This window comes from Gigantopelta aegis, chromosome 3 (assembly GCF_016097555.1).
Source record: "Gigantopelta aegis isolate Gae_Host chromosome 3, Gae_host_genome, whole genome shotgun sequence".
In the NCBI taxonomy this organism is placed as follows: Eukaryota; Metazoa; Mollusca; class Gastropoda; order Neomphalida; family Peltospiridae; genus Gigantopelta; species Gigantopelta aegis.
Genome location: NC_054701.1, coordinates 14,859,298 through 14,981,193, shown reverse-complemented (window position 1 = coordinate 14,981,193; position 121,896 = coordinate 14,859,298). Strand labels below are relative to the sequence as shown.

Sequence of the window (121,896 nt, the reverse complement as noted above, 5' to 3'; positions counted from 1 at the left end):
TGTCATCTTAACACCACAAAATCGCCGATCTGACTGCGAACGTGCCAGATGCATCGACAATGGCCTCAACTGCGATGGTCGACGAGGGGTGGTCAGCGCAGTGACGAGTCCCGTTTCTTGCTCCGACGTCATGCTGGAAGACCATATGTTAGACGTCCTGTGGTCGACGTTAAATGAGCAAACGCGTGTCAGGAAGGTATCGACAGAAATGTCGGCGGGGGTAGTGTCATGGTGTGGGCAGCCATCGTCACACAATGATCGGCAGAACAGACCTGATGGGGTGCAGGGAGTGTCAACCTGAATGCACAGGGGATACATTGATCAGATCACCCGACACAGCACTCCAGTTATGGCCAACGCCAAAGCAGTGGATGCCAACATGACAACGCCAGGCCTCACCAGCACGTCTATCAACGGGATTTCCTACAGAACAACACATTACCTCCTTCCTTGGCCACAAATGATCACCGGAGAGAACCCAAAAACGCATCTATGGCACGAGTTGAACCGACTATTCCGAACATTATTCGCAGACTTACAGGGTCGATGAGAAGCAGCGTTGCAGGCCGATGGGCTTGTGTTGCTGCAGATGGTGGTACTGCTGGTTGCTGACAATTTCAGGTGGTGCCAGGCAGTGTGTCAACACATACGTAGATGAATTAACCCGGTATTGACTTATTGTGCATCTTTTTTGGTGGTGTGTCCTATCAATTACTCACAATGCCACTAGAGTGAATTGTGAACAGGTCCTGCGAAATCCAAACAATTTCGGGTCACATTTCAATGCTGTTCAATTCTCCAAATGTTACGACAATGTGGTTTTGCGTTTCTTCTTTTGAAGAGTATATATATATAGTGCACTTTTTAAGCTGTACCCTCTAACAAGAAAACTCCTGCCTCCACCCCTGTAACATTTTGTATTTTCATCAACACTTCCAGTAATACAAGACAAGACATCCTGGGTATATCAACAGTTTATTAACAAGACAGTTGTAATTTATAACGGTTGAAGTACAAAGTTCACAGCAAACTTCCAAATGGCTTATATTCTAAAATAACATGTGGCTAATTAGAATGTAGTATCATAATCAAACCAGTTGTAACAATACTTTTGATTGGGCTCCCTGTCACATTTAACTGATGAAAACTTGAATTATTGAAAATCAAATCACAATATTCAGCTTAATACCAAGGGAAAAGTGTATCACAGGGTGAATAATAATAATAATAATAATAATAAATAATAATGGTAACAAAACCCCCAGATGGTTTCTTATTTGCAAGTGGAAGCAGTGGATATTTGTTATGTGTTGTACTAAAATATTAAATAGCTTGTATCAAATATGAATATCAATAAACATATAAATAAATAACTAAAATATTTTCATTACAGTATAAATTTGGTCCATATGCAAGAGAAAGTAACTGTGTAAACTTGATATGCTATATATATAATGCATAAATAGTGAAATGCTATAAATAATATATACCTTTGGGATGCTTTATAATACATAGCTGTGTAATACTATATATAATACATAAACGTGGAATGCTTTAATATTGTGTAATGCTGTATAGTACTACAGTAACTATTATTAGTATATAACCTTGAAATGCTAATATAATGCATATATAGTGTAACTGTTTTAACAGTTTTGTGTGAAATATTTCATTTGTGGGAATCAATTTTTAAGATTATAAGAAAATGTTGAAACAAAAGAACATTAATCCATTTAAATGACTGAGATATAAAATATACTCACTAACAATGTTAATTACAACTAAAATTAAAGCTTATGAATACTAATGTTGATTATGTACAAATATATAATTTATGATTATTAGTTACATCAATGGAATTAGAGTACAGCTTGTGATTTTAATAACATGACATACAGGTTATGGTTACTAACAAAATTATGAAACAAATATATAGATTAATTATAATAAGAATATAAACACTGGTGTACCCAGGATTTCATATTGGGGGACAACCCACTATTGGGGGGGGGGGGGGGACAACTCAAATTATTTATGTATAATTTTATAAAATTAATACAGTAAAGAACAGAAAAAATGTTTGATTGGGTGAGAGGGGCATTGACCCCATGCCCCCTTAGCTACGCCACTGATTATTAATGTCACAAAACACACATTACAGTTTTACGATTCTTAATATACAATACTTACCCACAAAAGTTAAGCAAGTTAATTATTTTTCATAAATCATCCTTCCAGTTTGTATGTCAACTTATTTTAACAATATCAGTATCATACACACATGCTTATGAAAAACCCACAACAAAATGTCAGTTCCAAAAATTGAACAAAAACAAACATCTATCTCATTGCAATTAAAAAATACATGTTGATTGTAAATTACTTAATTTTTTATTATTAAGCAAAAAAAAGTCAGTCTCTGGTCAGACCAAAGTTTCAGAATTTATGCCGCGATGCAGCTTTATTTATTTTTTTTAATTAAAAAAAAATAATTTTAAGCATGGATTACACAGAAAAGGTGGGTATGTTTGATACTGAAATAAGGAGCATATTTAAATTGAAATCAGAATGCACATCCTAGTTCATGTGCAATGGCATTTTGGCTTCAAATGCAGTTTTACATCATAGCAAAAAAGAATGGCAAAAAATGACATCATACCACAGGGAAAAAAAGTTGATGTGCGAGGGTCAAAATTGACGCATGTGCTGACCAGAGACCAGAAATTTATTTGGTTTGGTCTTATTACTCTTTTTTGGGGGGGGGGGGGGGGAGGGAAAGAGTACTGATGTAACCACACATTGTAATGTTGTAATGTACCGTAATGATAGAGAATGTTTGATCACACATTGTAGTGTTGTAATGTAACTTATTAAACAAGATAAACATTTAAAATACATTTAAAAAACACACATTGGCGTAAAGCATAACATTTTTGAACATACAATATCTATAATTTTATATGAAGACATACCTCAAACTAATATACAATGGTAATATATCACAGATAAAAGGGATCTTGATGCACAAAGCAGATGGTAGGTATAAAAAGATGTATATGTAAAACTGTATTGTGAAAAACAGTTCAATATTCAACAGTATAATATGTGAAATATCACACAATGCTACTACATGTATATGTAGTTATAAATAAGGTGAAATAAAATTTTAATATTAATAATACTTTAAGCCTGTAAATTCAAGCTAATTGGACGGAAACTTAAAATACTTTCAAGTAAAAATACACTTCTGGTTAATTGCATATCCAGTGATAAAAATAATCAATGTAGAATATGATTAATATTTTTAAAATGTTTGGTTTCACAGCACAAAACAAAATCAGCTTGCAGGTATGACAGTTAACCTCAAATGTCCACATAACTTACTTGTTTGAAAATTACACAAATACCATTATAAACATCATATATAATAAAAGGTGAAGCATTTGCAATTGATCTTGTATGAACAATTGAAATCATCAGTTACTTAACATGCATGCTTTCTGACATCGTTAACACAATGGTTTGGAGATCAATTTTGAAACGTATATATAAAAAAACCAAGTGTTGATCATATAATCCAGAAAGGTTTAAAATTAAATATATTATTGCTAGTTCGATATCACTATGTCACTGTACCTCATAATAGGAATGAAACCATAATGTCATTATTGTCATATGACAATAGGAAAAATGTTTATGTTATTATTTAACATCACAAGAGGGAAAAAAACCATAATGTCATTATTGTATTATAATAGGAAAAAACCATGATGTCATGATTGTAACATTATAGTATGACAAAATCATGATGATATTATTGAAATATTATAATAGAACAAAATTATGATGTCATTATAATAACATCATAATAGGACAAAAGTATGACCTATTGTTTTTGAAGGATGTCACCCTATGACAATAGCATGATGTTACATCATTGTATTATATTTCTTTGAGTGATGTCACAATAAAATTGTAGTATGTGGTAAGTCTGCTTTATTGTGACATCATACATGGATTGGCATCTTCTGTCAGATGTCTTTCTGAGTCAAATGCTTTGGAAGAAACACCTCAATATGTGCAATGTGTTTAACAGAATATACTAATCCAATATAGAATGTATAAATCAGTTCCCTGTTTAAGCTCCTTTAATTACAAATTTCTACAAGGCAAAAATTGTGGCACACAGCTTACAGTTCATGAGTGAGAAGTGCATAAATATGCAGAAATAATCAACAGACAAATTACAAAAGTTTATCAATGCATGTAAACGTTTTAAAATACAGCCAAAATAAACCATGTTCATGTGACCAAACACCGGCATATATCCCCAATGATTACAAATACACAGCTATTTGGGAAAATATCCTTTTGTAAATTTGGCTCGTGAAAAAACCTACATCAAAGTATTAATCCTGTTTACAGTATGTAATAGTTTTGATTCTCTGTCAATGATTATATCTAACAGTTATGCCTCTCTGACAATTATTATATATAACAGTTTAGTCTCTTTGATAATAATTATATATAATATCTAAATTTCTGTTAATGATTTCATTAATTCATTTAAACTCTTTGGCAATCATTATACATAACAGCTAAGTCTTTTTCTGTCAAATTAGACATAATTCAGTCTCTTTGTCAGACAGTTCAGTCCTTCTCTCTTTCTCAAAGATTATACAGTAAAACCCCTCTTAAACTGGACACCCACAGAACCAACTAAAAATGGTTTTAAGGGGTATCCAGTTTAAAGAGGTTCTGTTGTATACTGATATTTAAAAAGAGACCATAAAAAATGTGCTGTGTTGAGGAAATTCTGGTTTACAGAGTGTGGTTTTGTGTTCAGACTTTCTCAAAACATTACACATAATATTTTTTTTTATCAATGATTATATACAACAGTTAATTCTCTCTCTCTTAAATACTATACCTAAAGGTTAAGTCTCCCTCTCTCTCTCTTTTAAAAATTAGACATAAAAGTTAAGTCTCCCTCTCTCTCTTTTAAAGATTATATATAAAAGTTAAGTCTCCCTCTCTCTCTTTTAAAGATTAGATATATCAGTCTGATTTTCAAAGATTTCACTGAACATTACTGTTCAGCCTCTCTCGGTCATTAAACGTAATAATTGAGTCTCTTTGAACTGGATGGTCTGCTGCGTGACCTGACGGGGGAGGAAGGTCTCAGACGGGCGAGGTACGGACTGTTGTGTAGCTGAAGCGAAGACGCTGAGGCCGAGAACGGGCGCATGTTAACCGTTATTTTCGTTCTCTTCTTCGAACGGTTCGGGCTTGATCGGCGTCGTAGAAAGACTCGCTCTGTCCCGCCAATGTTTTCCGTGTAACCATTGATGGCGGCGTATTTCATTTCGTGAGTCGGACTGTGTTTTGAGCCAGTCACCGGTGGGGGGATGTCTTCCGTCTCACCAATACGAATTGTGACATTTTTCGAAGAATTTCTATTTTCTGGTGAAAGAATACCTGAAAGATATTAAGCAGTAGTTAATATAAGGCAGGGCTGCTAGAGTATGGTAGCCCCACTCATGGCCAGTGATATTCAATATTGGGCTAGTAAATAACTACTATTGCCATGCCCGACGGCTAGTGAATATTTTGTAAATATGAATATCCTGCTCCATCCAACCCCTCAATGTTAGTATTTTTAAGCTCTATCTTCCTGTTTAGGTAACATATCTGATTATTACTACTATTTAGTAAAATTTTATTAACTTAAAGAGGAGTAGGGCTAGTGAATTTTTAATTGTGGCTAGTAAATTTAAAAAATCACTGATTTCCATGGCTAGTGGATTTTATAAAAATTCTACAAGCCATGTATAAGGACAAATTAAAGTTCCTGTATAGTCTATCATAATACAGTTGTCAAACCATTCTAAATCAGACACCATCACAACCAAGTAAAATGCCTGGTTTCAAGGGGTATTGGGTTCAGACAGGTTCTGTTCTGTACTGATATTTAAAAAAGAATCATGAAAAATGTCTCATTTTGAGGGAATTCCAGTAAACTGTGGGTCTGGTTGTGAGGGGTTCACTATACATATCTGACGGTTTACAGCTGAATCTAGTGGGGATCACAGAGGATTGGAAACATGAGTCAAAGTATAAAAAAGAGCTGGAGAATGTATACACAGTAATACTGTGCCTGATTCTTTTCCTTATTCCCCCCACCCCCTAGTCTGCTGTTTTATGATTATTACATTATAATAGTTAGAAATAATTACTGTTATTAGCATATAAAACAATGTTAGCATTATGCTTAGGGTAATTAATTATTTTAATCATTGGTAAAACATGAAGATATATCAAATTTAGTCCAAATTAATATAATGTTAAGGTGTTAAATTAAAATATTAATACCATAAAGATGATAAGTATTAAATGATGAATATTCATAACAATATTTCAATGAGTCTGCTTAGTGATGGATGGATGGATGGATGGATGGATGAATGGAAGGATGGATGAATGAATGGAAGGATGGATGGATGGATGGATGGAAGGTTGGATGGGTGGGTGGGTGGATGGATGGATGGATGGATGGATGGAAGGTTGGATGGGTGGGTGGAAGGATGGATGGATGGATGGATGGATGGATGGATGGAAGGATGGATGGACAAATGGAAGGTTGGATGGGTGGGTGGATGGATGGAAGGATGGATGGATGGATGGATGGAAGGTGGATGGGTGGGTGGGTGGATGGATGGATGGATGGATGGATGAATGGATGGAAGGTTGGATGGGTGGGTGGTTCGGTATAGGATAGATGGGTGGGTTGGTATTGGATGAATGGATGGATGAATGGATGGATGGATAGATGGATGGATGAACAGACAAAGAGATGAACTAATGGATAGATGGATGGATGGACAGATGGATCAACAGATTTTATTTTTAAAGATACCTGTTTGGATGGATTAATGGATAGATGGATGGATGGATGGACAGAGAGATGGACGGATGAACAAATAGCACAATGGATGATGTATACATTTTGTTTTAAAGAGACCAATAAGTTTCTAAAAAGTTGTTTAATAAATTAGACTAAGTATGAAGTTACTGAAGTGTTAAAAGAGAAACCTGTGGTGAAGATCTCCTCATCGAAGGCCATGTCATTCTGACAGCAGTCACAGTTGTAGACAGGACACGGGGACGCCACCACCTCGCTGATCGTGTGACGCATGAACGCCGTGAACGACGCGTAGTCAAAGGCGCTGTAACGGCCATGCCAGGCTATGTAACCTGTAACACCAAGACACCAGGTGGTGATATAAACACAAAATAACACAATATTTATCAGGTCAGGTCAGGTCAGGTCACAGGGTTTAACACATGCACATTCAGAGCAAGCTGTTGTAGCACACGCCTGTCATGGGTGCAAGTGTCAACTTTCGCCTGCTCCTCTGTCCAGGACAGGAAAAAGTACAATATTTATGTAAATCCATATAACAAATGGCCAAGTGCAGATAAAAGATTCCTTTTGCTGCATTTCAGAAGTAGTGTGTGTGGCAGCAGAAGATTAAAACAAATTATAGTTAGTTTTTTTTTATACCTTAAGATCAAGCTGATAATGTCACGGTTGGAAGACTTGGTTCACTGTTTTACAATGGTAACACATATCATGATTAAACCAAATTTTCTTTCAGTATAAAGAAACAATGGATCAAACAACAAGAACAAAATAAGAAAAGAGATAAAAATCCAGTGTTTGATAAATGTATGTAAAAAAACAATTAGAGTGATGTAAATGTAAAGGAAAAATCCACCTCTACTGAAGGAATCTGAACATGAGAGCCCAGCGCTCTACCAACTGAATTAATAGGGAAATTCCCATAAGCTACTGCCAGTAGCACTTTACACCAACACTACCACATACATATATGTCATTCAATTTTGGAATACTGAAGGTGCACTTAGAAATCTCTGCATCTGCATCGTTATTCATGTGAAAGAAGTCATTATGGTGGTGACAGCAGGACAAACTTACCATCAGGGTGAATGAAGAGAAAGGTTGGGACGCCAGCAATTCCTAGCAGCTCTGTCAAATCCACTTTACGCTCCTGTTCAGCTCGGTTTTCTAGCCTCAAACCTACAAACCAAAACATCTTGTGTGTAATTTTACAACATTGGTCTATTCGTATGGTTTGAAATAACCAAGGTTTATAGTAACCATATTCACATATGTTGTGACAATTTGGATTGAAGTGATTTTTCTCTTCCATGAAGGGAGGGGGGGGGGGGGGAGAGAGAGAGAAGGATAATACCAATGACAGGTCCACAGGGAGATAGGACATGGGGCCTGTGCCCCTCACTTGAGGATGAATATGTAAATATTTCTGTCTTACTCTTTAAAAAGATAATAAAAAATATTGCTTGTGCCCCTAACCACCCCAACGAGAGACTGTGTCCCTTCCACTAGAGATTATGCTGTCCACTGCAAATATCATTCCTACAGGCCCGAGCAATCGTTTTGTTTTTCAAACTACATTTTTAACGACATTAAATAAAATATAAATAAATAAATAAAATAAATAAATACAAAATTAAACAATAAAAATAAAAACCTTCTGATGTTCTGAGGATGTTGTTTGTTGCTTCATAGATGCTAGACGCGCACTCACTGGTGACATGCCAAACCACGCCGTCTTCCCTCCAGCCATTTGACGTGATAGTGTGGATCAGAGACTTCCTCTCCGCCGCACCGATAGCCGACAGTCCACAGGTAACGGCCACAGCATTCACCTGAAACACAACAAGAGAGTTAGACGTGAGGGTGTGGATCAGAAACTTCCTCTCCGTCACGCCGGCAGCCGACAGTCCATAAGTAACGGCCACAGCATTCACCTAAAACACAAGAAGTGATTAAGACTGAGGATGTTTGGCCATAGCTAGCCTATAATGACACGGGGGACGGGGTCCAGTATAAAAACCAGCATTCTGAGAGCACTGCTAAAGGAATACATGTCCCCTACCGGGCCCAAAAATTTTCACATTGCCTAAATTCAAGGGCCATAAGTCTGTGAAAAATGGGTAAATCACTATAAAAGTTAAACTTGGTCTATAGCAGTACATGATAAAGGCTAAAGCTATACACAAAATTCTATTTCAATATTTTAAGGTATTGCAAAAAAAGAAGTCTGGAAAAAAATCTTCAAAAATCTTAAGTCAAGGGCCATAACTCTGTCAACATGGGGTAAATCGCCATGAAAGTCAAACTTGATCTGCAACAGTACATGATAAAAATACACACAAAATGTCATCTCAATATCTCAAGGCATCATGAACAAAACATTCGGAAAACTGTATGAAGGACAGACGGACAGACAGAATGATGGAGATGAAACCTATAGTCCCCTCTGGTTAGACTGGTAGGGGACTAATAATTTGGACACAGGGTCTTCTTTAGCTAGAACAAAAGGGTACTTATAAATGACATTTTTGGAGGGTTGGGTTTTTAGGCCAGCTACCCCCTTCTCCCTCTGCTAGATATGGCCTTAGAATTGGTGTTAGAAGAATTTCTATATCATGACCAAGGTATTGTGTATCATGATACATATTACATATTATTTATAACAGCATCAACACTATTTTGAGGAGGATGTCTGACAAAATAAAGAAAATTCATGATATAACTTAAAGTTTATTATTTAAACCTTAATTAATTAATGCTTATTTAGTAATGCCAGTCACTAAAATAAAATGAAACAAGACAATTCTCAATCAAGAAGAATGATAGGCTTATAATGGCTGACTTAAGGACTAAATGTTTTTTTTTTTAACATGTACATACCTCTTTAGCATTATCTCTGGCAAATCTTGTGAAGTGTGTCATTAGATTTCCCGATGACAGACACCTGTAGTGACAAGAAAAAATATAATTACCACATCCTGTAGTTTTAGTGTGCAGAACTGCTTTCAAAAAGTTCTACACCGCTTTGTGTAATTTTGGTGTGGACCGTTACAAATGGTCATAACTATGAATTAATAAATATTTAATGACACCCCAGCACAAAATATATATTGGCTAATGCATAAATGAAGTGATGATCAACATCAATATCAAGTTTGTTTGAAGTTAAATTAAAATACAGTATAAAAAGATGTGCAAAAAAGGCCATAAGTACATATATTACTGCACCATGAAATGAAAAAATAAAATGTATAATGACGAATGTTTAATAATAATTTAATGCAAACTATTTCTTAAGTGTTTTTTATTATGTTAACTACAACATACCAACTGAAACTAAATCTGCAAACAATCCATTTTAGCAAAGCTGTTATTTAAGAAAACCATAATATTATGACAAACAGAATTGGCTGTCTAATACTGAATAACTACAGTCTTTTATATACATTATGACAATCCTGAATATTGTGGAGTTGAATATTTACCATGGCGTCCAGAACAAAAGAATTGTGGGATGCTGTCTTCTGTGGAAGTTCATCAAGGGTTTGTATTCTCCGTCAAAAATGTCCAGCAGACTACAGGACGGTGGGGGGACATGTTTCTGTAGCATGCCCTGATTGGCTAACTTCTTGCCAACCTGTCTCTCGTAGCCAATAGAATCTTGGAACTTACAGCAACCATACTGGGGCCATCTGTAAGAAGAAAAACCAGCATATTTTAGACAGTAAACAAATACTGAAATGAACCCCTTTATTTTTCGTAGGACCATTCAAAAAGGCACCCAAATTCCTTCATTGAAACTGCACAACCTTTCTTTTTGGCTTAATCCTATGGGACTTTCAAAGCACTAAAACTACACTCCCCCCCCCCCCCCCCCCCCCCCCCCACTACTAACCCCGGTCAGGCTGCTGGTGCTCTCTTGCACCTGCCAGTGTGGGCAGTCCTCTCTCCCACCCACCCCAACCCCTTTCCTGTTCTGGACAGAGGAGCCCATGATTGGCGTGTGCTACAATAGCTTGCTCTGAATGTACACCTAAAACCCTCTGCTCTGACCTGACATGACTTGACGTGACTGAAACACCAGTGAGTATTTGACTACAATTTATATTGATTTACACATGAATCTTACATTAATTAACAACTACTGTGAACCTATATTATCTGAACCTAGTTACTAAATGTTATCTAATTTTGATATGCAAGGTAACAGCAAAATACACATAACTATGTTAAATACTATGTTCTTTTTATTAAAGCATCATCATATAACAAGTTACTTAATGTAATTACAAATACTGAATTGTGTTTTTTAAACAGTGTTCAGTATTAACTACATTTATCCATTCAACGTCTATTATTTAATTGGATGATTTGACCATTAAACAGATCAGAGCCAAGTCACAACAAACTAAGTTAACACTTGAAGCAGTGTAACAATGTACTCACACTTTATCCCACAGAACAGAGCCGTGTCACAACAAACTAAGTTAACACTTGAAGCAGTGTAACAATGTACTCACACTTTATCCCACAGAACAGAGCCGAGTCACAACAAACTAAGTTAACACTTGAAGCAGTGTAACAATGTACTCACACTTTATCCCACAGAACAGAGCCGAGTCACAACAAACTAAGTTAACACTTGAAGCAGTGTAACAATGTACTCACACTTTATCCCACAGAACAGAGCCGAGTCACAACAAACTAAGTTAACACTTGAAGCAGTGTAACAATGTACTCACACTTTATCCCACAGAACAGAGCCGAGTCACAACAAACTAAGTTAACACTTGAAGCAGTGTAACAATGTACTCACACTTTATCCCACAGAACAGAGCCGTAACACAACAAACTAAGTTAACACTTGAAGCAGTGTAACAATGTACTCACACTTTATCCCACAGAACAGAGCCGAGCCACAACAAACTAAGTTAACACTTGAAGCAGTGTAACAATGTACTCACACTTTATCTTTGTTGTGGATGGCGTGGTAGCAGTAGAAGACAAACGGCTTGAACGGTGTCGACAACAGCTCCACGATGTTGGATTCTTCTGACGCTCCCTGAGGTTTGTCACTTAGAGACACCATAGCCAACTTGTAACTCGGCTGCTCCAGTCCAAGCTGGAATGACAAGTTAACCCTTTTAGTTCTATACAGTAATATTCATAGCTAAAAACTGCAGCGCTGTACATGAAAGGTTAAAACACAGACTTATACAATTTTAAAGACACAAAGGCTAACTTGTAACTCGGCTGTTTCAATCCAAGTTAAAGTAACAGTTAACCCTTTAAGTGCTACCTTAATATTCATAGCTGATCCCTGCAGGGCTGAATAAATAGTGTTATGCCTATCAAGGGTTAAAATAAAAACTAACACAATTTTAAAGACACCATGATTACTTCTGCATCAATCCAAGGTGAAATGACCTTTAACCTTTAAGTGCTATATTAACATTCCTAGCTATATAAAATGCCAGCAATGGTGAATAAATAAAGAACATTAAGCCCTTGGTGGATTAAAAAAAAGCTAATACGATTTTAAAGACACCATAGCTAGCTTATAACATTGCTGCACCAAGCCAAGCTTGAGTCACAAATCTAAACCAAAAGTAATGTCATCAAATTTCAAAAGCATATAATACTGGAAATTCACGTTTCTTAAAAATAATTATTTCAAGGGTTTTCACTTTCTAATTTCAATATGATATAAAGATAATAATCATTAAAAACATGCCTACCCACTGCCCAATGTGCTAAAACATTCACAGCTCACCTTGATGCGAACAGTTTTGATCCCAGAATGCATTGCATTTCCGTACTGCTTGCCGTCAATGAGGACCTTGTATCCCGTGACTAGCATGTCTGGGTTCCTCTGTGTGCACTGCCAGCTCACGTGAGCTATCAGCTGACCTACAATTAGTTCATTCATTGGTGGTGAGCTGGACCAATCGGTAACAATATTAGTTAATTCAGGTGCTATTAGCTCTTATGTGAATATAATTACAAACTTTCCACTTTTATACAATTTCCTCAGTTCTGATTGGATGACGTCAAAGAAAAACTGAATGTTATCCTTCGATAAACCTCAGAAAATGACGTCATTACGCCAGCTGGGATGTCATTACGTAAAACAGGTCAGGGAAAGAGCGCTAGAAGCTGATTTATGTGTATTTTAACTAAATATGGTGTATCCAGGTGCTTATGCATACATTTTAGAAGAGAGTGAGGGCCTAAACTGTGGCTAGCAAAATTTATGAGAGGTTAAGACATGCTTCCCCAGAAAAGTATTGAAAAAAAGAGAAACTTTGCTTGATCAAGGGAGGGTTTGACTACTGTAACACACCCTCTGCACAAGCTCCTGTCTTTGTAATTATATAAAATCTGTCTGTCGTTTTTAAATGAACTTATCGATGTACAAATATCACAAACTGCATAAAATTGCATAGCGTAGTGAAAGATTTTAAACTAAACAACTCAGAAAATGACGTCATTACGTCAAATGGGATGACGTCATTACGTAAAGCAGATCATGGGAAGAACATTAGAAACTGATTTATGAATTATGTGTAGTTTTAACTAAATAAGTTGTGCTGTTTGTAATTATAAGAATTGTTAGTAATTTTTTATTTTATTTATCAATGTATAACAGTCACAAATTTAGTATAAAATTGACTGTTATACATCGATAAATTCGCAAAAAAAAGACGAACAATTCTTATATAACATAAAATGAATATACTACTAGTACTGAAGGAAAGAACATGCTAAAGATATTCAATTGATTTGTTGGATTAAAAGTCAGTAATATTATTAACACCCTGACACCATGGCTGACAGGTTTGGTGGGAGTCAATATTACTATGTATATGATATCTTATTTCTTTCCATCAGAATATTAAATTAAAAAGGAGATTTAATGTAAGAATTATCTACGAATCAAAATCACAGTAAAAAAAGGTACAGAGATGGCTGCCAAAGGGCGTTAATCGTTACGCATATTCTAACAGGGAAGCAATCATAATATGATTCAGGCATGAGGATCCAGGGCCTTTTGCAAAGCGGGTGGGGAATCCAAAACTACTTAATATACATGAGAATAAATGAGGAAAATATTTTTTGCACTTATGGATAATCACTTTAAAATTAAAAAACCAAAACAAATTGTAGTGCTGGGGAGGAGTGGGGACTGAATACATACCTGTATAGTTTTCCAGAGCATTAAAACAATCTTCTAACATTTCTTCTACTCTTGTCAGGGTGTGAGCTCCAAGAATGACATCCTGTGTAAAACAAAACAATGAATCTTTACTGTAGTCAATAATATAGCATTTAGCAGAAAGAAATAGCACAATGTGTGTTTTTTCACTATTTATATACAATTTTGACAGTGACATTTTATTATCAAAAATATATAACTAAATGTTGTTTTATTTTGTTAATTAATAATTTCATTGGTCAAACCTTTTTGTTCTAAACAATTTTAAAAACAATTAAAAGTCCATTTTAATACTGAAATAGTGAAGGAAGGAAGAAAATGTTTCATTTAACGACGCACTCAACACATTTTATTTACGGTTATATGATGTCAGACATATGGTTAAGGACCACACAGATATAGAGAGAGGAAACCCGCTGTCGCCACTTCATGGGCTACTCTTTTCTATTAGCAGCAAGGGATCTTTTATATGCACCATCCCACAGACAGGATAGTATATACCATGGCCTTTGTTACACCAGTTGTTGAGCACTGGCTGGAACGAGAAATAGCACAATGGGCCCAGCAACGGGGATCGATCCTAAACTGACTGTGCTTCAAGCGAGCGCTTTACCACTGGGCTATGTCCTACCCCTTGAAATAATAAATAACAAGAGAGTAATGTAAAAGATATCTGGTTTATCAGGTAAAAATAATGAATAACAAGAGAGTAATGTAAAAGATATCTGGTTTATCAGGTAAAAATAATGAATAACAAGAGAGTAATGTAAAAGATATCTGGTTTATCAGGTAAAAATAAGAATAAAACATTGAAACAGATCAATTAACTTAGTAACACTACAGAATGTTGGGTTATTTTCTTTTGTTGGGTTACTTTTTATGAACATTTCCAGAAATAAATATATTCACTTCCAAACTTCAATTTTTTATTTTTAAATTAATAAAGCAACGTCAGCAACCAAAGGGAGCTAACTGACATACCTCACTTTTTTCAGCTCTAACAGGGTGAGCCAAAGCTCCTATTTTCTTCAGTTTGTGGCCCACAGCTCGGATTAACCTGAAAACAAAATCCAGCAATTAAATAACATAAATTAAGTACATTATAACCAAAACACAATATTGGTGTTTAAATTAATAATATTAATCAGAATTCCCCATAATTATTAGGCTTAATGTTTTGCAAATAAACTACTATAATAAACAAAATATCTCTATCATTCATTTATCCCATTCACTTCATATACCCATAAAATGTTTTAATTTGTTAAACTTTGGTTTCCTTAGATTTCATGTTGTGTGACTATCTCATTTAAGTTACAAAACATCTTTAGAATATTACAATAACATAAATCAAAGATGTTGTCACCTGTCCCTCTTGTTAACGAGATCACAGGTAAATTTCTCAATCTGTCTCCGCTCCTCCAACCCGACTATCGTTGCGGTGATATGAGGGGGGTCGGGGGAGAGGGCGGGCTGCATACGGATCATGTCTGACCTGACCACATCGCTCGTACCATATAGCTGGAAAACAAAACAAAAAAACAAGTCAATGGATGGATGGATGGATGGGTTGATGGATGGGTTGATGGGTTGATGGATGGTTGGGTGGATGGATGGATGGGTGGGGTGATGGTTGATGGATGGATGGGTGGGTGGGTGGATGGATGAGTGGGTGGGTGGGTGGGTGGATGAATGGATGGATGGATGGATGGATGGGTGGGTGGATGGATGGATGGATGCATGCATGCATGGATGGATGGATGGTTGGGTAGGTGGGTGGGTTTTGGGTGGATGGATGGATGGATGGATGGATGGATGGGTGGGTGAATGAATGAATGTATGAATGAATGGGTGGGTGGGTGGATGGATGGATGGATGGATGAGTGGATGGATGGGTGGATGAATGAATGAATGGATGGATGGATATATGGATAGATGAGATGAATGGATGGATGAATCAATAGATGAATGGAAGGATGGATGTATAAATGAATGGATGGATTAATGGATAAATGGATAGATGGATATATGGATAGATGAATGGATGGATGAATCATTAGATGAATGGAAGGATGGATGTATAGATGGATGGATGGATTAATGGATAGATGGATGGATGGATGGATGAATAAATGAATGAATGGATGGATGGATGAATAGATGAATGAATGGATGGAGAAATGATTGGATTAATTATTATTATAGGTATTAAAGACACAACCCCTATCTCGTGTTGGTTATTGCTCCACTTACATGCACTTCGAGGTAGACACAGTAGTTTCCCTTCTTGAGGTGTTTGAACTCGGCCTCGCGGGTGTCGGGGTGAATCGGACCAATGCTCTGTATCACCTTCTCAGTGTCCTCTTCAACACAACACAGCTGTCACAGAAACAAAAACAACACCTTCAGGATCTCGGAGGATTGAACATTTGCATAAACCAAACACAAATTTAGGTGAGACATTTCTCTTATGCGTAAACCATAGATCATATGCACAGAATAGTTTTCTTGAAAATACTAAATTAAAAAAAATCACTGAATTGTTTTTTGTTTGGTTTTTTATTCCTGTCGTACAAATCAGAACACCAACATATACCTTTAAAATTAATTATTAAAAGAATAACCAGCAAACCGCCATAGACTATGAAGTTTACATGGATATAAGCTTAAAATTATGAGAATTGGATGGAAGAACTGGCCCACACCAGAACCTGTGCCCAGGACAGGCGTGCACTGCAACAGCTTGCACTAATGTGCACATTAAATTATTTCATTTCCCTTGTCCTATGATGAGAAAATATTTCTAATTTCTAGGAATATAAAAAAAATAACTTTAAGCTGACAGCATTATATTTGTATATATCCAAAGACAAAAGACAACATAATTTATCATACACATTCCTTTTCTCTCTCTTTACATTAAGTACTGTTTAGAATCTACTCATATTTTGATAAATACACTACACACTGCACACACACATATAACAACCACTAGAGCTCACCCTGTTCATTGCTAAATTAGCCAATTGCTAATTTTTAAACAAAGTGGCTACAACATTTAGTATTTGGGCTACTCTTTTCGATTAGCAGCGAGGGATCTTTTATATGCATCATCCCATAGACAGGGTATTACATACCACTACCTTTGATATACCAGTCGTGGTGCACTTGATAGAACGAGAAATAGCCCAATGGGCCCACCGGCGGGAATCGATCACAGACTGACAGCGCATCGAGTGAACGCTTTACCAATGGGCTACACCCTGTCCCCTTTCCAGGGAAATACTCCACATATAAAAAAATGGTCTAAAACACAATTTGATCCAGGGTGGGCCCTGCAAGCACCCACTTCTCACCTTATAGTGCTTCACTTTGACTCCCTCCGTCGCGTACGGCTCCTCCCACCCGACTCTGAGCGACGAGCTGCTCACGGACGGTATCCGGTAGATCGCTGGCGCCTTTGCCCCGGGCCACGGGATGATCAGCGGTTCTGACGGCTTGCTGTTGAGTCGCTCACACGCGGTCAGCGCCTGGACCTGGAAGGCATACTCATGGCACCACTTGCCGTGGGTGTAGGTGTAGTTGAGCTGGTCCTTGGTGAGCACGGCCTCCACAATGCCATTCACGTAAACCTTGTAGCCGGTGACCAGCGCCTCACCATATGTGTTGGCTTTGTCCCACTGGACCGCGATGTACCGGAAGTTGCAGGCTCTGTAAGGAGAAAATATATGAAGGGTACACAGAGAATAACTAATTAATGACATCGGATATCTGCTTTATCCTGTGATGGTAAGAATGGGAAATTCCGCGAGGCTCTGCTGAAAGGAATTTCTCATTCGACCTGAAGCAGATATCCGATGTCAGTAACTAGTTATTATTTTTATCCTACAGACAATAAAAATTAAGGGAAAAAGCTATTATTTCTATTATTTCTGCCACATTGTACAATGGCCTAGAGGTCAAATGAGCAATTTTTAATGTAGCTATGCGTGTGACATCATATGAGTGACGTCATTTGCTTTAATCATCATAATCTGTCAATAGAAACAGTGGTTGCAGGATAAATGGGAATAACATGTGATGTCCAAACAGATAGTCAGTATTATAACGGTCGTGTATGTCAAGCTCTGTAATCAGAAAATATATACAATGATGATCTCTGAACAAACATTTATAGTATACAGTGAAACCTTTCAAAACCGGACCCTCTGTAACTGGAATTCTTTCAAAATCGGACCCTCTGTAAACTGGAATTCTTTCAAAACCGGACCCTCTGTAAACTGGAATTCTTTCAAAACCAGATGTTTTTCAGTCCCTTTTTAAATATCTGTACAGAAGAGAACCTCTCTAAACCGGATACCCCTTATAACCGAACATTTTACTTGGTACTGAGGGTGTCTGGTTTAGAGAGGTTTCACTGTATATTGTTTCAGTATGTCTGTCTGACCATCAAAGTCATTCATTTGTTAAAGACTGCTAAAATAAAAATTGTAGAAAACTTGGATTTTATTTTTCATGAACATTTAACCTGACATCATTTATACATGAAGTCCATATATGTTGATACAGTGGACAATATTTCGAAATCTTCGGTAACCAGAAGATGGGTCACGTGAGTTTTACTTATGTGTGGTTAAATAAATTAATCATAAATCACTTGGACTATAATTCTGTACTACACTGGTGGTCCAAAGGTATTAAAAATTAAACTGATTTTCAATTTGAATGCTGACGTACTATTTTTGATTTAGAACATAATGATTCATCATGTTACTGATTGGAAGCATGAATTTCAAGCTACATAACCACATGAAATATTGTGCTATGTTGATAAAAGATATATTATTCTAACTTTGCTGTCATTGTATTATATTTATGGCTAACAGAGCCATTTCATTGACTAAAACTAATTATTAAATGCATTTTGTTCATAATATTGGTATCTGTATAGCCAATGTATTTTTGCAGCATTCTAATGCTTGTAGTACAGGTCTCAAACTTTATTTTACTGCACACTAATTTGATATGTATGACAAAATAATTAAACTCCTGTTACATTCATTACAACATAACGTCATCCCATTGGTTCAGACATAAGTTTGTTCATTTTTCAATGAACGTAAAAATTATGTCGTCAGGGAATGTCATATCTGACGTCATTTTTTAATATGGGCAAGTTGTCTTATTGAGCGATATTGTTTATGGATAAAAAATAATTCAAAACAAAGTATGATGTTTTATTGTTATTATTAGCCTGTATGATTAAAATTTAATTATAAGTATTGCCTGTTATTTCTTTTAGGTTCATCTGGGCATGAACCAAACAAATCATCCACAAACTTATATGACAATGGCTTTGCTGATTCACACAGTTTGTGGATGATTTGTTTTGTTCATACTCCGATGAATGTAAAAGAAATAACAGATAATCCTTAAATATATATTATGAAGTAAAATGTAGTTCGATCTACTACAGATATTAGTGTGACCAATAATACCAGCAAAGTGAGAATAATCTTTATAAGTATTTACAGATAATAACTTGTCTCAACACACATATTTTAAGAATAAGATGAGACTACGGTGCCCTGTGTGAAGAGTTACAGTGTGTACCTGACTGACACGACAGGGGAGTCGGGTGGAGCCGAGGTCTGCATGGTCAGCTGCTTGGACTTGTCAACGATCTGACCATCGTCCTTACATGCCACGAGTCGCACGAAGTGAGTCGTTCCCGGAAGACATTTATTGATCACACAGTTCGAGTCTTTTTCCGATAAACGCACCTCTCTTTGCTGTCAAATATAAATAACATTATAAATAAGAAATACACTCCTAATTGAAGAACATTTTTTTTTTCTTTAGTTTTTAATATTAAAAAACCCAAAAAACTATAAATTACTGATATGATATAAATTTGATTTAACAGTACTGGTTTTTTTATAAAAAGACAATGTCAAAACTCTAATTGTTAACAATGTTATATAGGGGTTGTTAATTTGACTAATCCATAGCACTGTTATATACAGGTTGTCAGTTTGACCAATCTAAAGAAATGTTACATCTCAGAATTTAAATCGGAATCCAAATATGAATAGAATTGGTGAATTTGGTCAGAGCATTTGGCCTGATGCTTATAAAACATTTAGTGTCTAGAGACAAGACTCTAATAAAGTCTGAAACTAACGTCATGGCAACGCATACAGATATGTCATGGCATATGGTATACAAAATGCATGCTTGCGATATCATTAAAGGTTTAAGTTTACACTCTACCCAGATTCATGTTTTAGTTAACCAAACAAAATATAATAAAACTAAAGCTATTCAATGAATTATATTTAGATGATTTTGAATTAGCTTTTTTTTTCTCAATTTTTTGATAAAATATATTTGCAAACATTTAACTTGAATTAGCATTTGGTGAACATTAGCTTAAAGCCTACATCTGTGCATGAAATCACAGAACTGTGTTCTATAGACATCTACAAAAAAAGTTTACTTTCAAACAACTGGTTAATAAAAAGAAGAATTCTGTATAATTAAATATCTCAACTTCCATAAAACTTTTCAGTATACTATGATGAACACCCATACGTGCAACTATAAACCAAGTTTCATTGATCTAGGACTTGTATAGTTTATGAGAAACTCATGTAAAACACAAAACTTTAACTTTGAAACATTACCATAACGCAAAAGTTGATGCCTCTGCTGCCTCCGCCACTGGAAAAATAATACCTATATCTCACCGTTTCACTTCGTAAAGGCGATACAAAAATTATATTTGACAAGAATTGTGTATTTATTAACCAACTCACAGCCGGTTGTGCCACACTGCTCCACTGAATCTTGTAGTATGCTACACCTTCTGTGTCAAGGAAGCCGGACCAGTCTAGTGTGATGGAGTTCTCCGTAACCTTGGTGATTTTCAGAGGGATCTCGTGCTCATCCACCGAGGACCAGTCTTCTAACATACTGTCCCCCGGGCGGGGAGAGCCCGTTGAGGTGTTTATTAGTAAAGTGTTTGACTTTGGTGAATCTCCAAACTGTGCGTTAGAACTGAGGGCGACGAGGTGCACTTTGTATGTCCTGAAAGAAACAAATACAAAATGGTGTGAGATTACCTTGGCATGCTTGTATCGCAAGATCGAACCACCTCAGTGGATCCATTGAACTGATTGGTTCTTTTATTGTTCCAACCAGTGCACCACAACTGGACAAAGGCCGTGGTATGTGCTTTCCTGTCTGCGAGAAAGTGCATATAAAAGATCCCTTGCTGCATTATGAAAAATGTAGCAGGTTTCCTCTGATAACTAATATAAGTGTCAGAATTACCAAGTGTTTGACATCCAATAGCCGATGATTAATTAATCAATGTGCTCTAGTGGTGCCATTAAACAAAATGAACTTTACTTTACTTTTTGTAAGATTACTGATTAACATGTTTGTTAGGTAATAAAAAAAAAAAAAAAGTCAGTGGCATGTTTAGGAAACCAAGCTGCATTCATGAATTATTTGACTGGTACCATCATCTTCTATCACATCACATTCATCTAACATAAGGTACAAAAACCAGTCTAGTAAGCGACCGTGATCACTTGCCGTCCTGAATATGGTTCAAATGATATAACATTACTTAGGAAAACATTTTATATCAATATTTTTATTTAGCTGATTGAAATATTTTTATTAAGTTCAATGAAATAATTTTTTAAACTGAAATATATTTTATTACTTAGTTGAAATATTTGTTTAAGTTAAAGGGACAGACCCTAGTTTCAGCTCATGAAAATTAACACTAAGTTTAGTTAATCTACAAACCTGTAACACATTTGGATAAAGTTACAATTGAGTGAAATATGAGTCTGTGACATTGAAATGGTGAAATACCCTCTAAAAATAGACTAAAACTTGACTCCATATCTGTTATTTCTCAGATGCATGTGTGTTTTTAAAAATATGATAAATGCATTTTGTGATATTAGAAACACCACGATGACGAATCATATATCAAATGTATGGAAATGGATAATCTGAACAATACAATCTAAGTAAAGTATGATTTTAGTTATCAAAAACGGCTCTAATAGTGAAAAATATGCCTTAGTGTTTAAAACCTAGGGTATGTCCCTTTAACTATTTTACTACTGTGGCTGGGATTTTTTACCTGTTAGCTCTACATGGAATAACAGCCTTTCTGTGAGAACTGCTCAGTTCATTGCCGGCTTTCTTGTCATTCAGATACACCTGTAAACAAACACATTTATCACAGGTTTGTTTTAATCAAGCCAAATTATCAAACTCTCAGTAATTATAGCCTAAAATTAAATGTTTTAGCAAATGAAATTAACATTAAAATATTTGTGTAGCAGATATTTTAGGGCCTATATAAACAAACTAAATTACTAACTTTCAAGTATTAACATTAAGGGGCTAAATTTGCCAAAGGTTATCACAGCATGTTTATTTTAAGTACACAAAAATTCTTAAATGTGAATATAATAAGATTTGTGTGATTGTGGTTAAGCACATGAATTATGATAATTTATTAAATGTACATGGCTATTTCGAGAATTTATACATGACTATGGGAGAAAAAAAACCTTTTAAAATTTGGCCCTCAATGTTTAAGCTATAAAATGAAGACCAATCTGCAGATACCTGGTAACCGGCCTCGAAGGTGTTGTGGTTAAGCCATTGGACATAGTTCTGGTAGGTACCGGCTCACACCTAAAGCGAGTTTTAATGACTCAATGTAAGACCACTACACCCTCTTTTCTCTCACAAACCACTAACAACTAACCCACTCTCCTGGACAGACAGAACAGATAACTGAGGTGTGTCGAGGACAGCGTGCTTGAACCTTAATTGGACATAATCACGAAAATAAGTTGAAATGAAATGAAATGATACCTGGTAAGCTTTAATCTTGACTCCACCGAACAGCTTGGGTTCCCCCCACTCAATAATGAACTCCTCTGGTTCGACTGATTTGAGGAAGATCTCGGGGGCGTCCGGCGGGCCGGGAATCATGATCTGTACACTCTGGATTGGCTGAGCTATCACGTCGGTGTAGTAGACTGGTTCCACGGTGATGTTGTACACAGACCTGCAATACAAAATTATAACATTTAAATATTATAATATCTTTACTTAATATAAATTTTTCACAGCAAGAAAAGAAAAGAATCTTATTAATGGATTCATTAAAAAATATAATATATAATACACCACATTTTATGTAAACTAAGAAATTTAAGGAGAGATTAACTCAAACTGGATTATAATTGTATACAAAAAAGTTAATGGATTCTTTGAAAAAATACTTCCAAGTTTTGTGTAACAAGAGTACCAATGATATACAAGATATGCCCATCAAAAGTAAGTCATGGTGACCTAGTTATGGTATAGAACACATATCATCACCTTCCCAAGTTGTACTTGACTGCAAAGTTTGGTGTTCCTATTTGAAATGATAAGGAAGATATGTTCTGGACAAGAATTTCCTTTCATGTGCAGTAATGCATAAAAAGTAGGTTGTGGTAACCTAGTTATGATATGCGACACACCGCAATCCCAAGTTGTACTTGCATGCAAGGTGTGGTGATCCTATATGAACTGATAACAAAGATATGCTAAGGGACATTAAGTAAATGAAGTAACTAAAATTAAATTACAATTACAAGATCATTTTCACCCTTCATTCCTTAGCTGTTTAACTCTACTTACTTGATGCGTGTGATGGGAATGGTGCACGATGTCTGCTCGGGGTTGACGTATCGTGTCTGGATGACCCGGTCGTCCTGGCAGTACCAGACGATGCTGAACTGCTTGAGGAGGTTTGTGTGTCCACCCTGACATGTCCACGACACGATGACATCACCGAATGTCTTGTTGTCACGCTCGGCCTGGTACTCAAACTCGGCAGTGAGGGTCGACAGGAAACCTGGAAAACAAACAAACAAACACATAACATGTAAGGCAAGGGAAAACCTGAAAGACTTCATACAATTATTTATCAGAGGTGAGAATTGGTGAACTATAAAAAAGAAAAAATCTAGAGGGGTCCTGGAAATTCTTAAAATCCTAGGTTAAAAATCTGTGCCATCTGACATATTTTGGAGGAAAAGGACGATTAAAATGCGAGGAAACGCAATGTTCCATGAGAGGAAAACAGCTGATCCGAGGAGAATTCCCACCCCTGATTTATAACCTACAATATTCCGATATGTGAGAATATCATTTAGTATTTTTGGTTGTTTTTTTTGTTAGGAAGGAACTTCAGTCAAAAAGATTATGTTGCTTTTTTTTTTAAACTCCTTAAACTATTGGAAACCATAATAATTGTTTTTCAATTTGCAGGATGTAAAATATTTTTGATACCTTGCCTTTCACAAATGAGTGGTTTACAGTAAACTGTTTTTTCTCAGCTAATATGTTAATATTTGTGACCAAAACAGGTGTAAGATGTGACCAATTCTGCTCAGTACTACAACTCACCATCCTGGTGTCTAGGGAGGATGACCTCTACTGGGTCTGAAGGTGACTCGTCAAGGTCATCCTCATCCTGTAAGATAGCAGTGTAGTCGAGGTCCTGGGGGTCGGTGTTCTTAAAAAATCCTCTGTACTGTCAAGGAGATACAAACAACACCAATTAAGATAAAAACACACAATTATTATTTTATAACATTTAAAAAGAACACAGAATTTTCCTAAGTTCTAACATTAAACATGACATGTGTGTTAACAATTTCAATAATTCAAGGACTATATATAATAGAATTATTAAATAAGCATGCTTCCCAATTTGATTTATGTCATACACTCCTGTGACTTCAAATGCCTTGATATGACAGGTCTTTCACCATGTTTTGCAATACTTTGTTATAAAAACTGGTAGAGAAAGCATCCCACTTTTTTGTTGTTCATAGAGAGCCAATACATTTTATGTGATCTGGATTAAGAACTACATCTAGAAGATACACAAAAATAGCGTGTCACTGGAAGTAAAATAATGATATAATAAATTCTATATTGTCAAATAAAAATATTTTGAAATTATAGCTTTAACATTAATAGATCTTCAGACTAAGCCCACAGCTAAAAGCTGATGAAGAATGACAGGTGTGTGGCACAGATAGCCACAAGAGACAAGCACATGTCGCGGTTGGAGAGACCATGACTGGGATGTGGAGGTGGACACCGAAAGAAGTTGAAAGATAGGAGGAGTTGCCAGATCGGGAAGAAATGAGATGGAATTCAAAGGAGGCAAAGGATAAGGGGCAGTAGCAGAAAGAAAAGAAAAAAAAGATCTTCTAAACCATCAAATAACAAAAATATTTATAGAACTTATACATTTAAAGTTATAACATCACACACTGGTATCACATCACTAACTGGTATCACATCACTAACTAGCATGACTTACCCTCATTTTCCTTTGTTTCTTCACCTCCTCTGTACAGGTCATGGCCACCAGGGCCACCTCATACAGCTTGCCGGGCCGGCACTTGGTCAGCGTGCAGCTCTGAGCCGACGGACCAAGACAGCACTGCAGCTTTCCATTCACCTCCAGCTTGTAACCCTCAAGGTACCGGCGCAGATACTCTGGGTTCCCTTCCTCATCCTTTCCAACAAGGGACATCAGCTGCGGCTTCTCCCAGTAGAGATTGGCAGTGTTCTCGGTGTACGACATCACCAGCACTTGAGGAGGTTCTATAGGAGCCCTAGTCCGAGCCAACAGAGGAGCCGACATCACATGGGCCGTTCTCCGGTACTTCTCAATCCCCGAGTCCCACTTCTCGCGGTCAAGCGACGTCTTGATGCTGACTATCGCCTCGACGACCACGCGGTACTGGACCCCGGGGGACAGGTCCTCAATCACAAGGGAGTCCTCGGTAGCCAGCAGGTTCACGTGACTCGCCACGACCAGGTCCTCATCCTTGTGCTGGTTCCGCTTCAGGTCCGCCCACCGCACAATCTGACTCTGGAGCTTGTTGGACCCGTAAACCAGTGGTGGAGTCCACGATATGGTCAACGAGGTACGCGTTGCCTTGACGACCTTCAGGTTGGCCGGAGGTTCGGTGCCAGCCGTTTTTGCTAAGACACTAGAGTTTGGCAGCCAGGGCGAGTCATCGGGGGATATGATAGAGTCTCTGGGAATGGCGTGCAGGCGTTTGTGTCGGTGTTTGTCCGGAAGACGGTCGAAGTATTCCTCGGTGACGGCAATCACTCGGATCAGGTAGTCGGTCTTCTCATGCAGGTTCTCAATGCTGGCATCTTTAGAATCAGGCATCACGTCCACGTTGATATGGTGAGGGTCGTTAGTGTTGAGAGATATACACTCCAAGTGGATACCTGAACACAAACACAATATAGGTAACAATTGATGGATGGGTGGATGGATGGATGGATGGATGGATGGATGGATGGATGGATGGATGATGGATAGATGGATGGATGTATGAATGTATGATGGATGGATGGATGGATGGATGGATGGATGGGTAAATGGATGGATAAATGGATGGATAAATGGATGGGTAAATGGATGGATGGATGACCTGGTGTAGGTCATTAGTGTTGAGAGATACACACTCCAAGTGGATACCTGAACACAAACACGATACACATAAGAATTGATGAACGGACGGGGAACGGGAATGGAAATGGACCAGAATGAATGGAATGGATGGATAGATGAATTATATACTCCAAAAGGATATCTACATCATATCACTGTGAATATTTTGTGATTTCAATAATGAATGACAAACTGAATAGAATGAATGAATGAATGAATGAATGAATGAATGAATGAGTGAATGAATGAATGAATGAATGAATGAATGAATGGCAACAAAATAATAACAAATTGGACATTTCCTCCAAATTAATATGCTAAAATTTTCAATTGTTATTACTCTTCAACATTAAAATCAAGCAATTAATAAAATATTTCTAAAGTAAGGTGTATATTTAAGAAATCAACAACAATGGTTCAGAGTAAAATATGAGACCATCTTTTCCATTGCTTCCTCCTTCTTTAAAAAATTCTCAAAAAGACTGTAAACATTTTACATCTGTTGTTACAAGACAATTATTTGCATGCCACTTTCATTAAAACTGACTATTAAAATGAAAATTATGATACAAATCTGAAAATCTACACTATGACCTACTCTATTACCCCCCTCCCCCCCCCCCCCCACACACACACACTACCTCTATGACTAATTTGCATATTATTTACAACAATTTTAAAACATCATACATTTTACATTGCTTTAAAAAAATTCCAAGAAAACTATGACAGAAAACTGCACTAACCAATGACCTCCACCCCATGCTCTAGTGGTTGATCCCAGGCTACTTTGAGGCTGTTACATGTGGTGGCAACCACCCCCAGGTTCCGCGGGGGGTCTGGAGGACTGGCGGTCTTGATAGCTAGTTGCTCAGATTTGGCGGTCAGGATAAAAGCATTGAGTCCATCTGGGGTCTCTTTCATACCTGCAACAGAAGACAAATAACACTGTTACAACTGGTCTTGGTAGTAGATGGGGCATGTCACCTGAGAGGTACTGGATTCAAGTCCCATCCCATACAACACTGGTGCTTTCAGTCCAGTACGAACTGTAACAGGAAATACATATACAGAACTTCACATACGTTGTTTTAGCTTCCTATTTATTGCAGTCAAGTGGTATACTCTTGAGCAAAATAAATGAGTACAATAAATAGGAAGCGAAAACAACGTATGTGAAGTTCTGTATTTATTACATACCTTCTTTTATGTTTTACAAAAACGGTTTTTAATTTAACGCCATAACAACACTTTCTTAAATCTATGCTTAATACTCCTTTCATGGATTTACTTTACGTTAATAATCATACTCTGCAGCAGCCTTGTGTAATGTTTCAAAAATGATGTGACATAATTTGTAAATTATATATGACGTCAATAAATAAAAGGCACTAACTACAGTAAAAATAAAAAAGGAATTCCCATTTAAAAGTCCCAGTACATAATATTATGTGCGATACATTTATTACCCATATGGTTAAAAATATCTTGGATCATATATGTGATATATCCAATTAGAACGTCCAGTGGGACATAACACTTCGAGTTCATATCATGACGTCATACGATTGGTACACTATGACCTTATCAAAACATTAATCAATAAATTGAAATTGCTTATGGGTAATAAATAGGATAATAAACTCGCTACCATTTTGTATCATGTTTATGTTCCTTGTGAAATAAATTACATTGTCACTTGCTAAAGCTTGTGACAACTGAAAATGAATTGTCAAAAATGGGTAAATCATCATTAAAGTCAACCTTGATCTATAACAATCCATGATAAAGCCATACACAAAATGTTAGCTCGATATCTCAAAGCATTCTAAAAAAAAACATCCGGAAAACTATATGTGGGACAGATGGATGGATAGACAGACAAACAGAAGGATGGAGATGAAACCTATAGTTCCCTCCAGTTGGACTGGTAGGGAACTAATAATAAAAAAGGAAACATTTAAAGTTTATTTTAATGCATATTGGTATTTGCTAATTGCTAAAATGAATTTTCCTAATTATAACGTCCGTGTATTATTCTTAATTTTAAAAATCTCTAAATCTACCATGTGTATGTACTTGATCCCTCGTCAGTGTCTGTGTATTGTACATACTTGATGCCTCATCAGTGTCTGTGTATTGTACATACTTGATGCCTCGTCAGTGTCTGTGTATTGTACATACTTGATGCCTCGTCAGTGTCTGTGTATTGTACATACTTGATCCCTCGTCAGTGTCTGTGTATTGTACATACTTGATCCCTTGTCAGTGTCTGTGTATTGTACATACTTGATCCCTCGTCAATCTCTGTGTATTTACTATGTACATACTTGATCACTCATCAGTGTTTGTGTATTGTTTTTAATCTACTGGTGTACGTACTTGATCCCTCATCAATGTCTGTGTATTGTTAATCTACTGGTGTACGTACTTGATCTCTCATCCATGTCTGTGTATTGTTTTTAATCTACTGGTGTACATACTTGATCCCTCATCCATGTCTGTGTATTGTTTTTAATCTACTGGTGTACGTACTTGATCTCTCATCCATGTCTGTGTATTGTTAATCTACTGGTGCACGTACTTGATCCCTCATCCATGTCTGTGTATTGTTTTTAATCTACTGGTGTACATACTTGATCCCTCATCCATGTCTGTGTATTGTTTTTAATCCACTGGTGTACGTACTTGATCTCTCATCCATGTCTGTGTATTGTTTTTAATCCACTGGTGTACGTACTTGATCCCTCATCCATGTCTGTGTATTGTTTTTAATCTACTGGTGTACGTACTTGATCCCTCATCCATGTCTGTGTATTGTTTTTAATCTACTGGTGTACATACTTGATCCCTCATCCATGTCTGTGTATTGTTTTTAATCTACTGGTGTACGTACTTGATCCCTCATCAATGTCTGTGTATGGTTAATCTACTGGTGTACGTACTTGATCCCTCATCCATGTCTGAGTATTGTTTTTAATCTACTGGTGTATGTACTTGATCCCTCATCCATGTCTGTGTATTGTTAATCTACTGGTGTACGTACTTGATCCCTCATCCATGTCTGTGTATTGTTAATCTACTGGTGTACGTACTTGATCCCTCATCCATGTTTGTGTATTGTTAATCTACTGGTGTACGTACTTGATCCCTCATCCATGTCTGTGTATTTCTCCATCTTCCTCGCCTCCACGATCACGGTGTACGCCGTGCATGGCCTCAGGTTGGTGATCAGCAGGTGATCCTCCTCGGTGCTGTCGCTGTTGATGTCATCCTGCGCCGTGTCACCCGGCCACCACGTCACCTGGTAGCAGTCCGGTCGCACGAAGTGAGCCTTGCTGGAGTGTTCTGGAAAACATCGTCATACACAACATTATTAACACACAAAGTGAACCTTACTGGTGTGGTCTGAAAAATATTGTCATATATAAACTGAATAAATCAGTTGAAATATGTGTTCCACTTTTTCAAATGTAATGAAAACAGAAAATATCCTGACACAATTTTCTTTTCATCCATATCTTCTTTTTTTCATTCCCTATAGTAAATATTAAAAGAAAAAAGTATCTTGTTTAGAATATCAGTGTCTGTATATTCAATGCATTTCTGGTTGTCTTAATATTTGTAAGAAGCCTAAATTGGAATTTGTCTTCAAATAATTTCGTACGTACGAAAAAAATTATTTTAGGAAATAAAATGAAACTAACCTAGTACTAATATTAGAACGATCAGAAACATGTTTAATATACAGCCACTAATATTTTATGCAGAAATATATATTTGATATGTAATTACAATCATTAAAAAGTCTCTGTTAGTTAATAACATCATAAAAATTGCAGAAAACTCAGGAATGCCCCTTTAATAATTAATTAGCTAAAGACTAAAACCTTGTGAAAGTTCTCTCACCTTGTAGATACTTTCACCTTTTAGCACTGTATAAACGTCTCTTACTCCTACACACTTTTAACAGAAAATATCAACGTTTATGTGTCTGTCCTACTTCGTTGGCCTTTATATGTGACAGAATGAGTGCTCGTGGTTATGAGAGATTTGAAGTTAAACATGATAAACCCCACTTTAAGAATTGAGCCGAAGATGATTTGTTTTTTCCTGGTCTGGTTGAACTGACAACAGCAGTGACAAGAGAAGAGTAATAACAATAGTAATGACAGGAAAAACGTCACACCACCAGCTCTGAAGACTAATCTCTCTATTACAATCCCAGAGTTTTCCTTAATTCCCAATGAGGATCAGTCCTACACAAATATCACCTGTCAGCTACAAACAAAGAACTCGGCTGTAACGTCAATGAAACAAAAACACAGGGAAAGCTGGAGAGGTGGGGGGGGGGGGGGGGGGGGGGTATGTTTGAGGCTATTTTCATAATATCAGTAGGTGGTAGACCTACTACTGACCTGTGGTTGTTATTAGCAACTACTGCTGCCTTGCATTATTTCAATTATTCACCTCACTGCAATCAGCAGAAATAGGTTGTTTTGTTTAATGATACCAGCTGAGTACATTGATTAATTGGTCATTGGCTATTGAATGTCGAAGATTTGGTAATTCTGAAATAAATATTGTCTTTGAGAAAGCCAGCTTCGTTTCTCCATTTGCAACAAGGTGGGTTTTTTTTATATGCACTTTCTGGCAGACAGGGCAGGACATACCACAACCTTTGATATACCAGTCATGGGTCACTGGTTGAGAAAAAACCTATCAGAGAATAGGTCCACTGAGAGGTTTGATCTTATAACCAAAGAACCTCAGTAGAAATAGATGTCCACTTTCCATGCTTTCAATTACACACCTCACCCTTTCAGTATGAGGAGTGGTCATATTGTAGCAAACGTTTTTGTGAAATAATATAATTTATTATCCACATGGTTCAACATAACCAAGTTAATAATAATCATACGAAGCACACGTGTAATAACAAGTGTAATGACGTAATATTGGGAAGCGACGTCATAATGACGTTGCTTCTCCAGTCCTAGCTCAGACTGTGCATTTGAAATATGATGTCATTTCATCGTCTCCTTCTAGTTGTGGCTGCAACATTTTGAGTTGGGTCTTGTTATTCATAAAGAAAACAACAACAATAATATGGATAATAAAGAAATTATTACACTCGCATGTGAGTTGTACTGATTTTACGCTTGGGCAATACAAAAATCCCGACACACGTTTCATAAAATCAGAACGACACACAAGCTCGTATAATAATCTCTATCAATGAATTCCATTTCAATTCATATTTAGCAATTTGGCCAACCTAACTACTACTCCATATTATAACAATGAATAGAATTGTTGATATATTCAACCTAAAACCATTATTTCTCTTCCACCAAACCGTTTGCATATCTCAATAGATGAGTTTATAATACACACAGGAATGTGTAAATCTACTGTTTTATGTCTGGGACAAGCTATACAGACTCATGCTATTCCACACAGTCTTGTACAATGTGCGTTTTTTTCAATAATATAAACATATACCTGTATGGTCAAACCTAGTGTCAGTGTGGGAGTGCAGTGAACCGAATATGTCATTATGCAGTCTAAGTGAATAGATGAATAGATAAAGGGAAAGCAGATTTAACTTCATGGCAACACAACAAACCTGGGTCGAACAGAATGAAGGAAGGAAGGAAGGAAATGTTTTATTTAATGATGCACTCAACACATTTTATTTCCGGTTATATGGCGTCAGATATATGGTAAAGGACCACACAGATATTGAGAGAGGAAACCCACTGTCGCCGCTTCATGGACTACTCTTTTCGATTAGCAGCAAGGGATCTTTTATATGCTCTTTCCCACAGACAGGAAAGCACATACCATGGCATTTGACCAGTTGTGGTGCATTGCTTGGAATAAGAAAAAACCCTATCAGTTGAATGGATACACTGAGGTGGTTTAATCCTGTGATGCAAGCACCTCAGGCGAGCACTCAACCAACTGAGTTAAATCCCACCCCTACATTTTAAACTATGCATGGCTATTTGGTGTGCAGAGTTGTTATATTCATACATCATCTAGACAAAGGGTGGGATACAGCCCAGTGGAAAAGTGTCCAGAGTTGTTATATTCATACAAAATCTAGACAAAGGGCGGGATACAGCCCAGTGGAAAAGTGTCCAGAGTTGTTATATTCATACAAAATCTAGACAAAGGGCGGGATACAGCCCAGTGGAAAAGTGTCCAGAGTTGTTATATTCATACATGATCTAGACAAAGGGTGGGATACAGCCCAGTGGAAAAGTGTCCAGAGTTGTTATATTCATACATGATCTAGACAAAGGGTGGGATACAGCCCAGTGGAAAAGTGTCCAGAGTTGTTATATTCATACATGATCTAGACAAAGGGTGGGATACAGCCCAGTGGAAAAGTGTCCAGAGTTGTTATATTCATACATGATCTAGACAAAGGGTGGGATACAGCCCAGTGGAAAAGTGTCCAGAGTTGTTATATTCATACATGATCTAGACAAAGGGTGGGATACAGCCCAGTGGAAAAGTGTCCAGAGTTGTTATATTCATACATGATCTAGACAAAGGGTGGGATACAGCCCAGTGGAAAAGTGCTTGCCTGATGTGCAGTAGGTCTAGGATCTATCCCAGTCAGTGGGCACCACAACTGGTATGTCAAATGTCATGGTATGTGCTATCCTGTCTGTTGGATAGTGAATATATAAGATCCCTTGCTATTAATGGAAAAATACAGCTGGTTACCTCTCTAAGACTACGTTTAAATTACCAAATGTTTAACATCCCATATTAACAATGGTTAATAAATCAATGTAATGTTGTTAAACAAAACAAACATTAACTCTTTTTATCTAGACAAAAACAAACATTAACTCTTTTTATCTAAACAAAAACAAACATTAACTCTTTTTATCTAAACAAAAACAAACATTAACTCTTTTTATCTAAACAAAAACAAACATTAACTCTTTTTATCTAGACAAAAACAAACATTAACTCTTTTTATCTAAACAAAAACAAACATTAACTCTTTTTATCTAAACAAAAACAAACATTAACTCTTTTTATCTAAACAAAAACAAACATTAACTCTTTTTATTTAGACCAAAACAAACATTAACTCTTTTTATCTAGACAAAAACAAACAGCTGCCAAATAGGCTGTCCATACCATACCACCACAGAGCAGCAATCTTTTATATGCAACTAATAACTAACCCACTGTCCTGGACAGACAGCCCAGATAGCTGAGGTGTGTGCGCAGGACAGCGTGCTTGAACCTTAATTGGGTATAAGCACGAAAATAAGTGAAAGAAAGAAAGAAAGAAAAAAAAGAAAGAAAGAAAGAAGGAAGTCAATCCCACTGAGCTACATCGTACCTCCAGCTAATCAAAGGAGATGTGAAAATAACCCCACAAATATGATACTGACAATTATCATATTACTTACTCTTATTTTTTAATCAATGTGCTCTAGTGGTGTCGTTAAACAAAACAATTTCTTTTATAATTCGTATTTTACATAGCAGTGACTTACTACAATATGAATTACAAGTCTAGGATATTACAGAAATCAGTTTCAAGATCTTTCCGGAAAGTCTGCCAATGTGATTGGAAATTATTTTCAGGTACCGGTAGTCAATTGAACTGGAGATAAAACTAAGCCTCCTATACCACTGAATGAGTCCTGTCAATCAGTATGGATGTTCACGCTAACTTTTAAAAGAAATTATTAAACAATATTTTACTCACTACATATACTCACATGTGTAACTATAGAAGCTTTCACAACATAATAAATCTATGTGTATGAAAGCAACAGAAGAAACAAGCTGACCATCTAACAGTAACAGTGGCCCAGTTCCTAGTTCCACTGTCACCAATATTAAATAAAGTATCAAAGGGAAAGTCAATAAACGCAGCTCATATGCAGACGAAAGTGGCACCTCTATTGCCAATACAATGGTGCTTATCAAACGGAATACTAATAAATCATTTTTCTGCTGTATACAGCCTGCCAGTTTTCACTCTTATCATATCAACTAAACCGGTGCTGTATACAATGAGGAACTTGGGTGTGTGTGTGGGTGTTTCCTTTGGGGAAAATATATGACTAGGTGTCAGTGATTTTAGTGTAGAAGTATCCTTTCAGTTCAGAAAGTTAATGTAGTGACACCTTGCACTAGAACACACTGATTAATTCATAACAGTTTGTTGGATGTCAAACATTTAGTAATTCTGACATGTCGTCTTCTGGAAGGTAGGAAATGTTTTATTTAACGACGCACTCAACACATTTTATTTACGGTTATATGGCATCAGACATATGGTTAAGGACCACACAAATATTGAGGGAAGAAACCCGCTGTCTCCACTTCATGGGCTACTCTTTTCGATTAGCAGCAAGGGATCTTTTATATGCACCATCCCAGACAGGATAGCACATACCACGGCCTTTGATATACCATTCGTGATGCACTGGCTGGAACGAGAAATAGCCCAATGGGCCCAACGATGGGGATTGATCCTAAACCGAACGCGCATCAGGCGAACGCTTTACCACTGGGCTACGTCTTGCCCCTGTAGTCTTCAGATGAAACCTGCTACATTTGTCCAATTGCAGCAAGGGATCTTTTCCCATAGATAGGACAACACATACCACAACATTTGACACACCATGCTGGGGGAACTGGTTGTATGGGGGGAATCCAATCACGTCTGGCAAGTGTTCTACCTATTAACCTAAATCCCACCCCTTTTTTCAAAGGCATATGTACAGGTAAGTAAGTAAAAGTGTTAACGTGCACATTCAGAACAAACTGTTGTAGAGCACGCTTGTCCTGAGCACAGGTGCCGGCCTCGGCTGGCTCGGCTGGCTCCGCCGTCCAGGACAGGAAAGTGGTGGGGTGGGGTGGAGGGTGGACTGCCTGTACTGGCAGGTGTAAGGGAGCACCAGCAGTCCGACCGTAGCCGGTAACAGGCGGAGGGTGGTATGGTGCTATGGAATTTGGTATGTACCGTAGGATTAAACCAAAGAGAATGGGTGCGCATTTTTGATGAAGGAATTTAGGCACTTTATGTCTAGCTGGAGAGAACCCTCTTATTGCTGTACTATGACAGAGTCACATCTAACTTATATTACTGAGGGTGGGGGTGTAAAAAAAGAAGAAGAAAGAATCAGGAAAAAGTAACACAGGGTTTTCTTCAGGTGTATTTTTCTGGGGTGGCAATTGCCCTTCCCCACCCTACACCCCCACTATGTGTTGCCCTGCCTGATTCTGGGTTGTTTTTTTCATTGCCCCACCCCCAGTATTTCAGGCTAGAACCAAACCTTGTAAGCCAGTCATAAATTAACCTCAAGAGATCAACAGAAGGCAAATGTCATAATTCTTTATGGCACATGAACTCATACTGATAACAAAAACCTTGTTTGTAATACACAATGCAGTGGAACAGTTTTATAGATAACAGTGTGTACACAAGTCTAAGAATAGAACACAGTTCATGTACTGGAAGATCAGGGCTTGAAATGTTTAGCTATAAACTAGTCTCTGACCTGTGGGCTTCAAATATCCAGCTATGTACACAAGTCTAAGAATAGAACACAGTTCATGTACTGGAAGATCAGGGCTTGAAATGTTTAGCTATAAACTAATCTCTGACCTGTGGGCTTCAAATATCCAGCTATGTACACAAGTCTAAGAAAAGAGCCCAGTTCATGTAATGGTTGATCAGGGCTTGAAGTGTATTAGTCTTTGACAGGTAGGCTTAAAATGTTCAGCTATCTACTAATGCCACAGAGAAAAGACTTGGAATTTTTACCTATATTAGTCTTGGGATTTTTGCCTAGATTAGTCTGTGACAGGCTAAGCATGAAATATGCCGAAATCTATTAAAGTGCTTACCAAAATACATAGTTTTACAAAATCAATTAAAAAATTGTTTTCTCCTTTTTACCACAATAATCTTACCAGTGCATTTTCAATAGAATTCAATATAGTTTCGGACAGGTAGTTAATGTGTGTGTGTGTGTGTGTGTGTGTGTGTGTGTGTGTATTTATGATACATTTACTAGTTTCTCACAGGTAGGGCTTAAAGTAGATATTTAATTATGGTGTACAAAGTACGTAGATGTAGTGTTTGTTTTGTTTAACGACACCACTAGAACACATTAATTTATTAATCATCGGCTATTGGATGTCAAACATTTGGTAATTTTGACATATAGTCTTAGATAGGAAACCTGTTACATTTTTCAATTAGTAGCAAGTGATCTTTTATATGCACCATCCCACAGACAGGATAGCACATACTACGACCTTTGATATACCAGTCGTGATGCATTGGCTGGAATCAGAAATAGCCGAATGGGTATCGAGAATGAATGAATGAATGAATGAATAAATAAATAAATTAATTAATTAATTAATTAATGAACAAATGAATGAATGAATGTTTAATGACACCCCAGCACAAAAATACACATTCGCTATTGGGTTTCAACCAAAGGTAAATACATGAGCATGATTATTATGTAGTGTTGGGATACAATTTGTCAATTAAACAATGGAGAAAGGAAGCCAATATTTCTGTGTGATGGGGAAATGGTTTGTTAAATCTTACCAGTGTTCAAAGAAAGGAAGTATATGAATATATTATGTAAATCGTCACCAAACAGCGTCGTCCGAGGGCGATGAAATCAGTACCGTGTGTGGCCACCAGCTGCAGCAATCACTGTACGACATATCCTTGGCAATGACTGAATGAGTCTCTGAATCCGCAATTGTCGCACAACGTGCATTATATTTGTTTTAGGGTGCATTTGGACATGCTGTCCCATTCCAGGAACATTAACAAACTTGGTCATTCAGCAACATTGTACAAAAAAACGATATTTTGTAAAATCAAACACTTTTCTTCTTTCCCTATCACCTATGCGTTTATTTTTTGACAAAGTATATTATGTAGTGTTGGGATACAATTTGTCAATTAAACAACAATGGAGAAAGAAAGCCAATATTTCTGTGTGATGGGGAAGTGGTTTGTTAAATCTTACCAGTGTTCAAACAAAGGAAGTATATGAATATATTAGGTAGTGTTGGGATACAAAACAATGAAGAAAGAAAGCCAATATTTCTGTGTGATGGGGAAGTGGTTTGTTGAATCTTACCGGTGTTCCACACAATCAGAGCTGAGTGTCCGGACACCATTTCACACCAGACTTCCAGTGGCGCCTGCACCAGTCCTGTGTAGTGAACCACCAGTGGCTGGCCCGGCTTGCATCCCGTGTAGCGGTCACCCGTGAAAATATCTGAAACAACGCGGTCACACATCGTTAAACAAACAATACAAATCAATACACATCACTACACAAACAATATAAATCAAGACACATCACTAAACAAACAATACAATTTACCGTACAAACCAAGACAGATATATATATATATGATGAGTTCATTTCAAAAATGCAATCTACACCAATTTCTAAATTGTGCAGTTAAGGTATACTCATGTTAGTACAACCCAGCAATAGAACAATTAAATAGAGTTTTCATCAAAATGCCCATCTATGCCCATTATATGGAATCTTAAAACTATGCTTGCGTGATAGTCATGTTTCAACAAAAAAAGTTTTCTCAAATTGACTTAAATGGATATATTGCATTTTGGAAATTAACTGTACATATATATGGTATTAAATATTTCTCAATTTAGAACCTGAAGGCCTCAGGGAAGATCAGCATTTGCTAACCAACCGTGTTACCCTCAATAAATAAATCATTTATTATTATTATTATTATTATTATTAGATAGTTATATGGTACATAACATTAGTATTATACACACATTATATTTTAACAACTGTAATGTACAAAGCAAAACAGTTACATGGTACATAACATCAATATCAGTTACTGTAATGTAAATATTTTATATTTATTAATATTATAAGTATATTATTTACAAGAACATTTTCACATTATTGACAAATATACTGATTTACTTGAAAATAGATTTAGAATGATTTTCCGTTTAAAATGCAACTGACCATTTTATTTTAAAGATGGAACTACAACTGATACAAACAATATGAGCTGAACAATATTCAGACGTAGAAATTATCTTTTTAATGCAGACAATGTATTCCAGATGTAATGGATTTCAGATTTCAGATATTTATAAATGAAGACACATGTCTGTAATTCATTTACGACAAAAGGAAACCGATGAATTGCCATGTAACTCTATAATGAATAATGTTGAAACATATTATTGACTTTTAAACCCATACCAAGTTGCAACTCCATTTAAAATAAATGTCTATTAAAATTCTTAACAAATTACCAACAAATTGTATAGATCAAATTTCATTTTTGTATACAGGGGTGAAGACAAACTCTTGGAACAGCTAAAGTCGGTACCCAGTAGTTTTACGTGAATTAATATTGACACTACCGGCCTCGGTGGTGTCGTGGTTAAGACATCAGACATAAGGCTGGTAGGTACTGGGTTCGCAGCCCGGTACCGGCCTCGGTGGTGTCGTGGTTAAGACATCAGACATAAGGCTGGTAGGTACTGGGTTCGCAGCCCGGTACCGGCCTCGGTGGTGTAGTGGTTAAGACATCAGACATAAGGCTGGTAGGTACTGGGTTCGCAGCCCGGTACCGGCCTCGGTGGTGTCGTGGTTAAGACATCAGACATAAGGCTGGTAGGTACTGGGTTCGCAGCCCGGTACCGGCCTCGGTGGTGTCGTGGTTAAGACATCAGACATAAGGCTGGTAGGTACTGGGTTCGCAGCCCGGCACCGGCCTCGGTGGTGTCGTGGTTAAGACATCAGACATAAGGCTGGTAGGTACTGGGTTCGCAGCCCGGCACCGGCCTCGGTGGTGTCGTGGTTAAGACATCAGACATAAGGCTGGTAGGTACTGGGTTCGCAGCCCGGCACCGGCCTCGGTGGTGTCGTGGTTAAGACATCAGACATAAGGCTGGTAGGTACTGGGTTCGCAGCCCGGCACCGGCCTCGGTGGTGTCGTGGTTAAGACATCAGACATAAGGCTGGTAGGTACTGGGTTCGCAGCCCGGCACCGGCCTCGGTGGTGTCGTGGTTAAGACATTAGACATAAGGCTGGTAGGTACTGGGTTCGCAGCCCGGCACCGGCCTCGGTGGTGTCGTGGTTAAGACATCAGACATAAGGCTGGTAGGTACTGGGTTCGCAGCCCGGCACCGGCCACTGTGGTGTCGTGGTTAAGACATCAGACATAAGGCTGGTCGGTACTGGGTTCGCAGCCCGGTACCGGCCTCGGTGGTGTCGTGGGTAAGACATCAGACATAAGGCTGGTAGGTACTGGGTTCGCAGCCCGGTACCGGCCTCGGTGGTGTCGTGGTTAAGACATCAGACATAAGGCTGGTAGGTACTGGGTTCGCAGCCCGGTACCGGCCTCGGTGGTGTCGTGGTTAAGACATCAGACATAAGGCTGGTAGGTACTGGGTTCGCAGCCCGGTACCGGCCTCGGTGGTGTCGTGGTTAAGACATCAGACATAAGGCTGGTAGGTACTGGGTTCGCAGCCCAGTACCAGTTCCCACCCAGAATGAGTTTTAATGATTCAATGGGTAGGTGTAAGACTACTACACCCTATTCTTTTTCACTAACCACTGACCACTAAAAACAAACCCACTGTAGCTGAGGATTATGCCCAGGACAACATGCTTGAACCTTAATTGGATATAAGCACGAAAATAAGCTGAGAATATTGACACTAAAGACAGAACTGTAATTACTTCGCCTTGGCTGTTCCATCAATTGCTTTCACCCCTGTATCAAAAATGAGATTTAACGTACAGAACTTGATAACAATTTGTTAAGAAACGTTTATATTTGAACTGAAATTTTTTGCAATTTGTTTTTACTTGAGATGGTATGGGGTTAAAACTGAATATGTTTTCATATGAGTTTTAACATTATTCATTTGCCCATTCATCGGTTCCCTTTTGATTCCAACATACTTTAGTATGATATAATATACTATGGTTGACAATATCAGGAGTTTCTTTAATCTTTTAAGTAAACAGAACAATCAAGTGTCTTTTTTTAAAAAGGAATTAACATATAATGCTTTTATCTTTGCTCAAAGGTACAACACACTCCTTATAACCATGTTATCTGCATAAGCAAAACACAGAAAAAGTATCAAACTTTTAAGTGGCAAATTGCCTTTAAAATGTTTAAATTTATTTACATGTACTTGTAGCTATAAAGGAGAAGAATGTAACACAAAATTATTTGGTATACAGGTACACAACCTCTTATACAACACCAAAAGGCCACCCAACTTCCCAAAAGCCAAAACATGCATACATTAGGTAGTCTTGATCAATCCAGACTATTACTGAACTAAGAGTTAGGAAACTAGTCATGAAAAACCTGTGATTGCCTGCCTTGATCAGACTGGAATATCATAAAGGAGAGATGTAGGCTAGTGGTATAGCACTCACTTGATGGGTGATTGATCTTGAATTGATCTATGTCAATGGGCCTTTTAGACTACACATTATTCTAGCCAGTGCTCTCCAACTAGTGTAACAAAGGCTGTGGTATGTACTATCCTGTCTGTGGGATGGTGCATAAAAAATATCACTTGCTATTAATCAAAAAGAGTAACCCATGGAGTGATGACAGTGGATTTTCTCTCTTGTTATCTGTGTGGTCATTAACAATATAGACAATAGTTCATGTTTTTTGTCAAATATGATTTATATCTCATCAAGTGAAGTTTGCAATCATATCTCACGAGTCGCACTTGCACGACAAGTGTGATATGATTGCAAACTTCACGAGATGAGATATAAATCATATTTGACAAAAAACATGAAATTTTCTATTTATTATACAACTTTTGGCAATTTACCTTTATTTTTAAAATGCCAGCAGCAAAATAGTTCCAGCTTTCTTACAGTGAAGATAACACTTTCTACAGTAACGATAACACATATTAGAGTGAAATAGTGAAATTTTCACTCTAAAATGTGTTATCGTCACTGAGTGACTGCTAACACTTTTATTTCACTGATATTTTAAGATATTTCACTAAATGTTATACAATAAATATCCGACATCATATAACTGTAATTAAAATGTTTTGAGTGTGTTGTTAATCTATAGATATAGATTGGTATTGCAGGTTTTATTAACATAGTGCTCCCATTCTCCTGTTCAGACTAAGGTTTAGGTTGATCAGGACTATAATTATTCAACCAAACATAATTGTTACAAGCAGCATGGGTGTTATTTAATTTTGTAATCACACATGCAGTTACAATTCACTAAGCTTGTTAGTAATTCTACGTATATTGGAAAACACATACAACATATATAAACTATGCTATACATTCGCTACAATGCAAAGCTAGCGATGAGATTTACCCTTGGTCACTGTTGGCCAATCAGAAGTCAGAATGCCGTTAAGATCAAAGGTTATGAATTTGTTTGATATTCGGCTTGTGCTTGCTGCAGTGAAAGTGTTAATTGTAAATCAATAAAAACAAAACAGAGCAAAACAAAACAAAACAAACTACAAAATGTGATGTTATACAAAGCCATTGGTAATACAGTATTTGCATTTTATTTCAAAAAGTACAAACATACTATTTATAACTCGAAACTTAAATTCTTTGACTTTCCAAATTTCGTAATTAACTATGTTCGAACTGTTTTTGGTGAACCATCCAAACTTTTCATCACAATCTTCTGAACTACTAGTGAGATGTTATGACAAGTATTTTGGTCTTCCCATTGGGATGTCCAGTACCCATTTTCCCAGAACAAGGCAACAATCTTAATCTTCCCTTCTTTCAAAATAACCATATGTTTGAAAGCAAATATCTGTGGATTAAACTAGGCTGTGTTGTTCCACATTCCTTTCCTTTCTTGTACATTTAGGCCCAAATTTATGAAGGCTGTTTTTCTTAAAGTGTTGTAAATGTATGTACCGTATTTCCTCTAATAAGCACCGGGCCTCAAATAAGCGCCGAATCTTAACACTTTGCAACAAAATAAAGTCTGGGCCTCTAATAAGTGCCGGGCCTCCAATAAACACTGGGTAAGGCAGCCAAAAACTGATTACTCCCTGGCAAAATTTAAAAAAACAACAAAAAAAAACTTATTAAAAATGATGGGTCCCTTTTTATCACTTCTTGTCATAAAATGTATAACCGCTAGTAAGTGCCAGTCTCCAATAAGCACCGGGTCTGCGACCATTTTAAAATGAATAAGTGCCCAGGCACTTATTAGAGGAAATACGGCAGTTAAAACCTTTTTAGTAAGACAAAAACACGCTTTGTAAATTCAGCCTACATTTTTTAGCTTAGACATGAGCTGATAAAGGCACATTTAAAAAAAATCTTAATTGCTTTTATTACCATGATAAATCATTTGTCAACTTTAATGATTTGGGATTCCATTTCTCTAGTACTAAAATCAATATCAAAGCAAAAACCTAAAGTTATTAAACTAAATGAAATAAAAATGCATCTAGTGTGTACACTACCTGTAAACAAAAATGTTAAAATATTGAATTTGTAATTAAATGAAAAAAATACTGTAAAATGTTTTACTTGAGTCTAATTTCTGCACTATTTGTGCAAAGATATTATGCAAATATTTAAAGAAACAATGGAAGATTGAACCTACTCAGCTGTAAGGCACCAGTAAATTAACCACTGACTGAAAACTATATTTTACATTCAAGAATGCAGCATCCAACAAGAAATAGAAAAACAGGATTTACTTATTTGATATTATTTAATTTCTTCATATTTTGTTTTTGAATATTCCGATTCACATTTCTTTTATTAATGGAGGAATATTTATCTGTTTTCTTTGGAACAAATGTACCTTTGACCGAGTGTGTTCAGAGCACAAGAATACCAATGTAACCCAGTCAGGACTTCAACTGCTTAAATACACAGATCTATTGGTTTGATTAATTTGATTACCTATGTTTTTTTCATTCAGTCAAGAAACTTCAATTTCAAGAAGATGATGATTATTGAATTTTTTTTCAAAATAATAAAGTATTGTAAACTGGGAAAAACATTGTTTGCATCCAACCTCAAGTCATGAAATTTATAATCACACATTATTTGAATTGCAAATATGCATTGCAGATACCAATAGTTCACAAACTTTACACATCAGAAACAGGCGCTAAGGTAATTTACACCAAAAAACATGTCACAATTTTAATCCAGTTTACAGTATTTGAAAATACTACATAGTACAACTACAAACTGTGCTACTAAATATGTGCTTTTAAACTGTTTTAGAAATGAAAAAAAAAAAAGCAAACAAGAAAAAACTTCCTTAAAATCTTACCCGAAACTGGCTTCTCGTCCGGCTGACTGACCCCATCAATCCCAGAATCCTTCTCCAAGTCAAGTGACTGTCGTGTGTCTTTCCCGACTGGGTGTTCCGTCAGGGCTATCAGCTGCAGACTGAGTTTCTCCCCGAGAGAGACGTCACTGATTCGTAAACTATTCACATCCGGCGGGATGATAGACCCGTACACTTTACCATTCTTCAACATTTGATAACCCTGGAAGAAATATAACACCTTGTTATAGAGCTGGTATTTAATAGATCTGTAAGAATAAAAAGCCTTGTATATAATATTTGAGTAGGTAGAAGGAAATTAGGTGTTATAATCTATTGGTCAATTCAAAATGTTGGCCAATTTTAAGAAGCATGTGTGTAATTTTCCCAGTTTTGTCAACAGATACAAGAACCAAGGGAGATAACTCCCTTAATAAATCAAATTCTGAAAGTAATACATATCCTCTTCCAGACCCAACACATTTTTATATCTCCTAAGTTCAAAGGACATCGATGCAAAAATTGGTTAATCCAAACTTGATTCATAACACCGGCCTTGGTGGTGTTGTGGTTAAGCCATCGGACATAAGGCTAGTAGGAACAGGGTTCACATCACGGTACCGGCTTCACCCTGAGTGCATTTTAACGACTCAATGGTTAAGACTACTACACCCTCTTTTCTCTCTCACTAACCACTAACAACTAACACACTGTCCTGGATAGACAGCCCAGAAAGCTGAGGTGTGTGCCCAGGACAGTGTGCTTGAACCTTAATTGGACATAAGCATGAAAATAAGTTGAAATGAAATGAATTGATCTGTAACTCTACATGATAAACCTATACACAAAATTTCAGCTAAATATCTTGAGTCATTGTGAACGTTCGGAAAACCGTATCTATGGATATCAAACAGATGGATGGACAGCCAGACAGAAGGATGGAAGGAAATGTTTTATTTAATGATGCACTCGACACATTTTATTTACGGTTATATGGTGTCAGACCTATGGTTAAGGACCACACAGATATTGAAAGAGGAAACCTGCTGTCGCCACTTCATGAGCTACGCTTTCCGATTAGCAGCAAGGGATTTTTATATGCCCCATCCAGGATAACACATACTACAGCCTTTAATGTACCAGTCGTGGTGCACTGGTTGGAGTGAGAAATGACACAAGGATGGAGACAAAACCTATGTCTCATCAGATTGAACTGGCAGGGGACTAAAAAGCTAATTTGCATAACAATGAACTGACCGAGATACACGCATCTCCGAACTGCTGCGGCACCTGCCAGGTGACGTCAATTCCTCCTGGATGGAGACCCTCAAGTCTCAGCTTGGGTGACTTGGGAGCCGCAGGCGCCATCACGGACAGGACGTTCGACATGCCGCTGTCACTCAGACAGAACACGTGTTGTGCCTCGGAGTCAATGCGGCGCGTGCCCGATATCGCCTTCACTGAGATGTCGTAGCTGTTGCCTGGAGACAGGTCCGTGAGGAAGAACTGGTAGCCCTGTTGGTCACACATCTTGTTGGCTTTGACCTCGCCGTGCCAGCGACTGTCTACGTAAATACTGAAAGCAAACAGGACATCCATCAAATAGAATGAAAAAATGGGGTTCTGTCTAAGTTCCATAGTAATGACTTGGTGAAATTTGTAATTAGGACAAAGCAGTTTTAACTGAAACTAAAGCAAAGAAAATCTAGCTGTAGTTAAATTAATAAATACATGTTCATTTCTATGCTTATTAATGTGGGGTTTTTTAAAATAGATATTTTTGCCTCTAAAGGTTTTGTGAATGAAAAATTCTTAAAAACTGTTAAACATTATTTTGAATTATAGTCAATTTTGGATTTTGAATACAAACGTCATCATGAAAATACTTTTTACAATGCAAAAGATTTGAAGCCAATTTTATAATAATTAAAAGTGTAAAATTGGAATATTAGATGCATGGTTCAATTCAAACTAAGGGCACAACATTCTGCAACCCTCAGATTAATCTGATGGGGAGGGTGTATAAAAATGTTCGCTTTGTTCCTCTAAAAGCCCCATACGTCATCTGATATAGAATCACATAGTCTAAAAGTACCTGTACAGAGATATGGCCTCTTCATTGGAGCTGGACACAAAGTTGTGAGGTTTGTCCCAGGCCACCAGGACGCAGCCCTTCTTGTACGATGGCTGCTGGCTGATGCTGACCACTGGTGGACGTCGAGGACAACTCAAGTGGATCGTTTTAGACGGCTCACTCTCCTGGTTGGCACGTGAGGTCACAGCAACAACATAAACACTTATTGTCTTTCCTAGAACCAAACAAAAGAGAAAGGAATGTTTGTTTTAATGCATAATGATTATGACATGTCTCAATGAGAGTTTCTCTGTTTGAGTGTATTAAATGCCGAATGGCTACTTTTCAACATTGATATGAATTACTTGTAACCATTTTTTTTTTTTAATAGGTGATGAAATACAAATCCTGAAATTGTAATACTGGTAGTCAGATATTGAAAACTGAGATTGACCTTAGGGTTAGGGTTCTACAATGGTCTAAAAAAGTGGCCTCCATTCCTGGTATCATGCTGTTGATGGTATAACAATGTAAGTGTATCATGTTGTTGACATTAAAACACCGTACCTGGAATCATGTTGTTGACATTAAAACAACGTATCTGGAATCATCTTAATATTAAACACTGTACATGGAAATATGTTGATATTAAAACACTGTACCTGGTATTATGTTGTTGACTTTAAAACACTCTACCTGGAATCATGTTGTTGACATTAAAACACCGTACCTGGAATCATGTTGTTGACAATAAAACACCGTACCTGGAATCATGTTGCTGACAATAAATCACCGTACCTGGAATCATGTTGTTGACAACAAAATATCGTACCTGGAATCATGTTGTTGACAATAAAACACCATACCTGGAATCATGTTGTTGACAATAAAACACCATACCTGGAATCATGTTGATATTAAAACACCACACCTGGAATCATATTATTGATATTAAAACACTGTACCTGGAATCATATTACTGATATTGAAACACTGTACCTGGAATCATGTTGTTGACAATAAAACACCATACCTGGAATCATGTTGTTGACAATAAAACACCATACCTGGAATCATGTTGTTGACAATAAAATGCTGTACCTGGAATCATGTTGTTGATAAAACACCGTATCTTGAATCATGTTGATATTAAAACACCATACCTGGAATCATGTTGTTGACAATATAACACCATACCTGGAATCATGTTGTCGACAATAAAACACTGTACCTGCTATCATGTTGTTGACAATAAAACAACGTACCTGGAATCATCTTAATATTAAACACCGTACATGGAAATATGTTGATATTGAAACACCGACCTGGTATCATGTTGTTGACTATCATCTGCTGCACGTCACTGCTGCGGATAGCGCCGAGCGGTTTGTTGTCCACGTAGATCTGGAAGCCCTTCAGTTTCATGTCGGAGTGGACCGACGGTGGGACCCACTCAATGCATGCCTACAAACACACAACTCATGCTGCAGAGTCATCCATATAAGGGGTAAAATAGCTAAATAATTTTTAATGAACAATTTTCCTTTTCAGCCAAATATGAATATCAGTGATGGAGGAACATATTATTATGCCAGAAATCTTGTAACACAACTAGACACTGATTTTACTTGACATAAACAAATCAGTTTACTTAAGTGAAAATCAGAATCTTTTTTTTTAAAGTAAAGAAAGGTGAACTGTTGGCAGATACATGTAAAGGAATAGTCCTTCTTTCTCTCTTCTTTTTGAAATATAGCCCAAGGGACACAACTCAAAGGACAAGATTACAAAGATTATTACAGACTTTTGAAAATTTAAAGACGCCAACCGACCCTGAGCAGCATCAAATATTTTCTGCTATCACAATTTTTATCATTAAATTAAACATGACTTATCACTTGTTGCTTAATTATCAATTTAGGCAAATCTAACATGTTTCTGTCATGTTGGTGTCAGCAGTAGCTCACAAATGAATTGCGTATAAATAAAATAGGTACATACTTCAGAAACCAGGGTCACTAACATTAAGAGAGGGAGACTACCTGGACAACTACAACAACTCTCCAGAAGAAGCTGTATGGAACAAGAAGTGATCTACAGAGAACAGTATCATTCATAGTCACTGCTGGCCTCGACGTGTAGTCAACAAGCGAATGAAAAGAAGAAGAAGACTGACATTAAGAGATTCTAGAAACTGCATGCTGACCTGGTACAAGTCTACTGACACGACCTTGACTTTAGGTGGTCTGGGCGGCCCCAGTGTGGTGTAGTAGATCACGGACGATGATGTCTGCACCTCACACGGCTGCTGTCCATGCATCAGGTTGTAGTTGGCAATCACGTAGATCCTGAAAAAAGTCGGGACAAACTAGTGTTGGGAATGTCTACACCAACCGATCCACTTTCAATTATACAAACAAAAATTTGAATTATATGATATCAAGAAGGACTAGTATTTTACTATTAATGCAGGTCTATCCAGTATCTGGGGGTTTTATGGCGTACTTATGAAAACAAAGACAAATCTCAGCATATTTATAGCAATTCCATTACCTAAACTGTATGAATGCAGTTAACATCTTCCTGTCAACTGATTATACATTTTTATTGTATAACATTTAGTGAAATATCTTAAACTATCAGTGAAATAAAAGTGTTATCAGTCACCCAGTGACCATAACACATTTTAGAGTGAAAATTTCAGTATTTCACTCTAAAATGTGTTATCGTCTCTGTAGAAAGTGTTATCTTCACTGTAAGAAAGCCGGAACTACTTTGCTGCTGGCATTTTAAAAATAAAGGTAAATTGCCAAAAGTTATATAATAAATAGAAAATTTCATGTTTTTGTCAAATATGATTTATATCTCAACACACGTCTCCTTGCCCTGATTGTTTCAAGTTTTTGTTTTGTAAATAATGTGGTTTGGTTGGTTAGTGATGAGGGTGGTATGGGGTGGGAGTGTTACCTGTATGTAAGCCCTGCCACCAGGCCCTTGACAACACACTTTTCTTTGCCCTGGATGTTCCAGCAATGCTGTACGCCCCGCACTGGTTTCTCCTTCTCCACCAGGTTACACTCAAAACTGAAAAAAACACACAAAGCAAAAATAAATTAAAGATAAATCGAAACAACTATTTTCACAGGCTACACTTTTTGTTCAGCATTTAAAACACACATAATCAAAAGGTTGAAAAATAGTAGTATACTTGTTGTAAGTAGTTTTTTCAAGTCTGGTGTCAATGTATAAGTGAGTAGCTAATACATTTTATAATATTTCGTTAGAAAATGCAAAACTGTCAGTGTTCATTAGTAGCCAGACATTTTGGGCAGCTTACTTTTTATGCTCACAATTACGCACCTCACAGTACTCATATCAGCAGAAAGAGCTGCCTACTTTTCTCAAACTATTTTCAAAGATCACAAACAGCCTAACTAGATGGTAAATATACTAACACAAAAAAAAAACATATGAATATAATTTTTAGCAGTAACATTACATTTTGTTTTTCAAGAAGTGATTGACATATATTGAGAAGAAAAGAAAAGAAAGAAAGAAATGTTTTATATAAAGACACACTCAGCACATTTTATTTATGGTTATATGACGTCAGACATATGGTTAAGGACCACACTGATATTAAGAGGAAACCCACTGTCGCCAGTTCATGGGCTACTCTGTTCGATTAGCAGCAAGGGATCTTTTATATGCACCATCCCAGACAGGGTAGTACATACAATAGCCTTTGATATACCAGTTGTGGTGCACTGGGCAAGGACAGGGATCGATCCTAGACTGACTGCACATTGGGCGGGTGTTTTACCACTGGGCAAGGACAGGGATCGATCCTAGACTGACTGCACATTGGTGGGTGTTTTACCACTGGGCAAGGACAGGGATCGATCCTAGACTGACTGCACATTGGTGGGTGTTTTACCACTGGGCAAGGACAGGGATCGATCCTAGACTGACTGCACATTGGGCGGGTGTTTTACCACTGGGCAAGGACAGGGATCGATCCTAGACTGACTGCACATTGGGCGGGTGTTTTACCACTGGGCAAGGACAGGGATCGATCCTAGACTGACTGCACATTGGGAGGGTGTTTTACCACTGGGCTACCGCCCATGTTAAGAAGAATTACAAGCTGATATACCATTTATCATTTCACAGAATGAAGCATTTGTAATCAAGTAAAGCCATTCTAATTTCACATTAACCACAATCCTGACTTGTGTGTCTTTGGATGATCATTATATCTGAATGGTACCCATGTTAATGAAGAAGCTTGTTTTGTTTAACAACACCACTAGAGCATATTGATTAATCAATCATTGGCTATTGGATGTCAAACATATGGTAATTCTGACTCATAGTCATCAGCAAGGGATCTTTTATATGCACTTTCCCACAGACAAGAAAGCACATACAATGGCCTTTGACCAGTTGTGGTGCACTGGTTGGAACGAGAAAAAACCCAATCAGTTGAATGGATCCACTGAGGTGGTTCCCATATTAATGAGTTATATGTACAGTCCTAGACCAGAAGATGTCTAAGTACTGGCACAAGAGTTACATGTCTTCCATCTACCTGATGTCGCTGTTCGTTTCACTCGTGAACTTGGTGCCCACAACATTCACAACGTAGAGAATCAGCTGATATTCAGGGTCAGGTTGCTTTGGTAACTGCCACATGACCTTGACCCCATGCTTGCCATGAGACTCAACCATGATGGATGGTGCTGGGAGAATACCATCACCATCACCAAGAACAAACTGTAACAAAACAAGAGGTGCGGAGTCAATGAAAAGGAATACTAGAAGTAGAATGCTAACATATCACTACAAGAATTGCTTATTCGGTGTTGTTAATAGATGTATCAGCAGAAGTTCGTTACAATGCATGTTTAAAAAAAAAATTAACAACTCTTGAATACTTAACAAAAAAAATCAAATTTTAATTTAATAAATTGAAATGCATTCAGATACATTCATAGCTCAAACTATAAACCAATTTTCATTAATCTAGAACTTACAGTTTGTGACAAAGAGAGCTAAACACATGAACTGGACACACTGAAGCTAAATGCAAAAGTCTTAAAAATAAATTATCACCAAATTACAAAGTGTTTAAAAAAACAAACCAAAACCAAACCAACACAACAAAACCAAATGAGGCGAGTTTATCTCTCCCTCCCCGAATTCCCAACTTGTTTAATAATGGCTGGGATGTCCTATTTGTGCATGAGTCCCTTGCATTTTTACTCATTCAGAAAGATGATTTTTTAATGCATTTACAACTTGTGTTTTGATTCAATTACTTATTCAGTATCTTATATTTTTTCTTTAAAAAAAATAAATAAACACCAAGCGAGATTACCTCTCCCTCCTCGACTTGTTTGTTTGTGAATGAGTCCCTTGAACTTTTTCTTATACAGAAAAATGGTATTTGAACATATTTACAACTTTTGCTTTGATTTGGTTACAGTAAGCCTATCCATATCTATTCTTTAAAAAGAAGAAAAAAATTAACACCAAGCGAGATTACCTCTCCCTCCCCGACTTGTTTCATAGTGTCTTCCTTGGTTGCTGGGACGGCCAGTTTGTGGATGAGTTCATCTCTGTCCGTGGCCGTCTTCTGAACCACATCTAACTCCACTACCTGCTGGACCTCCACGATCACGTTCGACTGCTTTGTTCTCGGCGTCCTGCCGGTCGGCGGCTTACCCAGCGGCCTGGTCCTCACAACACCATCATCACCATCGTCCTGGTCACCATGCTGGTGTTGCTTCTTACGACCGCGCTTACTGCGTTTATCTGGTTTACCGAACCTGTCCGAGTAGTCCCGCGTCTGGTCTTTGGCCACATCAAGAATGACGACATTTCGGTCTCTGTTGTCATCGTCATCATCGTCACTGCCATACACCTCTTCACCGCTCTCTGCCTCTGACTCACTGCTGCTGGAATCGCCCTGCTGAATGCTGATGGGCAGGTACTCCACTTCTCCGTTCAGTCGATTACGTCGGCCAATCAGCTTGATGTTTCTACCGCGTGGAGTCTGGGTCGCTTTCTCGTAGTTGTCATCAGTCATCACACCCTGGTCTGGAATTCAACAAAGATATTTGTATCTGTAAAGGTTTCATTTGACACCCAATATAGTTGGAGTGTCGTTAAACATTCATTCGTTAATTCTATCAAGTTTCATGTAATGTCAGTCAATAACACTGTTGCTTTCTGGCAGATGTAAAATATATTTAATAATATTAGCTAATGTGTTATAAAATATAACAAGACATGTGTAAACGTATCAATATCTTAAATACAAGCTGATAATTATAACATATATACATAAACTAACATAACTTTGAAAGTATAAGCAAATATAATTATGTAGAAGAAAAACTAAAATATATGTACAAGCATTTGCAGTTACAAAACCAATACAGCTGTGTTGATGACTTTGGTCAGTAAAACATTGTGCTAGTATACAAAGTAAAAGTTGTTCTATTATAACAAGGAATAGTATTAACTTAAACAAAACAGACTCATTATCATAATACATTATAATTAGCTTACATGTATTAATCTTCCCATGGTATTCTGTTTGTTAGTTTGGGCTTTTTAGGGGTGGGGGTCCATTTCTAATGGTAGACTTGGTAGAGTTTTTGTTACTTTTGCATTTCTCAGTATATAATCATGAAGAACTCCATGTTACTAATTTTTTTACATAATCTGAATTAATTTGTACTTAAAAATTCCATTATATATAAGAATGTATTTTCTTCTTACATTTATTGGTTATCCTTGGTTTTAAAATAAGAGTAATGTAAACAACTTTTAACCACAAAGCCATCACCATCCAACAGTCAAAAGCACTACACTAGCACCTACTTTTGTTGCAAATGATTCAAGCATTTGATTCCCGACTTTAGAATTAGAGAATGTTTATTGTCAAGGATCAAACATGCCTTTATTGGAGACACAATGCAACTACAATGATTAAAAAACACACTTTGGCAAAGATTTGATAAACAGCACACTAAAAAACAATTTTCAATATGTGCCACAAAACCAAACTGAGCCAAAAACAATCCTTGTGATGATAAATTGTGCAAAATACTTGACATGTTTGTAGAAGTAACTTTTAGAAATCCAAATTAAGAAGAATAACCCATACAAAACTACTACATAGAGGATGTTACTTAAGCCCTCTACATTACAACTGATTTGGGTCTTGTCGTCTGTCCTGGACAGAGGAGCTGGCATAAGTCGACACATGCATCCATGACAGGCTGAACTACAACAGTTTGCTCTGAATGTGCATGTTAAACACCATGATCATGACCGATTTGGTCACACATGTGACCAGTTTATTACATTTGGTGACTAAAACATTTCATACTATCTATTTAAAAAATAAAAGTAGGCGTCATCTGTCTCCTAGATATTAAAATTAACATAGAGGGCTGTACTTAATGAATAATCATGTCAAATAATTTAATGGAGATATGAGGGTGTATTCCCACGTCACTCTATTTAGAGGGCTGTACTTAATGCATAATCATGTCAAATCATTTAATGGAGATATGAGGGTGTATTCCCACGTCACTCTATTTAGAGGGCTGTACTTAATGCATAATCATGTCAAATCATTTAATGGAGATATGAGGGTGTATTCCCACGTCACTCTATTTAGAGGGCTGTACTTAATGCATAATCATGTCAAATCATTTAATGGAGATATGAGGGTGTATTCCCACGTCACTCTATTTAGAGGGCTGTACTTAATGCATAATCATGTCAAATCATTTAATGGAGATATGAGGGTGTATTCCCACGTCACTACTATTTAGAGGGCTGTACTTAATGAATAATCATGTCAAATCATTTAGCAGGGACATGAGGGTGTATTCCCACGTCACTACTATTTAGAGGGCTGTACTTAATGCATAAACATGTCAAATCATTTAACAGGGACATGAGGGTGTATTCCCACATCACTACTATTTAGAGGGCTGTACTTAATGAATAATCATGTCAAATCATTTATGGAGATATGAGGGTGTATTCCCACGTCACTACTACTTAGAGGGGTGTACTTAATGAATAATCATGTCAAATCATTTAATGGAGATATGAGGATGTATTCCCACGTCACTACTATTTAGAGGGCTGTACTTAATGAATAATCATTTAATGGAGATATGAGGGTGTATTCCCACGTCACTACTATTTAGAGGGCTGTACTTAATGAATAATCATGTCAAATCATTTAATGGAGATATGAGGGTGTATTCCCACGTCACTACTATTTAGAGGACTGTACTTAATGCATAATCATGTCAAATCATTTAACAGGGACATGAGGGTGTATACCCACGTCACTACTATTTAGAGGGCTGTACTTAATGCATAAACATGTCAAATCATTTAACAGGGACATGAGGGTGTATTCCCACGTCACTACTATTTAGAGGGCTGTACTTAATGCATAATCATGTCAAATCATTTAATGGAGATATGAGGGTGTATTCCCACGTCACTACTATTTAGAGGGCTGTACTTAATGCATAATCATGTCAAATCATTTAATGGAGATATGAGGGTGTATTCCCACGTCACTACTATTTAGAGGGCTGTACTTAATGAATAGTCATGTCAAATCATTTAATGGAGATATGAGGTTATATTCCCACGTCACTAATATTTAGCACTGATTATATCTACATTATGCCACAACCTATACACTGTACCACCCATTCTAGTAATGAGCCAGATTCTTCATTCAATATTTTTGTTTGTGTTTTTGTCAAAATGCTATTACTGATAATGACAATAGTTAGCCAGCCAGGCTGCCACAGACATAAAAACAAAGAAAAAAAACATAAAACACAGAAAGCATCACATCATACGGAGCTGTTTACAGTTATCAAACGTTTTATGGACATATCTACAGGTATCATACACTTGGTAAAGCAATAATCTAGACAAATGTTTATAAAGGCATATTTTCGTCTTGTTATTAAAATTAAAATAAAATACTCCAAAGATTACAAGGCCATTTAAATATACTGTAAACCAATGCCCCACAACTGGTGTATCAAAGGCAGTGGTATGGGTTATCCTGTCTGTGGGATGGTGCATATAAAAGATCCCTTGCTATTAATGGGATAATGTAGCTGGTTTCCTATGAAGACTACGTGTCAGAATGACCAAATGTTTGACATCCAACAGCTGATAATTAATAAATCAATGTGCTCTAGTAGTGTTGTTAAACAAAAACAAACTTTAACTTTAAATATACTCTAAAGACAAATCTGATTAAACTAAAAGTCAATATTAAATTTTAATTCAGCATAAACAGAGATATGCTATGTATATAATATAATGTGCTTGTTATACAAGAAAATTATTAAAACAGTTTGATAATGGTTGTGCTTTACTACATGTATGTTATAAACAATTTTAAAGGATGTAATAAGAATAGAAAATATTTGTGTTTGCATGCAAAGAACAAGTGGAAATTAACTTCAGGTTAAGGTAACTGGAAACTGATTTTAAGAGTTATTTCGTGATTGGATGGTCACTAGTAAGGACAGAGAAAGATGTTATAAATACTAGTGATGATACTTCATAGTTACTGTTTTCAAATACACAGTTTGTAAGAAAGTATTAAAACTCTGTGTTCAGTTATATAATAACAATGATCACAGCAAGTAACAGGAATTATTCGAAGGACCATTCTTCAACTTACCACCTTCTCTATCTGCAGGAAACAAACAGAACAAAATAAAGTTTATTGTGCAATCACTAAATTAGTTTATCTTGCAATAAGATGATTTTGCAGTCATGAAACTGGAGTTTATTGTGCAATCACTAAATTAGTTTATTTTGCAATAAGATGATTTTGCAGACATGAAACTGGAGTTTATTGTGCAATCACTAAATTAGTTTATCTTGCAATAAGATGATTTTGCAGTCATGGAACTGGAGTTTATAGTGCAATCACTAAAGCATAAATCTTAAGATATCCTGCAATCACTAAATCTGAGTTTATCCTACAATCCCTAAATCTGAGTTTATCCTGAAATCCCTAAATGTGAGTTTATCCTGAAATTCCAAAATGTGAGTTTATCCTGAAATCACTAAATCTATGTTTAGTCTGCAATAACTGAAGGTGTTTGCAAGATATGTCTACATGTATGTCTCACGTGACTGTCAGATATTAATTAAGTGTTGTAAACTGCTCAACACAGAAATCCCTTTTTTTTCATGTTAGCTGCTGTTTCAGAATTCAGCTCGGGTGCTTAAAATTCATATGACATTATTAAGTATTTGTGTATATTTAAATTAACTTTAAATCTTAGAATAAATTAGTTAATTAGTTATTGGGCTTCTCATGTTCTAGTACAACCTGTGAGATTCTATCTTTAAAAAAGAAAGCTTATTGATGCTAATAAAACTAGCAACTAAACAACTAAATCAATATTAAATGTAAAAGTTAAAGGAACCATATAAATAGTTTCTGAAAAGTGATTCTAAACAACTTTCTTTGAACCACAACAACAACAAAATAAGGATTCAACAATAATAGACAAAACAAAGCAAAACTTAAATTTGTGTAACAAAATAAAAATGATTTTTTTTCCAAATACATTCATTGTAACATTCACAGAAATCCACATTGAAAGAAAACAGTGGTACGCCATCATGCGTAGAAATGTTAATAGCTCTACCTTCCTCGAACACTGATACATCTGGATTTGGCATATTCTGAAAAGTGTCAAGGTATCTATGAAGCATCCCCCCGCAAGTGGGGGGTGGTGTATCACAATCCTCCCATTCCTCGTCATCCTGGAATGATTCGCTGTTTTTAAGAATTGACTTGAGATTACTGTTAGACTTGAATCGTGGCGCAGATGTCCTGGGAGTACTCCTCTGATTTGATGCCGGATGCCATGATGAAGGCAGCTGAGAGAACGAATCATCATCGTACAAATAGTCCGGATCTTCAGATTGGTTGAAGGAAAATGTCACTCCTTTCGCCTTCCTGTCATCTAAATCATAGGACCTACTTCTCGATAAATGTCTTGGTGCTCGGTACAAGTGTTCAGCATCTTCACTACCAAAGTCATCAGAATCAGAATCAGAATCATCATCATTGTAAATTGGGATGTTTACTTTTCGAGGATCACCTGTTCTAGAGGTGTTTCTAGACTTCTGTGGCTGGACATTACTAAGAGAGTCTCTCCTCCTGGAGTGATGAGCCTGATAGTCTGTCTGCAGGTCCTGGTGCTGCTCACTCCTGTACTGTGGAGTTGGGCTGTAGCTGCGGTTTCTGCCATGAACACTTCTGTACCCTAGAGAAGAGCGATCAGGAGACCTGCTGTAGCTCCCCTGTTTGCTGTACTCTTCGTATTGATAGTCAACATTGTCCTGTCTATTCACACTTCTCTGTGGCCTGGACCTCGGTCGGCCATGATCTGCACTTCTTTCTGCATTTCTTGGAATGTAGTCTTGTCTGTAAGTATCATGATCATAGTCATCAGGGTGTGGTCTGTTGTGGCTCTCTCTCCACATCCTGGGATCATCAGAGTCAAAATCATCACCTCTGTCGTAACTTCCTCTGTCAAAACTACCTTGTCTCCTGTGGTCATACTGTGCACGTGGACTTCGGAAAGATCTGTCATTTCGGTTATACTGTTCCTCATCCTCGTCATCATACCCTGACTGATCAAATGATCCACTGTACTCCACCCTCCTCCTCTGACGCTCAGGACTGGGCACGGTCAGACTCATTGTTGGGTGCTTTCTTGGGTCTCTGTCCAATTTAGGGGCTGGTTTATTTTCACTGAAAAACCTCTTCAGGCGTGACCAGTTGAGACGAACATTACCAGCTCTGTTCGGAGCAACACCTTTCTGTAAACGTCTTTCCTGGGATACAAACTGGAGAATTAGCAGGCCCACAGAGTAGAAAGAAAATCGTCTGACTGTAGACTTTGTGTCCGTATCACTGTAAGAAGCAGGACCTGAAGACTGTCTTGTGGTTGATGGGGATTTTCTGACATTTCTCTTGAAGTCATGACAATCAGTCTGGTCATCGATGTCCTGATTCAAATATGAGGTTTGTCCTTCTTGCTGCGCTCGCATGTAGTCATCGTGACTGGCGTATGAGTAAAAAGACTTTTTCTTCAAAGCCTGTGGTGCTCCTTTACCTAGATTTGCATTATAAATATTCAGAGTACAGAATTTGCATTACAAATATTCAAAGTTTAATCAGAGGAGATAAAGCAAGCCAAAATTAACAGACTACAGGGCCATTCCTGGTGGAGTTGGCACAAATGGTAGTTACAACCCCAATGAAAAAGTGCTATTTTAGGGTATTTGAAATATCCATTTTTTGCCCGTCTCCCCCCCCCCCCCCCCCCCCCCCCCGAAAAATGAAAAAGTGCCATTTTCAATTTTGAAATATCCATTTTGGTTAGCTGACAAAGACCTGGTAGGGCTGGGGCAGAAGGTAGTCTCTCCCCCCCCCCCACCCCCCAAAAAAAGGAAAAAAAAAAAAGGAAAAAAAAGTGCCCGGATTCTTTTTCTACTACCCTTAGTTAAAATAGGCTTCTTATAGCTCCAGACTAGCTAACATATTCCTAGAACTTTTATGTTTTGCAGAAGAAATTTCCATCTTGTGATCCATTCCAGTGCAGTGAAATCTTAAAAAGATGACTTTTCTTCCTTACTGTTACACACTGACATCATGTGATCTATTCTGGTGTGGTGAAATATTGCAGATATGACATGTATTCCAAAATGCAAAACATTTCATCTTGTGATTCATGCTTGTGTCGTGAACATTTTCAAAGATGATCTTAATTCACTCCTCATTGCAACATATCTTCATAATCTGGTCCATACTGGTTAAGTGAAATCTGCAGTGATTTCTAATTATTGGCCTGTGATCCATGCTTGTGCAATAAGAGTTTAAATAAGACTTCTTCTTCCAATACATTTCAGTGCTGTGACATTTTACATAGATGGCATTCATTTCAGCAACACATTCATATTGTAGCCCATGCTTGTGAAAATATTACAAACATGACTTTTATTCCATACTGCAAAATGTTCATCTTGTGACCTATGCTTGCATGTGTTAATCCTGTGATCAATGTTTATATATCTTCATCTTGGGACCTGTGCTCTGTGCATGGTGAAATCATTAAAATATGACTCTATTCCAAATATGAATCTATTCCATATTGCACCTCATTTGTGTCTCGTGTTCCATGCTTGCATAGTGACAATAAGCAATTGTAATAAGACTTCTATTCCTTATATTAAAACATATTTACTTTCTGTGATTCATAATATGCAGTAATATTTTTGCCAAGAACATTTTCTTCTTCATAGAAAGCATGCTTTATACAGTATATTAACCTGTAAGTGCAGTGAAAGCGGGAACAAAGTTTAATTTTTTTTTTTTACAATGCATGCAGTGGTGTAAGCCAAGAAAGGCAAAGTACATGTAATTCATATTTATTCATATACAAGATTACAATCCACACAAATAAGATGGATTTTAAACATTTAAATATACATAATTTATGGATAGTCAATCCAGATGAATAACATGTATTTTAAAAGATTAAATTTATTTAAATGGTGGAAAGTTAATCAATATATTTTAACTCTGTATTTTGAAATGGTGTAGAGTTAAAATCCACACAAATAAATGTATTTTGAAATGGTGTAGAGTTAAAATCCACACAAATAAATGTATTTTGAAATGGTGTAGAGTTAAAATCCACACAAATAAATGTATTTTGAAATGGTGTAGAGTTAAAATCCACACAAATAAATGTATTTTGAAATGGTGTAGAGTTAAAATCCACACAAATAAATGTATTTTCTTTTATAGAGAAAGATTGTTCAACACTATGATTATGATAATTTTAATGCAATAAAAATAAAAAAATAAAAAATGTACTGTTAATGGTAGAGATTATAAATATAATTATAATTATTACAGTTCTGCAGCTTACCTCTTGTCTCAACCTCTACAATCTTGTTCCGTGACTTTTGTGGAATTTCTTCTGAAAAATTAAAGACAAAAAACATTATTTTAAACTGCATATGTCAATAGATCAAGTTTAAATTGTCCCAATTGTGAAAATTATTAAGGTGCATTGTTAATATTTCATTTTCTAGATCATTTTAACATTTCAAAACATTGAGAAAATATTTTAAAATATTTTCAAGAATATATATCTTTTTATGTTAACACTTTATACACAAAATAAATATGTACCATACATTAAAATGATTTGCATAGATAGTGTTATATACTGTACTAGAAGTAATGTAAATGTAGTTAAATGAATCTGAAAAAAACATACAACTGTATCATGGTAAAACAAACAGACTAAAAAGCATAAAGTTTTAAATACTAAAATATAATTTTCATCTATAAAATAATTTCTACAAACAAAAACTTTTCAGCTAGATATTACTAAAAATGTTTACTTAAAAAAAAAAAAAAATATATTGTTTCACATTAGCTTTGACTATATATTAACAATTTAAAGATATTGCTTGAAATCAAACACACATTATAAGACATACATATATAAAGATAAACAAACACATTTTCAGTCAGTATGGTATATAAGCAAGCATTGTATTTCAATAGTGTGTCCCAGCCACTAGCCATGCCAGAAACTGGTTCTGGGTTGGACATTCCTGGATATTAAGATATATACGCACATTAAATTATTGACTTAATATTTGTACTGCAAAATAACATAATAATCATGCTTGATAAAAGATAAATACAAAGGTTGGTGTCTCAGAATTGAATGACTGACTTTGCTGATTTTAGCTTACAATATGTTATTCTGTTAGTCAAAACACACTAGTCTAACTTGTAATTACACTCAGCTGAAAACTGAAGATATCATCAAGTATACTATAATTAATTGGTATTAAATAAGCACCTGATTTATTAACAAGCTTCTATTCTCTCATATTATCTAATATAAGACATAGCAACCTGTATTAAGCAGTCACATTTTTTAAAAAGGCATTTTTGGATGCTACCTTAGATGATTACTTAATACAGATTTATTTTAAAAATAAGCATGAAATTTTAAACTAAAATGAAAAATAGAAATCTCTTCGTATAAGAACATTTCAATTATTGAATTAAAAATAATGCTGTTGGTTGATTCTGTGTTATTATATAGCAGTGTATTAAATATTAAAGTATCACAACAAATACAAATAAAGTAAGTAATAACACAAGATTTTCTTGGTACTAATTTCATAGTTAGTCTTAATGACATCACTGCTAAAAAAAAAACAATTATATGACAAACAAAAAAACACAAAAAAACCCATCATTTCACTTAAAACATTCAAGAAATAACAAAATTAGAAGCACTTTTATTCAGTTCATTTTTATTTTTATTTCTTTTGTTTTGTTTTGTTTTTCCATATCATTGTTTTGACACCCAGTGGATAATGATGGAATGTTATTAAACATTCATTCATTCATTCATTCATTCATTCATTCATTCATTCATTCATTCATTCAACTGCAATAAAAACAGATTTACACACTTTTGGCTAGCATCACATATAGAATATATATATATATATATATATATATACCGTAGATACATGGGTATCAAGAGCTGCAATATATATTAAATATAAAATATATAGATATATACACATATCAACATAATCATGGGATGCAATACAGACTTTGACAGGGAAGAGGTGGGGGTATATGCATGAATATTTATAAGCAGTTCATAATGATTAAGCCAACCAATCTATGTCACAAGAAATGGTGTAATTTACAGAATGTTTCCTTCAGTGAGCCTGCATTATAATGGGTGAAAAGGTTGCCTTTAGGACTGCTTAGAGCTTGATTTTTCATTAAAAAAATGATTTATAAAGTCTTCTTTTCAACATGTCATATTAAACTTGAATGCTTAAATTTCATAGCACTCAAGTAGTTGATACTAGCATTTCCATAGTTTAAGATATGAAATCTATAAGTATAGTAAGTCTATGTTTAAAGATAGAAGCGAAAGGAATACAAGCAATACAAAAGTCATTTTACATAGTTACATCTATCAAGGGTCATCTCTAACACATAAACATTCTTTTAGATAATAGTATTTAAAGATTTTATATTTCATTATCTAGCTTTATTACAGAGGTGACAAGACAGAAATGTACATGAAAAACTGACTGAAGTTAGACTTGGTTGCATGTTACAATTAGATTTAACGTACCCCGGAGTTTCTTTTGTTTTTGTTATTAAAATAATTATATTTCTCAGCCAAGATGGCATTCAGCACATTGCTGTTTCTTTTCTTTACTGAAATTCATAAAAAGTTGCCAGTAAACACATGCAATGACCAATCTACTCAACTGCTTCAGTTGCTATTTTACTAGTTTTATCTCTTTCTGAAAACATATACTTAACATTCCAATACTTTTTCTTTCTAATTTTGTTAAAATGTAATGAATGCAATACTAAAAACATTATTACAAATGCACATTTAGTAAATAATATCACTGCAACTAATTTTATTATGCAAAATTCTAAGTTATAATAAAAGCTATTAAAATCTACTACCATCTATTTGTACCTTAATTATATATTGTTTACAGAAGTCACAAAAGGCTTCATGAAGTCTATATTAAAGCATGTTTTGTTTGCTGTTATTTCCTACACTGAGATGACCCCTGGTACACTAGCACTAATAGAATAATACCAATCAACAAGCCATTTGTTGAGTTAACACCAGCTCCATGAGGCTTACTGTCAGAAGATATGTCTCTTTCTCCATGTCCTCTATCTCTTCTATCTCTTCCATTCTTAGATCTGGAAGTTTTCTTGTTTGGCTCTGTTTCACTATCACCTACATCATCTTCTATATCAGACTTACTCTGTTCATTTTCAGAAGAGGTTTGCGTGTTTGCATCTCTTTTACCTTTTCCATCCTTCTCATCAGCCTTAACATGAGAAGTTTTCCTCTTTGGATGAGTTTCACCATCTGCAGATGTTTGTATCTCGGCATCAGTTTTACCTCCTCTTCCCTCTTTGTCTTTGCCATCGGTCTCAGCTCTGGAAGTCTTCTTCTTGGGGAGAACAACCACCCCCGTACCATGTGCAGTAGCACTGTCTGTATCTGTGATACTCTCAGATGAACTTCCTGTACCACCATCAGAGTCATTTGAAGTTGATGACCCTGAGGCCGACGAATCATGTTCACCTTCAACGTCTGGTTTAGAGAGAGTTTTACTAGACTTTCTATCCTTTTGTTTGGAACCTCCAGACCTCTCAGAATCAGCAGACGAATCAGAATCCACTGAAGTCTCTGCATCAGCAGAACTCTTAGACTGGCCTTCACTGTCTACTTTAGGTTTTGATTTTGTTTTACTGTCTTCCTTTGGTTTGTGCTCAGAATCAAGCTCAAGTGCTTGACTAGTTTGTTTTTCTGAATCAGACATTTTCCTCCAGTTTGGATCAGTTTCTTCTTTGTTTTGATTTCCTTCTTTTTCACGTTCTTCATTTGAAACATCACCCTTTTCTTTTTCTGGAATAACATTTCCACATTGGATATTTTACCTTAACTAAAACATTACACATATAAATTAAGACTCCAAACCATTTTTCTAAAACATAAGTGAACAGCAAACAAAATAAAACAATATAATAATAATAATAACTAAAATTAATTCAGAAAAAAATATGCACACAATATTTGTAAATATAGTGGGTTCCATCACGATCCATTCACAAAAACAAAAAATACCACATCTGGAGTAACTGTCAGTGTATATCCCAGTAGATTGTGGCAAGTAAATTTGTTACGCAATAATCTAGTGTGCTGGGTATCACCACTTCCAAATCTGGGCATCATAGTTCGGTTTCAGTTAAGATTTTGAGGGAAAATGAAGGTGGCCAAACTATGTTTACAAAACATAAGGGGTAGTATTTGAGCTAGAAACACATCAGATGTGTAAATAAAAGAAAAGAAAGAAAAAACTTGCCAAAAAGACATTTTAAAAACCTTAATGTACAGTGTTACATGGATGTCATCATCTTCACAGGATTGAGCTCAGTGCAGATCCATGTTATAGGAGTTGAAAGATAATAATGAATCACAACAAAATACATAACCAAAATTAAAGTAAAACTGTAAGCAAAAGTGAAATAACATTTTTGTTATTTCCACCCTGGTGGTTGCTGAAGATCACTATTCCAAAGAGGGAAGGAAATGTTTTATTTAATGACGCATTCAACACATTTAATTTACGGTTATATGGCGTTAGACATATGGTTAAGAACCACACAGATATTGAGAGAGGAAACCCGCTGTCGCCACTTCATGGGCTACTCTTTTTGATTAGCAGCAAGGGATCTTTTATATGCACCATCCCACCGACAGGATAGTACATACCATGACCTTTGTTATACCAGTTGTGGAGGACTGGCTGGAACGAGAAATAGCCCAATGGCTCCACTGACGGGGATCGCTCCTAGACTGGGCTACATCCCGCCCCTAATTCCAAAGATGAAAGAAAGAAGGAAATGTTTTATTTAACGACGCACTCAACACATTTTATTTACGGTTATATGGCATCAGACATATGGTTAAGGACCACACAGATTTTGAGAGGAAACCCGCTGTCGCCACTACATGGGCTACTCTTTCCGATTGGCAGCAAGGGATCTTTTATTTGCGCTTCCCACAGGCAGGATAGCACAAACCATGGCCTTTGTTGAACCAGTTATGGAACACTGGTCGGTGCAAGTGGTTTACACCTACCCACTGAGCCTTGCGAAGCACTCACTCAGGGTTTGGAGTCGGTATCTGGATTAAAAATCCCATGCCTCGACTGGGATCCGAACCCAGTACCTACCAGCCTGTAGACCGATGGCCTAACCATGACGCCACCGAGGCCGGTCCAAAGATGAATACACGTATAGGTATAAACATATCTGAGATAACGTTTTATTCAATAACTACACAGAATGATTTTATAGCCATTGATTGATTGATTTAATAAACATGACCTTTGGTTGGTTCTTCATGAGTTCTACAACAGTTCTAGAATTGTTTTTATTCATTTGTTAATTTCCTCATAGAATTTAATGTTCTGACTGGTTAGTTGGTCACTTTTTTATTTCAAACATGTGATAATGCTGGATGTGGATGTAACATTCATAACAAAATATAGTACCTATAGCCCCCCACCCCAACCCCCCCACCCCCACCCCAGTATATTATAGTCTTTGTAAACTTTTATACAGCATAATATTAGTTCTAAATTTGCTTACATTGAACTGTGTAACTTTCATATGTATAATTCAGTATTTACAGTATTCCAAATTATAAAAAATAACACAAACAGGAAAATAGAAAATCTATAGCAAATATGAATATGATTGCTGTATCATCAACTTAAAATAAAATATTTGCCTGAACATAATTTATATGGTTTTATTATTTATTTATATCTATATTTATTTTCTTCTTCATGTCTGTATTTCTTTCATTCTTTTTTATTTCCTTTGTCTGTTTGTTTATTTCTTTATTTATTTAAAAGTGACTCGATTAGAATAAAACTGTTTTACCTGATGCCTACTCTAGAACTCAAATTACACCACATAATAATACATACAGTATATATATACACTTGTGTATAATCATGGTATTTTAAGACTTGCCTTATACAAACTTAATGAAGCTGTGGCTGCCTCTCTCACTGGTATACAACGCCTTGTAATTCCATACACACACATCAACAAACAATCTCTAAAAGTAAATCCAACTAACAAGGCTGTGTTCACCACCAGATAACTCCATGTGTGCAAACAAACTATATCTTAAGATGCAAAGTAAACAGAACAAATTTCTTTCTGCATAAATGCAATGGACCCAACAAGACACCAGTTGCCGTGACGACACTACAACACAACGGTGCAGCGGTGAAAACAAAGTGAGAAAAGTCTTAAGACGATGCTGTGCTCATCAAAGTTTGATGACCAAGATGAGAGGGTGGGCAAACAGGTATGTGATTGGTCATGTATTATTTAACAATGACATCTTGCTCATTACTGGATTTATAGCTAGACATCTGACTTTTTTCATGACCTGATGGAAAAAGGTAATCTTGACGCCAAATGGGAATATGCAAGAAGCTTATATTGTTAACAGATGCCTTCAGTCAATATGAAAAACTTCAAAAGTTAACTAGGATTACATGGGTTAATATCCATTCCATGTCACAATCTAAATAAACAATCCCCTCATGCTTGATAATTTACTAGCACTGTAGGTTAACATCATCCACAAAAACATAGAAACAAACCATGCACTTGATAATTAGCTATGATTGTAAGTTAATTAACATCCAAACAACCCATTCTCAAACAAAAACAAAATCTATGTTTTTGATAATTAAATATGATTATAGATTAAAATGCATGCTACGCCACAAGATTCAAGCAGAGAAAATCCATATTCTTCATAATTAACCGTAATTGAGGATTAACATCCACTCAAAACATAGAATCCCTGTTCTTGATAATTATCTTTGCTTGTGAATTAACATAAAATCCACCCAGCACTCAAATAGAGAAAATCCACTTTCTCAACAAGAATTCTGCAGGGTTAAATGTCTTGTATAGCATAAGCTGATTTTTAAATAATTAAATAGTTGTGATGCAGCATTCAAGATCAGTCTTTAAAAAACAAGCATTCTGAGAGTACACCCAGGTCTTCTAGAATTTTATAAAAATCCACTAGCCATGGGATCAGTGATTTAAAAAAGTTACTAGCCATGATTAAAAATTCACTTGCCCTACTTTAAGTAAATACAATTTTACTAATGGATATGTCATTTAAAGAAGGAGATAGAGCTTAAAAACCCTTAGATTTGAGGGGAGGAAGGGGCAGGATATTCACATTTACAAAATAGATTTAAAATGCAGAATTTGATTAAAAAAGATTCACTAGCCATCGGGCATGGTAGTTATTTACTAGCCCAGCATTGAATATCACTAGCCATGGGAGTGGGGCTACCATAATCTAGAAGCCCTGTCTGGCATGGCGATGGTAGTTATTTACTAGCCCAGCATTGACTATCACTAGCCATGGGAGTGGGGCTACCATAATCTAGAAGCCCTGTCTGGCATGGCGATGGTAGTTATTTACTAGCCCAACTTTGAATATCACTAACCATGGGAGTGGGGCTATCATAGTCTAGAAGCCCTGTCTGGCATGGGCGATGGTAGTTATTTACTAGCCCAGCATTGAATATCACTAGCCATGGGAGTGGGGCTATCATAGTCTAGAAGCCCTGTCTGGCATGGTGATGGTAGTTATTTACTAGCCCAGCATTGAATATCACTAGCCATGGGAGTGGGGCTATCATAGTCTAGAAGCCCTGTCTGGCATGGGCGATGGTAGTTATTTACTAGCCCAGCATTGAATATCACTAGCCATGGGAGTGGGGCTATCATAGTCTAGAAGCCCTGTCTGGCATGGTGATGGTAGTTATTTACTAGCCCAGCATTGAATATCACTAGCCATGGGAGTGGGGCTATCATAGTCTAGAAGCCCTGTCTGGCATGGGCGATGGTAGTTATTTACTAGCCCAGCATTGAATATCACTAGCCATGGGAGTGGGGCTATCATAGTCTAGAAGCCCTGTCTGGCATGGTGATGGTAGTTATTTACTAGCCCAGCATTGAATATCACTAGCCATGGGAGTGGGGCTATCATAGTCTAGAAGCCCTGTCTGGCATGGTGATGGTAGTTATTTACTAGCCCAGCATTGAATATCACTAGCCATGGGAGTGGGGCTATCATAGTCTAGAAGCCCTGTCTGGCATGGTGATGGTAGTTATTTACTAGCCCAGCATTGAATATCACTAGCCATGGGAGTGGGGCTATCATAGTCTAGAAGCCCTGTCTGGCATGGTGATGGTAGTTATTTACTAGCCCAGCATTGAATATCACTAGCCATGGGAGTGGGGCTATCATAATCTAGAAGCCCTGTCTGGCATGGTGATGGTAGTTATTTACTAGCCCAGCATTGAATATCACTAGCCATGGGAGTGGGGCTATCATAGTCTAGAAGCCCTGTCTGGCATGGTGATGGTAGTTATTTACTAGCCCAGCATTGAATATCACTAGCCATGGGAGTGGGGCTACCACAATATAGAAGCCCTGACACCTAAATCAATACATGTCCCCTATCAGCCCCAACAAAATGTTTCTATTTCCTATACAACTCCAAGGGCTATAACTCTGCCAAAATTTGGCAAATCCCCATAAAAGCTAAATATGATCTGTAAATTTATTAATCTTGAAGTATCATGAAAAAAAGTCCATATGTGAGACAGAAGAAGAGAAACACAATCTATACAGTTTCCTCTGGTTGGGCTAGTAGGAGACTAAACATCCATATTCTAGATGATTGTGATAGTATATCTGCTGTGAGTTTATTAGTGTATCACACTGGTAATCATACACAGGATATTATAGCAATCCATTATAAATATATTTATCCTATAACTTACCCATGATATCCATGTCATAAACCCATGTGATAATTTACTTTATTAACCCGGTTAATAATGGTATGCAAATCTGCAAGGTCTCTTGGTAATTTGTTGCTGAGGGGGGGGGGGGGGGGGGGGGGGGGTCATTTGCTTACAAGCCAACAAGATCTGTGTACCTGAGCGTAACGTTTTCAAAGATTTGTTTAAAATGCGTGACGTCAAACCAATCTGTGCTAATTGTGATGACGTCATATTATCGATGGCGAAAATTTAGTACTGTGATTTACTAAAAAAGTAATTAGAATGTTAGTTTAGAAGTGTTATAGGATAAATAGAATTCGCTACTCGTGTTTTTTAATATGTAAAATATCAACCTCGTCTAGTTAATTGGTATTTGTCTCGGCAGAGCCTCGACAAATACTGATTAACATAGACTCGGTTGATATTTTCCATATTAAAAAATACTCGTGACGAATCCTCTATATATACACACACACACACACACACAAAGGTCTTCATAACAATTTGCAGTTTTGAAAACCTACCAAGGCAGTTATAGGATCTGCTATCAAACAAATAAAAGATTAGTTTTTATGCACAAAACATGAATGGCAAAATTATATAATTAAATCTTTCATTATATTTGCACACCAGTTAGTAGTTCAGGCGTGCAATATGTATTAGTACATCACGGCATGAAGTACGGTTCATACCTCCCGTAGATGCGTCCAGTAACACAGCTGGTGTGCGCTGTGTAGTGTCACCATCAGCGTAACCTTGAAACACTTGATATTCGGGGGCTAATTAAATCATAAACAGCAAATGACTTAGAACCATGGTTGTGTTTTCCAGGTGCAATGCTAATCATGAATATAACATTATGTCAAAGTCAAATATAATTTATGTTTCTAGAGATATTTAAATCACAAAACAGTGCTTAACATAAAACACATGCCTTGGAACTATGAATGCATTTTCCAGGTGCAATTCTAGTCAGAAACGTAACATTATGCGACACAGATAAACTATTGTATATTACATAATTTAATTTTCTAGGTGCTGGAGGCAAAACACATGCCTTAGAACCATGGCTGTATTTTCCAGATCACAAATGTAATAATATGCAGAATAAAAATACTGACATAATTTATCACTGGAGAGAAGTGTTTACAATAGGACTTTTATAATATCAAACAACATTCTTCTACGCTACTCATATTAACTGAAGAATACTAGAAACTTACGTGTGCCTATTTGAAAAAAGGGTCAGTTTAGAACATTTAGAACACTAACAAAAAGTACAAATAGAATGATTAATAAAAAGTCAATAAATGCATGGTTGAGATGCATATTCTGTGTATAGAATAAACAAAATAAACACTGAAAGAACGTAATTAATATTTTAACACAAACACACAACAGACAACACAAAAATTACAATACTCGAAAGCACATTCAGGCAATTCCTATATAATTCCTTGTTTTGCTTGACCAATTATTACCTCAATTAAAAATTTTATGCCTAGTTAAAGGACATTTTATCTCTAAAATTAACATAATTAATGTAAACAAAATATTACAAGATTCTGTAATTTAGTTACCACTAGCATAGTCTGATATTATAAACAAACTGTGCTATACTGATTAGCATTTAGCAAAACATAAGTCACCCAAAATGTGACAAATTAAAACAAGCAAATTAAGCATATCTTAAATTTATGGAATACATCCATTACATATTTATTTTACAGTCTTGGGTGTTTGAAACATACATTAAGATGATGTATTACCACACCTCCACAATAATGTTTCGAGAACGTATGTTGTCAAACAGAAGAATTAAAAAGGAACTGCCTAAGCTGAAATAATAATAATAATAATAATAACAATAAATTCTGTATTTAATGGGACTGACAGTGAGTATCTATCTGTTATAAATGTAAAGTGCTCACCATCCATGCTGGGGAGATATCCCGAGCCCTCATGAAGCTCAACGTACTCCGAGTACATCTCATCGTCGTCACAGCGCTGGTCTTTAGGAGGCAGCGTTATGTTCTGTGTGTCCAGGGGAAGCTCAACCTCCAGCACATTCGACATTCTCGTGTGGTCAGACTCTGTAGAAAATGAAGACAAATTTATGGGACAAATTTACAAAAGATATTTATCTATCGGTCACACATAAATTTTCTAAACAGGCATGTTTATTTAATAATTTACAACCCAATGTTCCCCTCTCAAATTCTTCATATCAGCATTTCTAACAAACTCATTCCTTTTAACCAAGTATCCCCGAACAAGCCAATCCCTGCCCCGAAGCTTAGCAATAAGTCTTTTATACCATGTTAAATGTATGCATGATTAATACACACTTTCAATGTTTTCACTGACATTCATTTATTTCAACTTATTTTCATGCTTATATCCAATTAAGGTTCAAGCATGGTGTCCTGGGCACACACCTCAGCTATTTGGGCTGTCTGTCAGGACAGTAGGTTAGTTGTTTAGTGGTTAGTGAAAAGGAATAGGGTGTAGTGGCCTTACACCTACCCATTGAGCCCTTAAGAACTTGCTCTGGGTTGGAGCCACTACCGGGCTGTGAACCTGTACCTATCAGCCTATAGTCCAATGGCTTAACCACTGCCTGTGATAACATGAGGGTCTATCAACTGTCAATCAAAACATTGAAAGTGTAGAATAATCATTCATACCATGAGTAAATTAATGTGGTAACTGATTTGTACCACATACCTAAGTGATGTTGTTTGATGCCTAAGTGATGTTGTATGATGCGTACCTAAGTGATGTTGTTTGATGCGTACCTAAGTGATGTTGTATGATTGGTACCTAAGTGATGTTGTATGATTGGTACCTAAGTGATGTTGTTTGATGCATACCTAACTGATGTTGTATGATTGGTACCTAAGTGATGTTGTATGATTGGTACCTAAGTGATGTTGTATGATGCGTACCTAAGTGATGTTGTATGATGCGCACCTAAGTGATGTTGTATGATGCGCACCTAAGTGATGTTGTATGATGCGTATCTAAGTGATGTTGTATGGTGCATACCTAAGTGATGTTGTATGATGCGCACCTAAGTGATGTTGTTTGATGCGTACCTAAGTGATGTTGTATGATGCGCACCTAAGTGATGTTGTATGATTAGTACCTAAGTGATGTTGTTTGATGCGTACCTAAGTGATGTTGTATGATTAGTACCTAAGTGATGTTGTTTGATGCGTACCTAAGTGATGTTGTATGATTAGTACCTAAGTGATGTTGTTTGATGCATATATAAGTGATGTTGTTTGATGCGTACCTAAGTGAAGTTGTATGATGCGTACCTAAGTGATGTTGTATGATGCGCACCTAAGTGATGTTGTTTGATGCGTACCTAAGTGATGTTGTTTGATGCGTACCTAAGTGATGTTGTTTGATGCCTAAGTGATGTTGTATGATGCGTACCTAAGTGAAGTTGTATGATGCGTACCTAAGTGATGTAGTATGATGCGCACCTAAGTGATGTTGTTTGATGCGTACCTAAGTGATGTTGTATGATTGGTACCTAAGTGATGTTGTATGATGCGCACCTAAGTGATGATGTATGATGCGCACCTAAGTGATGTTGTTTGATGCGTACCTAAGTGATGTTGTATGATGCGTACCTAAGTGATGTTGTATGATGCGTACCTAAGTGATGTTGTATGATGCGTACCTAAGTGATGTTGTTTGGTGCGTACCTAAGTGATGTTGTATGATTGGTACCTAAGTGATGTTGTATGATGCGCACCTAAGTGATGTTGTATGATTAGTACCTAAATGATGTTGTTTGATGCGTACCTAAGTGATGTTGTTTGATGCGTACCTAAGTGAAGTTGTATGGTGCGTACCTAAGTGATGTTGTATGATGCGTACCTAAGTGAAGTTGTATGGTGCGTACCTAAGTGATGTTGTATGATGCAAACCTAAGTGATGTTGTTTGATGCGTACCTAAGTGATGTTGTATGATTAGTACCTAAGTGATGTTGTATGATGCGCACCTAAGTGATGTTGTATGATTAGTACCTAAGTGATGTTGTTTGATGCGTACCTAAGTGATGTTGTATGATTAGTACCTAAGTGATGTTGTTTGATGCGTACCTAAGTGATGTTGTATGATTAGTACCTAAGTGATGTTGTTTGATGCATATATAAGTGATGTTGTTTGATGCGTACCTAAGTGATGTTGTTTGATGCCTAAGTGATGTTGTATGATGCGTACCTAAGTGAAGTTGTATGATGCGTACCTAAGTGATGTTGTATGATGCGCACCTAAGTGATGTTGTTTGATGCGTACCTAAGTGATGTTGTATGATGCGCACCTAAGTGATGTTGTTTGATGCGTACCTAAGTGATGTTGTATGATGCGTACCTAAGTGATGTTGTATGGTGCGTACCTAAGTGATGTTGTATGGTGCGTACCTAAGTGATGTTGTTTGATGCGTACCTAAGTGATGTTGTATGATGCGTACCTAAGTGATGTTGTTTGGTGCGTACCTAAGTGATGTTGTTTGTTTGATGCCTAAGTGATGTTGTATGATTAGTACCTAAGTGATGTTGTTTGTTTGATGCCTAAGTGATGTTGTATGATTAGTACCTAAGTGATGTTGTATGATGCGTACCTAAGTGATGTTGTTTGATGCGTACCTAAGTGATGTTGTATGGTGCGTACCTAAGTGATGTTGTATGATGCGTACCTAAGTGATGTTGTATGATGCGTACCTAAGTGATGTTGTATGATGCGTACCTAAGTGATGTTGTATGATGCGTACCTAAGTGATGTTGTATGATGCGCACCTAAGTGATGTTGTATGATGCGTACCTAAGTGATGTTGTATGGTGCGTACCTAAGTGATGTTGTTTGATGTGTACCTAAGTGATGTTGTATGATGCGCACCTAAGTGATGTTGTATAGTGCATACCTGATGTGTACCTAAGTGATGTTGTATGGTGCATACCTGATGTGTACCTAAGTGATGTTGTTTGATGCGTACCTAAGTGATGTTGTATGGTGCGTACCTAAGTGATGTTGTATGGTGCGTACCTAAGTGATGTTGTATGGTGCGTATCCTAAGTGATGTTGTTTGATTAGTACCTAAGTGATGTTGTTTGATTAGTACCTAAGTGATGTTGTATGGTGCGTACCTAAGTGATGTTGTTTGATGCGCACCTAAGTGATGTTGTATGATGCGTACCTAAGTGATGTTGTATGGTGCGTACCTAAGTGATGTTGTATGATTAGTACCTAAGTGATGTTGTTTGATGCGTACCTAAGTGATGTTGTATGATTAGTACCTAAGTGATGTTGTATGATGCGTACCTAAGTGATGTTGTATGATGCGCACCTAAGTGATGTTGTATGATGCGTACCTAAGTGATGTTGTATGATTAGTACCTAAGTGATGTTGTATGATGCGCACCTAAGTGATGACGTATGATGCGCACCTAAGTGATGATGTATGATGCGCACCTAAGTGATGTTGTATGATGCGTACCTAAGTGATGTTGTATGATGCGTACCTAAGTGATGACGTATGATGCGTACCTAAGTGATGTTGTTTGATTAGTACCTAAGTGATGTTGTTTGATGCATACCTAAGTGATGTTGTATGGTGCGTACCTAAGTGATGTTGTTTGATTAGTACCTAAGTGATGTTGTATGGTGCGTACCTAAGTGATGTTGTTTGATGCGCACCTAAGTGATGTTGTATGATGCGTACCTAAGTGATGTTGTATGGTGCGTACCTAAGTGATGTTGTATGATTAGTACCTACGTGATGTTGTTTGATGCGTACCTAAGTGATGTTGTATGATGCGCACCTAAGTGATGTTGTTTGATGCGTACCTAAGTGATGTTGTATGATTAGTACCTAAGTGATGTTGTATGATGCGCACCTAAGTGATGATGTATGATGCGCACCTAAGTGATGATGTATGATGCGCACCTAAGTGATGTTGTATGAAAGAAAGAAAGAAAGAAGTGTTTTATTTAACGACGCACTCAACACATTTTATTTACGGTTATATGGCGTCAGACATATGGTTAAGGACCACACAGATTTTTTTAGAGGAAACCCGCTGTCGCCACATAGGCTACTCTTTTACGACAGGCAGCAAGGGATCTTTTATTTACGCTTCCCACAGGCAGGATAGCACAAACCATGGCCTTTGTTGAACCAGTTATGGATCACTGGTCGGTGCAAGTGGTTTACACCTACCCATTGAGCCTTGCGGAGCACTCACTCAGGGTTTGGAGTCGATATCTGGATTAAAAATCCCATGTCTCGACTGGGATCCGAACCCAGTACCTACCAGCCTGTAGACCGATGGCCTGCCACGACGCCACCGAGGCCGGTGATGATGTTGTATGATGCGTACCTAAGTGATGTTGTATGATGCGTACCTAAGTGATGTTGTATGATGCGTACCTAAGTGATGTTGTATGATTAGTACCTAAGTGATGTTGTATGGTGCGTACCTAAGTGATGTTGTTTGATGCGCACCTAAGTGATGTTGTATGATGCGTACCTAAGTGATGTTGTATGGTGCGTACCTAAGTGATGTTGTATGATTAGTACCTAAGTGATGTTGTTTGATGCGTACCTAAGTGATGTTGTATGATGCGCACCTAAGTGATGTTGTTTGATGCGTACCTAAGTGATGTTGTATGATTAGTACCTAAGTGATGTTGTATGATGCGCACCTAAGTGATGATGTATGATGCGCACCTAAGTGATGTTGTTTGATGCGTACCTAAGTGATGTTGTATGATGCGTACCTAAGTGATGTTGTATGGTGCGTACCTAAGTGATGTTGTATGGTGCGTACCTAAGTGATGTTGTTTGATGCGTACCTAAGTGATGTTGTATGATGCGTACCTAAGTGATGTTGTTTGGTGCGTACCTAAGTGATGTTGTTTGTTTGATGCCTAAGTGATGTTGTATGATTAGTACCTAAGTGATGTTGTTTGTTTGATGCCTAAGTGATGTTGTATGATTAGTACCTAAGTGATGTTGTATGATGCGTACCTAAGTGATGTTGTTTGATGCGTACCTAAGTGATGTTGTATGGTGCGTACCTAAGTGATGTTGTATGATGCGTACCTAAGTGATGTTGTATGATGCGTACCTAAGTGATGTTGTATGATGCGTACCTAAGTGATGTTGTATGATGCGTACCTAAGTGATGTTGTATGATGCGCACCTAAGTGATGTTGTATGATGCGTACCTAAGTGATGTTGTATGGTGCGTACCTAAGTGATGTTGTTTGATGTGTACCTAAGTGATGTTGTATGATGCGCACCTAAGTGATGTTGTATAGTGCATACCTGATGTGTACCTAAGTGATGTTGTATGGTGCATACCTGATGTGTACCTAAGTGATGTTGTTTGATGCGTACCTAAGTGATGTTGTATGGTGCGTACCTAAGTGATGTTGTATGGTGCGTACCTAAGTGATGTTGTATGGTGCGTATCCTAAGTGATGTTGTTTGATTAGTACCTAAGTGATGTTGTTTGATTAGTACCTAAGTGATGTTGTATGGTGCGTACCTAAGTGATGTTGTTTGATGCGCACCTAAGTGATGTTGTATGATGCGTACCTAAGTGATGTTGTATGGTGCGTACCTAAGTGATGTTGTATGATTAGTACCTAAGTGATGTTGTTTGATGCGTACCTAAGTGATGTTGTATGATTAGTACCTAAGTGATGTTGTATGATGCGTACCTAAGTGATGTTGTATGATGCGCACCTAAGTGATGTTGTATGATGCGTACCTAAGTGATGTTGTATGATTAGTACCTAAGTGATGTTGTATGATGCGCACCTAAGTGATGACGTATGATGCGCACCTAAGTGATGATGTATGATGCGCACCTAAGTGATGTTGTATGATGCGTACCTAAGTGATGTTGTATGATGCGTACCTAAGTGATGACGTATGATGCGTACCTAAGTGATGTTGTTTGATTAGTACCTAAGTGATGTTGTTTGATGCATACCTAAGTGATGTTGTATGGTGCGTACCTAAGTGATGTTGTTTGATTAGTACCTAAGTGATGTTGTATGGTGCGTACCTAAGTGATGTTGTTTGATGCGCACCTAAGTGATGTTGTATGATGCGTACCTAAGTGATGTTGTATGGTGCGTACCTAAGTGATGTTGTATGATTAGTACCTACGTGATGTTGTTTGATGCGTACCTAAGTGATGTTGTATGATGCGCACCTAAGTGATGTTGTTTGATGCGTACCTAAGTGATGTTGTATGATTAGTACCTAAGTGATGTTGTATGATGCGCACCTAAGTGATGATGTATGATGCGCACCTAAGTGATGATGTATGATGCGCACCTAAGTGATGTTGTATGAAAGAAAGAAAGAAAGAAGTGTTTTATTTAACGACGCACTCAACACATTTTATTTACGGTTATATGGCGTCAGACATATGGTTAAGGACCACACAGATTTTTTTAGAGGAAACCCGCTGTCGCCACATAGGCTACTCTTTTACGACAGGCAGCAAGGGATCTTTTATTTACGCTTCCCACAGGCAGGATAGCACAAACCATGGCCTTTGTTGAACCAGTTATGGATCACTGGTCGGTGCAAGTGGTTTACACCTACCCATTGAGCCTTGCGGAGCACTCACTCAGGGTTTGGAGTCGATATCTGGATTAAAAATCCCATGTCTCGACTGGGATCCGAACCCAGTACCTACCAGCCTGTAGACCGATGGCCTGCCACGACGCCACCGAGGCCGGTGATGATGTTGTATGATGCGTACCTAAGTGATGTTGTATGATGCGTACCTAAGTGATGTTGTATGATGCGTACCTAAGTGATGTTGTATGATTAGTACCTAAGTGATGTTGTATGGTGCGTACCTAAGTGATGTTGTTTGATGCGCACCTAAGTGATGTTGTATGATGCGTACCTAAGTGATGTTGTATGGTGCGTACCTAAGTGATGTTGTATGATTAGTACCTAAGTGATGTTGTTTGATGCGTACCTAAGTGATGTTGTATGATGCGCACCTAAGTGATGTTGTTTGATGCGTACCTAAGTGATGTTGTATGATTAGTACCTAAGTGATGTTGTATGATGCGCACCTAAGTGATGATGTATGATGCGCACCTAAGTGATGATGTATGATGCGCACCTAAGTGATGTTGTATGATGCGTACCTAAGTGATGTTGTATGATGCGTACCTAAGTGATGATGTATGATGCGTACCTAAGTGATGTTGTTTGATTAGTACCTAAGTGATGTTGTATGGTGCGTACCTAAGTGATGTTGTATGGTGCGTACCTAAGTGATGTTGTTTGATGTGTACCTAAGTGATGTTGTATGATTAGTACCGAAGTGATGTTGTATGATTAGTACCTAAGTGATGTATGATGCGATAAAGACGTTTGGTTCAGTGGGTTTAAAAAATGTCCAGTTATACAAAGTCACTGCACACTTTTTTCAATGGGAAAACAACTTACCATTGCCTACTGACCCCTTGCATCTGTCTGTTGCCCTGCACCCCCAATACCTTCTCACACTTCAAATTAAAAAAAAACGCTGGCTGTTAAATTATTTCTTTTGATGTTTCCTGTGACCTTTATTTTTTAAATCATGTCGTAAACTCCACACTTCTCTATTATATATAACTACACATTAGTTGATCACAACATGCTATATATACGTACGTCTGAAGAGAGCCATGATGTGTATTTTGTACATCTTGTGCAGATCACAGCTTCCAATAACAACCTTACAGCGGTTCGAGTCAGGATCAGGCACCAGCTGTAAGCAATAAACAAACCCAGTATACAGGACCAGTCAACAATTATGTAATACAAAATCTGGAGTGTGTTTTTTATCCACCTCCCTTCATTTAATGATTTGTAATGCTAAGACCACTCAACTCTAAAATTATGTATCTCTCTTGTCATCACCCCTTTTTTCACTGTTACTGTCATGTATTTTTTATCAAATTATTGGGGGGGTTTTACTTTGTATTATTTGGCTTTTCAAAAAAGTTTTTAAAAATAATAAATACTAGATTTAAAAAACATAATCTGTAATACAATAAACTGGCCCTGACTGGCTATATTTATGCACCTCATTGCAACCCTGCTTAACTGTTAAACAATTGTTGAACATAAAACATCCTCATAAAAAGCACTAATATGAAGAAAACAAAACGTTATCCATTAAACAAACAATGAACACAAGTAAATAAATGGTGCTTCTTAAAATTTTATTAAAAAAGTTAATAATAAAATAATAAATGCATTTTCTACAATTAATAGTCCAATGAGCCACCGACTAGGATAGATCCCAAACCGACCGCACATTAGGGGAGTGCTTTACCACTGGGCTACATTCCACCCCAGTTAATAAACAGCGTTGCTTACCTTGGGACCACACTGTTGGTCATTGAGGTACACAATATAACCATCCACAGGTCTTTCTTCTGTGTCAATTGACATCCACACTATTGACAGGGAATCTGGTTTCTCAGACACTTCAAGGGAGATAACTGGTCCTCCATCAGGGTTCAGGACTGGGCACTTCATCATAAGCTTGTTGGAAGTTAGGTCGGATTGTGATGGGTCACTGGGATAGACTTTGACAAACACCTCGTACGTACGACCTCCAGCCAGCCCACTGATGTTTAAACTGTTGTTGGTGCGAGGAAACATTTCACAGTACGAGACACCATTGAGGAAAACCTGAAAAATAAAATAATTAAATACTGAATAATACTGTGGAAGATATAATAAGAAAACAGTTTAGCAAATTTGTACTACAACTCTGTACTTTAAAATACATGTTACATTCAATGACATGACAGTTAAGCATTTCATTTTGTACTGAAAATTCCATGTTACTTATACTGACAAATGATGTATCAATAAAAAAAGAAAAAAAAGAAAGAATTAAAGCGTCTTATTTCAGTTTGAAAGTCATCCAGTTTCTTTTATTTACCATATGCACATATATGAAATTGCTCCACTTTTTTTTATCTTAGTACAGTTATGTGTTACACCTTCAACAAGTATGAGTAATGAAAATATAAAGAAAAGGTACTCATATAAACAATATTAAAAGTACATAAAGAATAGTGCTTTAATCTATCAGATATGTTAAAGATAAAAACAAACAAATGGGGCCAAAAAACAAACAAGAAAACTACTTTTTAGCAGAGGCTACTTAATAACTTGTTTTTCTTTCTATCTGAACAGCATACATCGACATTAACCATTATCACACCCAGTTTATAGATTGTATGCTTATGAAAACATTAATAATTGTGAATGCGCCCTACACAACACAACACTGGCTAAAGGGGCATTCTCAGTATCTGATTAGTTGCATGCAATCGAATCGTACTGTGAGAACCCTAAATCAGAAAGACTTTAGTCTTATACGTTTCGATTTTTGTAGGGCTGACAAATCACATGCAACAAGTCGGTGCGACTAATTACACAATGAAAATGCTGCTTAAATCAATTGCCACTTAGTGTTTGTTTGTTTATTTATACCTGGTAGCCTTTGACGAGAGACTGAGCGCCATCTGGTGGTAGTTCCCAGAAGATCTCCATGACTCCAGGGTTGGTAAAACAGCCCTTCAGTTTGGGTTTACAGTTCCACCAGTTCCACTGCTTGCCCTAGTCAAACAAAAACACACAGAGTTCACAAAAAATTTCATTCTTTTTCTCAGTAATATATCCTCTTTTAAAACATAATGTTAAATATGAAGCAAACGGTAGCAATAATTAACATGCTAATATGATAAAAACAAGTACTACTTTGTAGATTATTATTACATTTTCATAAAAAATGGTATCATCGGATTTTAAAACAATTTTTTTTTTAGATATCAACAACAGTTCTCCAAGTGCATTAACTTTGTATTTATCTTCTGAAATGACATGACTGAAAAACAATTATAATAATAAAATTGAAACAATTTCCAGTCTCATTCATAACAGCAGAGTTCAATTTTAAAGCAATGTTCTTTCTTAAAATTTAATTTACCACAACTGAAGTTTAATCGGAAGTTTAATTTACCATGGCCAAATATATTAAACCATAAAAACTGTAGTTCAGTAAATAAAATGTCTAAAACAAGTTATTTAGAGCACCCTGATTTATTAATCATCGGCTATTGGATGTCAAATGTTTGATATTTTTGACTTAGATAGGAAACCCGCTACACTTTACAGTTAGTAGCAAGGGGTCTTTTATATGCACTATCCCATAGACAGGATAGCACATACCATATCTTTTGATATATCAGTCGTGGTGCACTGGCTGGATCGATAAATAGCCCAATGGACTCACTGATGGGGATCGATCCCAGACCGACCCCACATCAAGTGAGCCCTGGCTATGTCTCACCCCTGTTTAAAACAATAAAAGAATGCATGAAGAAACCTACCGACGATGGTGTCTTGCCGTCTAGTTCTTCAGGTCCAGATTCATCAGAAACTTTGTCCCCTTCTCCATCTAGGTCCTTCAACACCCAGAAACGTCTAAATACACAACCACAGAACAAACATTAATACACTTATTTAATCACTCCATGTATTCAGCAAGAGGAAACATGTCTTTAACATTTAGTCTCACATAAACTTTGCAGTATACCAGTAACTAAAATTGTTGAAGTGTGAATAAGCAATAAAAAAAACAAAGAAAGAAATGTTTTATTTAATGACGCACTCAACACATTTTATTTACGGTTATATAGCATCACACCTATGGTTAAGGACCACACAGATATTGATAGAGGAAACCCGCTGTCTCCACTTTATGGGCTACTCTTTTCAATTAGCAGCAAGGGTTCTTTTATATGCACCATTCCACAGATTGGGTAGTACATACTACAGCCTTTGATATACCAGTTGTGGTGCACTGGCTGGAACGAAAAATAGCCCAATGGGCTCACCGATGGGGATCAATCCCAGACCAACAGTGCATTGTGGGAGCCCTTTACCACTGGGCTATGTCCCGCTCCGAATAAGCAATAAAGTTAGGATTCCATATATACATTGCAATAAGCTTATGCAGTTTGCTTACATGGCATACTTACTTGTGGGATGTTCGGACCACACTACTATCCCTAGGGTAATGTGCCATTGTTTGAGGTCAGGTTAAGTACAAAAGAAATTCATATACATTATCAGCAATACATTTTTTTTTTTTTCAACAAGTTCTTTTTTCTTTGCCTGTATGATGAAGTCACTTTGATGATGTTACCTGTTCTTACCTGACAGGAATCACTATATAGTGTGTGACTGAACTTGCTGAATAGACATCCACATAAGAAAATATATAACCATCTAGACATATGGAACCATAAACTGATTTTAACATCTTCTTCTTTTCTACATAACACATAAGTCTGCCATACATATCACATCTGAAAACAAAGCCGTAATAAATAAAAGAGTGGTAGGTGCTGTCCTGTGTTCATTACTGACTCACTTTGACGTGAAGATGTGACTGGTCAGGTAGCCCTCGGCAACTGCAATAGCTCGCACAAAATTGAGACCTGAATCTCTCAACACAACTCCTTGGTCAGGCTTGTATTTCTGAAAACAAATTTAAATTATTTAAATTATTAAAGTAATGGTTCAATGACTAATGGATGAAATTACTGAAACTGAAAACACAAAAGTAAAAATAACAAAAATCATTCAATAAGAAAAAGATGTCGTTTTGGGCTACCTGTGGTTCAGTTATTGTTTTTTCCTATATGTTAATATTTTGTTGACATAATACTGATATTTAGTTTTTTGTAAGGAGGATTAAATAGAAAAACAACATTTGTATACTCCGATACTAAAATGCTGGTATATTTTTCTCTTTCATGCATTTGTTTGTTCGTTCTTTCATGCACTTGTTAATTTGTTAATTAATTAATTAATTAATTAATTAATTAATTAATTAATTCATTCATTCATTCATTCATTCATTCATTCATTCATTCATTCATTCATTCATTCAATCAATCAATCAATCATTCATTCATTTAATTTATTTATTCACTCAGTCCATTAAAACAAATTATTTACTTTAGAAAGGGAACATTGAAATTGTACTACTTGGTCTAAAGAAAAAGAAAAACTTCACTGGTTTAGAGCAGTTCTGTTCTGTACCGATATTTAAAAAGGAACCATGAAAAATGTCCACTTTTGTGGGAATTACAGTTCACAAGATAGTCCAATTTTGACAAGTTTCACTGTAATTATATCTCACACCTTTGTTGTGTGTGAATACTCTGCTGGGGCTGTGCCATCAGTTGTGTAGTAAATACTAGCTCCCTCTGTTTCACTGGCTAGGAAGATTCGAACATTTCGATTCAGTGTTCCGCCATTTTGTTCAGACTTGATGTAAGGCTCTGAGGCCCGGGGAGCTAAAACAATAAAAACAGACAAAATATTATAGATTATGTATTAAAACAAATCAATAGTTATGTAAACCTGAAATTAATATCTGTATATTTGCTTCTTTTTTTTTTTTTAATAGTCTGAAATCATAATAAACCAAAACCAAACATAAACTTAAAACCCCCACAAAAAACCCCGTTTAATCAAATAAAAATATATTTCAAAAACCCATTCAAAATCATTCTAAAAATTGCTAATCCTAAATGATAGCACAGATATTTCAAACAATCTGTAAACTTAATCAAAAATACCAAAACAACAACAGAATAACAATGATATTTGGTTCCTAATATCCAAGACAACACAGAGAAAATTAATATTGTAACAAAGTAAAAGATTCCTCAGTAGAGAATGCGTAATTCACTCATCTGAAACAACATGTATGTACACTACCATTATTATTTTTATTATTATTATTATATTATTATTATTATTATTATTATTACGGTAATGATTTCACATGACCCTAGTATTTAATAATTTTTGAAAACAAAAGAAAAGACAAACATTTATAATCAGCATAAACTTAACTGTTTAAGGATAAATTCATGATATTGTTAATGAGTTGATTAAAAAGTTTCTATAGCAAAGTCAAACCTCAAAAATACCACCAGTCATACTCAGTAAACTGGCACAGTAAGAAAAAAAGAATTAATTTGTTAAAAATGCCAGATAACAAACGAAATAAGAGTTCTTTACTGAATTATTAAAAAGGAACACATAGAAGACTTTTTTTAAATTAAAAAAATATATATATTCTAAGAAACTTGTGCTCTTGCACAAAGACATCGAATTTGTCTAGATAAAGGGAAATAATTCACTGCAATCAGGCTAAAACCAACACGTATCTCATCCTGATCCAAACTACATAAACATGCATCAAGTAGAACTGAAATTATTCAATCCAGCATTTCCATCATCATTTACAAAGGAAATGTAATTTTTAAAATTATCATTTATATTTCAATACTTGAAACTTCTAGTCTCCATTTGGGTTAACACAGCACATTACAATTTCTTTTTTAAATTTCCATATATATATATATTAATTTGGGCTGTTATTATTATTTTCTTTAAACCACTTTTTGACCTTTCTAAAAATAATTTGACTTTGTAGCTTGAGGGTATAGAGCTGAACCCTCAGAAAATCTTAGGGTATACACTTTTACCCATTTTGTCCTCAGGGAGGAATCCCTGAGCTCAAACGTTGTATCTTTTCTGACTACTAGACTAGTATAGCCTTATTATTTAAAAAAATATTTAAAGACATGTTTAACTCAGCTGTTATGTTGGCCAAAAGTATGTTATTCCTTGTTGAAGCATTATATCCAATCTCGTAATGTTCTTGTAAAAGCATTATATGTTGTCTCCAAGATAAAAAGTCAGTCAGATATGTAGTATAGAGTATTCTACTGAATATCTACTGGATTCTCTATATGTAACTTCTAAATTGTTACAGTCTGATAAAACAAACATAAAATCAATCATGATGTTACATATTTCACATTAACTACATGTACTTTGCTGAAATTATTCTACTTTCTATCTAACAAAAATACTCCAACTTTATATTTATTTTACAGTTTTTTCTAAAAGTTATTTTGATTATAGTACTACAATACTAAGAACGGGAAGATTAGCTGGTTACTGAAACTGAGTCTAATTATACTTGTACTTATAAAAATTTACATCTAGATAACTTCTGAGGCAATGTTCAGGACAACCACAAATCATGGTGGCTTGCTAGACTGGTTTTAGCACCTAACGTTAAATGACTGTGACATGATAGAATATGACAGTACCAGTCATATTTTCGCAAACACTTGGCCACCTTATTTGTGAAAAGGGAGATAACCAGGATGAGAAGAATGAGTGACTTCCTCTTTGACCTAGCATCAACCACATCACACTGTGACACACAACCTAGATCAACTGTCAGTCTAATCATGTGGAATACTCACTACACAACTAGTTTTGCATTTTATTTTACAAAAAGAATTAGATATTTCCACTTCCATTTTGATTGAGTTTTTTTTAAATCCAAATAAAACAATCAGTCTTGGACTGTCCAAATAGTTGAGACGTTTGCCCAAAAATACATTAAAACTGAAAATAATGCAATTATGGAATTTATTTGAAAAGAATCTGATCATTAATTAATTATAGTTCTTTTAATTACATTTTGCTTTTAATTATTTTTATTAAACAATATAATTTTGCCTGTTGAAACTATTAAATTTGGTTGTTTTGCGAGGATCGACTTAAACTGATCTCCACATGACAAGATGAAGTAAATGCCAAACAACTAATCTGAAAACTGTAAGAAAAAAGCTTCAAGTTATTAGCAAGCACAAGCCGTATACTACAAGAGACTCACGGAAATCCTCATAATTGGCTGAAAGTGTCACAAGGCAAGGAACATGATGATCATTGAGGTAGTTAGTACAACAATGGAAAGACTTTCCCAGTCACCATATGGAGAATGATATTCAGAGGCGGATCTAGGGGGGGGGGGGGGGGGGTCCCCTAAATTTTGCAACAGTTTTATTATATATTCATTTTCATTTTTTTTTATGATCCCCCTCCAAACCTCCTCCAAAGTACCCTTGGCATTTCGCCTCATGTCATTGGGGCTCCCCTAAATGGATTTTCTGGATCCACCTCTGATACTGCTTACCATGGTTTAAATATGAACCATGATATAAAGTATATCTTATCTAGAAATCTTTAAAAAATAACTATAAAGTATTATGTTTTCCCATCACCAAATTCAGAACAGTATCTGTGATGGTAAAAATATGAACAATAAATATTTTCTAGAAATATGATCATAATAAGTATAAGAAATAAAACATTCCAAGTAATAATAATATTCACATTGGGATAAATATGAACAATAAGTATTCTTCATAATTATGATGAAAATAAATATAAACCCAGTCTACAAATTGAGAATGTCTGCAATGGTAAGAAATATAATAAGTGCTTTTTTCAGAATTATGATGGAAATAACTATCAACAACAAGTTTTTCAGACACCAAAATGAGAAAACATTTCATAATAATGGAGTAAATATAATACGTCCCCATCAAACAAATTATTACGGTAGTTTATTATCCTCACCTGCATGGCAAATCAGCATCACATTATACATTATAAATATTTAAAATGTTTAGAATCCAATAAATATATATATATAAATTGGATTCCAAACATGAAAGAAGTCAAGATCCAATGAGAAAAGGCTTTTGTTGTTATATTAGTGAGATCTAAAATGATGTTATTTGAATACTGATACCATTGAAATTTAAAAAAACCCCAGCTATATTCTTTATTTAATAAGCTTAGCCACCTTACTAAAAAAACCCACCCAAAAACCCCAATCTACTGACATTTAGCAGAAAAAAGAAAGAAAGAAAAAAGTGTTACATTTTTCAGGTGACCAGCATGATAAACTAATAATTGTTTTGATGGGCTCTAATAAACATTTGTTTCATCCCTAGTTATAATAATGATAATGAGAATAATAGTTAACTGTGAGGAACATTCCCCCTCCCCCCGCCATTTATTATAATTATAATATTTGTAAAGGAAGTACCCGGTAGGTATAAATTATAAATAAATATAAAACTATCATGGGATCACATCGATATTCCAGCCATTCAGCACAAAGGGCAATTCTCTTCTTCTAAAGTAAAACATTAACATTGTGTTTGTGGTATGCTATATAGGCTAACAACCATATATTCAGCTATGTAAAAAAGCAAAACAATAATGTTAAGACACATAAATATTAAGTGTGTTTTTCCTATCAATCAAATTGAAAATAACATCTGACTGCAATTATGAAAATTAAACAATTAGTATAAACAATATTAATATTTCTTATTGAAACTAAATAATAAGGTAGAAACAAATCTAATAAATCTTTCTCATACACAATGAGAATGTTTCATTGAAACAGATATATGTATGATATATGTATAAATGATCACAAACTTTTTCCATCACGAAAATCAGACCAATGTATAATTATGTATAAGATAATCATTAGTCATGATGTCAATAAATAATTCTGGGGAATTAAAGAAGGAAAAAGGTTTATTACCAAGAATGAGACCATGACATTAAAATAAAAATAACTAAAACTAAAAATAAAGATAATCAAGAGCAACAGAAAATACATGTTCAGGAAACATCATAAAACTTATGTCAATAATTATTGATATTTAAAAAAAACCCATTTATTACACATATATTTTAAATAAGAATAGTTAATAACACCATAACTTACCAACATCGAGAACCATCACTGTGCATGAATATCCAGGTGCACCCTGGGATGCGACTGTAAATGTTCCATTTTCGTCAAAGGTGTACAGGAAGGAATTATTTGGCACAGGTTTCCCACTGTTAAATGACTGAGCTCCTTGGATCACATTCAATGGTTGCTAAAACAAACAACATTTTAATTTAAATACCATTTAATTTTCTTAAAGGGTTCTATGATAGCTAAAATAAAGAACATTCAAATTTAAATTACTTTTAATTTTTTAAAGGGTTCTGCGACTGCTAAAAAACCCACATTAAAATTCAATTCACTTTTCATATTTTCTGTGACTGCTAAAACAAAAAACTTTCAAATTTACATTATTTTTTCACTTTTTAAATGGTTCTGCGACTGCTAAAACAAAAAACATTAAAATTTAATTTACTTTTCATTTTTTTAAAGGATTCTGTGATAATAAAAATAAAGAACATTCAAATGGTTCTGCGATAGACAAATGTTTGAGAAAGTCACTAGCCCTCACAGAAACTTTGGCTAGTGCCTTACAGTTGATAGGTTCCACTAACCCAGGCCAAACATTCATTAGCCGGGACTGAGGGCTGGTGAATTTGTCAAACCCTAAGAGAATATTCAAAATTTAAATCACTTCTCATTTTTTAAAGGGTTTGGTGATAGTTAAAACAAAGAACATTCAAATGGTTTTGTGATAGTTAAAACAAAGAACATTCAAATGATTCTGTGATAGCTAAAACAGAGAACATTCAAATGGTTCGTGAATGTTAAAACAAAGCACATTCAAATGGTTCTGTGATCGTTAAAATAGAGAACATTCAAATGGTTCCATGATCGCTAAAACAAAGAACATTCATTTAAACTACTTCTAATTTTGTTTAACACAAAAGCATTCAAATGGCTCTGTGATTATTAAAATAAAGAATATTCAGATTAAAATTACTGCTCCATTAAAACTCAGTCTGGATAGGAGTCGGTACTTGGATATGAATGTGGTATCTACCAGCCCATAAGTGTTGGAAGGAGATAGTGACCACTGACTGGATGGGGGCAAGGGGCATATTTATTTGATTTTCAACTGAGTCTGGTTTGGTATAGTTTTTATGTGTGTATGTGCCACGAAAGCTGCACGCATGCCTGTCATGGGCTTAGTCTCTGACTCTCACCAGTGACTAAGTCCGGGCCAGGAGGGGGGGAGGGGGGGGGGGTGAGGATGAGGTGGGCAGAATTTGGAATAAAAAATTTAGTAGTCGGTCAAAGACCTAAGTCCTAACAAGAATAACCTGAGTGGCAATGCATTAATTCAGAGTTGGAAGGGGAGGTAATACCTTCTCCACTTCCAGCACTAATGTAGCCTTAGAACCAGTGGTTCATCACTATGCCAATAACTCTGTAAATAAAGAGAATTAATTTTTTAAAAAAGGACTGCTAGGTCTTCACAATTTTACCTCACTGTCTGGAGAGTTCACATGGATGACATTGTGTTGTTGATCAGTCCCCTTCCAGGTCCATAAAACACTCTGGCCCTAAAATAAACCAGTTCAAATTCTATCAGTCTTAAAATACATATTCTGATCTAACATCAGAGGTAAATAAAAATCACCATGTCATTATCATATAGGCCTACACATGACCAGACGTTTATTAGTTTTATAACTGAACTCACTGAAAGATTGGTCAACTATTTTATAGTACATTTGATGAAAGCAAATCTCACAGTGACAAAGTTAACATATATGTGTCAATATCTGCTACATTCTTCCTTCTAGTGACAATATGTGCCATGGTCACCAAAAGGAATAAATTGTAAAGACACTTAAAAAAAAAAAAAACATCTTTTCAGTTGGATTTTTAATTTGTTAACGTCCATAGTAAATACACAGTGTAAACTGTCAGGCACCTTTGGTGTTTCAGATCACAGCTAATGTTTCTTTATCATCTTTGATGAATTAAAAACATGCAATAGCTTTTATTCCGCAGACTTCATTTTGTGTATTTTGCTTTATATAAGCACTTCATTTGCTAAAATATGGTGCCCTATATGAGAATTGTAAAATCTGACTGACTCTTGACACATTCGTTTGTAAGTCGGACTTTGAGATCTGAAGAAAGCTATTTTTACACTTAATCTTAGAAATGGCATTATAACTATTAAGCTAAATTCCCACTTCAATTCTTATAAAGATATACCTTTTGTATGTACAGAGTTGAGGGGTGGAAGCCATTTTTGTCAATACGGATGACAGCGTTGTCAAACCTCTCATCACAGATAACACTGCTCATTCTCGATTCATCCATGTGCTGCAAAACATCACAAACAATAGTCATAAAAAAACCCATAACTGTTTCATTTGTAACTTATATGTATAAATGGTTTCAAAAGATTCATGGACGCATACTGATAAAAGCTTGTTAAAACTTAGACTGCCATGTACAGAGAAATGAGTTTGAATGAGCTGATGATTTTGGTGTTCAGATTCTTCCAACACTGAATAAATGTATAAAAATACATATTAAAAGAATAGTTCTAAGCCAACATTTTTACAAATGTTATATCTTTGCTATTTGTTAAATTTTTTATTGCGTAACCATATAAATTATGTCATCAATTTACTGAGCAAGTGAAAAATAGGTACGCAAAATTAGATTTGCGCAAGTTTTCAGAGGTCTGTACTAAAAAGAATGCACAAAACATTTCCAATTCCAAGAACGATCACATAAATATTTTATTCAAAGTAAGTCAAGTTAAACTTACACCATGAGATTTTTTGCGACTTTGGAAAGACTTGCTGTAGAAATGCATAGTTCCAGTTCTTCGTATTGCTTCAGCGATACACCGTCTGTGAAATAGATCAGATCTCGGTGATTTTGATTACCATTAATTGTGATGTCTTACAGAACTAAACACACATATATAATCTTGATTAGATTTGTAATTGTATTTTAGGAATATATTACAGACAGTACTAATCATCACATGTTGACTTGTTGACTTTACTAATGGACAGTGATGGTATGTAATTCAGTAATAAAGTGCTTTGCTGAGGTGCAATAGGATACAACATCAATTGTCCTCGAAGGATTCAGATTCACCCCCCCCCCTCCATCCCAACAGTGCCCCACAACTATTAGGTCAAAAGTCACCACTATATGTTTTTTCTATGGAAAAGTGTATATAAAAGATCTCTTACTGCTTTTGGAAAGAGTAGCCTCTGTGGCCTTAGCAGCAGCTTAGACACCACACACCAATAGTTTAAAATATGTGGATGTGTCATGATGAAATATTCCTTCCATTCTGGATATAATACAATCATAATTTGTCATTATCTTTAGTCAGCAGCTAAACTAACCAGCTATTTGTTTCAAGTCAAATATGTACAAAAAACCTTTATCAAAAATACCTTGGTGTTACAGTTTTCTCTGCAAACTGTGCGTCCAGTAACTGGTCAACCGTTTCCACGGGAACCACACCATGTGAGCGCGGGCCTCGGAATGCCCAACAGACGATGTCATTCATTTGTATTGTTACTGGGTCCGGTTTTATCTCATGTGAGCTGACGGCAATTTCATGAACCTGTCAAAGAAAGTAAAACAAATAACATGTAAAACTGGTAAGTTCAGTTAATTAGCATGTACTTAGCATAGGACAACTGACTCTCCCCATCCAAAACAAATAACTGCCTTTTTCAGTTTAAATGTGCTCTTTTTATCTATTTGGAGAAGACTACATTACTAAGCAAAGCCTCTAACAGTATATAAATTGACCTGTATTGAAAAGCTGCCTAAATGTTCTAACACAATTCAAATTAACTGTAATTATAAACTTCTAATTTGAGACCAGATTTTGAAAATTCTTAACCTATTCTCTAAAACAAGCAGCCACCTTCTTGAAAAGTAACCAAACAACTGTTACAAATCATGTAGAAAATATATATTCCAAGCAAGAATTTATACACATAATTAAATATTAAAAAAAATAAAAATGAAACTTTGTACCTGTGGTTGTGTAGAGACAACAATTGCTCCAAATATCTTTGGAAGGTTTGCGCTGTAAAATAAAAGAACAAGATCACTGAAGATTGATAAACTATTCCAAAGAAAGAAATAATAAAAATGTGTACAAAAACAATATATGGAGTAGGATTAATTTCATACAATAATCTGACCAATCAATAAGTGAAAGAGGAAGGAGAAAGAGGTTAAAAAAGTTTGTTTTGTTTAATGACACCACTAGAGCACATTGATTTATTAATCATCGGCTATTGGATGTCAAACATTTGGTAAATCTGACACATAGTCATCAGAGGAAACCCGCTACATTTTGTCTAATGCAGCAAGGGATCTTTTATATGTACTTTCCAACAGACAGGATATCACATACCATGGCCTTTGATATACCAGTTGTGGTGCACTGGCTAGAAGAACAAATAGTCCAATACGCCCACCGATGGGGATCGATCCCAAACCGACCGTGCATGTGGTAAGCGCTTTACCACTGGGTTACGTCCCGCCAGAGAAAGGGGTAGTCACATATCCAGAGGTGAATGCCACAGCCACAGTGGAAAATCATAGCCATTTGATTGGCTATGAGATGTTTGGATCAGTCCATAGGTATAGGTGTAAATGCATATTGTGAGAGGTCAGGCTAAATAACCACAAAAAGGAGAAAACATTAAACTTTGTAAATGCATAAATGAATATTCAGTTTAAAATTGCTGTTACACTCAGGACTATCAGCTGTCAATTACAACACAAAAAGTGTGCAATAACCATGCATACCACATGTAATTAGTCTATACCGTATCTTTAACTTACCTGATAAAGTAGTAAACTCCTGGAGTGACAAACTGGAAGTAGAACGCTGACGGACTGTCTCGTGTCTGCCCACTGTGGAAGCCATTGTTGATGGGCACTCCTTGATGAGACACCTGACAAACACCATTACAACAATGTTATATTATATTATTTTAAACACAGGTGTATTATTCTCACCTGTATAACAGGTACATTATTCTCACCTGTATAACGGGTACATTATTCTCACCTGTATAAAGTTATGTTTCAGGTAATGTGACATTCATCTGATTTTCACCTGTTTAATATGTTATGCTTCAGATAAATAACAGATATTTTATTATCACCTGTATAACATTATATTTTGGTATTGTATTCTCATCTGTATAATGCTATGTTGCAGGTAAATAATAAAGGTATATTATTCTCTCCTAAATAATGTTATGTTTCAGATAAAAAAATACAGGTATTTTATTCTTACTTGCATGATATCCTGTTTTAGGTAGATAATCCGAGGTATATTATTTTTACCTGCAAAATGTTTAAGTTTTAGATAGATAACACATGCAATTCTCACCTGTATTATTACAGGTATATTATTCTCACCTGTACAATGTTATGTTGTTTCTTACAGCTCTGCCACACCCACCACACTCTGTCATTTGGACGTACTGTCAATACCTTTGGCTCAAACCCATTGTCAGTTAAATGTACAGTATGATTCTGAAAAACCAATACACTATAATATGATTCTGAAAAAAACAATACAGTATAATATGATTCAGAAAAACCAACATAGTATAATATGATTCTGAAAAACCCACACAGTATATGATTCTGAAAAAGTCCCACAGTATAATATGATTCTGAAAAACCAACATAGCATAATATCATTCTGAAAAAAAAACCCCACAGTATGATATGATTTTGAAAAAGCCACAGTATAATATGATTCTGAAAAACCAACATAGTATAATATGATTCTGAAAAAAAACCCCACAGTATGATATGATTTTGAAAAACCAACACAGTATAATATGATTCTGAAAACCAACACAGTATATGATTCTGAACAACCAACACAGTATAATATGATTCTGAAAAACCAACACAGTATACGATTCTGAAAAACCAACACAGTATAATATGATTCTGAAAAACCAACACAGTATAATATGATTCTGCACATTATTAAAATGATATATATTATAAATGTGGCAGTTCATAGAATAAAACAAAACAAAAATGAAAAATGAAAAAAGTGTAAGTACACGTATTGAATTAATTAAAACAACTGTAATGTGTAGTTCAAAGAAAATGCAGGGAATTACGTATAGCTCTTTAAAGTCACAAAGATATAGGAAAAAACAGAAGGTATTAAGCTTATTACCACACTGAAAAAGCACTTTTCACAAGAGTTTAGGATAATAAATATTATATATAAAAACAATTTAAAGAATAATTTTTTGTTAACCTTTGGTCCGGGATTGACGATGATGGAACATGTTGAATACATGTCTCCGGTATCCGCGATGCGGAAATGGTAAACACCAATTGTTGTGAACTGTGTGGTTGCCATGCCGACTTTCGTTAACAGAGATGCTGAGTTCTCATCCAGCACTTGCAAAGATTCTGAAAGGAAGAAAAATAAAGTTTGTTTTGTTTAATGACACCACTAGAGCACATTGATTTATTAATCATCGGCTACTGGATGTCAAATATATGGTCATTTTAACAATCATAGAGGTGAAACCTGCTACATTTTTCCATGAATAGAAAGGGATCTTTTATATCCACAGACAGGATAGCACATACCAATGCCTTTGATATACCAGTCATGGAGCACTGGCTAGAGTGAGATATGAATCTGAAAGGAAGACCAAAAAAATCACTAAATTAGTCTATGTATAACCATATATCCTTCATCAGAAGGCACATGCTTTCTTGAACTTATCCCTTGAGCATTTTAACTAATGTTTCAAGACCTACCAGTAAGAAAAACGTCTTTTGCAACTTAGACATGCTCAAAAGATGTTTAAAAAGTGATGTCTAGTGTGGTTATGACTAGTATCATGTCTTCTGGTAGTATGTAAATAAATAAATAAACATAATAAGCCTCGTCAGCAAACTGATGGAAAATCATAAAGTCTGATAAAAAGATTAATAAATAGAACACAACTATAAATGTAGGTGAGGATCCAGGGGGAAGTGCCCCCTTCCCTGAACTTCAAAGCACCTTGGAAATTCTGTATAAAATGCATATTCCTAAAACATTCTGCAGCCATTCCTGAAATTGCATCAAATCTATGGCTATTATGGTGTTACCTTCTCCCTCGGCACTCTGTTTCCTAGCAACCGGGTTGAGACATTTGTCGTCTTCCAGAATAAGAAGATTCTCCTGAATATCCACAATGGCATCTCCGTCCCACGTCCACCAGACTCGGTCACCAGTGTTAGCATACACCAGATCTACAAGAGAATATACGGTACAATTTAACGTCTCGGTCACCAGTGTGAGCATACACGAGATCTACCAGAGAATATATGGTACAATTTAACATCTCAGTCACCAGTGTGAGCATACACGAGAACTACAAGAGAATATACGGTACAATTTAACGTCTCGGTCATCAGTGTGAGCATACACAAGATCTACAAGAGAATATACGGTACAATTTAAAGACTCGGTCACCAGTGTGATCATACACGAGATCTACCAGAGAATATACGGTACAATTTAACATCTCGGTCACTAGTGTGAGCAAACACGAGATCTACAAGAGAATATATGGTACAATTTAACATCTCGGTCACCAGTGTGAGCATACACGAGAACTACAAGAGAATATACAGTACAATTTAACGTCTCGGTCACCAGTGTGAGCATACACAAGATCTACAAGAGAATATACAATACAATTTAACGTCTCGGTCACCAGTGTGAGCATACAAGAGAACTACAAGAGAATATACGGTACAATTTAAAGACTCGGTCACCCATGTGAGCATACACGAGAACTACAAGAGAATATACGGTACAATTTAAAGACTCGGTCACCAGTGTGAGCATACACAAGAACTACAAGAGAATATACGGTACAATTTAAAGACTCAGTCACCAGTGTGAGCATACAAGAGAACTACAAGAGAATATACGGTACAATTTAACGTCTCGGTCACCAGTGTAATCATACACGAGATATATAAGAGAATATACGGTACAATTTAAAGACCACCAGACTCTGTCACCAGCTATAAACTAGATGTACGAGAGAATATATGGTACATTTTAACATTTCAGTCACCAGTGTGAGCATACACAAGATATACAAGAGAATATACAGTACATTTTTAATTTGTATATATCTAAACACGGCAATTTCAAGTATGTTTCACATTTATTATTGTCCCATATTATTCTTCATCCCCTTTGTGTATAGGTCACAAAAAACTATATTTTCTCCATTTTAACACTCACAAGCTTGGCGTTATTCCAGTGGTTTGTTTTACAAAGTATTACAAACATGGTGACAAGCTTAGGTATTGACAACAACTGTTAACACCAGTGTTTATTAAAATTGTATTTGTATTTTGCATTGACAAATGATATTATAATACAGAAATGCTGCTAGTTATGATACATGTTAAAATTGAGACGAAATGTATTGCCACTAAACAGGTGACTCTTTCTGATAACTCTAATCAACACATATACCAAGACCTTTTTAAAAACAAAATGAAATATGTCAACTAAATCCCTTTTATTTGACTTCAAAAGAATGAAATACCTGGGCTAAATCCCTTTTGCTTGAGTTCGACAAAATGTTCCTGTTGCCGTGGTTTCACAATTATCGTGCCAATGTATTCTGCTGTTTCCTCAAAGTTCTGGTCCGAGAAATAGTACACGCCTGGACGGTGGAACTCATGACTTAGAAAACCTTGTTTACTGAAAAGTCATTAACAACATTTTAGTGACAATAAAACTTTATTTTAACATAAAACATTTTAACATAAGCATATGAAACTGGGGTGAGGGACAGTCAAATGACCCCAACCCCACCCCACCACCAGTTCTGGAGCAAATCTTTACATTCAGGCAAAAATTATGGAGAGGATAGGGAAAAATTAGCTTGCCTGAAAACTTACCGCCATGTATTTCCATCATTCTTCTCACAATATTAGTTGAAATCCATGTATAATATGTAGTAATTTCTTTGGTATTCTATATAGCTGTTTGGTTGTAATGCTAATATGAATAAACAGGCATTTTTGTTTAGCTTGGACAAAAATGAACCTTCACCGCCACAAATATAGGAGCTTACAAACCTATGCATTTTAACATTATCAATGGAAAAAAACCCATAAAAAGACATTTAGAAAAAATTAATACCTTGATAGTTTGCATCAAGAATAAACTAGATTCACAAGGGTAATTAAAAAAAAAGTTAAAAATGATTTTAACTGGATGACTGGAAATATAAAAATATGCAACTGTTAAGTTAAACAGAATGTACAGTCCACAAACACATTTTACTTACCTAGGTATAGACCATCGAAATCCATCTTTTGTTGGCTGAAAAATATATTATAATAACAATATTAGTTTAATTGTACATGTAAGAGAGAAGTACCATACGTCTTCTTTCACATAATACTGTATTAAATTATTGCACCATACAATGACAGATTATACAGGAGAAAATCACTGTAATTATACAGATTGTTTTACATTGTGGATTTATTAGCACATAGTTTTGTATATAAACGTAAATTGTGGATTGTTATATGAATGAATGAACGAATGAAAGTTTATCAACACCCCAGCAGAAAAACACATCAGCTATTATATCAAATGAAGGTAAATATATCATTATTTACACACACAAAATATATAAGTATGTAAAAATTATGTAATAACCAGTGTAAAAAGCTGTGGGAAAAAGTACAATATAATTCAAAAATGAAGATAAATATAATTTAAAACTTTGTATAGAATTCAAATTAACAATTAATTCTGGGTGGAATTTAAAAGACTGTTACCAAATATATATTTTCTCGTACAATTGTTATAATTACAAACTGTACAAATAATAGAGTGCAAAATATTCATAAATTACTTTCTTTTGTCTTTACTATGACCCATCTTCCATATTCTTGTAGTTTTCTATGTAAAATCTAAAATATTTGAAAATGTAACTGTAAATTTAAAACGAGTGTTTTGTGAACTCACCATGTAGAGGTCATCATCGTGGTCCTCTCCCGGTGGGTCGATCTGATACACACTGTGAGACTTCTTACACTGAAATCACAACCACACAGCATATTTAAGGTAGTTTGTGTATGCTGCAACTACAGTGAAACCCCTCTAAATCAGACACCCGCAGGACCAATTAAAAAGTCTGGTTTTGAGGAGTATTCTGCCTAGAGAGGTTCTGTTCGGTACTGTAATTTAAAAAGGGACCATGAAAAATGTCCAGTTTTGATGAAATTTCAGATTACTGACACTCCGGTTTTGACATGTTTCACTCTAAATTAAAAATACTTTGTCATATACAGTGAAACCCCTCTAAACCGGACACTCTTGGGACCAAGACAAATGTCCAGTTTTTAGAGGGATCCGGTTTAGAGAGGTTAAGTTCTGTCCTGGTTTTTAAAAAGGGACTCAGTAAAACGTTCAGTTTGAGGGAATTCCGGTTTACAGAGGGTACGGTCTTAAGAGGTTTCACTGTATCTTACAGTCTTCAGTAGGAAAGGTGAGTGATCACTCCCACTCCCCTCCACACTCGCCTAGATGGTTTTAGGAGAGTTGTAAATTGATAAACTAGCCACAATATTTTTAATATATTTCATCAGAAATTTCATGTGATTGCTTGCCTGGCATCATTTAAAAGATAGATCTTCAGCTTACCTTGATTTTGCTCATGGAGAAAGTTAAAGTTTGTTTTGTTTAATGACACCACTAGAGCACAGTCATTTATCAATTATGGGCTATTGGATGTCAAACATTTCATAATGTGGAAATATAGTCTTAGAGAGGAAACCAGCTACATTTTTCCATTACAGCATTGAGCATGGCGAAGACTGTATTATATATTACAACAACTTATAACATTTCTGTCTCAAAATCTGTTCCTTGCTTGAAATAATTAATATTAATTAATTAATTAATTCTTGGGGCGAGCAGGGATGAATATCTAGGCTTTATTTTATTACGGACCAAGACAATAATGTAAAATTGTTTGATTAAAGACTGCAGCTCACCCTGGATCTGTCCCAGTGCCACCAGACTCGGTCTCCCTGCTCTATCAACAGGATCATGGGCTGGAAGGATCGATCTAGAACCTCTATCTTGTGTTCTCTGTAAATACACACTCAGTCAATTACTGTCTCATAATGAACAGGTTAAAATACTACTGGTTAATATGTAATTTTAGGGTGTTCAGTTTAAAAAGTAGGACTTGGAGTAGTCTTAAAATGCTGTTTAGACAAAATTAGCCATCATGAAAAGTAGGCAGTGATGGAAACAGTGGAAGCCAAAAATCACCATCTGTTTCCTACTAATGAATACTCTGTTAGGCCTAAAAGAAAAAATGTGTATGTTTCTGGGCTCTTGACCCTTCTGAGAAAAAAGGGCTGATCGCTGATTTAAAAGAAAAAGTTATTAAAATGTAGGTTAAAAGATGACATACTTATATAACATTTTAACTGGTCCCATAGGCGTGAATGTAGTTTAAAAAACACACCTGACCTACATAACCTTTTTTCCCCTGCACATTTCTGAATTTTAAATATTTTTTTTAGACCTAACTGAAATTAAACCCATTATTTGCTACATGTTGACTTTGTTTTAAAACCACATCATAATTTCATTAATAATTTCATTAATAATTTCATTCATATTTGCCTTATTATGATAACACACTTGAACTTCATGAATTAATAATTCAGCTGTCTTATATTAATGTCTAAGAAAACATTTTGTGTAAAAATATCTTTACCTCTGAGCCTCTCTGACGTGAACAATACACATGTTGGACTTGCCCATCTCCTTGCTCTCCGTTTGGAAGAAATGCATCCCTGGTTTACTGTGAAATACAACAAAACACTCAGTGTAATAAAACATTGACTTGAAAACTTGGTATAAAAACATCAGTAAACTAAGTACAATAAAACAACGCACATTATTCATTAGTGGTCAACTGATTGATCCCAAGAATCACATAAAAGCTTTTTACTGAACAATTACAAGTTGTTAAATCATTTGCCTTAAAGGCGCAGACCCTAGTTTTAATCCATAAAAAATGCACACCAAGTTTAGTTAATTTACCAACCTGTAACTCATTGGGATAAAGTTACACTAGAGTGAAAGAAGAGTCTGTGACAATGAAACGAAATATTCTAGAACTCGAATACTAAAACCGCTACTTCTCCGATGCATGTGCATTTTCAAAAATATGAAAAATGCATTGTTTGGCATTAGAAACAATAGGATGACCAAAAACACTTCGGTTCTACGGAAATGGATAATCTAAAGAATACAATATAAGTAATGTTTTATTTCAGTGATCATAAATGGCTCTAATAGTGAAAAATATGCTGTAGTGTTTAAAAACTAGGGTCTGTCCCTTTAACAATTACATGTGTATGTGTCAGTATTAAATGTGCCAGTAATGAAGCAGCAGAGGTCAAATTTGTTTTTAGATAATCTAACCGGGAGTTCAACACAGGTTGAGATACATCAAAATGTTCGTCTTGGGGTCAGGATTCAGGAAACCAATGTTACATTGTGGCAAATTAGTGTAGACTGAGAAATTGTGGGTAGAAAATATAAACATAATAATAATATAAAATACTGAAATATGGAGTAGAGGGTAAAGGTGAAATATATAAGTAATTTGTTGTAAGAGAAAAACATCCAGCTGTTGAAAATAAAACTTACTTGAACTGATGCCGATAGCTTCCAGAAACTGTAGCCACCACACTAGAACAGAAACCAGAACACTGAACTACATGTACTTTGAGGAATACAAAGTATTAATATGTTTCATACATACATTTATATCTCTTACTTTATTGTGATGATGAAACAATAACAAACACATCATGAAAAGTAGAAAAACATTATTAGAATTCTTCTGAATTTAATACACACATATATATATATATAAGGTTTACAAAAGTTAAAGTTTTGTTTTGTTTAACAACATCACTAGAGCACATTTATTTATTAATCATCAGCTACTGTATCTCACTGTGTAGTCTTAGAGAAAACTGGCTATATTTTTCCATTAGCACTATGGGATCGTTTATATGCACTTTCCCAGACAGGACAGTACATATCGTGGCCTTTGATATATCTGTCTTAGGACACTAGTTGGGATAGGAAAAACCCATTCAGAGAATAGGTGCACCAAGGAAGTTTGATCGTTTGACTGAAGCACCTCATGTGAGTGCTCTAACAACCACCAACACTGCTACACACTATTCTTACACACCTGTGGGTGCTCTAACAACCACCAACACTGCTACACACTATTCTTACACACCTGTGGGTGCTCTAACAACCACCAACACTGCTACACACTATTCTTACACACCTGTGGGTGCTCTAACAACCACCAACACTGCTACACACTATTCTTACACACCTGTGGGTGAGAACATTTTGCTACACACTATTCTTACACACCTGTGGGTGAGAACATTTTGCGTTATTTTTGATTACACATGGGTTGTTTACACACGTACGTGTGTTAACAATTTTAAGACATACGACTGACTGCTCCTAGGTGATGAGCAGGTCACTAGTGCTATCCAATGAAAAACAACATGGTAGAAATAGCTTACACTGTGACATATAGTTAACCTGACAATCATGTGTCTGTGACGCGCAGATTTTTAATCGAGATACCGACTCCAAACCCTGAGTGAGTGCTCCGCAAGGCTCAATAGGTAGGTGTAAACCACTTGCACCGACCAGTGATCCATAACTGGTTCAACAAAGGCCATGGTTTGTGCTATCCTGCCTGTGGGAAGTGCAAATAAAAGATCCCTTGCTGCCTGTCGTAAAAAGAGTAGCCTATGTGGCGACAGCGGGTTTCCTCTAAAAACAGTGTCAGAATGACCATATGTTTGACGTCCAATAGCCGATGATAAGATAAAAAATCAATGTGCTCTAGCGGCGTCGTTAAATAAAACAAACTTTACTGTGACGCGCAAGTTAGCTACACGGGCTGTAAATAACTTTTAGTCGAAAAAGATGTTAAAATTTGCTTGAAACCTTGTTTTTGAGGATATGTAACAAATAGAATAATACATTTGTGTCAGTTAGATATCATTTATTTCATAACTCATTGTTTAAAAATGAATCAAACTCGCTTTCGCTCGTTAGTTACATTTTAAAACAACCCGTTGTGAGATAAATGGTATCTAATAGCCAGTCATATATTATTCTCTATTTAAGCTATTCAAATGTTTGAATAGTTAAGATCTTTCTCTTTCGATCGACCGCTCAAAATTGCGCCAAACTTCCTTAATCCAAAATTGCGCACCTTTTCTCTTTGGCATTATTCTTTGCTCCTTCAAAATCCCCCATTACCCCCCACCACCCACACCTGTTACCGGCCAAGGGCTGCTGGTGCTCCCTCCTCCTACCCACTCCCACCTTTCCTGTCCTGGATGGAGGAGCCAGCCAAGGCCGGCTCTTGTGCCAAGGACAGGCATGTGGTACAACAGCTTGCTCTGAACATGCACATAAAGCCCTATGACCTAACCTGACCTTGAATAGTTAGCTTTGTTTCACCGAAATTTAGATTAATATAAGAAGCATATAAGATCTGGACATTACAACTACAACATAAATTGTGAATCAAGATGGAAGATGTACTGATATTAGAATTACAATATAGAGTATGACACAATACAGGTGAGTGAAAAACAAAATGTAAGCTGACCAGTGATATACAGATGTAAACTGACCAGTGATATACCAATGTAGGCTTACCTTGTATTGGCTGGCTGTTTCTTGAAGCACCCTCTGTCGATGCAGTACACGACCTCCTGGATGTAGTGTGGCATCATGCAGTTCTTCCACAGCCACTTGACGGCGTGGCCCTGGTCGATGTAGATCAGCTCCGGGTTGAAGCCGTCATCGGTCACTTCGGCCTGCAGGTCCATCCGGCGCCGCACGATCACACTCAGTGGCGTGCAACGCTGGCCGTAGCTGAAAACAAGAATTCCACTTGATAAAAAATTACATTATAATGACCAACCAATGACAAAATAAAATAATGTTATGAAGAACTTTATTAATGAAATATGAAATGTAATTACAATAATTCGTATGCCCTTACGGTAGTCTGAACCTCATGCATACCCACAAATGTGAAGGCCAAACCAAGTGTCAATGCATAACATTTTGAAGACAATTTTCTCAGAACATGTTTTATCCGTATGCTCATGGTGTAATGCACAGAGCTAAGACTGCGGAAGCCATGTTGCTTCCCAAAATTATGTCATTAGTTGGTCACAAGATTACACAGAATTAAATGTTTTGCCCACTCTAAACATTTTTGTTGCACTGTGATGAACATCCATAGGTGCTACTATAAACCAAGTTTCGTTGATATAGATCTTATAGTGTGTGAGAAACTGATCTAATCGTGAAACTCAATGCAAAAGTTGATGCTGTTGTCGCCATCATCACTATTGCTGCCACCATCACTGCCGCCAGAAAAGTAATATCTATATCTTGCCTTGTTACATCATAAGGTGAGATGAAAACATTCTGATAAAGAAAAGGAATGTTACTGGAAGACACCCCAGCACATTGGTTAATCAGATGGCATTAGAAGTTAAACACAGTTATATGTGTACTTGTAGTTCATAGTATTTCTTGTTCAAGCCAGTGCACTACGACTGGTATATCAAATGCTGTGGTATGTGCTATCCTGTCTGTGGGATGGTGCATATAAAAGATCCCTTGCTGTTAATCGAAAAGAGTAGCCCATGAAGTGGCGACAGCGGGGTTTCTCTCTCAATATCTGTGTGGTCCTTAACCATATGTCCGACACCATATAACTGTAAAACAAATGTGTTGAGTGCGTTGTTAAATAAAACACTTCCTTCCTTATAGTTCATAGAGGTTACACTTTCTGATACTCCCTTTGGTGATACATTTAACTTTAATTAACCTGTATCAAAGAACAACCTATCTTCAGAGGCCACTGTACTATTATCTAAAATGTTCTGTGGTACAAATTAACCTGTGTTAAGCAACAATTTGTCTTAAAGGAGTACTGTACCATTATCCAAAATTATCTATGCATACAATGTAAATTAACCTATATTAAACAGCCACCTGGTTAAAAGGGTACTGTACACTTATCCAAAATGATTTATGTAGTATAAATTAACCTGTATCAAACAGACACCTGTCTTAAGAGGTCACAGCACCATTATCTAAAGTTATCAATGTAGCAGAAAAATTAACCTGAATGAGGCAGCCACCTTTTTTAAGAGACCACCTTGTGATACTCACACAGCAAACTTGTATTCCCCCTCCAGGTTGAACTGTTGATGAAAGACTCCGTTACATTCGTCTCCGGTTGCTACGTAACCACCAATCACAGGCCTCAGCTTTTCTCCATCAGACACAACCTGTGAACAGTGAGAAACTCAGTTTATCATGCAATCAGTAAACATTTTGCTATGACATGGAGCCTAACTAGTAGATAGCTTAATGCATTTTTTGGTAATTAAGTGACAAATATATAGTTTATTACAACAGAACTAATTTTACTCTATGTTATTGTTTGTTGTGTTTATTTGCCTTTTTGTTTTGAGAAAAATTACTCTAGTTATAATCAGCTAAGGAATGATGACCTTTAACCTACTAAATAAACAAATGATGCAATGTTAGAAGTGAATACTAATAAATTAAGAAACACAAATTGCAAACCTTTATAGATATTATGACATCAAAACATTTTGCTGTATTATTTAATGCATGTCTTTATCTTTATAATGTGCAATAAAATAGAAATACTTAAATATTGAAATATATAGCTGTAATATACTGTGAAAATGTTAGCTACACATATGCGCAAAAATGTCTAACAGTTTCTGACTGCATTATGGGCCTATGGCTTTTATACAGAATAAATTGTCGGTCTTAACAAGGAGGAATAATCCAGTGCTGACTGTAATATTTTAATTTCATTTCATTTCATTTCATTTTCATTTCAACTTAATTTCGTGCTTATATCCAATTAAGGTTTAAGCACGCTGTCTTGGGCACACACCTCAGCTATCTGGGCTGTCTGTCCAGGACTGTGGGTTAGTTGGTAGTTGTTAATGGTTAGTGAGAGAGAAGAGGGTACCTATCTACTGAGTCGTTAAAACTCACTCTGGGTGGGAGCCGGTACTGGGCTGTAAACCCTGTATCTACTAGCCTTATGTCCGATGGCTTAACAACGATGCCATAAACTATCTACCTTGTAATTGCACAGTAACCTTTTCCCATGATTATATAAGCATGAAGGTCAATGTCAAAGGTATAAGTAATGTTCCATAAAGGTTTGAGGGGAAATTCCTCCAAAATTCAACTGGCAGTACATGAAGTAGAATAAATTCACAAAGATAATGATAATAATAATAAAACACATGATTATGTTTTGTGGGACTTCAAACATGCACTGACCTGTATAATCTTTAAACTGTTTATTTCGTCCCATCTGAAAGTGACAACCTGAAAACAGAAATGTAAACATTATGGCAAAGTAATTTTACTGGTAAATAAACAAGCACCAAAATACATTTGTGTCTGTAACAAATCAATAGCCTAAAATAACTGAGGGATGTGGGTGGGTAAGTAACAAAACGAAAAATATAGTATTTTCTCCAGATAAGATCAAAAATCACTTTTAATTAAACAAAGATAACTTTTCATATTTTTCGCTGAACACCTCACTAAGTAAATCCTTGCCAATGTTACTTTATGTGCAGTAGTTTATTTGTGAAATTTGACTTGATGTCTTTGGGTTTAATTTTTGGAAATAAAATGTCATTTAAAAAAAAGGGAATATATGTAAATTAATTAAACTTCAAAAGCATAAAACTAGGCTGAGTTAAAGTAATAGGTCAGAATGTGTTTCTGGTGGATACCCATGTTAAAGAGATTGTCTGGAGTTGGTTACCATTGTTATTACTTATTAACTCGTTTAACCTGTCTATATAGGGTTTTGAACACGCCTATCCCGAGTCCGGCCTCCGATAAGATCATTACCATTGTTATTACTTATTAACTCGTTTAACCTGTCTATATAGGGTTTTGAACACGCCTATCCCGAGTCCGGCCTCCGATAAGATCATTACCATTGTTATTACTTATTAACTCGTTTAACCTGTCTATATAGGGTTTTGAACACGCCTATCCCGAGTCCGGCCTCCGATAAGATCATTACCATTGTTATTACTTATTAACTCGTTTAACCTGTCTATATAGGGTTTTGAACACGCCTATCCTGAGTCTGGCCTCCGATAAGATCAGTACCATTGTAACATATTTATGACTAGCTGATGCTTTCTGATGACTAAAATTACATATTAAAGATATTTTCTTGTTTAAAGCATCAGTGTTTGTACAAACAAGATGTTTGTTGTTGTCCTAATGCTTGCAGTAACCCAAAATGGATTTTACCTTCCAATAATTTCATAAATACAACAAATAAATATGATGAAGTAAAACGAACAATGATTTCTACAAACATGACCATAAACACACTAGATATACAGATACTGTTATTTAACAGGGCTCGAAGTTAACAACGGTACTTAAGGCAATTGCCATCGTTGAGATATAAATTGCCGTAGGTAAATAGCATTACCGATGGCACTTTTGTACTGTCGGTAAAGCTCCTCAACAATGGCAAAATGTATACACCTGGTGTACATTATCTGCCAATATTTAACATTTGCAATATATTTACATATAGCAAAATAGCCTTACAGTCATGTTTATTTGCTGCAAATGTCGCTTTTTAAAAAAATTGCCTTTGGTGGGCTGTTTCACCTATAGCAATTCTTTTAAAAATTGCCGTGGGAAACAACTTCTTAAGTTCAAGCCCTGATTTTAAATGTAATATTAATCTTTAAAAAGACTCCATTTGTTGGAAACACTCAATGGCTGCAATCCTAGGTAGAAGGAAGGAAATGGTTTATTTAACGACGCACTCAACACATTTTATTTACAGTTATATGGCATCAGACATATGGTTAAGAACCACACAGATTGAGAGAGAAAACATGCCAGCAAGGGATCTTTTACATGCATTATCTCACACAGGACAGTACATACCACAGCCTAAACCAACTACACATCAAGCGAGCGCTTTACTACAGGGCTGCGTTCTGCCCCTCCAAAGTAGATAGGTAACAATCTGCATTCCCCCAAGACACCACTGATTAAAAAGAATGTTAACCTTAACCTTGACCTTGAAAACTCACCTGGCCCTCCAAAGTAGATAGGTAACAATCTGCATTCCCCCAAGAAACCACTGATTAAAAAGAATGTTAACCTTAACCTTGACCTTGAAAACTCACCTGGCCCTCCAAAGTAGATAGGTAACAATCTGCATTCCCCCAAGACACCACTGATTAAAAAGAATGTTAACCTTAACCTTGACCTTGAAAACTCACCTGGCCCTCCATGATGGTTATTTCTTGCATTGAAAATCCTCCTCGCGAGACATTCACAATGGCTTCTTCATAACCATCTGAATTAAACACAATTATTTATTTAGTAGACAGTGTTTCTATATTCATTTAAAGTAAACATAAAAAAAATTCTGGGCGATCTGTTTAACAAAGGCTCCGCATTTTATAAACATAAAAACATCAGAACCAATTAACAGTGGTAATACGGCATTTAAAGCCAAAGTATTTTGTAATATTACATTTCATTCCTATTCAGTACTGTTTTTCCATATATAATTCCACATAATATATTCAGTTGATTTATTTAGTTCCAGAAAATAATGATTAATTGTTAGTATACCATTGTGTGTGAGTGGGGGGGGGGGGGGGGTCTAACCATCTACTGATTTAGGGTGCCCAAGGGACCTGTTTCTGAATATTAATGGTTTCTAGGGTAATTATTTTTTAAAACTCAAATAAAAGTTCAACATATTGTAATTGTATATAGTGAAATAAATTTTATATGGTTTATATTGCTTTTTAATGTTTTATAATGCACATTCAGTTCATGTTATTTGCCAGTGATTGATGAGTGTCATGGTAATAATGTTTGTTCAGTGTTAAAGAGTTGATATATAATATATGACACACCAGATAAACAGAGAATATGTGTACCAACTGAGGATTTCAAACTTCATGGGAAACATGTTTTCGGTTCCGTGCCTTATGATCATGGGAACCCATCAGACACCATTTAAAAATAATAATTATATATATATTATATTCGTTGAATAGTCGTAATCAATATAATAATCAATGGAAATGAAATTTCAGTTCCGTGATTTTACCGACATGCTACCGACTGGTACCAGAAACAATCGTTACCATAAAATTAGAGGGCCTGTAGTTGGAAACATTTTTAAATAATGAGGTGTAAGATAAATAGTATCTAACAGACATGTAAGTAGAATTTTATTTCTTAAAAAATCCTTTAAAAAAATAATTGAAAATCAATTTAAACATCTTTTCCATCTAAAACCCATTTACGACCCTTGTGCTTGTAGATAATATATGCAACAGAGTAATTAGATTAACATATATGTCACAGAGCTATCAATTTTTATTGTGTTTTCACTGTAGTGACCGGAGCAGTCTGTCATATGTCTTTAAATCAATAACATAAATATGTGTGTTATTGCTGTGTGTTATGACAAATAACGATGGATGTTCTCACCAACAGGCGTGTAAAAATATATTTCTGTGAACTTATATGCACCCTTCAAATATCATATAATACTTCTACAACAGCAAGTGCAATCATAGATCACTTCTTTTTTATCAATATTCTAATTAGAAAAAAAGGTTCATTCATGTTCATGTAATGTGACATATTGTGGACATTCAGAGCCATACTGAGATGACAGGCAAGTGGTGCAGCTATAGAAAATATATGAAGACTGGGGGTTTTTTGGTTTACAAAAGCCACTCTTTACCATAACATATATTAGATTGGATCTAAAAAAAATGAAAGAAGTAGAAGTGAATTTACGGTCCACCAAACATCTTATTGTGGACTGGTACATCCTGACCTTTTTTGAAGTGATTTTTTAAGAAAGTAAACTTTTGATTACCACCCCAGTTGTATTAGTGCATGTATGGTTCCATAAACTAACTAATTTCTAAAATAAAAATAAAATAAATGATTTGTAAAATAAATTCAACATAGTGAATGTACATGAAGTTATTACATGTATTGTCATATTTCCTATGTTCAAGGGCCATAACTGTGTAAACAAAAGTACCAATGAGATACATGATACGCCCATCAAAAGTAGGTCATGGTGTCCTAGTTATGGTATCCCTAGTTGTACTTGCACACAAGATTTGATGATCCTATATTAATTGATAAGAAAAATATGTTCCAAAAACGAAACGTATATGGATGGACAAACAGATAGACATTCAGACGAATAGACAGACAGATGACACCATTCCATAGCATGACCCGTTAAAGATGGGCATATAAAAATGGGAAAATCCCCATAAAAGTCAAACTTGATCTGTCAGTCTACATGATAAAGCTATTCAGATGGATGGACAGACAGACAGATGGAGACAAAACCTAGAGTTTCCCCTGGTTGAACCAGTAGTAGACTAAAACTATTACCTCACTGACAAATCAGTTAAAATACAGTTTGAATATCAATATAGTACAGGACCATCATACAAGTGGTGTGTTAGAATTAAGTACCGGTAACTCACTGTTTTTACAAATATAATTCATGTAACCAAACATTCAATTACCTATAGTCCATCCCATACTCCTACAAAAATATTTTTTGGTAAATAATTTCAGTTTTGTTTGATGTAAGAACAAAAGTAAACGTATTGTGGAAATATTAAAAAAATCCAATTTTTATGTTCAGTTTAGAAAACAACTGTCTCAGAAATAAATAATTTGTAGTAAATTTATAGCATGAAAAAATATGTTTCCTGTGGGATGGACTATAGTTAAAAATCATGTGAAACAATTTGCAGTTATCAAAATTTAAAAAATATTATCTCCTGCTATTATTATATTTCTAAACTGTTTGAACATTTTCTTTACCACATTATTATGTCTGAACTAGGGATCAAATCTTTTTAAGCTAAAACAAGTTTCTAACTTATGTGTTTCAAACAAACAATGCAAATTGCTAACCAACAGCTCAACATTCTTACCAATAAACCTTGACACGGTGCTCTGATCCATGCTTCTGGATGGTCCTGGTGTCTGTACAAGAGACCTCGACAGATTGCGACTGATGGACGAACCCTTAGGATGCATGGACGTCTGCGATCTCGACTGGACCCCGCTTCCCGTGGGTAACCTATGACCCGATATCGGCGCCATCGACTTCTGGGCATACTGAGGGTCTTCATCCACAACCTCTCCATCCCTTGATGCACCTGAACCCATACTTGTAGAATCACTAGATCCACATTCCGTTTCCTCTTCGTCAGTTTCGGCTTCACGTCTGCTCTTAGTTTTGACGTCTGCTAGTCTCTCTGTACTTGTTTCTCTAAAACCCAAGACCTTCTTTGATATCTGCTCTGGATTTTTCTGTGTAGTCTTTCTTTCTCCTTCAGTTACTATTTCTCCTTCTTCAACAAAAAAGTTAAGATTTCCAAAAGTGTCATTAGCTGTACCTTCAGCCGTTGTTCCTTTTACTTTTCCAGAAGTTCCGTCAACACTACTGGTAGAAAATGTACTCTGACTTGATGATGTCTCTGTTTCCTCCTCTAAAACTGGGTGTAAGTAAGTGTTATCCGTAACTAACCCAGTCTCCTCCTGGAAATTAACTGAACCAGATTTCTTCTGTGGAGAAACATCTACCGGATATTCAACAGTAAACTCATTTCTGCTGGACACCGGATGAACGTTGTTTTGTGCAGTATCACCAGTCTTCTCTGGTGCAGTGTCACCAGAATCGTCTTGTGTTCTTTGAGTACTTATTTTGCTGGATTCAGACCACGGCACAGCTTGTTTGGGTGATTCTTTTTTAAGTATTTCTCTGTAAGCTTTGTTCACATTTTCAATGTCATCCAACTCATCAAGAATATTGTCTGTATCTGGTTTTGACTTAGTTTTCTCGTGGTTTTCATTCAGTGCAAACTTCCATCCATTAGACCTTATAGGTGGACCTGTCAAAAACAAAATGTATAAAGTTAAAAGTGCATAACAGTATCTAAGAGAAACATATTGGCAACATGACCTTGACTTTTGTAACAAAACTTAACATTTACATTATGGCCTTGACATTTCTAACATGACTTTCACATTTGGGTCACAACATGATATTTGCAACATGATATTTGCAACATGGATTTGATATTTGGTGTTATCAAGCAAGTAACTAATAATGCTACATTATGTTCTTTTACCCATTATGTTTTGTAATTTGGACCTGAATGTAAATGTTTATGTTATTTCTTTCATTAACAACATGGCCCAATGGTAAAGCATTCACTTGATGCATGGTCAGTGTAGGATCAATTCCCATCAGTGGGCCCATTAGGCTATTTCTCATTCCAGTCAGTGCACAATGACTGGTATATCAAAGGTTGTGGTATGTGCTACCCTGTCTGTGGGATGGTGCATATAAAAAGATCCCTTGCTACTAATGAAAAAATATAGCAGTTTTCCATTCTAAAACTATATGTTAAAATTACCACATGTCTGACATCCAATAGGTGATGATTAATAAATTAATGTGCTCTAGTGATGCTATTAAACAAAACATACTTTTAACTTTTTTATTAACAAAAAAACTAGGCAAACCAAAAGTAATACATACAGAAATAAAACCTACAACTAGGCAAACCAAAAGTAATACATACAGAAATAAAACCTACAACTAGGCAAACCAAAAGTAATACATACAGAAATAAAACCTACAACTAGGCAAACCAAAAGTAATACATACAGAAATAAACCTACAACTAGGCAAACCAAAAGTAATACATACAGAAATAAAACCTACAACTAGGCAAACCAAAAGTAATACATACAGAAATAAAACCTACAACTAGGCAAACCAAAAGTAATACATACAGAAATAAAACCTACAACTAGGCAAACCAAAAGTAATACATACAGAAATAAAACCTACAACTAGGCAAACCAAAAGTAATACATACAGAAATAAAACCTACAACTAGGCAAACCAAAAGTAATACATACAGAAATAAAACCTACAACTAGGCAAACCAAAAGTAATACATACAGAAGATAAAACCTACAACTAGGCAAACCAAAAGTAATACATACAGAAATAAAACCTACAACTAGGCAAACCAAAAGTAATACATACAGAAATAAAACCTACAACTAGGCAAACCAAAAGTAATACATACAGAAATAAAACCTACAACTAGGCAAACCAAAAGTAATACATACAGAAATAAAACCTACAACTAGGCAAACCAAAAGTAATACATACAGAAATAAAACCTACAACTAGGCAAACCAAAAGTAATACATACAGAAATAAAACCTACAACTAGGCAAACCAAAAGTAATACATACAGAAATAAAACCTACAACTAGGCAAACCAAAAGTAATACATACAGAAATAAAACCTACAACTAGGCAAACCAAAAGTAATACATACAGAAATTAAACCTACAACTAGGCAAACCAAAAGTAATACATACAGAAATTAAACCTACAACTAGGCAAACCAAAAGTAATACATACAGAAATTCTTCTGAACATGCAGGTGTTGATATATTTATAAATTCTATGCATGGTTTAGATGAAGAAAGAAGAACCTCACTGGTGTCACAGAGGTTATTCTTTCCAATAGTAAATAGCAAGAGCCATTTAATGTCAATACAGTTATGGTTGGAAATCATCAGCGAGTTAAATTGAAATCTTTGACTGTATCCTTTATCATCATTATAGTAAAGATCTGCAAACGTAAATCAAAATTTCAGGAATACTGATTCAGCTATTCTACAATGCAAACCTGCTTAGTAAGTGTACTCTAAACTGGAGGTTTAGTAAGAGTTTACTGAAGATTTCGGTCATTTATTGGAATGCCTGTAGAAGAAGGAAGGAAGGAAATGTTTTATTTAATGATGCACTCAACACATTTTATTTACGGTTATATGGCATCGGAAATATGGTTATGGACCACACAGATATTGAAGGAGGAAACCCGCTGTCGCCACTTTATGGGCTACTCTTTTCGATTGGCAACAAGGGATCTTTTATATGCACCATCCCATAGACAGGATAGCACATACTGCAGCCTTTGATGTACCAGTCGTGGTGCACTGGCTGGAATGCTTTACCACTGGGCTATGTCTTGCCCCCGACTGTGGAAGAATACATTGGGATGATATCACCAGATTGTATGAGACTCCTGCTTGGTAGGTCTGCAAAAACATAAACTACAGATTTGCTTCCTTATCTTATATCACTGTCTGTTAATACAAAATGCAAACACTTCTTCAGTTTTAATAAACCATGAAGCATCTCAGTCTTTGAGCTTTAATTTGTCCTCTTTGTTTTTTGCATAACCATGGAACATTTTGTTTTCAAAATCTTGATTAGCGATATTTCTAGTCCATTAAAAATTGATTAGCAACTACGGTTTAATTTTCTAAAATTGTGTAGCGATCTCTAAAACTTGCGTAGTGAAATGTGACGTGATACTGAACAAATGTTCCCTGATAACCTAATGACTGCAGCTTAAGGACATAATCAAAGAATGACATGTCATGTAAAGAAACTTAATATGGTTAATCTAGATGGTTAAATAATTTTTAAATTTTTAAATTTAATAAAATATACTCTTTGCAGTTTCATGTAAATATGGGGGCGGATATAGCACATGGTAGCCTGAAGTGTAACAGATTACAGGATCAATCAATCTCAGTTTCACCCATTTGGATTTATCCCAATCCAACCATTCTCACATGTGATATTTCCTACACACCTATGTCAGACATCATCTGTTGTAGATCATTTTGTTTCCACATTCATTGGAGATTACATTTAAGACTTGTCACTGGTAGCTCCATGGTGATGACCCAGTTCCCACATCCATACCCATCCAATTAAAGAAATAAATCACTGATATTGATTGCTCTGTGATGCATAAATTAGTGTTGAGAATCGGATGTAATTTCATCATCAATCCTTGGTTATAATCAGTGTGCATCAACCGATCAACTTTTAATTACACAATCGGTTAGAATTATATGAACATAAGAAATATTTGAATACAAAGGACCTATTGCCATGTTCACCATACAAATGGTAAATATTTGATTAAAATCAATCATTGGTACACCACTAGTGAGTTAACTTGAAACTGACTGCTCTGTAATGCACAAGTTAACTACATGTATAGTGCGGGTGTCGTCAGTAAGAGTTAGATGGTAACAACATTTAAATTTATATTAACCTGGATTTTGAGTATATGTAAGAAAAAGAATACTACATTCTTGTCCATTAGATCCCAATAACCTTACAACCCATCTAAAAACACATGTTATTTCAGTATCGAGCCAAATGTTGAAATAATGTGCTGAGGTGTTGTAAAACAAACATTATGTGATACATGTATTAGTTCATTTTGTATTACCTCTAACAGGTATGCGGGTACGTGTTACTGGAATACTATTAAACTTCAGTATTTTAATCCCATTGTATAGATCCCAAGTATAATGGTTGTTATTATGCGGTTAAGTTGACATGATATATGTGTGCAAGCTACTAGTGTTCCTTTCAAATGCAGGTAATATCATAAATCAATAAAGAGCAACTCCCAAATACAAATACAGTTGAATCCCGTTGGCTTGAACCCCGTCGGTGCTCGAGAAAGTGTTCAACCCATTGGGTAGTTCGACAGAACCATTCAGTCAACATTGGATATTTTCGTAACATCAGTTAGAAAGTTGAATTAGATACATATTATTTTGGTAATTGCAAACTTTAAAATTTTATCAAGGTGTTATATAGCAAAATATCAGACTGAAAACATTTATTAGAAATTACTCCGATTGTGTGATGCAGAAGCCCTTGTCGGTATTAATTAAATGTGTGGTTGCTGAAGTGAACACAGCTGATTAACTCGCCCATTGTTTCCTTTAAAACTGGTCTTGTAGATGTATTCAAAGTAACGCTTCATGCTGAGGCCATTTTGTGCACTAAATGTTTGATTGGTATCACGGTTTATCTAACCCATAAACGTAACACTAGCTTCACTTGAAAGATCATTACTGATAGCCGATTAACAAACAACATGACAAGTATGGTAAAGAAAGGATTGCATGGCTCTTGTTGCCATTCTCCAATTCATCTATAGCTTGTTCTGCCTAAATAATTAATCTGAAATTTGTACTATCCAACTGCGCAAGTGCAGCAATTGTTGGTCCTTTTCGGTGGTTTTCCATTTGATATTCGATGGATCACCAGTTCGAGTGAAATATAGCTATTAACACAGACGGGACTGATAATTTAGTTCGAGCGAAGGCTTATAATCAACCCTGGGCGTGTTTGTCCCATCATCAGTTAATATAAGGGTTTACCGAACAAAAATCTCAGGACTTTGTTTTTGGTTCAAGCGTTGTTCGACCCTTCCGAGGTCAAGTCAACGAGATTCTACTGTATACTGATCATTTATTCTTCTGCAAAAACCCCCAACCCTACTTCAAATATGTTGGAGCATAAAACAACAACTCTATTTATCAAATTTAGAATGATAAAACTATTATTATATATATTCAAATTATATATTTGCACAAGACAGATTCCAAAGGATGTTTTTGTCAAAATCTCCCATGAATCATTGTGTTTTGTCTACAGGAAGACTGCCATGCCCCAAGATGATTATTTGTATAACTGTTACATCCTAGGATAATACATCCTATTTTGTAGGATTTCTGACAGAGGGTACAAAGGGTAAAATCCTGGAACTTAATCAATCAATACTTTTTTAATGATTTTTAGATAAATGATAGTAAGAGATAGTATGGCACATGAAATGCCGCGTCCAGTTTCAAAAGATTTCAAACCCACAACCACCTAGTAGGGGTACTTATGATCTCTTTTGTTTTTATTACTTACCCTCAAATTATTTTCTGGCAGACAGCGTGATTTGTAGGACTGCCACTCCTCAGAATAGTTTGACAAATCTAAATCAGTACAACTAGACTGTTTTAAACTACTTGTTGGAATGTAAAATAAAATCAATCTTAATAGATGTTAATAATTTTGGGGTTAAATTATATTATCTTTATCTTGGACATTAATGTTGGTATATCACAATGTAGAGTCCAGGGGACATTTGGTTTTTAAAATCTTTATCTTGGACACTAATGATGGATTATCACATTGTAGATTCCAGGGGACATTTGGTTTTCAAAATCTTGATTATCGATATTTCTAGTCAATTGTAATTGTGTAGCAATCTCTGAAACTTGCTTAGCAAATCGCGATGCGATAAAGAACAAAATGTTCCCTGTTAGATCAACAAATACTGTAAAATCAACTTGCTTTGCCCAGAGTTAATATTTATATATTAAATATTTCAAATAAAGAGCCACAAGTGAAAATGCAGACATATTTGATATGTAATTGATCTAAAGCTCAGCGTAACAATACCCAGATCAAATAAAGTGGCACACTCCATCCAAAATTCAATCATCAAAATTGATTTTCGCCATTAATGGATTGTAGTTTATTACCTAATATTTTTTATGTATTTAGTTCTACAGGTTATGAAGTAGCAGTCTAAATCCCTGCTTCCTGGAAACCATGTTGTTATCAGCAGTATGAAATAATGAGAGAAAGCACTCTGAGGTGAACGAACATAAGAACAAATATATTCATGTGATAGGGTATTGATTACAAACATACTATAATGTGATAGGGTATTGATTACAAACATACTATAATGTGATAGGGTACTGATTACAAACATACTATAATGTGATAGGGTATTGATTATACACATGCGATATATAATTGTAGGAACTGAAAATAATTTTGCATGAGCTGATAAAACCAAACCTGTCAAGACACCTTATATACTAGCCACCTCAGTTAACCAACCACTTCATTTTACCAGCTTCCTCAGTTAACCAGCCTCATAAATTAACCAGCCACTTCAGTTATTTAGTCACCTCAATTAACCAACCACTTCATGTTAAAAAGACACCTCAGTTAATTAGCAGGGCTCAAAATAGGAAGCAAACTATGGCCTGCTATTACTTTTTAAAAATAACAGACAAAAAGAAATATGTTCAGCTAAGAAACATTATATAGCCTGATTGAACTAGGACAGTACGGAATGAAGGAAAGGTTTGGAATAATGTGGGTGAAAAATTTGGACTTCTGAGATATAATTTAGGGCATTGTGAAATTAAAATATAACAATTATAAACTAAATAGCAAATGAGATATTCGTACATATATCTGTTTATTAAAAAATGGCTCACGATTCTTGGACGGGCATTAGCAGGTGGATATTGCTTTTTGCTTTTTGCAGGCTGCTATTCCTAGCTCTGATTAACCATCACAGCTGACCAGCTATTTCAGTTAATTAACTATCTTAGTTAATCAGTGACCTATGTTAATGAACCACTACATTAAAGAGACAGATCCTAGTTTTTAAACACCAAGGCATATTTTCCACTATTAGAGCCGTTTATGATCACTGAAATCAAACATTACTTAAATTTTATTGTTTATATTATCCATTTTTGTACAACCAAAGTGTTTCTGGTCATCCTCGTGTTACAACAAAATGCTTCTTTCATATTTATAAAAACACACGTGTGTCTGAGAAGTAATGATTATGGAGTAGTTGCGTTTTAGTCCATGTTAAAGAGTATTTGGCCATTTTAGTCTCACAGACTCTTATTTCACTTTGTTTTAACGTTATCCAAATATGTCTCAGGTTTGTAAATTAATCACACTTAGTGTCCATTTTTACGGGTTGAAATTAGGGTATGTCACTTTAACAAGCCATGATGTGCAGTCAGTGTGGGATCGATCCCCATCGGTGGGCCCATTGGACTATTTCTCATTCCAGTCAGTGCACCATCACTGGTATATCAAAGGCTGTGGTATGTACTACCCTCTGTGGGATGGTGCATATAAAAGATCCCTTGCTGCTAATCGAAAAGAGTAGCCCATGAAGTGGCGACAGTGGGTTTCCTCTCTCAATATCTGTGTGTCCTTAACCGTATGTCTGATGCCATATAACCATAAATAGAATGTGTTGAGTGCGTCGTTAAATAACACATTTCTTTAACAAGCCAGCTCAGTTATCCAGGCATTCATGTTTTCAGCAACCTCATAAATGTATAAATTAACCAAACCAGTAAATCAGCTATTTCAGTCAGTCAACAACCTACAGAGTATTTAGTAGCAACTGACTCACCAAAGGTTAAAGCTTGTTTTGTTTAATGACACCACTAGAGCACATTGATTTATTAATCATGAGCTATTGGATGCCAAACATTTGGTAATTTTGACATATGGTCAAAGAGGCATCCTGTTACATTTTCACATTAGTAGCAACGGGATCTTTTATATGCACAATCACAGACATAATACTAGTAGCACATACCATGGCCTATGATATACCAGTCATGGTGCAGTGGCTGGAATGAGAAATAGCCCAATGGGCCCACCAATGGGGTTGATTCTAAACTGACTGAGCATCAGGAGAGTGCTTTACCTCTGGGGTATGTCCCACACCTCACCAAAAAAGTCAACCTTTATGTACATGCCTGATGTATTTTTGTGCTGGGATGTCATTAAACATTCATTCATTCATACCGTAGACCTTAAAATGGCACAAATTCACATGATTCCGACAAATTTAAGGTGGATCGTTCAGACTACCCCCTATGTCCTCACACTATGAGCATGACTGTCTTTACTATAATATTTATGTGGCCTGTCAGAATTTACTTTATAACCACTGACTAATACTCTTGTTCTATGGTTAATCGAGTTAATTTCTATAGCTTACCTAATGACTCATACAGACCTACCATTACACACACCATGCACCCTTGCTTTAAGGCTACCTGACCCCCTGCTAACTTCCCATTACACCTCATTGTCAGCGGTGTTTGTGATATCAATACTTAACGGTGCAGTCTTGAAATCTGAGAACCAGTTGAATGGCAATGTAGATCTTCTTAGTGTTTTCATTAGTAACGTGGCTGCATGGGTTCGGTTTGTTTTCACAGTACTAATTCCATCCATTCACATTCAGAACATGACTGAAGATTTGAGATTTAGTTAACTAATCGATATATGCAGGTAAACCTTAAATTCTCAAATATCAATGTGGTGTGTATATCAAAGAAATAATGAAATGGCTTTAGGCAGGTTATATTTGTGTTAAAGAAAGTAATAGAAAGAAAGAAAGTAATAGAAAGAAAGAAAGAAAGAAAGAGAAAGAAAGAAAGAAAGAAAGAAAGAAAGAAAGAAAGAAAGAGAAAGAAAGAAAGAAAGAAAGAAAGAGAAAGAAAGAAAGAAAGAAAGAAAGAAAAGGTTAATTTAATGACGTACTGAATATATTTTAGCTACGGTTATGTGGCATTAGACCTACATATATGGTTATGGACCAAAGAGATAATTAGCAAAGAAAGTTCAAGTTTGTTTTGTTTAACGACACCACTAGAGCACATTGATTTATTAATCAAAGGCTATAGGCATTTGGTAATTTTGACATGTAGTCTTAGAGAGGAAACCCACTACATTTTTCCATTAGTAGCATGGGATCATTTATATACACCATCCCACAGACAGGATAGCACATATCACAGCCTTTGATATACCAGTCGTGGCGCACTGGCTGAAACGAGAAATAGCCCAATGGGCCTATCGACTAAGATTGATTCTACACCAACCGCACATCAGACAACCATTTTACCATTGGGCTACGTCAATTAGAGAGCAAACCTACTGCCGTCACTCCATAGGCTAATCTTTTTGATTAGCAGCAAGGAATTTCATATGCAACTTCCCACAGACAGGATAGTATATACCATGGCCATTGTTACACCAGTTGTGGAACATGTACTGACTGGAACAAGAAATAGCCCAATGAACCCACTGGTATCAAGCAAGGAAGAAAATAATAAATTTACATATATACTGGGGTTTTTTTTTTTTTAAAGACTCCACATTAATTAATTAATCATCCGCTATTAGATGTCAAACATTTGGTGATTCTGATACATAATCATCAGAGAAAACCTGCTATATTTTGTCTAATGCAGCAAGGGATCTTTCCCACAGACATGAAAGCACATACCACGACCTTTGACCAGTTGTGGTGCACTGGTTGGAATGAGAGAAAAAAAACAATCAGTTGAATGGATCCACTGATGTGGTTTGATCCTGCAACGCAAGCACCTCAAGCGAGCATTCAACCCACTGAGCTAAATCCCACCCCTACATGTATACAGGAGTGTACAGGTTATATTTTCCTTGCCTCAGTATTGAAAGATGTCCAAGTACCATCTTTACCTTATGGAGCAAAAACACCCCTTGATCTCTGTTTTGTACAGATCTACAACTCTGAATGATAACTGTATTTCTGATTTAAAACAGATTTATACTGGCTTGTATCACTGCTACATTCTTATAATGAACATACAGACATGTAACATAAAGATCAAGTGTTTCTAAGCCCCAAGCCCCCCCCCCCCCCCCCCCCCCCCCCCGTAACCACAGAATGTGTCAATTGTCAGGGGATTGTCTTATGCCTGTCTTTGTGTTTGAAAGGTCACAGTAGTAGTCTGAAGAATGGGAGATAACAATCAGTTCTGTGTCTGTGTTATTATGTGTTCCTCACTATACACGACTTAACACAGGATTAAAGATCAGATTACACTTTATATATATATATACAATGAGATTGAAAAAAAAAAATATATAAACCAGCAGCTTTTTGAACACTACAGTAAAACCCATAAAAACTGGACAATCTTTAAACTCGAATTCTTTCAAAATCCGCTAAACCCTAAAAGGACACTTTTAAGCTAACGAATGGAGAGATCTTAATATTAGTATTGCCTGTTGGTCTATCCTAAGGCCTAAAAAGAATTTAGTGTTTCTGGGAAACTAAATCTATATTTAGAAAAAAAGGGCCACCCTAAAAACAAAATTCATCTATATCCCACACACCCTGTTGTTTTTTAATTAACATGCATGTGAAGAGTATATATGTAATATTTTATGTGGACAAATAGGGATGAATGTAGTGGGGAAAAACTCCCAACCAAAAACAACAACTAAAAGCCCAACCAAAAACAACAACTAAAAGCCCAACCAAAAACAACAACTAAAAGCCCAACAAAATCAATATAAGACAGAGCTGACCTACAAAACATACAAACATAATACACAGAAACAGCCATTTTATCTTTACGCCTAACATACTATAAAACATTATAATTATTAAATATTGTGGGGTTTTTTGTGGGGGGTTTTAAAGACACATTTTCATATTTTCATGGAGGGGCAAGCAGCTGTTATTAAATTGATGAATTATATGAATTTTGTAAAAATATCTCTTCTAAAATTTAACCTAAAAGAGTTAGCAAACAACAATTAACTAAAAAACCAAACACTGATAGCAAGTTACAAAATGTTGGAGTGTTACGTTTGTTTAGGAGACCACCAGGTTATCAGATCTGTTCTTTCGATTGACACTTTATCATGATTAATGTGTGACCATGTTGAAATGAAGAAAAGCAGATACATGTAGGATTAAATGCTACCCGGCTAATCTCTCTCAGGATTCTCATGTGTGTACATTCTCTGGTTAATCTTATCATGAACACATATATTAGTTTAACCACACCTCAGCACATTTTATATACCACAGCTATTTAGTGTGTAACATAGGACTATTTTGACTCTTTGTCTAAAGTGAGAAGAAACTCAATATACAAAGTTTCTTTTGTTTAACAACACCACTAGAGCACATTGATTTATTAATAATTGGATGTCAAACATTTGGTAATTTTGACATATGGTCTTAGAGAGGAAACCTGCTACAAATTTCCATTAGCAGCAAGGGATCTTTTATATGCACCATCCCACAGACAGAATAGCACATACCATGACCTTTGATATACCAGTCGTGGTGCACCGAATGATACGAGAAATAGCCCAATGTGTCCATCAATGGGGATCGATCCCAAACTGACCACGCATCAAGGAAATGTTTTATTTAACGACACACTCAACACATTTTATTTACGATTATATGGCGTCGGACATATGGTTAAGGACCACACAGATATTGAGAGAGGAAACCTGCTGTTGACCACTTCGTGGGCTA

General features: G+C 36.0%; 1 protein-coding gene across 1 annotated transcript; it reads right to left on the bottom strand.

Annotated features, from left to right (window-relative positions):
- Positions 1–959: 959 nt before the first annotated feature.
- On the bottom strand, positions 960–110,143 carry LOC121367568. Its single transcript, XM_041491824.1, has 61 exons — positions 109,747–110,143; positions 107,029–107,105; positions 105,032–105,079; positions 103,871–103,989; positions 102,335–102,553; positions 100,271–100,312; positions 99,330–99,416; positions 98,593–98,689; positions 97,562–97,630; positions 96,870–96,904; positions 96,120–96,277; positions 94,657–94,800; positions 93,806–93,963; positions 92,938–93,054; positions 92,353–92,465; positions 91,534–91,585; positions 90,939–91,111; positions 90,293–90,377; positions 89,728–89,838; positions 88,986–89,063; positions 87,532–87,688; positions 83,049–83,203; positions 82,273–82,379; positions 81,227–81,320; positions 80,328–80,453; positions 79,197–79,514; positions 78,486–78,582; positions 70,704–70,865; positions 60,200–60,250; positions 51,712–52,265; positions 50,755–50,939; positions 49,131–49,247; positions 48,370–48,511; positions 47,489–47,627; positions 46,185–46,398; positions 45,347–45,665; positions 44,093–44,312; positions 42,143–42,226; positions 37,887–38,027; positions 29,866–30,069; positions 27,468–27,647; positions 25,567–26,495; positions 24,639–24,765; positions 23,868–24,084; positions 23,052–23,247; positions 22,306–22,385; positions 20,957–21,227; positions 19,752–19,930; positions 17,495–17,849; positions 16,392–16,517; positions 15,505–15,659; positions 15,120–15,195; positions 14,121–14,202; positions 12,696–12,832; positions 11,887–12,044; positions 10,408–10,614; positions 9,803–9,866; positions 8,577–8,754; positions 8,000–8,101; positions 7,093–7,254; positions 960–5,478 (listed from the first exon to the last, which is right to left on the bottom strand). The coding sequence occupies exons 1-61, from the start codon at positions 109,982–109,984 to the stop codon at positions 5,114–5,116; spliced, it is 10,152 nt and encodes a 3,383-aa protein (XP_041347758.1). The 5' UTR covers positions 109,985–110,143; the 3' UTR covers positions 960–5,113.
- Between the last annotated feature and the right edge of the window lie 11,753 nt (positions 110,144–121,896).

Coding starts and splice junctions, on each gene's coding strand:
- LOC121367568 (XM_041491824.1), bottom strand. CDS start 109,984: ATGGGTTCAGGTGCATCAAGGGATGGAGAGGTTGTGGATGAAGACCCT. Junction 98,690..99,329: donor CACGTCAGAGAGGCTCAGAG/GTAAAGATATTT, acceptor GTGTATTTACAG/AGAACACAAGATAGAGGTTC. Junction 93,055..93,805: donor TCGTCAATCCCGGACCAAAG/GTTAACAAAAAA, acceptor TTGGTTTTTCAG/AATCATACTGTACATTTAAC.